The sequence below is a fragment of the Hyperolius riggenbachi genome, chromosome 11 (genome assembly GCF_040937935.1).
Source record: "Hyperolius riggenbachi isolate aHypRig1 chromosome 11, aHypRig1.pri, whole genome shotgun sequence".
Lineage (NCBI taxonomy): Eukaryota > Metazoa > Chordata > Amphibia > Anura > Hyperoliidae > Hyperolius > Hyperolius riggenbachi.
In genome coordinates, this window is record NC_090656.1 from 193,872,951 (window position 1) to 194,017,129 (window position 144,179).

The following is a 144,179-nucleotide window of genomic DNA, read 5'->3' on the forward strand; positions in this document are numbered from 1 at the left end:
AGGACTATCAAGTCCTCCAGGACGCCATAAGACCCTTTGGTGAGGCCTAGTGTCCACTGGCGGAGTGTGGTGAGCAAGCTGCTGACCACATCTCGGTACGAATCAGAAGACTTTTTCTGCCAGGCCCTGAACTTTTTCCGATAGGCTTCTGGCGTCAGCTGGTACTTAGTAATGATAGCGTCTTTTATAGCAGCATAATCATTATCCTTCTCCGCAGGCAATTCTGCGAAGGCATCAATCGCTTTGTAGCGCAGCAACGGTGTCAGATGTCTGGCCCACTGGTCTTGGGACAGACGATACTGACGGCATGCTTTTTCAAAAGACCGCAAAAACAAGTCAATGTCAGTGTCTTTTTCAATATTAGCAAATTTAAATTTTGCACTTACGGGTGCTGCAGCTCCTTCAGCAGGGAGGCTGGGCGGTGAACTCCGGCTGGCCTGTTGCACTTTTGCCATGTTTAGCTCATGCTGTCGTTGGCGCTCCCGTTCTCGCTCAGCGGCATCCCTCTCCGCGTGGCGTTCAGCAGCAGCAGCTTTGCGTTCTGCAGATTGGCGCTCCCGTTCCTCTCGTGCTTCCATGTACTGCATGTACTTGTCCAGGTCAGTCTCCATCAGCTTTTGTAATGCCTGCTGCATTACCGGGTCAGCACCCATGGACAGTCCAGTACTGGCCAGTTCCAGGCGAGTACTGTCAGAAACTCTGGGATTGGGGTCCACACTGACATTCTCCGGCGTAACTGTTGATGCAGGGCCCTCAGGATGCACAACCTCTGTACGGTCAGGAGTCTCAGTCTCTGGTTCCCCTCGATTGTCAGATGGGCTGGTATCCACCTCAGCGGACACTCCCGGCTCCCGCAGTTGCTGGGTATCCCATCTGGACAAGTCGGCTATCAGGTCCCGTTTTGTCTTGCGGAGGATGCCAATGCCCCTCTCTTCGCAAAGATTTTCCAGGTCTGCTAGGCACATGTTCTGGTAGTTCCCGGACATTTCCATGCCAAATAAAATAAAACTTTTGGGGAGGGGTACTGGCTACACAGTCTCTCTGTATATATAAAAAATATATTGCCTTCCAGCTACACCAACGAATTAGTTCGTTTCTCGATAGCGCTAGCGCTATCGCAGATACTTTCAGCACAACACAGGTCCCAACCGCTGCCTAACACTGTCACTGGAGCCCTCAGTGGCTGACCGCACTTAGCCTTCTAAACGGTGCCAGCGCACAGATCGTGCGAACTCTGGTCGCAGTCAATGCGCAGGAACCGTTAAGAATTAGCCGCAGACAACTCAGAAGGGAGCCTGTGAGACACGGGTAATTACAACGTCACCTACTGGTTCAGAGTAAACTGCCACCACCGCGGTTACTATGGGACCGTGGGGCCCACTAACTGACTGACTAATCCTGCGAATAAAACGGTTAAACACACGATATTCTGTCTAGCCAACAACAAACAAACAGTAGCGTATCTTCAGAGACCCGGGATCATTTCTGTGTGTGCTGATAAGCAGGGTAGCGAAACAGTGAATGACTTGGGGAAAGTCGTTTATTCACGCAATATAAATAATTAATATATACAGACAATTATGAAAATCAACAATTATTGAAACAGTAATAGCCAGTATGAAAAATAAAAGAAGGGAGAAAAATACTTAGTTCCTGGAAAGATGTCCTGTTTGTGGGAAAAATCAGAGTTCTGGTTTCCAATCAAGTTCAAGCAAAACGGTTTCAAGTTCTTAGAGTTCTTTGTTCGGATGGGTCAGCAAAATGGCCACCAGCCCTATGTCCTCTGGCTGGCAGCAGATTGTCATGAAGATGGTAAAAAGGAGGAAGAGCTTCTCAGGCAGCTCATTCACTTTTAATGGAGATGAGCTCAGAGGCGGGCTTCCAGAGTCGGCCCCCTAGGCCGGACTATGGTAATCACACCTGGGCAGGGCTTTAGCAAACTCATAATCCTGACAGGTTCCCTAGGCCGACCTGCGCGGCCGGCGCACAGATAATAATTACATATTCTCGATCCCCAGAACCTACCGATTAATATGATATCAAACTTGGGCATGTTTGCATGCCCGGTTACAAAACGGTGGAATTCCCAGCGTTCTGGTTAGGCTAGGGGCCCAAATTTAATATCAAAACACTCACAAGCTCCGGACCAGCAGAATGATATAACTTTCACATTTCTCCGATGTATGGTACTTCTAAAACATGCATAAAGATCATAACTCTATGTTTCCCTATCCTGGCTGAATGGTTCCGCTAAGTCTGCCCCCTGCTGGGATTAGCTTCCTTGGCTCTGAAAAGACTCCTGGTTTGTTAATTAACATCTCCATGAGATCAGCTAAGTGTCACCTGGTTCCCAGAGCCAAAAGGGAAATTGTGCCTTCCACAGGGAATATGTCCAAGCCAATTAACCCCTTCCCCCCAGGCTGTCACTGTAGCTTAGGAACAGCTGGGGAATCTGTCTTAGCTGAGGGATACTGTCTGAAGCGCAATCGATGCAGGAATCGAGTGCGATAGTTCTTTACTTCACGGGCGGTGCCAGGACGCGCCTGCGTCCCCGCAACCGTCCGTGACAGCCCTCCCCCTTGTCCGCGGCTCAGCCACTCATCCGCAAGATGTGTGGCGGCGCCGCTAACCTGGCTGACGGGCCTCGAGTTGCCGGTACGGCGGGAAAACCTATTGGAGCCTGTGGCTCGGTTCCCCTGGACCGGTCGCGGTCTGCTACCCTCAGGGTTGACCCAACATGGACCGTTCTGGACAGGGCGTTTGCGCCACTGCAGTCGGACGTGGTGTCTGCCGGGACTGCTGACAACGGGCAGTGGGTTGGTTAGGTCAACAGCCAGCCCACGCAGGGTTCCCCGCATCATCACAACAGACAGTCTGTACCTCAAACTCAGGTGCCTTTGAAGCAGGCACTATTGAACCTGGTACCCTTGAACTGGGCACATTCAACCCACCTCCCCCTGGTGCTCCCCCAAGTGTATAAAGTACCTGGTGGTGGGTGGAGAGTCCGTCTCCTTCCGTGAGCGACAAGGCGGTCGTGGCAGGTTCATAGTAGGACACAAGCTTGCCCAAGTCAGTCCCTAGCAACACAGGGACTGGGAGATCCTTCATAACCCCAACAACCCTTTCTTGGACCCCTCCCACTCCCCAATCCAGCTTCACTCTGGCGTGGGCTATGTGAAAAAGGGTGCCTTCTACTCCAGTAAGGGCAAGGGATCGGCTGGAGCTGATGCTCTCCTTTGGCACAAGGTGTGAGTGAACTAACGTGATGTCAGCTCCGGTGTCTCGGAATCCGGTGACAACTTTGCCGTTCACTCTAACAAGTTGCTGCTGGTCGGTTCGGTCGCGGATTTCCTTTCCGCGGGCAAACAGGACAAAATCGGATGATCCAGGCTGTGGTTCGCTGGCGGGTTGCCTCTGCTGTGGGTGAGGTGCAGGTGATGCAGATGATCCAGGTGCTGGTGGTTTCTGTCTCCGCTCCGGACAGTCGAATTTCATGTGTCCGGGCTGGCGGCAGTAGTGACAGGTGACCTCTCCAGGCGCTGCGGGCCTGGGTGCAGCAGCTGCGCTGGGTGGCCTCTGTGGCGGACGGCTCACAGGGGCAGGAGGGTCTGCCGAGGTATTGGGCTGACCTCCTCTCCAGCTGGATGGGACAGTTCTGCGGGGATCAGCCACCCGGGTAGTTGCAAAAGTCTCAGCAAGGTCGGCAGCGACAGTGGCTGAAGCCGGCCTGCGTTCTAACACAAACTGTCGTACATCAGCAGGGCAAATGTTCAGAAATTGTTCGAGGACTATCAAGTCCTCCAGGACGCCATAAGACCCTTTGGTGAGGCCTAGTGTCCACTGGCGGAGTGTGGTGAGCAAGCTGCTGACCACATCTCGGTACGAATCAGAAGACTTTTTCTGCCAGGCCCTGAACTTTTTCCGATAGGCTTCTGGCGTCAGCTGGTACTTAGTAATGATAGCGTCTTTTATAGCAGCATAATCATTATCCTTCTCCGCAGGCAATTCTGCGAAGGCATCAATCGCTTTGTAGCGCAGCAACGGTGTCAGATGTCTGGCCCACTGGTCTTGGGACAGACGATACTGACGGCATGCTTTTTCAAAAGACCGCAAAAACAAGTCAATGTCAGTGTCTTTTTCAATATTAGCAAATTTAAATTTTGCACTTACGGGTGCTGCAGCTCCTTCAGCAGGGAGGCTGGGCGGTGAACTCCGGCTGGCCTGTTGCACTTTTGCCATGTTTAGCTCATGCTGTCGTTGGCGCTCCCGTTCTCGCTCAGCGGCATCCCTCTCCGCGTGGCGTTCAGCAGCAGCAGCTTTGCGTTCTGCAGATTGGCGCTCCCGTTCCTCTCGTGCTTCCATGTACTGCATGTACTTGTCCAGGTCAGTCTCCATCAGCTTTTGTAATGCCTGCTGCATTACCGGGTCAGCACCCATGGACAGTCCAGTACTGGCCAGTTCCAGGCGAGTACTGTCAGAAACTCTGGGATTGGGGTCCACACTGACATTCTCCGGCGTAACTGTTGATGCAGGGCCCTCAGGATGCACAACCTCTGTACGGTCAGGAGTCTCAGTCTCTGGTTCCCCTCGATTGTCAGATGGGCTGGTATCCACCTCAGCGGACACTCCCGGCTCCCGCAGTTGCTGGGTATCCCATCTGGACAAGTCGGCTATCAGGTCCCGTTTTGTCTTGCGGAGGATGCCAATGCCCCTCTCTTCGCAAAGATTTTCCAGGTCTGCTAGGCACATGTTCTGGTAGTTCCCGGACATTTCCATGCCAAATAAAATAAAACTTTTGGGGAGGGGTACTGGCTACACAGTCTCTCTGTATATATAAAAAATATATTGCCTTCCAGCTACACCAACGAATTAGTTCGTTTCTCGATAGCGCTAGCGCTATCGCAGATACTTTCAGCACAACACAGGTCCCAACCGCTGCCTAACACTGTCACTGGAGCCCTCAGTGGCTGACCGCACTTAGCCTTCTAAACGGTGCCAGCGCACAGATCGTGCGAACTCTGGTCGCAGTCAATGCGCAGGAACCGTTAAGAATTAGCCGCAGACAACTCAGAAGGGAGCCTGTGAGACACGGGTAATTACAACGTCACCTACTGGTTCAGAGTAAACTGCCACCACCGCGGTTACTATGGGACCGTGGGGCCCACTAACTGACTGACTAATCCTGCGAATAAAACGGTTAAACACACGATATTCTGTCTAGCCAACAACAAACAAACAGTAGCGTATCTTCAGAGACCCGGGATCATTTCTGTGTGTGCTGATAAGCAGGGTAGCGAAACAGTGAATGACTTGGGGAAAGTCGTTTATTCACGCAATATAAATAATTAATATATACAGACAATTATGAAAATCAACAATTATTGAAACAGTAATAGCCAGTATGAAAAATAAAAGAAGGGAGAAAAATACTTAGTTCCTGGAAAGATGTCCTGTTTGTGGGAAAAATCAGAGTTCTGGTTTCCAATCAAGTTCAAGCAAAACGGTTTCAAGTTCTTAGAGTTCTTTGTTCGGATGGGTCAGCAAAATGGCCACCAGCCCTATGTCCTCTGGCTGGCAGCAGATTGTCATGAAGATGGTAAAAAGGAGGAAGAGCTTCTCAGGCAGCTCATTCACTTTTAATGGAGATGAGCTCAGAGGCGGGCTTCCAGAGTCGGCCCCCTAGGCCGGACTATGGTAATCACACCTGGGCAGGGCTTTAGCAAACTCATAATCCTGACAGGTTCCCTAGGCCGACCTGCGCGGCCGGCGCACAGATAATAATTACATATTCTCGATCCCCAGAACCTACCGATTAATATGATATCAAACTTGGGCATGTTTGCATGCCCGGTTACAAAACGGTGGAATTCCCAGCGTTCTGGTTAGGCTAGGGGCCCAAATTTAATATCAAAACACTCACAAGCTCCGGACCAGCAGAATGATATAACTTTCACATTTCTCCGATGTATGGTACTTCTAAAACATGCATAAAGATCATAACTCTATGTTTCCCTATCCTGGCTGAATGGTTCCGCTAAGTCTGCCCCCTGCTGGGATTAGCTTCCTTGGCTCTGAAAAGACTCCTGGTTTGTTAATTAACATCTCCATGAGATCAGCTAAGTGTCACCTGGTTCCCAGAGCCAAAAGGGAAATTGTGCCTTCCACAGGGAATATGTCCAAGCCAATTAACCCCTTCCCCCCAGGCTGTCACTGTAGCTTAGGAACAGCTGGGGAATCTGTCTTAGCTGAGGGATACTGTCTGAAGCGCAATCGATGCAGGAATCGAGTGCGATAGTTCTTTACTTCACGGGCGGTGCCAGGACGCGCCTGCGTCCCCGCAACCGTCCGTGACAGCCCTCCCCCTTGTCCGCGGCTCAGCCACTCATCCGCAAGATGTGTGGCGGCGCCGCTAACCTGGCTGACGGGCCTCGAGTTGCCGGTACGGCGGGAAAACCTATTGGAGCCTGTGGCTCGGTTCCCCTGGACCGGTCGCGGTCTGCTACCCTCAGGGTTGACCCAACATGGACCGTTCTGGACAGGGCGTTTGCGCCACTGCAGTCGGACGTGGTGTCTGCCGGGACTGCTGACAACGGGCAGTGGGTTGGTTAGGTCAACAGCCAGCCCACGCAGGGTTCCCCGCATCATCACAACAGACAGTCTGTACCTCAAACTCAGGTGCCTTTGAAGCAGGCACTATTGAACCTGGTACCCTTGAACTGGGCACATTCAACCCACCTCCCCCTGGTGCTCCCCCAAGTGTATAAAGTACCTGGTGGTGGGTGGAGAGTCCGTCTCCTTCCGTGAGCGACAAGGCGGTCGTGGCAGGTTCATAGTAGGACACAAGCTTGCCCAAGTCAGTCCCTAGCAACACAGGGACTGGGAGATCCTTCATAACCCCAACAACCCTTTCTTGGACCCCTCCCACTCCCCAATCCAGCTTCACTCTGGCGTGGGCTATGTGAAAAAGGGTGCCTTCTACTCCAGTAAGGGCAAGGGATCGGCTGGAGCTGATGCTCTCCTTTGGCACAAGGTGTGAGTGAACTAACGTGATGTCAGCTCCGGTGTCTCGGAATCCGGTGACAACTTTGCCGTTCACTCTAACAAGTTGCTGCTGGTCGGTTCGGTCGCGGATTTCCTTTCCGCGGGCAAACAGGACAAAATCGGATGATCCAGGCTGTGGTTCGCTGGCGGGTTGCCTCTGCTGTGGGTGAGGTGCAGGTGATGCAGATGATCCAGGTGCTGGTGGTGTCTGTCTCCGCTCCGGACAGTCGAATTTCATGTGTCCGGGCTGGCGGCAGTAGTGACAGGTGACCTCTCCAGGCGCTGCGGGCCTGGGTGCAGCAGCTGCGCTGGGTGGCCTCTGTGGCGGACGGCTCACAGGGGCAGGAGGGTCTGCCGAGGTATTGGGCTGACCTCCTCTCCAGCTGGATGGGACAGTTCTGCGGGGATCAGCCACCCGGGTAGTTGCAAAAGTCTCAGCAAGGTCGGCAGCGACAGTGGCTGAAGCCGGCCTGCGTTCTAACACAAACTGTCGTACATCAGCAGGGCAAATGTTCAGAAATTGTTCGAGGACTATCAAGTCCTCCAGGACGCCATAAGACCCTTTGGTGAGGCCTAGTGTCCACTGGCGGAGTGTGGTGAGCAAGCTGCTGACCACATCTCGGTACGAATCAGAAGACTTTTTCTGCCAGGCCCTGAACTTTTTCCGATAGGCTTCTGGCGTCAGCTGGTACTTAGTAATGATAGCGTCTTTTATAGCAGCATAATCATTATCCTTCTCCGCAGGCAATTCTGCGAAGGCATCAATCGCTTTGTAGCGCAGCAACGGTGTCAGATGTCTGGCCCACTGGTCTTGGGACAGACGATACTGACGGCATGCTTTTTCAAAAGACCGCAAAAACAAGTCAATGTCAGTGTCTTTTTCAATATTAGCAAATTTAAATTTTGCACTTACGGGTGCTGCAGCTCCTTCAGCAGGGAGGCTGGGCGGTGAACTCCGGCTGGCCTGTTGCACTTTTGCCATGTTTAGCTCATGCTGTCGTTGGCGCTCCCGTTCTCGCTCAGCGGCATCCCTCTCCGCGTGGCGTTCAGCAGCAGCAGCTTTGCGTTCTGCAGATTGGCGCTCCCGTTCCTCTCGTGCTTCCATGTACTGCATGTACTTGTCCAGGTCAGTCTCCATCAGCTTTTGTAATGCCTGCTGCATTACCGGGTCAGCACCCATGGACAGTCCAGTACTGGCCAGTTCCAGGCGAGTACTGTCAGAAACTCTGGGATTGGGGTCCACACTGACATTCTCCGGCGTAACTGTTGATGCAGGGCCCTCAGGATGCACAACCTCTGTACGGTCAGGAGTCTCAGTCTCTGGTTCCCCTCGATTGTCAGATGGGCTGGTATCCACCTCAGCGGACACTCCCGGCTCCCGCAGTTGCTGGGTATCCCATCTGGACAAGTCGGCTATCAGGTCCCGTTTTGTCTTGCGGAGGATGCCAATGCCCCTCTCTTCGCAAAGATTTTCCAGGTCTGCTAGGCACATGTTCTGGTAGTTCCCGGACATTTCCATGCCAAATAAAATAAAACTTTTGGGGAGGGGTACTGGCTACACAGTCTCTCTGTATATATAAAAAATATATTGCCTTCCAGCTACACCAACGAATTAGTTCGTTTCTCGATAGCGCTAGCGCTATCGCAGATACTTTCAGCACAACACAGGTCCCAACCGCTGCCTAACACTGTCACTGGAGCCCTCAGTGGCTGACCGCACTTAGCCTTCTAAACGGTGCCAGCGCACAGATCGTGCGAACTCTGGTCGCAGTCAATGCGCAGGAACCGTTAAGAATTAGCCGCAGACAACTCAGAAGGGAGCCTGTGAGACACGGGTAATTACAACGTCACCTACTGGTTCAGAGTAAACTGCCACCACCGCGGTTACTATGGGACCGTGGGGCCCACTAACTGACTGACTAATCCTGCGAATAAAACGGTTAAACACACGATATTCTGTCTAGCCAACAACAAACAAACAGTAGCGTATCTTCAGAGACCCGGGATCATTTCTGTGTGTGCTGATAAGCAGGGTAGCGAAACAGTGAATGACTTGGGGAAAGTCGTTTATTCACGCAATATAAATAATTAATATATACAGACAATTATGAAAATCAACAATTATTGAAACAGTAATAGCCAGTATGAAAAATAAAAGAAGGGAGAAAAATACTTAGTTCCTGGAAAGATGTCCTGTTTGTGGGAAAAATCAGAGTTCTGGTTTCCAATCAAGTTCAAGCAAAACGGTTTCAAGTTCTTAGAGTTCTTTGTTCGGATGGGTCAGCAAAATGGCCACCAGCCCTATGTCCTCTGGCTGGCAGCAGATTGTCATGAAGATGGTAAAAAGGAGGAAGAGCTTCTCAGGCAGCTCATTCACTTTTAATGGAGATGAGCTCAGAGGCGGGCTTCCAGAGTCGGCCCCCTAGGCCGGACTATGGTAATCACACCTGGGCAGGGCTTTAGCAAACTCATAATCCTGACAGGTTCCCTAGGCCGACCTGCGCGGCCGGCGCACAGATAATAATTACATATTCTCGATCCCCAGAACCTACCGATTAATATGATATCAAACTTGGGCATGTTTGCATGCCCGGTTACAAAACGGTGGAATTCCCAGCGTTCTGGTTAGGCTAGGGGCCCAAATTTAATATCAAAACACTCACAAGCTCCGGACCAGCAGAATGATATAACTTTCACATTTCTCCGATGTATGGTACTTCTAAAACATGCATAAAGATCATAACTCTATGTTTCCCTATCCTGGCTGAATGGTTCCGCTAAGTCTGCCCCCTGCTGGGATTAGCTTCCTTGGCTCTGAAAAGACTCCTGGTTTGTTAATTAACATCTCCATGAGATCAGCTAAGTGTCACCTGGTTCCCAGAGCCAAAAGGGAAATTGTGCCTTCCACAGGGAATATGTCCAAGCCAATTAACCCCTTCCCCCCAGGCTGTCACTGTAGCTTAGGAACAGCTGGGGAATCTGTCTTAGCTGAGGGATACTGTCTGAAGCGCAATCGATGCAGGAATCGAGTGCGATCGTTCTTTACTTCACGGGCGGTGCCAGGACGCGCCTGCGTCCCCGCAACCGTCCGTGACAGCATTCCTAACTGCACTAGGGAATCTGCCTAGTGCAGTCCCAGGAATTACTCTAAGCTAATCTTCAAACAATGAGCAAGGCTGACACTCCAGGAGTGTTTCACAGGACTAACCCTTATGACCAGCCCAGGTCTGTGATATCACATGGTATTTATAGTACAAACCTCCAGAGGATGTGGCTAGGAAATTTGCATGACCAACGTATGCAAATTCCCTAGCAGCAGCAAGCTGCAAAACTGACAAAAGGTCTCTCTTCCAGAGACCTGCAGAATGCAGACCTGAACAGTGGTCAAAAAGCTGCCTGCCTGCGCAGGCAGCTGAGCAGATCATTACAGTAAGGCTCATCTGTGCCCAGCACCCACCACCAGCTCACAGCCTCCACCTATATGGTATGTGTACCTATTCCACATTGCATATGACATGATGTGTTACCACCCATTGGAATAAATGACAGTTTATAGCAGTGCCGACTTATCCACTCTTTGTTCATCTGACTTATCGACTGCTAGAATTTAAGCCTGAGCACGCTGACTGCGCCAAAGGATAGGAAGGCTGTGTTTCATGCCATCTTCCCTCCTGTATGCAAAGAGAGCTGTAGTGCCGACTCAGTCTTTTGCTCTCATGCTCTTCCAACATGGACAACACAATTGTGCTTACTAGATAACTCTTGCGTTAACAGTACAGTAAAGCATACCTTTCATTGATGGTAGGGATGGCAATGCTTAGGGGAACTCATGGAGAAGCATGTGATCACTTTTCATCAGCTGATAGATTTGTAAGGCTCTGATTTGCTGGTCATGATCATGTGTTAAAACCAGGAAGTCATCATAGCAAATCAGAACCTAACTAATCTATCAACTGATCACATGCTTCTCAGTGAGTTCTCCTAAGCATTGCCATCCCTAGTGGACTGCATGCAACGCAATGTGTGGATTACTTTTGGCACTGCTTTCCTGTTCCATTGTGTTTCATCCCTACTGTCACAGGGAACAAAACACAAGTCCTACTGTGAACCGAGCTTTACTGAATCCCTTTTACACAGGAAATGTATGTAGTGTTTATAAAATGAAATAGAATAATTTCCCACCCTAAATGGAGGTAGGGTTGCCAGGTGTCCGGTTTTACACCGGACAGTCCGGTTTTTGTGCGCTGTGTCCAGTGTAAAAAAACATGCTAAACCGGACAATTAAGTTGTCCGGTTTTAGAGCCCCCCCGCAGCGCAGGAGGAGAACAGCGCAGCAGAGAGAGAGCTGGGAGCAGCGGTGGAGAAGGAGGGCAATCCCCCCCCTTCCTTCACCTTAGGGTGCTCTCTCTCCTCCGCTGTCTCCTCCAATATGATGTGCAGGGCTGGCGAGTGGCTGCAGGCGGAACTTACCTCTGTGTCGCTCCAGCGCCGGAAGTTCGGGTCCCGCAGCCGCTGAGAATCTCATTCATGAGCCGGACAACACTATCAGTCTGAAAAGTGTTGTCCGGCTCATGAATGATTCGGATCTTTGATCCGGATCTTTTTTGAGCCGAAACTCAGCGGCTGCGGGACCCGAACTTCCGGCGCCTGCGACACAGAGGTAAGTTCCGCCCACAGCCACCCGCCAGCCTGCACATCAATATTGGAGGAGACAGCGGGGGAGAGAGACAGCACCCTAAGGTGAGGGAAGAAGGGGGGGGGGATTGCCCCCCTTCCCCCCGCCCCTGGCTACCTATTCTGGGCACATATAGCCCCTGGCTACCTATTCCGGGCACATATACCCCCTGGCTACCTATTCTGGGCACATATACCCCCTGGCTACCTATTCTGGGCACATATAGCCACTGGCTACCTATTCTGGGCACATATAGCCCCTGGCTACCTATTCCGGGCACATATACCCCCTGGCTACCTATTCTGGGCACATATACCCCCTGGCTACCTATTCCGGGCACATATACCCCCTGGCTACCTATTCCGGGCACATATACCCCCTGGCTACCTATTCCGGGCACATATACCCCCTGGCTACCTATTCCGGGCACATATAGCCCCTGGCTACCTATTCCGGGCACATATAGCCCCTGGCTACCTATTCCGGGCACATATAGCCCCTGGCTACCTATTCTGGGCACATATAGCCCCTGGCTACCTATTCTGGGCACATATACCCCCTGGCTACCTATTCTGGGCACATATACCCCCTGGCTACATATACTGGGACATATATACCCCTGCCTACGTATACTGGGACATTTACACCCCTGCCTACATATACTGGGACATATATACCCCCTGGCTACATATACTGGGCACATATATCCCTGGCTACATATACTGGGAACACTGGCTGTTTGTCATTATGTGCATTTAGTGGTGAAAAGCTGTCTCTTTTGTGCATTTACTGGTGAAAAGCTGTCTCTTTTGTGCATTTACTGGTGAAAAGCTGTCTCTTATTATGTGCATTTACTGGTGAAAAGCTGTGTCTTATTATGTGCATTTACTGGTGAAAAGCTGTCTCTTGTGCATTTACTGGGGAAAAGCTGTCTCTTATTATGTGCATTTACTGGCGAAAAGGTGTCTCTTATAATGTGCATTTACTGGTGAAAAGCTGTCTCTTATGTGCAGTTACTGGTGAAAAACTGTCTCTTATGTGCACTGGACCAGTACTACTGGTGAGGACAGTTAGTGACATGGCTATGTACTCTGTAATGTGCTGCAGAAGATGTCAGTGCGATATAAATACTATAAATTTTTTTTTTAAAAAGCCCATTGCTTAGCCCCACTCTACATAAAAGTGCGCTTCTGACTCCGCCCCTAACTCCACCCCTAACTCCACCCCCTGTCCCGTTTTCTCCATCAGCCGACCTGGCAACCCTAAATGGAGGGAGTGGTCTATCATCTCTAGTGGCCTGGGAGTTGTGTGAGTTGCGCAAGGCAGAGATTGGGGAGTATTAAAATGAAGTAAAACTGTTAAAAAAATAGAGAAAAAAATATTAGGGGTCTATTAAATAAGATTTTTGCCTTACAGCCACCCCATATGGGAAACCAGGAAGAGGTTATGTATCAGCGAGGGAGGAATTTAGAAAATACTCTGTTTACAAGGCTAAAATGAGTATCGGAAGATACCAAGAGAAATTTTATGAGTTAGGCAATAAAAATGCTACACTGCTAGCGAGAACTTGTAATAAACAAAAAGGATAACGTTATTCCAGCGAATAGGAACTCTGTTAAAGTGATTAACACCTAGAAGATATTAGGAGAATTCTGTAGATTAAGGAGGCCATACAGAATGCAATTCAATTTTCATGCTATTGTTTAGATAAAAATGATCGATTGAATTAAAAAAAAAAAAAAAGCGAAAAGGTTTTTTTTTCGATCAAGAAAAAATGGTTGACCTTACCTGATTTTTTAATATTTGATCAGATGTGTTGAAAAAAATCAGATAGGAAAATACAAAAAACGAATGTTTCATTTGACCTTTTTTTCAATTTTATGAAAAATTGAGCATAAGTGTATGGTATATTGGTCCAATTTTTCTAATTAATTAATTATAATTTATTTTGTCTGGTAAATGGGGGTTTGTACCCGGAATTAGTTTTGACTCATACAGGCTGTGAAAGGATGGGGAAGGGGGGGGGGGGGGGAGTAATGTCCAAAAGTCAAGAGCCAGGGCTGCCATACTACGGCACCACCAGTCGCACTTGGCAGTCATCTGTCATCCCTAAGGAGACATTGGTAATTTTGACCAATATGTTACTATCATCTATCCTTGCCTTATTCTTATTGATATGTGTTCCCTTGGTATAGGTTATGCAAATTATTTACTGAAAATGAAATGATGAATCAGGTAAGGGTGAAAATTGAAAAAGAGCACCATGGCAATTTGGGCACCAGAGATGGTGTCTAGTACAGCAGGATATTGGTAAATTACTGATATTCTACTATTGGGCTCTAACTTATGCGGATAGTAAAATATTGGCAATTTCGACCAATATTTTACTATATTTTACCAACCCTATCCTGCCCCCTGCACCACAATCTCCACCGATATAAGTGCCACCTTCCCAACCAAAAACTCCCTCTGCTGATTTTCACACTGCGTCACACCACCTGTGCCCAAATTACCTCTTGGATACTGGTGACGTGTTGAGTCCTTCTTCTTTGTTGAGTTGTACTACCCGGTCTCAGAGCCGGATTAAGGCTACATGGGGCCCTAAGCAAAGTAACTGATTTGGGCCCCCCCCCATCATGTCGTAATAGAATCAGAAGATGCAGCTGCACAGCAACATGCCGCACACACCGGGGCAGCCGAGCTACTGGTTGCTATGGGCAACAGCCCGCTTTCCTCTGTGGGTGCACAATGCAGGGAATAGCAGTGGCAAAATGCAGAGTAAGAGATGAATGGCTGGGACATTTGCACTCAGGGGCTGGGGCACCCCTGTGAAGAGGGCGCCAGATATTACAGCAGCAGCACTTTACCCCTGCATCTCCAGCCTGGCAATAGCAGAAAGCTCTGGACACCGCCAAACCGGAAGCAGTTCCCCAGACAGAATTATATTACCACCTCCACCACCGAACAACCAATTTCCTCCCAAACTAGACAGCCACCATGCAGCCTCCATCCCAGTGAATACGATAGTCCAGCAGAGAAGGCAGCCGCAGCCGGGGAGAATGACAGCACCAGATGACTCACATTCACCTATTGCGATCCAAGCAATAGAGGTCCCGTCATCCGGAGCCCATCTGTATCCTCTAGAGTGCTACCACTTTGTTACTACTACTATTACTACTTCCTACTTCCTGTCTGATCTGAGAATCAGGAAGTTCAGAGCGAGCGGCTGCACTGTAGAAGAGACAGATGGGTTTCAGATGACGGGATCTCTATTGCTTGGATCATGGATAGGTGAGTAAGCGTTTGCCATCTACTGCTATCATTCGTGCTGCAGCTGTGGTTCTCTGTGGGAATGGAGGGAGGAGTGGGCAGCGGCAGAGCGCACAGTAGCAGGAGGGGGACCTAGGCGGAGAGCCTGGCTCTGAAGACAATCAGCAGCGCACTTCATCATTTGACAAGACAAGACAAATAACATTTATATTGCGCTTTTCTCCTGGCGGACTCAAAGCACCAGAGCTGCAGCCACTAGGACACGCCCTATAGGCAGTAGCAGTGTTAGAGAGACTTGCCTAAGGTCTCCTACTGAATAGGTGCTGGCTTACTGAACAGGCAGAGCCGAGATTCGAACCCTGGTCTCCTGTGTCAGACGCAGAGCCCTTAAAGGGACTCCGAGCAGTGCCTGTGGGTATACCTTTAAGCATACCCACACCTAATTAATTACTTCCTCACACCTACCAGCATGATGTTTGTAATTATATCCCCCTGGGTTCCTTATATTTCATTGCATTGTGCTGAATCGAGCTGCCGACTTTGGAGAAAAGTCGTCCTGTGGCCGCGATTTAGATCGCGAATATAGCGAAAACTAAGAAGCATAGGGCAGCCATTTCTATATCATTGGAAAGAGGAGAAAGAGAGCTTTAAAATGATATGCAACTTTCCATAGTTACTGCACTGCTCAGAGTCCCTTTAACCATTATACCATCCAGCCACCGCTGACAGGAAGGCGAGGGCTGGTTTATGTGCTGATGGGGCCCCTTTGACTCTGAATGGGGCCCCAAGCGACTGCTTTTGTTGCCTGGTCGGTAATCCGGCCCTGCCCGGTCTATAGTTAATCAGGTTGTACTACTAGATAGATGAAGCAAGGCGAATGTCTAGTGGTCTCACTTACACCAATTTACCCCCGACCTCTGCCTGAGCTAACCTCTCCTCCCCTACTCCACTCCTTAAGTAGTAATGTGACTGCACACTCCCAAACGATGGCTTTTAATTCGATGTGCCTGGCCAGCAATCCAGCAGCACTCTGGAACATTCAGCAAAATAAAAAAGATGAATCCGGCACCATGTATTCAATTCTTCTGCTCTTTTATTTGTCAAAGCATTTCCAGTAAATAGGGCAACGTTTCAAGGTTGCATGCCTCTTTGTCAAGCTTAGCTGGAAGTTACAAACATATGAAACACACACTGACATTTATAGCAGTCATGGTTAACAGCAGCCAATCAGTTCAAATTACTAACCACCAATCATAATGATCCTGCTCTATCGGACCTGATGGGGAACTTACATGCGGCTGCCCTGATAGGACATACAAGCTAGACCTTCCCATCTATTCAGCCCCTCCTGGCCACACGCACCCCGTCCTCCTCAATTTATCTGTGATTTGTTGAGGATTGTTTTACAGTTTAATTATTTTCGTTTTGATGATACTTTTTATTTGCAGGTCAGGGGCACAGCGATGGGGTCGAATGTGGCCCCGTCCTATGCAAACATCTTTATGGGAGTATACAAGGAAATGTTCGTGTACACCAATTAATTGTTTCAGAAATACGCCAAGCAGTGGCATAGATATATAGATGATGTTTTTTGCGTGTGGGCGGGGCCACATTCGACCCTGGTTGCTTTTGTTGATGAAGTGATGGGCAGATGCCCAACGATTAGACTTACCATTCATTCATCTGCAGAAGAAGTGAGTTTTTTGGAAACATTGGTCCGACGGAGTGGAGATAGGTTAATTACCGACCTCTATGTTAAGCCAACAGATGTGAACTCCCTTCTCCATTACGGGAGTTTTCACCCGATGGCTACTAGGGGTTCGGTTCCCATTAGTCAATTTCAGAGAATAAATCATATAGTTGAGGACGAGGAGATGCGGGTTAGGAGACTTGACGAGATGCAGAACAAATTTGTAAGTAGGAGATATCCAATCGATATCCTTCAGAAGAGCAGAAGAATTGAATAGATGGTGCCAGCTTCATCTTTTTTATTCTACTCCACTCCTTAACCACTTCCCGACCGCCCCCAGCCGATGGGCGGCGACAAAGTCCGGGCCCAAACGACCGCAATACACCCATCGGCGGGGGCGGCTGCGGGAGTGGCTATGCGGCGATCGCGTCATTCGTGATGCGATCAGCCGCCGGGGACTGGCTCCGCCCACCGTTCGCTGTAACCCGCCGGCCGATCGGAAGCGCCGGCGGGTTACTAGCACCCGGATCGCCGCTGAAACAATGTATAATAGGCTTTGTAATGTATACAAAGCCTATTATACTGGCTGCCTCCTGCCCTGGTGGTCCCAGTGTCCGAGGGACCACCAGGGCAGGCTGCAGCCACCCTAGTCTGCACCCAAGCAAACTGATTCCCCCCCCCTGCCCCCTGATCGCCCACAGCACCCCTCAGACCCCCCCTGCCCACCCCCCAGACCACTGTTTGCACCCAGTCACCCCCCTAATCACCCATCAATCACTCCCTGTCACTATCTGTCAACGCTATTTTTTTTTTCTTTAGTCCCTAATCTGCCTCCTACTCCCTCCTGATCACCCCCCCACCCCTCAGATTGTCCCCAGACCCCCCCCCCCCGACCCCCCCCTGTGTACTGTATGCATCTATCCCCCCTGATCACCTGTCAATCACCTGTCAATCACCTGTCAATCACCCGTCAATCACCCGTCAATCACCCCCTGTCACTGCCACCCATCAATCAGCCCCTAACCTGCCCCTTGCGGGCAATCTGATCACCCACCCACACCAATAGATCGCCCGCAGATCCGACATCAGATCACCTCCCAAGTGCAGTGTTTACATCTCTTCTCTCCTCTAAACACCTACTAATTACCCATCAATCACCCCTATCACCACCTGTCACTGTTACCCATCAGATTAGACCCTAATCTGCCCCTTGCGGGCACCCAATCACCCGCCCACACGCTCAGATTGCCCTCAGACCCCCCCTTATCAATTCGCCAGTGCAATATTAACATCTGTTATTCCCTGTAATAACCCACTGATCACCTGTCAATCACCCATCAATCACCCCCTGTCACTGCCACCCATCAATCACCCCCTGTCACTGCCACCCATCAATCAGCCCCTAACCTGCCCCTTGCGGGCAATCTGATCACCCACCCACACCAATAGATCGCCCGCAGGTCCGACATCAGATCACCTCCCAAGTGCAGTGTTTACATCTCTTCTCTCCTCTAAACGCCCACTAATTACCCATCAATCACCCATCAATCACCCCCTATCACCACCTGTCACTGTTACCCATCAGATTAGACCCCAATCTGCCCCTTGCGGGCACCCAATCACCCGCCCACACGCTCAGATTGCCCTCAGACCCCCCCTTATCAATTCGCCAGTGCAATATTTACATCTGTTATTCCCTGTAATAACCCACTGATCACCTGTCAATCACCCATCAATCACCCCCTGTCACTGCCACCCATCAATCACCCCCTGTCACTGCCACCCATCAATCAGCCCCTAACCTGCCCCTTGCGGGCAATCTGATCACCCACCCACACCAATAGATCGCCCGCAGGTCCGACATCAGATCACCTCCCAAGTGCAGTGTTTACATCTCTTCTCTCCTCTAAACACCCACTAATTACCCATCAATCACCCCCTATCACCACCTGTCACTGTTACCCATCAGATTAGACCCTAATCTGCCCCTTGCGGGCACCCAATCACCCGCCCACACGCTCAGATTGCCCTCCGACCCCCCCCCCCCTTATCAATACGCCAGTGCAATATTTACATCTGTTATTCCCTGTACTAACCCACTGATCACCTGTCAATCACCCATCAATCACCCCCAGTCACTACCACCCATCAATCACCCCCTGTCACTGCCACCCATCAATCAGCCCCTAACCTGCCCCTTGTGGGCAATCTGATCACCCACCCACACCAATAGATCGCCCGCAGGTCCGACATCAGATCACCTCCCAAGTGCAGTGTTTACATCTCTTCTCTCCTCTAAACACCCACTAATTACCCATCAATCACCCCCTATCACCACCTGTCACTGTTACCCATCAGATTAGACCCTAATCTGCCCCTAGGGCACCCAATCACCCGCCCACACCTCAGAACGCCCTCAGACCCTAGCCCTGATCACCTCGCCAGTGCATTGCTTGCATCTATTTCCCCCCTCTAATCACACCTTGAGACACCCATCAATCACCTCCTGTCACCCCCTAGCACACCTACCCATCAGATCAGGCCCTAATTTGCCCCGTGTGGGCTTCTGATCACTCGGCCAAACCCTCAGATCCCCCTCAGACCCCCTTCCGATCACCTCCCCAGTGCATTGATTGCATCTATTTTCCCCTCTAACCGCCCCCTGAGACACCCATCAATCACCTCCTGTCACCCCCCTAGCACTCCTATCCATCAGATCAGGCCCAATACATCCTGTCATCTAAGAGGCCACCCTGCTTATGACCAGTTCCACAAAATTTGCCCCCTCATAGACCACCTGTCATCAAAATTTGCAGATGCTTATACCCCTGAACTGTCATTTTGAGAAATTTGGTTTCCAGACTACGCACAGTTTTGGGCCCGTAAAATGCCAGGGCAGTATAGGAACCCCACAAGTGACCCCATTTTAGAGAGAAGACACCCCAAGGTATTCTGTTAGGTGTATGATGAGTTCATAGAAGATTTTATTTTTTGTCAAAAGTTAGCGGAAATTGGATTTTTATTGTTTTTTTCACAAAGTGTCATTTTTCACTAACTTGTGACAAAAAATAAAATCTTCTATGAACTCACCATACCCCTAACAGAATACCTTGGGGTGTCTTCTTTCTAAAATGGGGTCACTTGTGGGGTTCCTATACTGCCCTGGCATTTTAGGGGCCCTAAACCGTGAGGAGTAGTCTAGCAAAACAAATGCCTCAAAATGACCTGTGAATAGGACGTTGGGCCCCTTAGCGCACCTAGGCTGCAAAAAAGTGTCACACATGTGGTATCGCCATACTCAGGAGAAGTAGTATAATGTGTTTTGTGGTGTATTTTTACACATACCCATGCTGGGTGGGAGAAATCTCTCTGTAAATGGACAATTGTGTGTGAAAAAAATCAAAAGATTGTCATTTACAGAGATATTTCTCCCACCCAGCATGGTTATATGTAAAAATACACCACAAAACACATTATACTACTTCTTCTGAGTTCGGCGATACCACATGTGTGACACTTTTTTGCAGCCTAACTGTGCTAAGGGGCCCAAAGTCCAATGAGTACCTTTAGGATTTCACAGGTCATTTTGAGACATTTGGGTTCAAGACTACTCCTCACGGTTTAGGGCCCCTAAAATGCCAGGGCAGTATAGGAACCCCACAAGTGACCCCATTTTAGAAAGAAGACACCCCAAGGTATTCTGTTAGGTGTATGATGAGTTCATAGAAGATTTTATTTTTTGTCACAAGTTGGCGGAAATTGATATGTATTGTTTTTTTTTCACAAAGTGTCATTTTCCGCCAACTTGTGACAAAAAAAAAATCTTCTATGAACTCACCATACTCCTAACAGAATACCTTGGGGTGTCTTCTTTCTAAAATGGGGTCACTTGTGGGGTTCCTATACTGCCCTGGCATTTTAGGGGCCCTAAACCGTGAGTAGTAGTCTAGAAAACAAATGCCTCAAAATGACCTGTGAATAGGACGTTGGGCCCCTTAGCGCACCTAGGCTGCAAAAAAGTGTCACACATGTGGTATCGCCGTACTCAGAAGAAGTAGTATAATGTGTTTTGTGGTGTATTTTTATACATACCCATGCTGGGTGGGAGAAATCTCTCTGTAAATGGACAATTGTGTGTAAAAAAAATCAAATAATTGTCATTTACAGAGATATTTCTCCCACCCAGCATCTGTATGTGTAAAAATACACCCCAAAACACATTATACTACTTCTTCTGAGTACGGCGATACCACATGTGTGGCACTTTTTTGCACCCTAACTGCGCTAAGGGGCCCAAAGTCCAATGAGTACCTTTCACAGGTCATTTTGCAACATTTGGTTTCAAGACTACTCCTCACGGTTTAGGGCCCCTAAAATGCCAGGGCAGTATAGGAACCCCACAAATGACCCCATTTTAGAAAGAAGACACCCCAAGGTATTCCGTTAGGAGTACGGTGAGTTCAAAGAAGATTTTATTTTTTGTCACAAGTTAGCGGAAAATGACACTTTGTGAAAAAAAAAACAATTAAAATCAATTTCCGCTAACTTGTGACAAAAAAAAATCTTCTTTGAACTCACCATACTCCTAACGGAATACCTTGGGGTGTCTTCTTTTTAAAATGGGGTAATTTGTGGGGTTCCTATACTGTCCTGGCATTTTAGGGGCCCTAAACCGTGAGGAGTAGTCTTGAAACCAAATTTCTCAAAATGACCTGTGAAATCCTAAAGGTACTCATTGGACTTTGGGCCCCTTAGCGCAGTTAGGGTGCAAAAAAGTGCCACACATGTGGTATCGCCGTACTCAGGAGAAGTAGTATAATGTGTTTTGGGGTGTATTTTTCCACATACCCATGCTGAGTGGGAGAAATATCTCTATAAATAGACAATTGTGTGTAAAAAAAATTAAAAAATTGTCATTTACGGAGATATTTCTCCCACCCAGCATGGGTATGTGTAAAAATACACCACAAAACACATTATACTACTTCTCCTGAGTACGGCAATACCACATGTGTGGCACTTTTTTGCAGCCTAACTGCGCTAAGGGGCTCAAAGTCCAATGAGCATCTTTAGGCTTTACAGGGGTGCTTACAATTAGGCACCCCCCAAAATGCCAGGACAGTGAACACACCCCACAAATTACCCCATTTTGGAAAGTAGACACTTCAAGGTATTCAGAGAGGAGCATAGTGAGTCCGTGGCAGATTTCATTTTTTTTGTCGCAAGTTAGAAGAAATGGAAACTTTTTTTTTTTTTTTGTCACAAAGTGTCATTTTCCGCTAACTTGTGACAAAAAATGAAATCTTCTATGAACTCACCATGCCTCTCACTGAATACTTTGGGATGTCTTCTTTCCAAAATGGGGTCATTTGGGGGGTATTTGTACTATCCTGGAATTTTAGCCCCTCATGAAACCTGACAGGTGCGCAGAAAAGTCAGAGATGCTTGAAAATGGGAAAATTCACTTTTGGCACCATAGTTTGTAAACGCTATAACTTTTACCAAATCCAATAAATATACACTGAATGTTTTTTTTTTTATCAAAGACATGTAGCAGAATAACTTTCACGCTCAAATGTATAGGAAATTTTACTTTATTTGAAAAATGTCAGCACAGAAAGTTAAAAAAGTCATTTTTTTGACAAAATTCATGTCTTTTTTGATGAATATAATAAAAAGTAAAACTCGCAGCAGCAATCGAATAGCACCAAAAGAAAGCTGTATTAGTGACAAGAAAAGGAGGTAAAATTCATTTAGGTGGTAGGTTGTATGACCGAGCAATAAACCGTGAAAGCTGCAGTGGTCTGAATGGAGAAAAAGGCTCTGGTCCTTAAGGGGCGAAAAGACTGTGGTCCTCAAGTGGTTAACTAACCTCCACCTGCCTTTAAAACTACTCCTATGGGATAAATATCAACAAGTTGGCGGGGAACTCTAATGAGCATGCGCAGATGGGGTTGATATGCAGCATACTTCAGCACCACAGTGGCATAACTACATTAGAATTGCCGTCTACGCCGAGATGGATTAAGATGTAATGAGGCCCAAGGCAAGATAGTAGATTTTGGCCCCCCTGGCCCCTTGAAATCCACTAGGCCTCAAGCACCTGCCTAGGTTGCCTGATGCATGATCCTGCTGTGGGTCTATGTGGTGCCCATCAGTGGCGGCTCCAGGAAATTTTTTTAGGGGGTGCTATGCAGGTGCTGGACCAATTTCCGGGGGAGCTGACGACCTGCGGCGCGCGAAGCGCGCCGCGCCAAAAATGGGTGTGGCCACAACCTGCGGCGCGCGAAGCGCGCCGCGGCGAAAAAATGGGCGTGGTCATGACCGGATGAGGGCGGGGCTAACTGTAATTTAAAGTGAACCCAGGGTGAGAGTGATATGGTGGCTGCCATATTTATTTCCTTTTAAACAATACTAGTTGCCTGGCAGCCCTGCTGATCTATTTGGCTGTAGTAGTGAACTGAATTACACCAGAAACAAGCCATGCAGCTAATCTTGTCAGTTCTGACAATATTGTCAGAAACCCCTGACCTGCTGCATGCTTGTTCAGGGTCTATGGTTGAAAGAATAAGAGGCAGAGGACCAGCACGGCAGCCAGGCAACTGGTATTGCTTAACCACCTGAGCGGTCTGGACGAGCTGAGCTCGTCCAACACCGCCGGAGGTCGCCGCTCAGGCCCTGCTGGGCCGATTTTAATCAAATAAAAAGCAGCACACGCAGCCGGCACTTTGCCAGCCGCGTGTGCTGCCTGATCGCCGCCGCTCTGCGGCGATTCGCCGCGAGCAGCGGCGAAAGAGGGTCCCCCCAGCCGCCTGAGCCCAGCGTAGCCGGAACAAAAAGTTCCGGCCAGCGCTAAGGGCTGGATCGGAGGCGGCTGACGTCAGGACGTCGGCTGACGTCGATGACGTCACTCCGCTCGTCGCTATGGCGACGATATAAGCAAAACAAGGAAGGCCGCTTATTGCGGCCTTCCTTGTTTATTCTGGGCGCCGGAGGCGATCGGAAGATCGCCTCCGGAGCGCCCTCTAGTGGGCTTTCATGCAGCCAACTTTCAGTTGGCTGCATGAAATAGTTTTTTTTTTATTCAAAAAAAACCCTCCCGCAGCCACCCTGGCGATATAATCAGAACGCCAGGGTGGTTAAAGGGAGATAAATATGGCAGCCTCAATATTATTCTCACCTCGGGTTCCCTTTAAAAGTGCAACGCAAAGACAGAGGGCCCAAGTTTTGGTGACCCTTTTCCCTGAAAATTCACATAATTGTGCAGGTTTTCTCAAGAAAATACACGTAATGTGAGCAGATTTTAACAAAAAACACGTCCAATGACCCCAATATGCACAATCGTTATCAGATATGGCCCCAATATGCACAATCGTTATCAGATATGGCCCCAATATGCACAATCGTTATCAGATATGGCCCCAATATGCACAATCGTTATCAGATATGGCCCCAATATGCACAATCGTTATCAGATATAGCCCCAATATGCACAATCGGTAGCAGATATGACCCCAATATGCACAATCGTTAGCAGATATGACCCCAATATGCACAATCGTTATCAGATATGGCCCCAATATGCACAATCGTTATCAGATATGGCCCCAATATGCACAATCGGTAGCAGATATGGTCCCAATATGCACAATCGGTAGCAGATATGGTCCCAATATGCACAATCGGTAGCAGATATGGTCCCAATATGCACAATCGGTGGCAGATATGGTCCCAATATGCACAATCGGTGGCAGATATGGTCCCAATATGCACAATCGGTGGCAGATATGGTCCCAATATGCACAATCGGTGGCAGATATGGTCCCAATATGCACAATCGGTGGCAGATATGGTCCCAATATGCACAATCGGTGGCAGATATGGTCCCAATATGCACAATCGGTGGCAGATATGGTCCCAATATGCACAATCGGTGGCAGATATGGTCCCAATATGCACAATCGGTGGCAGATATGGTCCCAATATGCACAATCGGTGGCAGATATGGTCCCAATATGCACAATCGGTGGCAGATATGGTCCCAATATGCACAATCGGTGGCAGATATGGTCCCAATATGCACAATCGGTAGCAGATATGGCCCCAATATGCACAATCGGTAGCAGATATGACCCCAATATGCACAATCGGTAGCAGATATGACCCCAATATGCACAATCGGTAGCAGATATGACCCCAATATGCACAATCGGTAGCAGATATGACCCCAATATGCACAATCGGTAGCAGATATGACCCCAATATGCACAATCGGTAGCAGATATGACCCCAATATGCACAATCGGTAGCAGATATGACCCCAATATGCACAATCGGTAGCAGATATGACCCCAATATGCACAATCGGTAGCAGAAATGACCCCAATATGCACAATCGGTAGCAGAAATGACCCCAATATGCACAATCGGTAGCAGAAATGACCCCAATATGCACAATCGGTAGCAGAAATGACCCCAACATGCACAATCGGTAGCAGATATCGCCCCAATATGCACAATCCGTAGCAGATATGACCCCAATATGCACAATCCGTAGCAGATATGACCCCAATATGCACAATCCGTGGCAGATATGACCCCAATATGCACAATCCGTGGCAGATATGACCCCAATATGCACAATCCGTGGCAGATATGACCCCAATATGCACAATCCGTGGCAGATATGACCCCAATATGCACAATCCGTAGCAGATATGACCCCAATATGCACAATCCGCATCACCTGAAAAAGAAAAGAAAAACCCATTTACTCACCTACAGCCAGAAGACCTTCTTTCCCGACCTCCCGTCCCGAGTCCCGACCTCATTGTGGCGCGCAGCGCCCGCGCGCCCACGATCCTCTTCCTTCCCGACGTCACGACGAGACTTCCTGCCTGCATGCAGAGAGCAGGGCTACGGGAAAATGGCCGCCCGAAGTCTGCAGAACAGGGCTCCGGGCGGCCATCTTACCGTAGCCCTGCCTGCTGCTCCGTGCTGCCGGTGTGTGAACTGACTTGGCGTCTTTTAGACGCCTGAAGTCAGTTCACTCCAGGGGGTGCTTTGGGGGTGCTTGGACAATTCTAGGGGGTGCTCGAGCACCCCCAAGCACCCCCCTGGCGCCGCCACTGGTGCCCATTTTACCAGGCGATCACCTGCAGCCATATTACCTACTTTGGAGGAAAGAACCTTGGAAAATTGTACATACCGTAAATGGAAAGTAATGGAAATGATCAAAATATTGTCAGTGTAGACAATACACAGATTACAGTAGGGGTAATCTGTGTTATGCACAAGAAGCATAGTTCGCATTATACTAGCAAGGCGAGCATTCCCCAAGTGATGAGGGTTGTGCTAACTGCGCAATGCGCACCACATAGTCGTCAGAAGTAACAATCAATTTCCCAGCAACTTTCCCAGTAACATAGTTTACCAAAGGATATAAGAAAAGAGCGACTGGCACTATGGTATCAGAACTGTATGGTAGCTTCTGGGATTTCCTTTAAAGAGACTCTGTAACAAAATGTTCAGCCTTATTTCTTCTATCCTATAAGTTCTTATACCTGTTGTAATGTGGTCTGGCTAACTGCAGCCTTTTCTAGTTGCACTGTCTCTGTAATATATCTAATCTTCTTCTCTTTGTCAAGCCTTGTCGAGCCAGAGAGGAATGCACTGCCTCTGCTGTGACAGGGAGAAGCTATGCACACCCTCTACATGCCCCCTGCAGGCTGTGTGTGTGCTTTGTTTATTAGTCACAGACAGGTCTCTGCTCTCAATTTCAGCTTGTCTGCAGGGGGAAGGGAGCTTGCTATGCTGAGAAACTGAGAATCCCTGACTCACTATGTAATAAAAACTTGTAGTATACTGTAACATTATATATATACACAAACATCACTTCCTGGTTAGCGGCCATGTTTTTTGTTTGTAAACACTGCCTAAAACTGGCGATTAAAAGCCAGGATCATGGCAGGGAGCCGCGGAAATGGCAAAGAGGGACCCAGGAGATCACAGTGACTCGATTGGTATGTTTTTTATTGTACAAATTGGACAGTACAGATTCTCTTTAATAGGGTATGTTTCCTATAGTGTGCTCAGGATATATTGAAGAGAACATGCATCTAGTAGGAGACCTTGGGCAAGACTCCCTAACACTGCTACTGCCTATAGAGCGCGTCCTAGTGGCTGCAGCTCTGGCGCTTTGAGTCCGCCAGGAGAAAAGCGCGATATAAATGTTCTGTGTTTGTTGTTTGTTTGTTAGTAGTTACTTCATGAGAAGACTTGCATATCCGGCACTAAAAAGGAGTTTTCTTTTTTAAATCAGGTTATTTGTATCAATTCTTTCTTAATACATGATAGTGCACAGAAATGTTTCACCATCGCAAACATCATAGTTTCAATCTCGAAATACCCTTAGAGTGATCCAGCTGTGGGGCAGTGTGGGAGCAGCGGTCTGCTTTACAACCATCTCGCTCTAGACGAGCATCTTCAGAGGCTACGGACGCCCCCCCCCAAGTGGGGTGTCAAGTCCCTCGGCATTCTTTGGCTCCTGTAACAATCGGTGTAACACAGAGAGGATCTGATTACTGGTGATCTGCAGTATCACCGAGAATACAGATATATACCCGATTATTGATGATCTGCAGTATCACCGATAATCAGATATATCTCTAACCTCTGGACACCTGAGTAATATGAGCAGGGCCGGGCCGAGGCAGAGGCTGGAGAGGCTCCAGCCTCAGGGCGCAGTGTAGCAGGGGGTGCACAATTCATTCAGCTGTCATTCCTAATTGTGTTTGAAGCAGAGAGAAATAAGAAAAGGGGATACATGACAGTGACTGCAAGCCATATAACTAGAGATTAAGGTGCTGGGGAGGTTGGGGGCCCTGGGGAACCTATTAGTCTAATAGCAATCAGTGTGTGATGGCTGGGGTGAGAGGGATGGGGGGGGGGGGCACTTTGGTGTCTCAGCCTTGGGTGCTGAAGGACCTTGTCCCGGCTCTGAATATGAGTGTTTGGTGCAACAGTAATACTTTGAGGAGAGCCTCCGTATAGAGGGTGCAAGGCAGTAAGAGATACTGCCCAAAGAACAGGTTCCTTCCAAGGCCTGAGGTTCCCCAAGGGGAGGAGTCAGGCTGAGAGTGGGAAGGACCAGAGTGTGAGTGACACCAATGGTGAAGTGTCACTGACAGATCTGTGATCTCTAAACAGAGGAGATAGTTCTCGAGGTCGGACAAGCCAGGTTGGCAACAGACAGACAGATCAGATACAGAGGAAAGAGACTGATACGGAATCCTAAGGCAAGCAAGGTTTGTTAACGGAGTATCAGATATAGCGAAGTACCAAATCAGAGATCAGAAGAGAGGTCAGGAAAAGCAGAAGGTCATAACAAACAATCAACAATTGTCTAGTCTAAAGGTGTGAGCTCCTTGATCATGAACACCCTGGAACTAGTCTGAAGATATAACAGGATGGTAAAGCTAATTCCTAGTCTTGGGTGTGAGCTCCATAATCATCAACACCCTGGAACTAGTCTGAAGAATAACACAGATAATATACAGTATTCCTAATCTGAGGTGTGAGGTCCTTGGTCATCAACACCCAGGAACTGGTCTAAAGAATAACACAGAATCTGACAAAAAGGTCTGAGTGCTTCCACGTAGTGATCGCAATGGCAGACAACCAGAGAATGACCAGCACCCAGTATATATAGCAAGGCGCTCTCCAGCACCTCCCCTAAGTGCTGGACCAATGGGAAGTGGTGGAATTGTCAGCTGACCGGCTTGGTCAGCTGACTCCCTTCTGGCTGTCATAAAAGCTCTGCCTCTCAGCGCGCGCGCGCGCGTCCTTCTGAACCTGTGTGGACTATCAGTCCCAACCACACCAGACCTGTGCTGCAAACCATCCACTGTGCTGAGCGCGGAACCAGCCGCACCGCTATCAGAGCATGTGGCGGTTCCTCCGCGTTCAGCCATATTGCCAGATGTAGGCCCATGCGTGCAAACCGCCGCGTCGGACGCGCAATCCGCCGCCTTGTTCTCAGGACATGCGGCGGTTTCTCCGCGTTCAATCATGCTAGCAGATGCAGGCCCACGCGCGCAACCTGCCGTGTTGGACATGGAATCAGCCGCCTTGCTCTGAGCACCCGCGGCGGCTTTTCCGCGTTCTCACAGCTCCCCTTCGTTCTCCTTCTGGCAACTCTATAAGACCTGCAACAGGAGCTCCAGTTGAGCCTACAGTGCATGCGCAGTCTCGTCCACTCATCATTCTCGATTGCGCTGGGAGCATTCTGCACAAGCATGGTTCATTCTTTTGAGAACTGTGCATGCGCAGATTGCTCTTAAAGTCAGGAGTTTGATTGAGAATGTCGCACGAACAGGACCACTCCATGCACAGTAGCCATTCCAGTTGCAGATCTTTCGGAGCTGCCTGTGGTGCAACGGAAGGAACCCAAAGGTTGACGAGGGACCTGACAGACTATGGGGCTGGAAGAAGCCTCGGGCAAGTTAAAGAGAAACTGTGACCAAGAACTGAACTTCATCCCAATCAGTAGCTGATACCCTCTTTCCCATAAGAAATCTTTTCCTTTTCACAAACGGGTCATCAGGGGGCTCTGTATGGCTGATATTGTGGTGAAACCCCTCCCACAGGAAACTGTGAGGACCATGGTCCTGGCAGTTTCCTGTCTGTGAACCTCATTGCATTGTGGGAAATAACTGTTTACAGCTGTTTACAAATGCCAAAAAAGCAAGCAACAGCTACTTCCAGTGACATCACCTCCCAGCAGTAAAAATGTCACCATGTGGTAAATGTCAGAATGTAAATCAGGGAGAGGAAAGATTTTACAATGGGCAAACACTGACTAAATCATTTATACATAATTATTGTGAAAATGAAGCACTTTTTATTACATTATTTTCACTGGAGTTTCTCTTTAAAATCCTCAGGTTTGAGGTGTGTTTTACAAAGTGTTGTTCTTATTCAATTTCCAGTTTTTCTATAAATATTTTCAGAGTTCTCCAACTATCCTGGGACCGCCTAACGCCGACGGGTGTCAAGTCCTGGGGCTGGGATTTGCAGTACATCGTGCGCAGGCTGCGCGCGCATCTCCTGCTCGGGGAGAAGCCTATGACAGCCGATCGCCAGTATTGGCCGGCTGGGGGGAGGGAGGGGATTGTTAAAAAAAAAAAAAAAAAAGACAGAGTAAAAATACACACAAAAACACACAAATAAATATTTATTTAAAAATAAATAAACACCTGGGGGGCAATCAGACCCCACCAACAGAGAGCTCTGTTGGTGGGGAGAAAAGGGGGGGGGGGGGGGGAAATCACTTGTGTGCTGTGTTGTGCGGCCCTGCAGCTTGGCCTTAAAGCTGCAGTGGCTATTTTATTAAAAATGTGCCTGGTCTTTAGGGGGGTTTACCACTGTGGTCCTCAAGTGGTTAAACTGGTACAATCTGCCGAAAAAGCTGCAAAGCCTCCTACAAACACTCCATAGATAAGTGCATACAGAGCCTGTTTACAAATAACTCAGTCCAAGTAGATCCGTGCAGCAAACAATAGTCGGTTTCTTATTAATGGTTATGTATGACCGAGGATTACATATATAACACAACAAAATCCCCTGATGTTACTGCAAGGCTTCTTGTTTATACAATGTCTAATGACTACAGCAAAGCCATAATGGGCTTCTTTTCATTTATAATGATGGCGTTCCATTATACATTCTTGTTTAATAACTTCCTGGCTGCTGCCTGATTAGTAGCTGACTATCATCATACGACTGATGTACAATATGTTTATTTTCTGTACTTTGTTCTGGGAAGCGCTGCAAGGCTTGTGTGCATGGCGGACATATGTTACTGCCATGCGTTTAACCGTTTAATGCGCTTGTCAGTCTGTAAAACAAACACAGAGGCCTGGGAAGTCATATCCAGTTAGTGTTTTGAAATGGGATAAATATTTTAAATTAAAAGAAAAAAAAACAGATATTAAGCTTGCATCATGTTGTTCACAGTAATTCAGTGGGTAAGTTTATTCGTTTGCTAATCAGGTTGTGTGATATTGGCAAATCTTCGTACTCTTAAAGCCGTGCCGGCCTTACCATGAAGCTGACTAAGGCTAGTTTCACACCAGGACGTTGTGTTTTAGGGGACATTATAGTCGCATAACGTGCCCCTAACGCAACGCCTGGTGCTCCCTGCTTTGGACGTCAGAGTGAGCCGCGTTGTGCAGCTCACTCTGGCGTCCGTGATGCCGTGATGCGTACTCTTGTGCGCATGCAGCATCACGTGGTCCCGCCGGCCAATCGCTGCACAGAGCGGCCGCTCCAGGAAGTAAACACTGCACGTCACTGAGTGCAGTGAATATTAATTAGCCATGTGCCTGGCCGCTCTCCGCTCCTCCCCAACGTTACTGAGCATGTGCAAGCAGAAAGTACTGCATGCAGTACGTTGTCTGGTGGCGCAGCGTTACTATGTAACGCAACGTGGGCACTGTGAACAGCCCATTGATTTTTCATTGCTGTGCGGTGGGGTACGTTACAGGCTGCTCTAACGTGCGCCTGTAACGTCCCACTGTGAAACCAGCCTCCATCACGTGATTCAGGGCAGCAGACTGTAGGGGCAGCATCAGCTCTACACTCTCTTTTTCAGTCTCTCCCTTGGCACATGCTGCCCCAGCCAGTCACATGTACCCGTCGGCACCCAGCCAGCCACCTACACATTCGCACACAGCTGTAAACCCTACAGTATCCGCACCCATTGACTCACCTATCAGCATCCTGTCTGAATCAGGTAGAAAGGCCACTGCCATAGAGATTTATGTAAAGTGTGTGTGTGTTTTCCTGGGCAGGGCACATCCTTACAAGTTCTCTTCAGGCAGCAAAAAGTCTAGAACCTGCCCATCTTAAAGCACCACTAATCTTCTTCCAGCCCCTCACAGCCTCTGTGGCCCCTCAGTGTCATTCGGGCCCCCATATGGAGTCTGCCTGAGCCATCCTCAGATGCGCCAAGTCACTTTTATTTGGCCCCTGGGTCACACCATCACATCACATGTCAAACAATAGGGTTGAGTTATAAAGCCAACTTATTTTTACCTTAACTGTAAAGGTGGTCATGCATCTAGCGATTTTGTGTCACAATCAACTATCTGATTCGATAACTTTATTGAATTGGATGAAAATCAATGTTCCTCCAAGTGTAAAATGTCTCCCCCTGATGCCCGTGCTCACACTTCTAAGTAAATTCTGTAGCGTGACTCCTGGCATCCTCCACTACCATCTCTGTTACCGAGTGCCTGTACCACGCGGCACCCAGACGTGTATGGCACACAGCACTCGTTGTAATGTGGGTGACAGCGGAGGATGCTGGGAGTCATGCCATCAGGACAGGTGAAAATTTACAGAGCACGGGCTCCAGGGGTGGGGTGAGGGATGTTGGTTTAGGGACATTTTACACTTGGGGGGTGGCCAGGCAGGTGGCGGACTAGGCAGGCAACATCACTAGGCCAATTCCTGTTTGATTTCATGCTGGAATCTATTGGAAATCGGTCTGTGGTGACTGGGCAGGCAGCAGATCTCTCTCTGATCAGATCCGATCAGAGAAAGATCTATCCTGCTAGATGTATCGGCACCATCCTTAAAGTGGATCCGAGATGAACTTTTACTCATTGCATAATTGTGTTCCTTTACTATTGTTTATAGGGCATTCCTTAAGCCAAATACTTTTTTGTTTTTGTTTTAAAATACTTTAATTCCCTATAAACTAAACAAGCCTCGCCCACAGCCTTTCAGAGAGCCTTGGCATTTTCAGACAGTAGCAAGGGCTCATGACAGCTCACTCTGGGCAGGAGGAACGGGAGGTGTTACTAGCCAGAGATTTCAGAGGCAGAGGGGAGGAGAGAGGAGGAGGGGGGATTAGGCTGAGTGCTGAAAATGCAGATAAGCTTACCTATGTGAAATGTTTACAAACAACATGGCTGCTGTCATTGTATCACAGGAAGAAATAATCATATTCTATTGAAGCTGTTTGCAGCTAGATTTGATGTGTAAACTATCTAAACTTTAAAAAAGATATATAGACAAGTTACTTGTTATAGTTAGTTTTTCATCTTGGATCCGCTTTAAGCGTTCCTAGACTCTTGCAGAGGAGATGAGAACAGAGAAATCAACCCTGTGTCCACTCTGTGTGTGTTTATAGAGAACAGCCTGTCTAATTTTTCCTTCTCAGCAAGTAATGTGCTACTGTAATTTGATCTGCTGGCTGCAGACTCTGCCGGTTTCTGAGCTAATATGTAAACACAGCAGGTTAACCCTTTCTGTTCTCCCAGCAAACCAGGAAGTAATCACAGTGCAGAATCTCAGTAGGAGTTCTATAAGCTGTAACAAGGAAATGTTCTTCTTTAAAGGTTATTATGCTGTTGCGTATCTTTTAGAGCAGAGAGGAAGTTCTGAGTTCAGGTCCGCTTTAAGGGAAGTTAATGCATGCGATAAGCAAATAAGGAGAGATAATTCATGACATAAACAGATAAGGAGAGATAAAGTGTGAGTTAATATCTAAAGTGAGATATTATAACAGAAAAGCTTTGTGAATCTGCCCCTATGATACTTGCGATGTCAAAATGTTCAGAAAACCCGATTTTCGATTCCGTGAATATTCAGATTTTAGCCATTACCGATTACCGATTATGCAGCTTTCCAATTTCTGTTTTCCGATTCAGATTTCTGAGGAGTCTTTATTTGGTTCATTTTTTTTTCTTTCTCTGATTGGCCAAATAATTCCAAATTGACTCTGCACTCTCTGATTGGTCCAATGCTTCCGAGTTCCGTGCTTGGGCTAAAATTACCAAGTTGAGGTAATGCGGTAGTTCTGCAGAAATCCGAGAAATCCCAGTTCAGCCGTCCGTGGAAAAAGGGCCTTACTGCAGCACTGAGAACCATATGAGATGTATTAAACTAACCGGTGCAGACAGCAGGGGCATCGCTGGGCCATTTGATCCGGGGCACTGGCCTGGAACCTGTTGCCATGGGGCCCCGGATCTATTATGGCCCCCTGAGCCCCATCCTCTCTGGCTCCCCTTATCAGACCTCAGATCGCGGCGACTCTGCCCGCCTTCACTCCCTCTCACTCCCCAACCCCCCTCCCCCTGCTGGTCCCCCGCTCATCTTCAAACAGCAGCAGCTTACCTCAGCCTGGAGTTCAGCATGGTGTGGAGACCAAAGCCACAGACCTCTCTCTTCCTCCTGTGTTCCCCTAGTGACCGGCTTCTGCTAATGACGCTGATCGCGTCATTAGGAGAAACCGAGCATCAGGGGAAACAGCCGGAGGAAGAGAAAGATCTGCGGCTGTGCTCTCCAGGCTCCACGCTGGACTGGAAAAGCAAAGCCCCAGGCCCTTAGCCCAGCAAAGCAAAGCCCTGGGGCCCCAGCCCAGCAAAATAAAGCCCCCAGCAAAGCAAAGCCTCCGGGCCCCAGCCCAGCAAAGCGTTCAGCCAAGCAAAGCTCCCAGCTCAGCAAAGCCTAGTAAAGCCCGCAGCCCAGCAAAGCGTCCAAAAATGCCCTCCCCCCAGTGAAGCCCGACCGTAGCAAATTGCCCAGCCCAGCAAAGCCCCAGGCCCAGCCCCCAGCAAAGCCGGGTCGGCACAGCATCACCACCAGCCAGAAAGCCTAGCATTACCGCCAGCTGAGTACAGCACACAGGCCAGCCAGCCGAAAACAAGACAGAAGCCAGGTGAGGAGCTTATTTATGTGAAATACTGCCTATCGAATATATTTAAGTTACACCACTGCTATGTTCATGTACATTTGGCCCCACCTACTTTCTGTGGCATGGCAACGCCCATTTTTTGCCACGGCGCGCTACAATATTTTCCTCTTGGTGCCCAGGGGTGCCCCGTATCTCCCAGGAACCTAGAAACGCCCCTGGCAGGCAGTGTGCATTCTGTTCTCCACAACATTCGCTTTGATCATAATTAGGCAACATGTTCCCAAAATAGCGTAATTAAAGGTGAACTCTGCTCTATTAGATAAGCCACACTTCCAAAGCACTTGTCAGAAAATCAAGTGTAATCAGTGTACTGGTTAAGGGCTCTGCCTCTGACACAGGAGACCTGGGTTTGAAACTCAGCTCTTCCTGTTCGGTAAGCCAGCAACTATTCAGTAGGAGAGGAGTAGCAAGACTCCCTAACATTGCTACTGCCTACTGCCTATAAAGCGTGTCCTAGTGACTGCAGCTCTGGTGCTTTGAGTCTGCCAGGAGAAAATTGCTATATAAATGTTATTTGTCTTATCTTGTCACCATCAGGGCTGAAGTTGTCTTTGTATGGTGCTCTCCGATCACCAGAGGCATAACAATAGACCCTGCAAAGGATGCAGCTGCAAAGGGGCCCTGAAGCCACAGGGGGCCCCATGGGAGGAGAAGTTTATTTTCCCTGTCCTGAGAGACTGACAACTAAGGGCACGGAGAGAAAAAACTTTCTGCTCTCTTCACAATTGTTCTAATGACTGCATCTGCTCAGCCACTGATCAGGAATCATACAAAGTATTGCAGACAAAGATTTTTAGACAGCCCCTATTCAGTGTGCACAGGCTCTTGTGTACAGCACTGCTCTGTCTCCAAGCTATCCCTCTCCAAGTGCTTAGTACTGTAATGATGCTGGTGAGGTCTGAAGAGCCAGTTCTGCTCCATCAGATATGGACAGGGTGAGTGTAATAAGCTAAGGCTGGGAGCATATTCGTCTGTCAGTTTTCTGTGTGCATTTTCTGCAGACCATGGCCTTGACTCACAAAGTCGTGCTAACTCATAGCACTGTCACGCTATGCTTCGCATAAAACTTTACCCGCACTATAACAAATGTTTGCACGCGTTCACGTGGCACAACGTGTGGGGCACCTACCTATCTAACCTATACTGGAGGCACCTACCTATCTAACTTATACTGGGGTAACCTACCTATCTAACCTATACTACGGGCATCTACTTATCTACCCTATAGTCAGGGCACCTACCTATCTAACCTATACCGTGGGCACCTACCTATCTAACCTATACTGGGGGCACCTACCTATCTAACCTATACTGGAGGCACCTACCTATCTAACCTATACTGGAGGCACCTACCTATCTAACCTATACTGTGGGAACCTACCTATCTAACCTATACTGGGGGAGACTACCTATCTAACCAATACTGGGGGAGACTACCTATCTAACCAATACTGGGGGCACCTACCTATCTAACCTATACTGGGGGCAACTGTACTGACTGTCTATACTGAAGGTACCTCCACCTCCACCGCGGAAGCAGGTGTGGCTTGCAGGTGTACGGGGCCCCATAATCTCCTATGGCCCGGGGGCCCCATGAGTTGTCAGTCCGCCCCTGGTCTATGGCTAAAAAATATTACAAGCAGTGGATCAGCAGAACATCCAGGCAATTTGCACTATTTTAAAGGAAATACGGTAATTATGGCAGCCTCCATATCCCTTTCACTTGAGCAGTGGTGGTACTACACTGGGGCACGCAGAGGCACTTGTACCCCCCAGGTAGAGATGGCTCGAACCTCCAGTTTTCGGTTCGTGAACCTCGAACTCAAACTTCCGTCAAAGTTTGCGAACCTGCAAACTTTTCAAACCGCAATAGTCTTCAATGGGCAAGCGAACTTGAAAAACTACAAACACTGTGTCTGGCCACAAAAGTGAGGAAAAAGTTGTTTCAAGGGGTCTAACACCTGGAGGGGGGCATGGTGGAGTGGGATACATGCCAAAAGTCCCGGGAAAAATTATGGATTTGACTCACAGCAGTGTTATAATCCCTAAAAGGCAGAAATCAAATTGTATTGCTAAATTGGAGGCCTAAAGTGCTTGAAAACATCTTGCGTGTGTATCCATGGATCAGCAGTTAGTGTAAGTAGTTTACTGTTTCACACTTACAGACCAAACTCACTGTGTAATGCACCGCAAACAGCTGTTTGTGTAGTGATGGCCGTGCTGGACTGGTGCGCACCATGGCGAGAGTGCAGTCGATGACGGTTTTCAAGCCCATATGGTCGGGCTGAGGTATCTCAATGACAGAACAACAGTGACTGTCCAGCTGATCGAATTTGGTCTGTCCACAATGAAGCAACGACCTTATTATCTTGGGTGTGCCCCCAACACACTCATATAGGTCATTGCTTCATTGTGATATGCAAGCCCCTTCACCGTGGCAAGGTAACGATTACGAAGGGGAATTGACACATGTACATGCCTTTTGTTGTGTTGTTGCAGCCGCAGTGCAGCCAGAAAAATTAGGCATGTACATGCACCAGAATTTTTTTTATTGTGTTTGGTAGCGGCCATAAAAATGCAGGAATCCACCTGGAGTCCTGTACCCTGTTGGTGGTGGCGGAGAAGGCAGTCAAGCGGCCTGCAGGCAGAGATACTTCTTGGGGACTGACTTAGTCTTGGGGCAGGCAGCAGCAGACGGCAGGCAGAGATGCTGTGTGGGGACTGACTTGGGGCAGGCAGTAGCCCTCCGGGATCCATGCCTCATTCATTTTGATAAAGGTGAGGTACTAGACACTTTTTTGACCTGACTGCTGGTGGTATAATACAATGTGCAGTTACACAGGTGCAGTGAAAAGGTATGCACTGACTGCGCTATATTACAATTGTGCAGTCACACAGGTGCAGGGAAAATGTATGCAGTGACTGCTGCTATAATACAATTCTGCAGTCACACAGGTGCAGGGAAAAGGTATGCACTGACTGGTGGTGGTATTGTATAATACAAAGTGCAGTCACACAGAGGCAGTAAAAGGTATGCACTGAATGTGCTGGGCCCGGCACGGTACAGCAATTAGCAAGACTGCGACAGACAGGGCTGTATATGCAGTATCAGTGGCACACACAGAAAAAAAAACCCACATCAGAAGAACATTAGCTCTCAAAAGAGCTGTTTTGAGGTGATTTTCATCAACAAATATCAGCAAGGAGCAAGCTAACAGACCTTCTAACTATCGCTTTCCCTATCTCTCCAATGTCTCTCCCTTCTCTCACTAATACAGAAGCACACAGAGTGAGAACATGGCCGATGCTGCAGCCTTTTATAAGGAGGGGTTGGGGGCTCCATGAGGCAGTGCAGCCTGATTGGCTACCATGTGTCTGCTAACTGTCAAGTAGAGGGTCAAAGTTTAGCCCAATGATATAGTATAGGGGGCGGGTCGAACTTGCTAAGTGTTTGCGGAAGGGGAACTTCAGCCTAAACAAACATACTGTCATTAAGTTACATTAGTTATGTTAATTAAAATAGATAGGTAATATGATCTCTTACCCACCCTGTTTTAAAAGAACAGGCAAATGTTTGCCATACTCATTTCATGGGGACAGCCATCTTTTTCATGGGGGCAGCCATCTTTTTGGTGGAAAGGAGGTAACAGGGAGCATGAGACACAGTTCCAACTGTCAGGACGGTTAAAAAGTGGACTGAGGAAGCCAAGGGTCACCTACAAGCCTGCTTTGACAGCACTGACTGGTCGGTCCTGGAAGCTCCCTGCCTAGACGAATGGACGGAGAATGTCACCTCCTATATCCGCTTCTGTGAGGAGACCTGCATCCCAACGTCGAGCGTCAAAGTCTTCCCAAACAATAAACCCTGGTTTAATGGCAGGTTATGCCACCTACGGAAAATCAAAGAGGAAGCTCACAAATCCGGCACCCCAGAGGAGTTCAGGGAAGCCAGGAACTCCTTGAATCGAGAGCTGAAAGTAGCAAAGCGGGACTACGCAAACAAACTAAGACAGGACCTGCAGTCCAACAATACACGAGACGTCTGGAAAGGCCTTAGGGCAGCCACTAATTTCAAGCCCCCTTACCAACACACTCTTCCTAGCATCGCACTAGCAGACAAGCTCAACAAATTCTATTGCAGGTTCGAGCACCAACCCACCCACTCCGGGGACCCAGTACTCCTGTTCTCACCCAGGGAGCCTCTCGCCACATCTCCCCAAGCTGCTACTGACCCCCAGACACCGGTAATCGTCCGGGAGGCTGACGTACTACTGCACCTCCAGAAGCTCAACCCCAGGAAGGCTCCAGGCCCAGACGGCATATCCCCGACCTGCCTGAAAACCTGTGCAAGCCAGCTAGCCCCGATCCTCACTTCAATCTTCAGCAAATCCCTGACAATGAGCAAGGTCCCTTCCTGCTTCAAGAAAGCTAACATCATACCGGTCCCCAAGAAGCCAGGTGCCTCAGATCTAAACAACTACAGACCGGTTGCCCTAACGCCAATTATCATGAAAACCTTCGAAAGACTGGTTCTCTCCTATCTAAAGGGGCACACCGCCACCAAAACGGACCCCCTGCAATTCGCATACAGGGCTAACCGGTCCGTCGAGGATGCTATTAACATCAGTCTAGCTCACATCATGGAACATCTGGATAAACCCAACTCCTACGCCAGGATCCTGCTTCTGGACTTCAGCTCCGCTTTCAACACCATCTGTCCGACCATCCTGTACGACGACCTGGTAAGACTCGGTGTTGACCCGAATCTGTGCACCTGGATCAAAGATTTCCTTACTGACAGGTCACAGTTAGTCAGGATTGGCAGCTGCTATTCCAGTCCTAGAATCACCAACACTGGTGCCCCGCAAGGGTGTGTGCTGTCCCCGATCCTCTTCTCATTGTACACGAACAGCTGCACCTCATCCGCGGACTCTGTCAAGGTCATCAAGTTTGCGGATGACACCACCATACTAGGCCTCATAGGCGGAAATGGTGAACAGGAATATCGCAAGGAGATCGAGCGGATCCTCGGGTGGTGCAAGGAAAATAAACTCGTTTTAAATACGGCAAAAACTGTAGAACTAATCGTGGACTTCAGAAGAAACGCTCCGTCCCCCAGTCCTGTCTCCATTGACGGTACCGAGGTCTCCAGGGTACACAGCGCTCGGTTCCTTGGTACCACCATCACAGACAACCTGAAGTGGGAAATGAACACCTCCGTAACTCAAAAGAAAGCCCAGCAGAGGCTGTTCTTTCTCAGGCAGCTGAGGAAGTTCGGAATGTCGCAGGAGCTAATGATCAGCTTCTACTCTGCCACCATTGAGTCTGTCCTTTGCTCCTCCATCATTGTCTGGTACTCTGGGGCTAACGCAAGGGACAAGCACAAACTACAGAGGGTAATCAGCGCTGCTGAAAAGATTATAGGGTCACCCTTGCCACCCCTGGACATCCTTCATTCATCTAGAATGAGGTCCAGGGCAAACAGGATCACTCAAGATCCCTCTCACCCTGGCAGTTGCTTCTTCGACCCCCTCCCATTAGGCCGCCGTTATAGGACCATTCTCACCAAAACCACCAGACATAAAAACTCCTTCTTTCCCCAAGCGGTTGTCCTACTTAATTCATGCACTCTCCCAACTGTCATCCCCTAATCACTCCATGGACCGGGTTGAAGTTGAGGTTGTTATTTTGCATTACCGATCCACACTAACTGCTGTACTGTCTGTCAAAATTGCTTTTGTGTCTATGTAGCATTATCTGTGCCATGTCGATGTTGTATGCCAATTGCCGTGTGTCCACAAAAAATTCCGGGTGCGGTTCCCGCCGCACTTGGCGAATAAAGGTGATTCTGATTCTGATTCTTCTTCTGTGTCCTGATCACCCCTCCTAGCTGTGTGCGCTAGGCTTCAAATCTCAGATTCAAAATCTAAAAAAAATGTTGCACCATAACAGCAGAACGAGAACAACATCAGAAATCCCATCATGCTTTGCCTAGCGTCAAGGTAAAAATGCCTGGGCAGTTTTCTTCTGTGCAGCTAAAAATGAGCCTGATGCTGTGAAACTTAAAGAAACACCAAGCCTTTTCAGTGCTGCTGAGTAGATTTTTAGGCTGGAGGTACACTTTAACTGTTTCCAGGCTCCAGCAGCATACACTGGAGAGGATAGAGTCTGTAAAACGACGCTCCCCGTCAGTCTATATAGGTGTTAAGTAAACCAAGTCTTATCTATGTGTCATAAATACCTCACCTCACCACCTATTTACTATAGAAGTGGAAATATGGCCTAATGGCTCGTACACACGTGCAACTATTCCGCACACTTATTGTCCAAACTTAGTCTGTGGACGATAGTTGGGCGTGTCTACACGTGGCAATCGATTAGACGAACGACTGATAACAGGCGGTTTGCCTGATCCAACTGATGGATCAACTCACTCAGCTGTTGGGCTGATATCATCCAGTTGACTATATGTGTACAGGTTGTTTTGAACGACATGAACTTGTTTTGAATGCTGTCATATCGTGCAGTACGTTGTTTCGCACAGTATGTAAATAAGTTGGTCTTTAGTTAGTTTGACCATGTGGAAATACGGGTCATGTCATCAGGTTGTCGTGCCGTTGGTCATGTCGTGTTGGTCATGCACTTTGTTGGACGTAAGTACCAAGCTTAAGGATTTGTAAAGCTGCTGTAATGCTCTTACCTGCTAATGGTTCCAGCGAGGGCTCAGGCAGCACTGGGCTTCTGCAGGAAGCTTCCTCTTCCAATTTCTGCAGCGGCATCCCCAGCACCCCTGCGGCTGTGACCAGTGGCGTAGCTACAAACCTCTGGGCCCCGATGCGGAATCTGGATGTGCCCCCCCCCCCCCCGGCAACAACAGCCCCCCCTCCCCCGACAACACCCGACGGATGCACACACATATCAAAATCCCTATAGCCAGCTATAGGTACCCCCAGTATAGGTAGTCAGGCATAGGTAAGCCAGTATAGTTGCCCCCGGTATAGGTGAGATAGGCAGGCGCCGCCGGTATAAGTTAGATAGATAGGTGCCCCCAGTACAGGTTAGCTAGGTGGGTGCCTCTAATATAGGTAGCCAGAATAGTTGCCCCCAGCGTAGGTTAGATAGGTAGGTGCCCCCAGTATAGGTTAGTTAGGTAGGTGCCTCCAATATAGGTAGCCAGTTTAGTTGCCACCTGTATAGGCTAGCTAGGTGCCCCCAATACAGGTTAGATAAGTAAGTGCCCCCAGTATAGGTTAGATAGGTAGGTGCCCCCAGTATAAATTAGATTAGGTCGGTGCCCCCTAGGTTGGTTAGATTAGGTAGCTGCCCCCCAGTATAGGTTAGATTAGGTAGCTGCCCCCCAGGATAGATTAGGTAGCTGCCCCCAGGATAGATTAGGTAGGTGCCCCCCAGTATAGGTTAGATGAGGTAGCTGCCCCCCAGGATAGATTAGGTAGCTTCCCCTCAGGATAGATTAGGTAGCTGCCCCCCAGGATAGATTAGATAGCTGCCCCCCAGGATTAGGTTAGAATAGGTAGGTGCCCCCCAGGATAGATTAGGTAGCTGCCCCCCAGGATTAGGTTAGATTAGGTAGCTGCCCCCCAGGATAGATTAGGTAGCTGCCCCCCAGGATTAGGTTAGATTAGGTAGCTGCCCCCCAGGATAGATTAGGTAGCTGCCACCAGGATAGATTAGGTAGGTGCCTCCCAGTATAGGTTAGATTAGGTAGCTGCCCCCCAGAATAGATTAGGTAGCTGCCCCCCAGGATAGATTAGGTAGGTGCCCCCCAGTATAGGTTAGATTAGGTAGCTGCCCCCCAGGATTAGGTTAGATTAGGTAGGTGCCCCCCAGGATAGATTAGGTAGCTGCCCCCAGGATAGATTAGGTAGGTGCCCTCCAGTATAGGTTAGATTAGGTAGCTGCCCCCCAGGATTAGGTTAGATTAGGTAGGTGCCCCCCAGGATAGATTAGGTAGCTGCCCCCAGGATAGATTAGGTAGGTGCCCCCCAGTATAGGTTAGATTAGGTAGCTGCCCCCCAGGATTAGGTTAGATTAGGTAGGTGCCCCCCAGGATAGATTAGGTAGCTGCCCCCAGGATAGATTAGGTAGCTGCCCCCCAGTATAGGTTAGATTAGGTAGGTGCCCCCCAGGATAGATTAGGTAGCTGCCCCCCAGGATAGATTAGGTAGCTGCCCGTCCCCATAATGGAGGGGGGGGCCGCAGCCGCGGGGAGGGCAGCCCGACCTCTCCCTCCCTTCCTCTCCCCGGGGCCCCCCCTCAGATGCAGAGTAAGCGGCTAACGGAAGCCCATCTCCGTTTGGAGGGCCATGCGCCCGTTCGCGCTGGTAGGAGGGAGCCGCGGGGAGGGCAGCCCGACCTCTTCCTCCCTTCCTCTCCCCGGGGCCCCCCCTCAGATGCAGAGTAAGCGGCTAACGGAAGCGCTATAGGCAGAACTCACCTCCGTCCCTGGTTCCAATCGCCGCTGATCTCCTCTCTGGCTGGCTCTGCATAGATGCTTACACACGCAGCGTCCTGTTTAGCCGGAAGCTGCGTGTGTAACAACATCTATGCAGAGCCAGCCAGAGAGGAGATCAGCGGCGAGTGGAACGCAGGGAGGTGAGTTCTGCCTATAGCGCTTCCGTTAGCCGCTTACTCTGCATCTGAGGGGGGGGCCCCGGGGAGAGGAAGGGAGGAAGAGGTCGGGCTGCCCTCCCCGCGGCTCCCTCCTACCAGCGCGAACGGGCGCATGGCCCTCCAAACGGAGATGGGCCCCCCGGGCCCCTCCCCCGCCTCCTCAGGAGCCGGGCCCGGTCGCCAAGGCGACCGCTGCGACCACGGGCCCTACGCCCTTGCCTGTGACTCAGCATGTACGTTCCTCCAGCCTCCCCAGGGGGGCGTGCCCGTCTCAGAGCAGTTCTTATAGGTTGAGGAGGCGGGTCTAGTGGGTGTCAGCTGACACTCTTCTGCTGGAATCTTTGCTGATTTGCCAGTACCTTTTCTGGGCTGGGCTGTGATCTTTCCCACCTGTATATAAGCTCTGTTCATTCAGTTGCTCACTGCCCGTGATAGCATTCAGTACGCTGATGCTGGGCACTCTGTCACTCTGTGATATTATTGTATTTATACCTATTCTTTAGACTAGCTATGTTATTTTTCTGATATACTGTGTATGACTTTTGCTACTCTTGACCACAACTCTGTCTCAGCCTATTGTACCTCAGCCATCTGACCACCCATGTATGATCTCGGCCTGTTAAACGACCTAGCCTTTGTCTCAGCCTATTGTACCGCAGCTATTCGATCACACGTGTATGACCTTATTTACGTTTTGACTACGATTATCTGATCCTCATTAAATATGCCTGTAACCTAGCGTGATGCTGTACAAAGCATGATAACTGCCGATGATTGACCAAAGCAAGGACAGCGAGGCCTAATGAAATAAAGCTTTGTTTGCTTTAGAAGTGTAGAGTGTTATCTATCTTTTCAAAGCCCATACCCAAGATGCGATTTTTCCGAATGATTTTTCACGACCAAATTTTTTTTCCAAAATGTCAAGCAACATCGTTTAACAAAAAGTAGTAAAACAATGCTTCACAATGCACACCACCTGCATCGATCGGTCGTTTTTGAACAACCGTCATGTTGGTTTAAATCGTGGAGGCTTGTTCCAATCCTCATAGACTTTCTTGGGTTTTGCTATGATCCTGTAAAGGAGCGTTCATTGACAATAGTGCAAACAATGCTTGCAGATTCGGCCAGAAGGATCGAGGAACCATCAGCGGAGATCGGGGATCTCGGGCAGATCACGGCTAGATGGATCGGGGATTACTTAGCTTAACCTTTTGCCCGTGATCAGATGCTTGAGTTGAACGCACCTTCTTTTTACAGATCTTCACAGCGCCTCCCTTTGTCAATCACACCAGTTGCTCCCAAAACAAAAATATTAAAAAAAGCAAAACTTTAATTTTTTGTAGTGACTTTTCAATTTGCAACAATAGTTTTTGCCTCTCCCTTTTTCCATCAGTGTAACTCTGCATCCCTGGCCCCCTCTGTGTGATGTATGGGATGGGAACACTTATTCCATATTTTTCCACATTTATCTACTGTAATCCGTGTATCCTTGTGCAAACCCCTCTCACACACTGCATGTGTATCACCGCACCAAGCTGGCCGCCTCAGCACAGACCTCACACAGCTCTTTGTATTACTTTATGAATGAGCTAGCAGGGACTATAGACAACCCAGATCAGTATTTTTTTTGTGATATTAAATACCTTAGTAAAGTCAGACCAGGGTATGTATGGCCTCCTGAGGCAGCCGCATTGGAATTTGTGAATTAGCTAATGAGGAACAGATGGGATTTGACATTGATATGCACAAGCGGTCGAGGAAAAAGCAACAGTAAATCTCGCAAAGTCTGGCAGATCTGATATTGCTGAAACATCATTGAAAGGGATGGATTTTTAGCTCATTGTCCTGTGTGATGCAGAGAAATATCGGAGACTGTTTGCAAACAATCCTCTCCCGTGCCATGGGGCAAATTAGGCCAGGCATGGCGGAGTTTGCTGTAGGTGGGTAGGGCTTGAAAGGGGGGCCCCGAGATGCGGTGGCTGAGGTATGGGAGTTATGTTCTCAGCATATCACATATCATGCTTGTGATTAAAGAAAGAGACAGAAAGAAAGACTGACTTTGCGCACACAATCGCCAATCAATGTCTCTCTCATTTTTTGATAGGAGAAGGGAAGGAAGAGAGTGGGGGTTGCTTATTATGCATTTTGATTGCAGTTGTTTCTTTGATGCACAGTGAGAGAGATAGAAGCTTAGCAAATGACACATGCCCAGTTACAGGCAATCTTTACAGTTGTACTTTCCTTTTTCCTGCATTCATTTTGAAATACAAGGCCGCAGAAGCGTATATGTAAAAGAGGCATGTGATAATTTGGGCGTGGGGATTATTGTTGTTTTGAACACAGTTCAGGATATTCTTTTAATGGTTTAGCATTGATAATTTCTGAGCTGCTATTCCCATTGTTGATTATTTGTAACCTTTAATTAAAGGACTTCCAAGGCCAAAATTACTAAAATGACACTTTACCTTTTTATTATCAGAATCCACGGCGGACGCCCTGCTCGTCCTCCGCTCCCTTCCGCCGTCAATCTAGAGCTTTCGGTTCCCCCAGGGCTTTGCCCGACCCCACCGAACGGGTCGCATCCATTCCACCACTAAGAGATCAAACAAAGGAGGATCCGCAGTCACAGCAAAGTGATAAAAGCTGGTATTCTTTATTGAAAAAGCCACAAAAAATGACACAAATAGGACCATCACTTATGGACAAGATTAGCTGCATGCCTGTTTCTGGTGTGATTCAGTCACTACTTCATCCGCATAGATCAGCAGGGCTGCCAGGCAACCGGTATTGCTTATAAGGAAATAAATATGGCAGCCTCCATATATCTCTCACTACAGTTCTCCTTTAACACTAACCCTCATCTAACTAAGCCTAACACTAATCTGTAACCCTATCCCCTAACACTAACTCTGCTATAACTAAGTGTAACACTAAAGTTCAACTTTTTTTCCCCTCCCTTAAGATTTCCTTTAAGGATCCAGCATGGTGGATCTTTAAGCAACAGCAATAGCTGAGAGCACTGTGTTCCCTTCTTACTCAGTTTGCAGGAAGCTGCTCCATTGTGCACTGCGCCGTCATCCCCATAGCAACAGAATGTGTCTCGATCCTTAGCAACTACAGATAGTGAAAGCGTGTACATAGCTTTCACCTTCTATTCACTTTAACTAAAAATGAACAATTCAAGCGAGTGAATTAGGCTGCTAATGATTGCAGCAGAAAAGCTGCTATAGCTACAAAGAACCTTACCTTTAGTTGACACTCTACCAAATTTGACACCTATTCATTTTAAAACAGTTGTTGTCAGTTTGTAATTTCGAGTTCGGTACAGCGGAGAGCCAGTTGGCTGTTGCATGGATTGTAGGGAATGACGACATTTTTATCCTCTCGCTTTGGCCGATTCTATTTCTCAGGAGTGAGAGAAGGTGAGACCTTCTATATATTTAAAGATTTAATTTCTGTAATGTGAAACCCTGTCTGCATTAAGCGGTGCGTGGAAATCTGTTCCATATTTTGTTTTACGAAGTGTTTTTTTAAATTATTAAAAATATGTCTGGCTTTCAAATATACGGGCTTAAGTGATTAAGGGTTCTGAGCAATCCTGGTTTTCATGATTGCCGAACCCCATATTTGAATGTAGTGACCAGAGATAAATGCCAGTCATAGCCGGCACACAGTAAATTCTACACTGCAGTATCATTGATCACCTGTATGCAAATACGCAAACAAGGGCGTAACTACAAATCGTGGGGCGTCCCAGCAAAACTTTGATGGGCACCTTAAGGGTGCGTACACACGCACTACATCCCCCAACGACGGGTCCATCAGACCCTCCCGCTGGGCGGACGTTCAGCCAACAGTAGCACGTGTGTACGCTGAGCGGATCGTTCAGAAACAGCCTTATCAGTCCGCCGACAGTGCGTACACACGTGCTACAGTCAGCTGAAAGTCCGCCCAGCGGGAGGGTCTGATGGACCCGTCATTGGCAGATTTAGTGCGTGTGTACGCACCTTGGATGTTCACAACCCTTCCTTTGCCTACCCCTGGTGACCCTCACAAACTATAATAGAATAGAACCAACTTTATTCGCCAAGTACACTATTTGATGTACTGGGAATTGGTTGTGGTGCATACGGCAATGGCAGTACAAGACAGTGTGACACAGTACATAGGACAGACATGGCAATGACAGTATCACATAAGACAGTCGTGTCATCGATAATATAAGAAATGTCTACACAGTCATCATAGCAAGCATTCAGAGCAGGGAGAACAACAAGACTTTGGATTGCAACGACAATTAAAGAATGACACAGAGAGCCTGATATAGTGTAGTATGTACTGGTTAGGATGAATTGATGATAGAGTAAGTATCTTTATACTCACAAGCCAGGGATACCACTTAGGCAACCACTGTAGATGCGGGTGGGGAGATTAAGTCTGTCCCCACTCAGGGTTAAGAAGTTGCTCTCATAAGAAAGGGGTAACACCCCTCCATCAGGGGTGGACTCATATAGTACAAGGTGAACAGAGGCGCCAAAAGAATAAAAATCGATAAAACATTTAATACACGGGAGGGCAGTGGTGGACTTACCTCCTCCAAGTAGACACAAAAACGTAATTATGTTTAAAACATAGAAAATGTATTGATACACTCCAAAGTTCTTTGCAATGCGTTTCACAGGTAAGACCCTACTTCATCAGGCAATGGGGTAGGAGTATATGCCAAATGCAGGTCTCAGTCTGGGCCAAGCACCTCAGAGGTAATAAAATAACGTATCATGGGGAAAAGCACAGAAATCGCATGGTAGATAATATGAGCCTTTAGTTCAATTGCTTGGAGCCATGGGCTAATCATCACTGCCTAAATGTGTCTCAGACATCCCATATAGTTACATAGTTAGTTTGGTTGAAAAAAAACATACGTCCACCGAGTTCAACCAGTATATTCATCCCAGCTGTTACGCTTGGAGGTGTATTCTCCACGGTCAGCACGCGATGCATAAGCTGACGTGAAGGGGGTACACACACCAGCACAAGGAAACAGGCTATCCCTAGTATAGTGGAGGGGAGGACTGACTCCAATAGGAGATTGTGGCGCACAGAGCCGGTGCAGATCCGAACAGCCACAAACAATACTTTCGTGATAACGTCTCAGCGCAAAGTAGCGCTGAGCGCATAAACCAGAACTGAGGAGATCAGGACAGGTAGACAGAATGAACACTTGCTTAACTAGCCACTACTTAGTGACAGCAAGCGTCCACAACAAGACAGACTGGAATGAGGCAGCCAATGCGTTTGCAGCGATGGCGTGCCTCACAAAGACAGGACAGGACAGTCAGGAAACAGCAGGATCAAGACAGATGAACGCAACACAGACAAATATACAATAAGTATGTTTTCCTAGCGTATTACAATTACAGCTATCAATGAAACTATTTGTAACGTCTGACTAACATATGTATATATCGGCAGTGAACCGATATATGACATAAGCAGGAACACTGACTAGCACTGGAGCAATACAGGGAACAGGACTCAGAAGGATTCGCTATCTCTTCGCAGAGATGAACGCAATCCACAAACGGTAACAGGACAGGATTCAGAAGGATTCGTTATCTCCTCGCAGAGATGAACGCAATCCACAAACAGGACCAGGAGCAGGTTACTAACTGAGCACGGGTGATCACGATACGCGCAAACTACCAAAACGTGCTGGAAAACTGACTAACTGAACACAGGATATAAACAGTTCGTGTACGTATATATCAGCGTCACTGATGTATCAACATAACACGGATACAAGGAAAATAATAAACGTGCTGGTATGCATATATATTGGCAATGAACCAATATATGATGCAAGACCAGCAAAGTATCTTTAGAACAAGAAACACGGTCTGGGGCTGAAGCAACAGCAAGACTAGCTACACTGAAACTATGATAGCCCAAGGAAACCCTGCAGGAAGCAGATCTTTATACTGAGGTCATCCAATGGGAGCAGACATGCAGATTCCCACACAGGTGAATGATAATCAGTCACAAGCTGACAGCAGGGAAAGGCAGACAAAGCTATGCAGCTTGCATGGAAAGAGATCAGAACTTCCTCAGCAGCACTACTACTGCCAGCAATACCTGCTGCAGCAGCGATCATAACACCAGCATATGAATTTCCTTAGGGGCGACAGCGTAAGCTGCTATTGGTTGCTAGGCAATAAGTGCTGGTGAAGGAAGCAATACAAAACCAGCAGGAGATTCAGGTGGAGTCTACTAGTAACGCCCCAAACAGCTGTTCAGTGTATGTGAGTGGGCTGGAATATTACACAGGCCAGGCTGAAGTCACACACCACACAGCTTTCAGGGATGAGAAAGAGTGAGATCGTTCAGTGCAAAGCTATCCTGTCACAAGACATCCTGCACTGCAGCGCTCTGGTATGCCAAAAACACCACAATGGACTGAAGTAGGAGCAGGCGTCACATTTCTGCGATTGCTGTACTAGTATCTAATTGGTGGCACGCTCACCCCATTCCACATCATCGCTTCTCCATTTTAATTTGATTTTGTCATCAAGAAACTTTTTATGCTACAAAATAAGCAGCATGTCGGCTGTTTTCCATTTCATGTGAGTGGACGGCATTCTGGTGTTTCTTTGCCTCATATGGAGCGCTATCTCACTGCAGCGAGTGGGGGAATCACAGGCTGTAGAATAGATGTTGTCAGTTTAGAGGTCTGTGACAACATTAACCCTCTGGGGACTGGCTGCCTAACCGCCCTGAAAGGGGCTCCGAGCTCTACTTAAAAAATAAAATAGTACTCACCGGGGGCTTTGTTTAGTCCAGCGCTGGTCGGGAGGTCCCACGACGGCGTCCTGGCTCCTCTCCTAGGCCCCGCTCCGGAATGGCTGGACGGCGGCAGCCCGGGCGACACTCTGCTAAGTGTCGGGCTCCTTCTTCCGCGTATGACGCGGCTGACGTCACACGCCGGCCGCCTCGTTTCATCACGGCGGCCGGCGTGGCAGTACGGCGCATGCGCGATTAAAGCGCGCATGCGCCGTACTGCCACGCCGGGTGCCGTGATGACGCGAGGCGGCCGGCGTGTGACGTCAGCCGCGTCATACGCGGAAGAAGGAGCCCGACACTTAGCAGAGTGTCGCCCGGGCTGCCGCCGTCCAGCCATTCCGGAGCGGGGCCTAGGAGAGGAGCCAGGACGCCGTCGTGGGACCTCCCGACCAGCGCTGGACTAAAGAAAGCCCCCGGTGAGTACTATTTTATTTTTTAAGTAGAGCTCGGAGTCCCTTTAAGTCAATTAATCAGTAGTAGTAATTAATCAGTAGAAAAATACATATATTTACATAAATCTGTACAGCAGTCCTGAAAGAGGGCCAAATGTGGAAGATAGAGGGACAGAGGAATTGGGTTTCCAAAGAAGGACTGCCCCTCTGAAAAAGGGACAGTTGTGAACTATGCATCTGCAGTCCAAATTAATTATGGGAGAAATGGTATGTTCTAGGGCAGTGGTTCTCAACCTTTTTAGCATGTGTACCCCTTTGTGAGTCATCCCTAGGCAAATGTACCCCCTCCCGAAAAAGCAGTGAAAAGTGGGCGTGGCCATTACATAATGTGGGTGGATCCAAATACTAGCGAAATACAGGTAGTCCCTGGTTAACATATGAGAAAAGGACCGTGTCCGTTTTTAACCCGAATCCATTCTCTTTTGTCCCCCTCTGTTCTCCCTATGCCTCTTTTGTCCCCCTCTGTGTCACCTCAGTTTGTGCATCATTTGTCTCCCTCAGTGTCACCTCATCTCCCCGTATTATCTCTGTTTTCCCTGTTCCTCTTTTGACCCCCTCTGTTCCCCCTATGCCTCTTTTGCCCCCCCTCTAGGTCCCCCCGTATCACCTCTTGACCCCCTGTCCTAGCTAGGTATTGGTGTCCCCATATAGGTATCCAGGTATAGATTCCCCAGAATAGGTAGCAAGGCAAAGGTGCCCCCAGTATAGGTATCCAGACATAGGTGGCCACAGTATAGGTTAGCAAGGTACAGGTGCCTCCAGTAAAGGTAGCGAGCTGTATGTGCCCCAGTGTACAGTAGGTAGCCAGGTACAGATGCCATAGTGTAGGCAGAGAGGTATAAGTGCTCCTGTATAGATATCCAGGTACAGGTGGTGCCCCAGTGTAGGTAGCAAGCTATAAGTGTCCCTCCAGAATAGATTAGCCAGGTGGCGGTGGAGCCCCAGAATAGATTAGCCAGGTGCAGGTGGTACCCCAGAATAGTCAGGTACAGGTGGTGCCCCAGTGTAGTTAGCGAGCCAATAGGTGCCCTAGTATAATCTTGCGTAGCCCCGTTCCCGCTCAGACTCCTCTCGCTGGGCTCTCCTCGTGTCACCGGGCTCTCCTCGTGTCGCCGGGCTCTCCTCCTCTCACTGCGTCTTCCCGCTATGGTTACTTCCGGCAGCAACCCTGACGTCATGAGAGGCTGCTGGGTAACCATGGAAACAGGACGCGAGGTGGCGACAGGGAGAGCCTGGACAAGAGGAGAGCCCCCCAGCAATAGGAGTCCACGCTGGAACGGGGCTAAGTAAGTTGCTGCGCCCGTGCCTCCAATCCTGCCCTGCCTGACACTTATCTCCTGGGGACGAGAGCCGCCATTTTGTCTGCTGCCCATGGGGGACCCCCTGACAGCTGCCAATGTACCCCCAGGGGACCGCGGACCCCAGGTTGAGAACCACTGTCCTAGGGTGATAAAGATAATATTGGCTATATAAGCTATTATGTAATATGATGAATTTCTATAAAAAGGATCATGTGAGCTATTTTAGCTCTAGTATCTACCCTTACTTGCCTCGTAGGGATTAGAACATGTCTATCACATACTGTGGGTCGCCTTATATTTCCTGAACCCTGCACGCAGACTGTTTTGTCTTTTGGCCTTTTTTTTATATACCCTTTCACTTCTTTATTTCTTTTCCATAGTCACTGGTGATCCCTTCTGTGGGAATGCTCTTAGTGGATGATTGCAGTGCTGGTCGTAATGGAGAAAGCTACGCTTACGGATCATTACGCGTAATTTTACGCTATTACGCATTACGAAATTACGCTTACGGCATAGACAGTCAATTTCGGTACATGTCTATAATTACGCATAGCACTTACGCAATTACGCGTAAGTATACCGTAATTCGGGTTATTACGTTATAGGTTTACGCGTAAAATCCTACTAGCAATTAATGCGTAAGGTCATGCTGCCAAGCGGAAAAGTTGAAGTAGTCAAGTCACAGAAGCACCTGATGAATAATCGACGTGCCGGGATCACCCCTGGAGTCACAGGGACCACATGTATCAGTTGTAAGGATCCGCACCGTCTTTAAAAGCAAGTATTTATTAAAGCTCTTTAAAATATCATGAGTATAATCAAAGTGAACTCCGGATCACCATTGACGCATAGCGTTTCGGATATGCTCCTTCCTCAGAATGGTTCCAGTACACAATGTCATAATCACACATGCAATGTTCATTAAATACATAGACAGAGGACCTGATGGAAAACTGCAACACGCCCACCCTATCTGCATATATGCATATTCATGTCAGCAGGAGCCAATGAGAAACATATGTTTGATTATACTCATGATATTTTAAAGAGCTTTAATAAATACTTGCTTTTAAAGACGGTGCGGATCCTTACAACTGATACAAGCGGAAAAGTTGACGCATGGATCAATGTTAGGTAGCCGCCGACTTTAAGGGTTAATAGCAAAGCCCCCTTAAGTGCTAAGAGCCTCAAATTTGGAGAATATATTAAGGAGATCAGAAGGAATAAGAGGAAACAATTTTTTTTCAAAAAGACCTTATAGTTTTTGAGAAAATCGATGTTTAAGTTTCAAAGGAAAAATATATACATTTAAAAACCCGCCGACTTTAACGGTTAATAGCAAAGCCTGCTTAAAATTTAGGAACACCAAATTCACAGGGTATATTAAGGGGATCAGTGGGAATAAGAGGAAAAAATTTTTTTTTCAAAAAGACCTTATAGTTTTTGAGAAAATCGATTTTTAATTTTCAAGGGCGAAAATGTCTTTTAAATGCGGAAAATGTCAGTTTTTTTTGCACAGGTAACAATAGTGTTTTATTTTCATAGATTCCCCCAAGTGGGAAGAGTTTTACTTACTTCGTTCTGAGTGTGGGAAATATAAAAAAAAAACGACGTGGGGTCCCCCCTCCCAGACCTCTTTAACCCCTTGTCCCCCATGCAGGCTGGGATAGCCAGAATGCGGAGCACCGGCCGCGTGGGGCTCCGCACCCTGACTATACCAGCCCGCATGGTCCATGGATTGGGGGGTCTCGGAAGGGGAGGGGCAGCCAAGCTTTCCCCTCCCCCTCCGAGCCCTTGTCCAATCCAAGGACAAGGGGCTCTTCTCCACCTCCGATGGGCGGTGGAGGTGGAGGCCGCGATTTCCTGGGGAGGGGTTCATGGTGGCATCTGGGAGTCCCCTTTAAAAAGGGGTCCCCCAGATGCCCACCCCCCTCCCAGGAGAAATGAGTATAGAGGTACTTGTAGTACCCCTTACCCATTTCCTTTAAGAGTTAAAAGTAAATAAACACACAAACACATAGAAAAAGTATTTTAATTGAACAAAAAACATAACCACGAAAAAAGTCCTTTAATATTCTTAATTAACCATTAATACTTACCTGTCCCTTTAAAAGCCAGTTCCCACGCAATATCCTCGGAAATATACTAATCAGTTACAATGTAACAAAGTTATTACAATGTAACAACTTTGTTACATTGTAACTACGCCGCACCCGACGTCACTCACCGCCGCCGCCGCCACCGCGTCTGCGCTGCACGGACCGACCGAGCTCTGAGCTATAGCTCAGAGCTCTCTAAGCATCTTTGTATTTGGGCTCCAAGGAGCCCCATTGGTCCTTAGCAGACCAATGGGGTTCCTTCTGATTTGAAGGAACCCCATTGGTCTGCTAAGGACCAATGGGGCTCCTTGGAGCCCAAATACAAAGATGCTTTCGAGAGCTCTGAGCTAATATAGCTCAGAGCTCTGTCGGGTGAAGGGACGCTAAGTCCCCGCCGGCTCCGCTGCCCTCCCCGCCTCTCCCACATGTCACCTATATACATGCTGGCACCCATGGGTGCCAGCATGTATATGAGTGACAGGTGTGGGCGGAGTGGACGGCGGGAGCCGGCGGGGACTAGCGTGTATGCGGCGGCCGGCGGGTGAGCGGCGAGTGACGTCGGGTGCGGTGGTGTTACAATGTAACAAAGTTGTTACATTGTAATAACTTTGTTACATTGTAACTGATTAGTATATTTCCGAGGATATTGCGTGGGAACTGGCTTTTAAAGGGACAGGTAAGTATTAATGGTTAATTAAGAATATTAAAGGACTTTTTTCGTGGTTATGTTTTTTGTTCAATTAAAATACTTTTTCTATGTGTTTGTGTGTTTATTTACTTTTAACTCTTAAAGGAAATGGGTAAGGGGTACTACAAGTACCTCTATACTCATTTCTCCTGGGAGGGGGGTGGGCATCTGGGGGACCCCTTTTTAAAGGGGACTCCCAGATGCCACCATGAACCCCTCCCCAGGAAATCGCGGCCTCCACCTCCACCGCCCATCGGAGGTGGAGAAGAGCCCCTTGTCCTTGGATTGGACAAGGGCTCGGAGGGGGAGGGGAAAGCTTGGCTGCCCCTCCCCTTCCGAGACCCCCCAATCCATGGACCATGCGGGCTGGTATAGTCAGGGTGCGGAGCCCCACGCGGCCGGTGCTCCGCATTCTGGCTATCCCAGTCTGCATGGGGGACAAGGGGTTAAAGAGGTCTGGGAGGGGGGACCCCACATCGTTTTTTTTTTATATTTCCCACACTCAGAACGAAGTAAGTAAAACTCTTCCCACTTGGGGGAATCTATAAAAATAAAACACTATTGTTACCTGTGCAAAAAAAACTGACATTTTCCGCATTTAAAAGACATTTTCGCCCTTGAAACTTAAAAATCGATTTTCTCAAAAACTATAAGGTCTTTTTGAAAAAAAAATTTTTCTTCTTATTCCCACTGATCCCCTTAATATACCCTGTGAATTTGGTGTTCCTAAATTTTAAGCAGGCTTTGCTATTAACCGTTAAAGTCGGCGGGTTTTTAAATGTATATATTTTTCCTTTGAAACTTTAACATCGATTTTCTCAAAAACTATAAGGTCTTTTTGAAAAAAATTTTTTTCCTCTTATTCCTTCTGATCTCCTTAATATATTCTCCAAATGTGAGGCTCTTAGCACTTAAGGGGGCTTTGCTATTAACCCTTAAAGTCGGCGGCTTTTTTATATTATACGGGAGCGTAATATTACGCGATTACGGCAGACTGTGTAATTTCAATGGGAGTTTACTGTCTTATGCGTAATTTGTTACGCGTAAAACGTAACCCAACGGTCTATGCGTAATTAATTATGCGTAATACCGTAGCCTTACACGTAACGCTTACGGTGCATTTGTAGTGAATTACGATGCGTAATTACGCTAATGCGTAATTTCGGCCCAGCACTGGATGATTGCTTTTCTTCTCATTTTATCCACAGTTATTGTTCCCAACTTTCATATGGTAACGCTTGAAAAAGCGCTCGTGGGGGCTCGAAATGGACCGGTGCTATCGCTATTGGCTCTTGATGAACTAATGTGGGACAATTATTGAATCAAATTACTTCGCATGGAATGATGTGTCTGCTACCGATGCAAAAATGAACTAAAATTAAATTTTTTAAAGACATTTTTCTCCTCTTTTTTTTGGTATATGCAAGGAGAGTCGCAGTGTCTGAGAGGTGTAAGAAAGGGGAAGGGAATAGTTTGTTAAAGTGGACCTAATCTCAGAACTTCCTCTCTGCACTTAAAGATAAGCAACAGCTTAATAACCTTTAGGCCTCTTTCACAGTGTGACGTTAAAGTCACACGTTGTTTTAATGTTTTAATGTGGACTAACGCACAGCGATATTAAGTCTGTGCAACATTCACAGTGCATCCTACCTCCGGAGACTTGGGAGGCTAGCGCTGTGAGTGCGGGCACATAGGGGGGTGTGATGGCACTGGTGCTGGTCTAAGGTGGTCTCTGGCCCCTACAAGCCCTGACTACTTTGGTGGTGGTCTCCTTCTAAGAGCAATTAGTGGTTGCAGTTTTGCGCTATGTATCTGTTCCTTTTTTAATTGCACGTGGATGTGATTGTCCTGGAACAAAGTTGGATTGGCAGTCTATTACTCCTGCGAGTGAAGTCCTGCGGAGATTATTTGTGACTACAGAACTGTGAGACTGTAACCTTTTGTGTCCTTGAGACAAATGAGCGTGTTTTTATTTGGAGTTTTTTGATATATATGTCTGCACATTGACAATTGTAAACGTGAACCATGGAGTGCTGTTTTTTCCTAAAGCGCCTATTTTGTGAATTTTATTGTTTACAAATTAGCTGCCCTGCCATGGCAGTCATCTGACACAGGCGAGTGATCAAATTACAGTGGTGATTAGTCACAGATGAGAGGGAATTAGACAGGCTAAACTCTCTAAATACATACAGGGTGGATTTCTCTATGTTTTACTTCACCTGTGCAAGAGGTCAGGTTCACTTTAATAATTATTACTATTCAAAGTACAGCAGAGTCCCAGTTATTCAGAACTCAACTAACCAGAAGTCTCAAGCAACCAGAACAAATCTTCGTCAGTCCTCACTGTGGTGAAGGCCAACTTCTTAGGCTTTTTGTAGTCTTTGCTGTGCTTAAAGACTGGATTCCATGGCCCTCACAAGGTTAATATACTTTTAATTACTGTATTTTAACATTTAATACAGAGTTCAATCATGGTATGTATCCAGAGCCGGGGATTGTACTGTATTAGCTAGGCCTATTTTAAAAACTGAGTCTCAGATAGCACACTTATCTGGCATCAGCCAATCTCAATGGGTGCCAGACAACGGGGACTTTAATGTACATATAGGGGTGATGATTACCAGCAACAGAACGAAAATGTCAAGTTTGGTCGCCTGGCAAATCGGACCCAATCTTGTTTAGCAAGACCCTTACAAGATCAGCTGCCAGTTCTCACCATGAAACCACGTTAGGCGAGAATCAGGCATGAGCTCCGCAGTTTGGATCCTGAATTCAAAGCCTATAAACTTGCGGCCACAGAAGTCGCCTTCCATTGTGTTCCTTCTCTCCAATGCTTCCTCCTTCAAGCCTGTAAGGAGGACATTGGCAGGGGATCAGTGAATAATGGCGCACAACGCCTATGCATAAAAATGACGCCGCATTAAAAAGATACGCTTATCGCTATTTATCGTTAGTACTGCATAATAATGGCGCACAGGGAAAAAAGAAGAAAAACGGCACACACTAACGTTATTTATCAATAGTGGCACACACTAATGTTATTTAGCAATAGTGGCACACACTAACGTTATTTACCAATAGTGGCACACACTAACGTTATTTATCAATAGCGCCCTACATAAGCCAAACTGCAGACGATATTTAACTGCAAAACGGTGAATGGATTTAATGTAACACTGTCAAGGTTAGGGTTAGACACCACTAGGGTGGTCTTAGGGTTAGGCACCACCAAGGGGGTGGTTAGGGTTAGGTACAGGGAGGGTTCTGTGTGAGAGTAGGGTTAGGTATAGTTACAGTACAATATACACCCCCAGGGGGGTGGTTAGGGTTAGGCACCAACAGGGGGGTGGTTAGGGTTAGGCACCACCAGGGGGGTGGATAGGGTTAGGCACCGGGGGGGGGGTTTAGGGGTTAGGGATAGGTACAGAGAGGGTTCTGTGTGTTAACGCTAAATAACAATAAGGCTTTAACGTTAAATAGCGATAAGCGGCAAACGGATTGGCGGCAACACTGTGCGCTATTATTCACAGGCGCCATTTTCAGATGGATGCCGTTGGCAGAGTGATGTGGAACGCGATTGAACACGATGTGGAGCGCATCAGCCATAGGCGGCAGCAAGGATGAGTAAACCCCACAGTTGAAATTTCAAAGGCTCCTAATTCCGAATCCAAACTGCGGATCTCATTCCTAGCAAGAACTACGATTTGCTATTAAAACTATCGTAAATAGAAGTAAAAATATTTGTGTGATCCTTTTTAGATTTTAGAACTTAAAAGCAATTAAAAGATTTCCGGCAGGGGGGTTTTGCTGGGGGGACTGCCAGGGTCACAGTACACCCCTGTGCACATCCTACCATATGTGGCAGAGCTGTGCTAAAAGCTTCCTCTGCTCATCTTCTGTCCTCCAAATTCTCCATGCCTGAGCTTCTGACATTAATACCGAACAATCTGCATATTCAATCTTAGCTCTGAAATGAGGTTCAGCAACGTCCCCATTATACGGAACTGAGGCAACTGGAAGTCTCAACTAATTGGCTGAGGGGATAATGGGGACTTCGTTTTGGGGGTGTTTGCAGGCATTAAAATACTCACCAAGCCTCCAGCCGCATCTTGTAGCCTTTCTGTAGCTTCTAGAGGGCTCCTAGCGGCTTCTGGCATCCGTGCACGGCTTCTAGCATGTCACATGACCCGATGTGGGTCAGGTGACACACCGACTTCCATGCACAGAGGACACCAGAAAGCCGCTAGGAGCAACAGGAAGACTACAAGACGTTGCTGGAGGCTCAGTGAGTATTAAGTGGTGGAGATTTTTGTTTTTGTGGCTAGTTGCTCAAGCTACTAAGGACTTTGCTATCTGATAAGGCATGTTAACTCTGATAAGGCATGCTATTTGTATTGTAATAGTGAATCAACCACAATTTGTGTTACTTTTTGGTCATGTAAAGGTGAAAACCTGCAAATACCTTCTGTTTTATGAAGGAATACATGTATTCGGTACTTCTTTTCTATTTGTTATGTGAATCCCATATTTGTAACTGACTAGGACAAACAATGTCTATGCATATCCATGTAAATAAAAATAAATAAATGAGGGGAATGGATAAGCAGGAGCTTCCTGTTTTGTTGATGTGCTACAAGGAGCCAACCAAACATACACATAATACAGATGATAAAAGTTCACTGCAAAGTCAGCATGCCAATTCATGTATACAAATACTGTTTATTATATGCCTACAAAATATATAATACAAAACAAATGCCCACTCATTAACTAACTACGTCCGTACCAGCAATCTCTGCCCCTTAAAGAGACATTGAAGCAAAAAAAAAAATAAAAAAAATAAAAAAAAATGATGATATGATTTGTATGTGTAGTACAGCTAAGAAATAAAACATTGGGGGCAGAGACATAAGACTAATATTGTTTCCAGTACAGGAAGAGTTAAGAAACTCCAGTTGTTATCTATGCAAAAGAGCCATTGAGCTCCACAACTTTCAAAGTCACAGAGAGCTCTGTTTTCTGAAGCTTGTTATCTAAACTGTCAGTCAGTCGTATTTTATTTTTCTCTCCAGAGGACAGTTCAAAGGTTCACTTGCCTGCTCTGTAAAATCATATAGAATGCTGAGTAGTGTGTAAACTGCAAATATTTGAGAATGATGCAATGTTATAAAAAACACTATATAATGAAAATAAAAATATGAGAATATTTTCTTTGCTACTAATGCTCTAGTAATTATCCGTACTACACAACCAATTCATTACATCATAATTTTTTTCGCTTTAGTGTCTCTTTAACACTTTTGTGTGCCTTATCTGGAGAAGTGGAGTCCTCCTTGGTCTACATCCATGGAACCCAGCAGTGTGCAGTGTCCGTTGCATTGTCTGCCTTGAGACATTGCCACCAGCAGAGCCCAGATTCACCAGGATGGCCTTGGTGGTGATCCTTGAATTCTTTTTCACCTTTCTCACTATGCACCTGGCCAGCACAGGTGTCACTTTTGGCTTCTGACCACATCCTCTGAGATTTTCCATAGTGCTGAACAGCTTGTATTTTTAATAATACTTTGCAGTGTAGCCACTGGAACTTGAAAACATTTAGAAGTGTCCTGTTAGTCCTTACCTGACTTGTGAGCAGCTACACTGCGCAGCCTATGTCATTTCCTGTCAAAAATTACTTGCTGTTTGAATAAAAGTGACTTTAAGTCAAAATTCGTATATATATATATATATATATATATATACCGTATTTTTTGCCGTATAAGACGCTCCGGCATATAAGACGCACCCAATAAAAATGACTAAAAGTGACTTTAAGTCAAAATTCGTATATATATATATATATATATATATATATATATATATACCGTATTTTTTGCCGTATAAGACGCTCCGGCATATAAGACGCACCCAGATTTAGAGGGCAAAAATCAGGGAAAAAAGAAAAAACTAAACCTAGGTGTGTCTATGATGCAGGGGTGTCTTAAGGACTTTTTACCCCCCCCCCTTTCCAGTTACATTACATACTATTACACCACATAAGGGGACAGTGCTATGATTGGTTGTTCCCATGTTGCCTGCCTATGTTCCTCTATGTGGTCAGTGTAGTGATTGGCTGTTCCTGTGTCCCCCTGTGCTGGTCCTGTGCTGTGTCCCCCTGTTCTGCCTGCCATGTCCCCCTGTTGTGCCTGTGGCCCCCTGTGTCAGTGTCCCCCTATTGTGCCAGTGTCCCCCTGTTGTGCCAGTGTCCCCTGTGGCAGTGTCCCCCTGTTGTGCCAGTGTCCCCTGTGGCAGTTTCTCCTGTGCCTGTGGCCCCCTGTGCCTGCCATGTCCCCCTGTTGTGCCTGTGCCCCCCTGTTGTGCCAGTGTCCCTTGTGCCTTTGGCCCCCTGTTGTGCCAGTTCCCCCTGTGCCTGCCATGTCCCCCTGTTGTGCCTGTGCCCCCCTGTTGTACCTGTGCCCCCTGTTGTGCCAGTGTCCCCCTGTTGTGCCAGTGTCCCTTGTGCCAGTGGCCCCCTGTTGTGCCTGCCATGTCCCCCTGTTGTGCCTGTGCCCCCCTGTTGTACCTGTGCCCCCCTGTTGTGCCAGTGTCCCCCTATTGTGCCAGTGTCCCCCTGTTGTGCCTGTGGCCCCCTGTTGTGCCAGTGTCCCCCTATTGTGCCAGTGTCCCCCTGTTGTGCCTGTGGCCCCCTGTTGTGCCAGTTCCCCCTGTGCCTGCCATGTCCCCCTGTGCCTGCCATGTCCCCCTGTTGTGCCAGTGCCCCCCTCTGTAAGTGTCCTCCAGTGCCGGTGTCCCCCCTGTGCAGGCAGCATGAGTACACTTAATACATTACCTGCTCCTGCCGCCGCGCTCCTAGCTCCAATCCTGCCCGATCCTCTTCTTCCATCTACTGCTGCCCGCTGCTGCCCCCACCGAACATCGCTGGCTGGTACTAATTAGCCGCAGGGATACGCTATTATCACACGCATGCCGCCGAACAACGCTGGCCGGTCCTAATTAGCCGCGCAGGGATACGAGATCAGTGTGCGCCGGGTCATGCACGCGTATACATGACCCCGGCGCACGTGGATCGTGTATCCCTGCGCGGCTAATTAGGACCGGCCAGCGTTGTTCGGCGGCATGCGTGTGATGATAGCGTATCCCTGCGGCTAATTAGGACCGGCCAGCGATGTTCGGCGGGGGCAGCAGCGGGCAGCAGTAGATGGAAGAAGAGGATCGGGCAGGATTGGAGCCAGGAGCGCGGCGGCAGGAGCAGGTAATGTATATACTGCTTCCCTGCGCACCTCTGCACCCCAAAATCCGTACCTTCACCGCATAAGACGCACCCACTTTTCCCCGAACATTTTGGGGAAGAAAAAGTGTGTCTTATACGGCGAAAAATACGGTGTATATATATATATATATATATATATATATATATATATATATATATATATATATATATATATATATATATATATACTGTATAGTGGGGGTGCGAAACTTTGGGCAACCTTGCTAATCGTCATGATTTTCCTGTATAAATTGTTGTTTTTTACGATAAAAAATGTAATTTAAATATATCATATAGGAGACACACAGTGATATTTGAAAAGTGAAATGAAGTTTAATGGATTTACAGAAAGTGTGCAATAATTTTGGCACCACAAAAAAGAAATGATATCAATATTTAGTAGATCTGCCTTTTGCAGACATTACAGCCTCTAAACGCTTCCTGTAGGTTCCAATGAAAGTCTGGATTCTGGTTGAAGATATTTTGGACCATTCCTGTTTACAAAACATCTCTAGTTCTTTCAGGTTTGATGGCTTTCGAGCATGGACAGCTCTCTTTAACTCACACCACAGATTTTCAATTATATTCAGGTCTGGGGACTGAGATGGTCATTCCAAAACATTGTACTTGTTCCTCTGCATGAATGCCTTAGTGGATTTTGAGCAGTGTTTGCAGTGTCTTGTTGAAAGATACAGCCCCGACGCAGCTTCACCTTTGTCACTGATTCCTGGACATTGGTCTCCAAAATCTGCTGATACTGAGTGAAATCCATGTCACTCAACTTTGACAAGATTCCCAGTCCCTCCACTGGCCACACAGCTCCACACCATGATGGAACCACCACCATATTTTACTGTAGGTAGCAGGTGTTTTTTTCTTGGAATGCTGTGTTACCCAAATAACTCAATTTTAGTTTCATCAGCCATTGCACCTTATTCCAAAATGAAGCTGGCTTGTCCAAATGTGCTTTAGCATACCTTAAGCAGTTCTGTTTGTGCTGTGGATGGAGAAAAGGCTTCCTCTGCATCACTCTCACATACAGCGCCGAATGGTTGAACGATGCACAGTGACTCCATCTGCAGCAAGATGATGTTGTAGGTCTTTGGTGCTAGTCTGTGGGTTGACTCTGACTGTTCTCACCATTTGTCGCTTCCGTCTATCTGAGATTTTTCTTGGTCTGCCACTTTGAGCCTTAACTTGAACTGAGCCTGTGGTCTTCCATTTCCTCAATATGTAGCTGTGGAAACAGAAAGCAGAAATCTCTGAGGCAGCTTTCTGTATCCTTCCCCTAAACCATGATGGTAAACAGATTTATCTTCAGGTCATTTGAGAGTTGTTTTGAGACCCCCATGTTGCTACTCTTTAGAGAAAATTAAAAGAGGAGGGAAACGTACAATTGACCCCTTAAATACTCTTATACTCTTTCTCATAATTGGATTCACCTGTGTATGTAGGTCAGGGGTCACTGAGCTTACCAAGCCAATTTTAGTTCCAATAATTAATTCTAAAGGTTTTGGAATCAATAAATTGACAACAGTGCCCAAAATTATGCACCTGCCTAATTTTATTTAAACAAATAAATATCATAGTGTGTGTCTCCTATATGATATATTTAACTGACATTTTTTATTGTAACAACCAACAATTTATATAGGAAAATCATGAAGATTAACAAGGTTGCCCAAACTTTCGCATCCCACTGTATATATATATATATAAAGCAAAGTCCCTAGTAGTCGCCTGATGCTGGATACATGTGATGTGCTCAGCCGATCAAAAAAAGCACAGAATTCCCGCCTTCCCTCCTGTGCAGGTTAAAATACTCCAGGTCCCAGCGGGCTCCTGTCGGCTTTCAGGTGTCCTCCGTGTATGTGGAAAGCCACTAGGAGCTACAGGGCGTCACTGGAGACTCGGTGAGTATTTTATGGCTGAGAGACCCCTCCCTGCCCGAAACCCCCAAACAACAGTCCCTTCAGGCATGCCGGCTAGTTGAGACTTCCAGTTGCCGGCGTTCCAGATAACGGATATGGTAAAGTACCATGAAAGATAGATGATGAGAGCGCTATGTGAATATATAGCAATAATCCCTCCTCCTAGATGCTTGAGTCCTATTAGCTCTGAGGCACTCAATTAAAAATTGACTCAGCAGCACTGGAAAGGCCTGGTGTTTCTTTAACTGTTTCACAGCATCAGAACCTTTTTTCTCTTATACAAGCCTCATTTTTAGCTGCACAGAAAAAAACTTTTTCCCCTAATGCTGTGCAAAGCATGATGGGATTTGTCACAAGTTAGCGGAAATTGACACTTTGTGAAAAAAAAACCCAATACAAATAAATTTCCGCTAACTTGTGACAAAAAATAAAATCTTCTATGAACTCATCATACACCTAACAGAATACCTTTGGGGTGTCTTCTTTCTAAAATGGGGTCACTTGTGGGGTTCCTATTCTGCCCTGGCATTTTAGAGGTCCTAAACCGTGAGGAGTAGTCTTGAACCCAAATGTCGCAAAATGACCTGTGAAATCCTAAAGGTACTCATTGGACTTTGGGCCTCTTAGCGCAGTTAGGCTGCAAAAAAGTGCCACACATGTGGTACTGCCGTGCTCAGAAGAAGTAGTATAATGTGTTTTGTGGTGTATTTTTACATATACCCATGCTGGGTGAGAGAAATATCTCTGTAAATGACAAATTTTAGATTTTTTTTTACACACAATTGTCCATTTACAGAGAGATTTCTCCCACCCAGCATGGGTATGTGTAAAATTACACCCCAAAACACATTATACTACTTCTCCTGAGTACGGCGATATGACATGTGTGACACTTTTTTGCAGCCTAGGTGCGCTAAGGGGCCCAACGTCCTATTCACAGGTCATTTTGAGGCATTTGTTTTCTAGACTACTCCTCACGTTTTAGGGCCCCTAAAATGCCAGGGCAGTATAGGAACGCCACAAGTGACCCCATTTTAGAAAGAAGACACCCCAAGGTATTCCGTTAGGTGTATGGTGAGTTCATAGGAAATCTTATTTTTTGTCCCAAGTTAGTGAAAAATGAAACTTTGCGAAAAAACAATAAAAATCAATTTCCGCTAACTTTTGACAAAAAATAAAATCTTCTATGAACGCTTCATACACATAACAGAATACCTTGGGGTGTCTTTTTTCTAAAAAGGGGTCACTTGTGGAGTTCCTGGAAACCAAATGTCTCAAAATGACTGTTCAGGGGTATAAGCATCTGCAAATGTTGATGGCAGGTGGTCTATGAGGGGGTGAATTTTGTGGAACCGGTCATAAGCAGGGTGGCCTCTTACATGACAGGTTGTATTGGGCCTGATCTGATGGATAGGAGTGCTATGGGGGTGACAGGAGGTGATTGATGGGTGTCTCAGGGGGTGGTTAGATGGGAAAATAGATGCAATCAATGCACTGGGGAGGTGATCGGAAGGGGGTCTGAGGGGGAACTGAGGGTTTGGCCGAGTGATCAGGAGCCCACACGGGGCAAATTAGGGCCTGATTTGATGGGTAGGTGTGCCAGGGGGTGACAGGTGGTGACAGGAGGTGATTGATGGGTGTCTCAAGGTGTGATTAGTGGGGGGAATAGATGCAAGCAATGCTCTGGCGAGGTGATCAGGGCTGGGGTCTGAGGGCGTTCTGAGGGTGTGGGCGGGTGATTGGGTGCCCTAGGGGCAGATAGGGGTCTAATCTGATGGGTAGCAGTGACAGGTGGTGACAGGGCGTGATTGATGGGTAATTAGTGGGTGTTTAGAGGAGAGAACAGATGTAAACAATGCACTTGGGAGGTGATCTGACGTCGGGTCTGCAGGCGATCTAATGGTGTGGGTGGGTGATCAGATTGCCCGCAAGGGGCAGGTTAGGGGCTGATTGATGGGTGGCAGTGACAGGGGGTGATTGACAGGTGATTGATAGGTGATTGACAGGTGATCAGGGGGGATAGATGCATACAGTACACGGGGGGGGGGGGGGGGGTCTGGGGAGAATCTGAGGGGAGGGGGGGTGATCAGGAGTCTCCAGGGGGCAGTTTAGGGACTAAAAAAAAATAGCGTTGACAGATAGTGACAGGGAGTGATTGATGGGTGATTAGGGGGGTGATTGGGTGCAAACAGTGGTCTGGGGGGTGGGCAGGGGGGGGGGGTCTGAGGGGTGCTGTGGGCGATCAAGGGGCAGATCAGTGTGTTTGGGTGCAGACTAGGGTGGCTGCAGCCTGCCCTGGTAGTCCCTCGGACACTGGGACCACCAGGGGAGGAGGCAGCCTGTATAATACGCTTTGTATACAATACAAAGCGTATTATACACTTTGTATGCGGCAGATCGGGGGTTAACATCCCGCCGGCCATACGGAAGCGCCGGCGGGATGTTAACCCCCGATCTGCCGCATACAAAGTGTATAATACGCTTTGTATTGTATACAAAGCGTATTATACAGGCTGCCTCCTCCCCTGGTGGTCCCAGTGTCCGAGGGACTACCAGGGCAGGCTGCAGCCACCCTAGTCTGCACCCAAACACACTGATCTGCCCCCTGATCGCCCACAGCACCCCTCAGATGTCGTAGCGGGTGGGCGGAGCCTAATGCCGACGGATGCGCGCGCATCAATGCGTGCGATCCCCAGCCCGGAAGAGTCCCAGGACCCAACGCCAATGTGCGTTACGTGGTCTTGGGGCTGCCACTTTGCCGCCGCCAATGTGCAGTGCGCGGTCGGCAAGTGGTTAAAGGGACACTGTAGGGGGGTCAGGGGAAAATGAGTTGAAGTTACCCGGGGCTTCTAATGGTCCCCCACAGGCATCCTGTGCGTGCGCAGCCACTCCCCAATGCTCCGGGCCCCGCCTCTGGTTCACTTCTGGAATTTCAGACTTTAAAGTCTGAAAACCACTGCGCCTGCGTTGCTGTGTCCTCACTCCCGCTGATGGCACCAGGAGCGTACTGCGCTGGCCCAGTATGGTCTTTGCCTGCACCGTGCACTACTGGTGACATCAGGGGAAGCAAGGACACGGTAACGCAGGTACAGTGGTTTTCAGACTTTAAAGTCTGAAATTCCAAAAGTGAACCGGAGGCGGGGTCGGAGCATCGGTGAGTGGCTGCGCGGGCACAGGATGCCTGCTGCGGGTGACCATTAGTAGCCCCAGGTAACTTCAACTCATTTTCCCCTGACCCCCCTACAGTATCCCTTTAAACAAGTTAGTTCCATAGCTTGACTCCTGACTTCATGCAGTTCCTCCATCAGACCTCACATGCCCCTTGATCTACATCTGTACCATCTCTCCGCTGTTCTCTCTCCTCCGCCCCCATCTGTCTCCTCAGGTTCCCAGCACTTGGGGGTAGTCAGAACATCTGGATGTGATTTAGGCAAAGGGGGATAGAGAAAGCCCTACCCACTGACATAGCTGATTCAAAGGAGTAGGAATGAGGTGCTACTACGTTGCCTGGTGACAGATAAGTGAGCTGCACAGGAAACAGAGTTTATATGTGTATAGATATGGATACATTTGTAGGAAGGGATTTCTGTACAGACATTAACAAACAGATGTGCACAAATAAATAAGAAACACCGAAAGCCCAATATAGTGTAGTATGTATTGGAAACTGTGGATAAATGTAAGTGTGAGATGAATATACTCACAAACATGGGTTACCACTTAGGCAACCACTGTAGATGCAGGTGAGGAGATTAGACCTGTCCTCACTCAGGATTAAGATGTCGCTCTCTGTAGATCAGAAAAGTAGGGGTAGGTCCCCCATCCACCAGGGGTGGACACAGTATTATCGTAAGAGAACAGAGGCGCCAGGAGGATAAAAGGTAATAAAAGTTTTAAAATTTGTTGGGAAGCAGTGGCGGACTTAGCTTTAGAAAGCAGACTCTAAAAATACTGTCTGAATTAAACAAATAAATGTGTTATTGGTACCCCAAAAGATGCAACACGTTTCGCAGGCACAGCCCGCTTCATCAGGCAATAAGATAGGGGGCAAACAGTAGCTCGTCAGTAGCACAGAGGCGCTATTCGTGCTACTGACGAGCTACTGTTTGTCTGTATTATTATGTACATGTTTGTTTCTTACTCCAGCCTAATGGAAGCTGCCATTATCCAGCTCTGTCTCTGTTGCTGTAACTAGCATGCAGCTCTCTCTACGTTTTCAATACAACCATAAATGTGTACACTAGTGTTGATCGAACAGTGTTCGCCACTGTTTGTTATTCAGCGAATATCGGGGTGTTCAGGTTCGGCTCAAACACATCCGAGCACCTCATGGTGCTTGCCCGCGCTGTTCGGGGCCCCTAGCTGGAGAGGTAGCGAGCAGGAAGGGGGTATTGGGCCTAGCAGCGGAGAGGGAGATCCTCCCCCCCCTCACCTGGGTCCCCCGACCTCTGCTCTCCTCCAGCTTTAAAAAGTTAAGTAGCATCCGCTACTATTAAGAGTTAAAGGGCGGGGATCACTCACCTCTTCCGCGTTCCAGTGTGCGCCTCACTGACGTCACTTCCTGCAACGCCGTCCACTTACAATACAGTGGGTTCGGTGTTTTGCCTTCTATCTAGAGCAAAATCCATGGCCAGATAACACCATCCTTTCCTTACTCCACTAGCTTCACATAAAATAGAGACTCCTCTGACATACTAATATTCAGGGCCGTGCAGAGGGTTCTTAAGTGGGGGGTGCTCAAATTTAAAAAAGGGGCCTGGCAATGCCTTCCCCCGCATGCCCCCCGCTCCTCGTTTCTGGCTAGGGGAGTATTGATTGTCATGCTGCTGAATGCAGATGATGGGTGCCATGTAGATTCTGGGTGTAAGTACTGGGTGTCATGTGGGTTCTGGCTATGGTTGGGTATCGAGTGTCATGCGGGTGTTGATTGCAAGAACTTAGTGCCATGTAAGATCTGGGTTCATGTACTGGACGTCATGTGGGTGCAGGTACCGGGTGTGACATGGGTGTGAATACTTGGCGCCATGCCTGTACTGGGTGCTGGCTATGGGTGGGCTTTGGGCATCACATGGGTTTTGAATGCAGGTACTTTGGGTGCGGTTACAGGTTAAGTGGATACTTGGTGCAGATAGTGGTTGCCATGTGGAAGTTGTGTGCAGGTGTGAGTACTGGGTGCAATTTTAGGCCAGGGTGCAGATACTTGGTGTCATGTGAGTGTGAGTACTGGGTGCCAGCTATGAGGGGAAGGGGTGGCTGATAGGAAAAGTAGAGGTCAGTGTGGGTGCTGCAGAAAGGGGCATGGCCATGCAGAGGATCCTCAGGCAGGGAACACACTTGACTGTTTTCGTGCGCGTTTTCTGCACAGAAAAACTGAGAACTCTTGTTAATCAATGGGCTAGTACACACTTAATATGTTGTTCGCGTGCAGAAAAAAAATTGACATTCTGCATCCTGATTCTGCATGTTTTGTCAGTTTTCTCTATCAACTACATCAGCTGCTGTGAAAAAACACGCGCGTTTTCCTGCATAGAAACACACTTGGTGTGCAGAAAAAGTATGCAGGAAACGCGCGCAGAAAACTGAAAGACAAGTGTGTTCCCTGCCTCAAGGGTGTAGTGCTCAAATTTGAAATCGATAAATTGTGCTAAATTGTGTATGCAATACCCCCTCTCCATAAAGCATAAGGCAGTCTTATCCCCCCCCCCCACACACACACACACACACCTTTATAGCAGTATCAGGCAGACTGTGTGTCTCCTTCCAACTCTTTTGGTGCTACCACCCTCAAATCAGCAGTGATAGGTGCTCACTGTTAGTGGCAGTAGTGCTCAGCAGAGCTCGAATATTCGAGTAGCTCGAATATTCGAGCTCTTTTCCAGCTATTCGAGCTCGGTATTCGAGCTCCGAATAGCTGTAGCTATTCGAATGGGCTATTCGCGTACACTCGAATAGCCCATTCACTATTCGAGCTATTCGAGCAAACGGCGCTATTCGAGCTCGGTACCGAGCTCGAATAGCGTCATAGCCCAGATTGATATCCTTAGAGCCAATCAGAGGGCTCCCAGGCCCTCTGACGGCAGCCAATCACAGAGGGGGACCCTGGCCAGCCCCTACCCTATAAATAGCGGCCGCCATGTTACGTTTCTCCGTCCTTGCCTGAGACTTGCATAGAGAGAGAGTTGCTCCTTTGTGCTTTGGCTTAGCAAGAGCTTTATTGTAGTCATTTACCTAGCGTTTTTGCTCACATACACCTCCTATACACACCTATATTGTTGTTAGTTAGTTAGACATTGTATTTTAGTTAGTAGCTTTTGTGTTACATAGAGACAGGCCAGCTGCTGCAGGCTTACAGCTTTAGGCCTCAGGGCCTTGCCTGTGTGGGCAGCTGTCCTCCTGTCCTCTGTTTATTTCTCTCTATTCTATACCAGTATTTCTGCTGTCCTTTACTACTGATTGTATTAGTATTGTAGTTATATATATACTGTAACTGTACTAGGACACTCACTGTCACTGTTCATAGGCTACTAGCTGCTCCTGCGTGTGTGCACTCACTGTCTGTGTACACACTACACACACTCTATTTCCTTCTGATAACTGATTGATTATTGTAATTGAATATTGTAATTAGTTAGTTGTACTTACTGTTACTACTTACTGTACTAGGAGTCTAGGACACTCAGTCACTGTTCATAGGCTACTAGCTCCTGCGTGTGTGCACTCACTGTCTGTGTACACACTACACACACTCTATTTCCTTCTGATAACTGATTGATTATTGTAATTAGTTAGTTGTACTTACTGTTACTACTTACTGTACTAGGAGTCTAGGACACTCAGTCACTGTTCATAGGCTACTAGCTCCTGCGTGTGTGCACTCACTGTCTGTGTACACACACTACACACACTCTATTTCCTTCTGATAACTGATTGCTTATTGTAATTAGTTAGTTGTACTTACTGTTACTACTTACTCTTACTGTACTAGGAGTCTAGGACACTCAGTCACTGTTCATAGTCTACTAGCTCCTGCGTGTGTGCACTCACTGTCTGTGTACACACACTACACACACTCTATTTCCTTCTGATAACTGATTGCTTATTGTAATTAGTTAGTTGTACTTACTGTTACTACTTACTCTTACTGTACTAGGAGTCTCTAGGACACTCAGTCACTGTTCATAGTCTACTAGCTCCTGCGTGTGTGCACTCACTGTCTGTGTACACACACTACACACACTCTATTTCCTTCTGATAACTGATTGATTATTGTAATTAGTTAGTTGTACTTACTGTTACTACTTACTCTTACTGTACTAGGAGTCTAGGACACTCAGTCACTGTTCATAGTCTACTAGCTCCTGCGTGTGTGCACTCACTGTCTGTGTACACACACTACACACACTCTATTTCCTTCTGATAACTGATTGCTTATTGTAATTAGTTAGTTGTACACTTACTGTTACTACTTACTCACTCTTACTGTACTAGGAGTCTAGGACACTCAGTCACTGTTCATAGGCTACTAGCTCCTGCGTGTGTGCACTCACTGTCTGTGTACACACACTACACACACTCTATTTCCTTCTGATAACTGATTGCTTATTGTAATTAGTTAGTTGTACTTACTGTTACTACTTACTCTTACTGTACTAGGAGTCTAGGACACTCAGTCACTGTTCATAGGCTACTAGCTCCTGCGTGTGTGCACTCACTGTCTGTGTACACACACTACACACACTCTATTTCCTTCTGATAACTGATTGATTATTGTAATTAGTTAGTTGTACTTACTGTTACTACTTACTCTTACTGTACTAGGAGTCTAGGACACTCAGTCACTGTTCATAGTCTACTAGCTCCTGCGTGTGTGCACTCACTGTCTGTGTACACACACTACACACACTCTATTTCCTTCTGATAACTGATTGCTTATTGTAATTAGTTAGTTGTACTTACTGTTACTACTTACTCTTACTGTACTAGGAGTCTAGGACACTCAGTCACTGTTCATAGGCTACTAGCTCCTGCGTGTGTGCACTCACTGTCTGTGTACACACACTACACACACTCTATTTCCTTCTGATAACTGATTGCTTATTGTAATTAGTTAGTTGTACTTACTGTTACTACTTACTCTTACTGTACTAGGAGTCTAGGACACTCAGTCACTGTTCATAGGCTACTAGCTCCTGCGTGTGTGCACTCACTGTCTGTGTACACACACTACACACACTCTATTTCCTTCTGATAACTGATTGATTATTGTAATTAGTTAGTTGTACTTACTGACTGTTACTACTTACTTACTTACTGTACTAGGGACACTTACTCAGTCACTGTTCATAGGCTAGCTCCTGCACGTGTTTGCGCGTGCGTGCACTCACTGTCTGTAGTGTACACACACTAAATTTACTTGTGATTACTACTGATTATTGTAACTGCTAGTTGTACTTCCTGACTGTTACTACTTACTTACTGTACTAGGGACACTCACTCAGTCACCTCACCCACCAACCCACTCCATTAAAGTACCCCACTTTTCACCCGCCCTTTTAAAAAACTTTTGTCTATACGCCCAAAACATCGAAGATGTCTGGAAGTGGCAGCCAGCACGGTTTGGGCAAGGGGAAGGGCAGCAAGGGAATCAGGAGGAGAGGGAGCAGCATTGTGGCAGGCCGCGGCCGCGCCACCATGCACAGTTCCGCAGCAGCAGCAGCAGCAGCGTCAGTGGCTAACATTCCTCCCATAGCCACTGGCCGTGGACGCCTTGGGCGCCGCCCAGCAGGAGCATCTGCAACTCACGCTGCAGAGACACAGCAGCAGCGTGTAGCACCTGCTCCGATTTTCCTCCAGCCGGGTCGGAAACGTCCCATTGAGGAAAAGCATGCAGACACTGTGGTGCAACTCATGACGGAGGATGAGCAGCCCGCCATCAGCTCTGCATCCGAGGCCTCCACCCTCACCACCACCCCTGTTCGCAGCAGCCGCCCAGCAGGGCCTGGGGAGGAGGCCAGTTCACCGTCAGTTGGCGACCTGTCATTCAGCAGTCTTTTGACCCCAGGCATCATGAGTCAATTGTCTGCTGTTGTTGGCGATTTTGAGGAGGAGATGCTGATGGGCACTTTGGGGGATGAGGGATTGGACAGCAAGACTGTGGCGACAGTCAAGCAGCCCATCCATGCATCAGGAGAGGAGTTTGGGGAGTCCTCATCCCAGCAGGACATGTTTCAGGAGGGGGAGGATGATGATGACCCGGTGACAGACAGAGACTGGGTGCCACCACCTCCAGGGGATGTCGTCCTCAGCAGCTCTGAGGAGGAGGAGGAGGATGCTCTTGTGGGCCTTGCAAGGAGGCGCATCATTGCAAGCATTGGCAGCAGCAGTAGGCAGGTCCCACAGCCTGCTGGTGTCTCAGGCTCAGCAGCAGCAGCAGCAGCATCTGCCAGTACCACCACCAGCCGCACCCAAGCCCCCCAAGCCCCCCCCCCAACCACCACAGGGAGACAGGCAGCAGCGCTTCCATGCCGTAGGGGGATGTTTCTGTCACCAATCTGGCGATATTTCACCATGCCCACTGTGTACAGCAAGTACGCCACTTGCAACCACTGTCAGCGGAAGTTGAGCAGAGGTGCAGACCCCTTAAAGTTCAGCACCAGCTCGCTCATCAACCACCTTGCTGCGAAACATTTCCACCAGCATGAGGAGTTCCAGAGGCTGAAGGCATCTGGTGCTGGCAGTGGCACCACACCCATCACTGCACAGCCTTCAGCAGCAGCAGCAACAGCAGCCACCCGCCCTCCTGCTCCTCCAGCAGCACCAGCAGGAGTGCGGAAACGCACTGCTCCTCCCCCCTCTGCAACTCCTGCCGCCGACACTGAGGCCTGTTCTGGCAGCCAGTCCTCAGTGGCCTCCTCCGCTGTGTCTGCTGATTCCCGTGCCAGCAAAAGGCCACGCCAGAGCCTTTTGAGCGAGTCCTTCCAGGGGGTGGTTAGGGCTCTGCCTCCCAGCAGCCGTCGCGTGCGGCAGCTGAACGGCTTGCTGGCACGGGCCATGTGCTCCCAACTCCTGCCGTACACGCTCGTGCAGGAGGGGAGCGACATTCGTGCGCTGCTTGCTTGCGCAGCCCCAGACTGGCAGCTCCCCAGCAGACACTTTTTCTCCCGCAAGGCCATTCCTGCACTGCACCGCTTTGTGATGGCCAATGTGGAGCGAGGGCTGGAGCACGCGGTTGGTGAAAGGGTCCACGTCACCATGGACTCCTGGAGCAGCCGCTTCGGGACAGGCCGCTACCTGTCCTTCACTGTCCACTGGGTCAGCTTGGTGGAAGGGGGTGAGGATGGGAGAGCAGCAGCGGGCACAGCAGCAGCAGCAACACAGTGGGTGGTGCCACCCCGCAGGGTCAGGGGAACTGCAGCAGGTTCCTCCGATCCTCTGCCATCCTCCGGCACACCTGGCCAAACCCCCCGCCTCAGCAGCAGCGTGAAGGCCCGCCACTGCCAAGCGCTGCTGCACTTGGTCAGCCTTGGGAAGACCAAGCTGACGGCAACCCATGTGTTGGCCAAACTCCAGGAGCAGGAGAGGATTTGGCTGACCCCCAGAGGCCTCAGAGTCGGAGAGGTGGTGGCCGACAATGGGGCCAATCTGGTTGCCGCAATAGACAGGGGAAACCTGACCCACATCCCCTGTCTTGCCCACTTGCTGAACCTGGTAGTGCAGAAGTTCTTGCGCACCTACCAGGGGATGGGCGAACTGCTGGAAACGGCAAGGAACGTTGTGCGTCACTTCCGGCGCTCGGCTGAAGCCTGTGCGAGCCTGGAAGACGTGCAAAAGGAGCTGGATCTGCCACGCCATCGGCTGATCCTTGACGTTCCGACTCGCTGGAACTCCACCCTGGCGATGTTGGAGCGTCTGGTTGAACAGAAGCATGCTGTCAACCAGTACCTTGCCCTGGCCACTGTTTCCGCCGCTCAGAGAAGGGACAAGACCAGCAACATCCCGTCCATCGTCCCCGATGATGACTGGAGGCACATGCAGCAGGTGTGCTTAGTGCTGGCTCCCTTTCTGCAGGCCACTAACATGGTGAGCAGGGACCATGCTATGGTCTGCGAGTGGGTGCCCCTGGTTTGTCTGCTGAACAGGGCCCTCGATGCTTTGCTGGAACAGGGAGCGGCAGCCTTGGACCAGCAGGAGCGGCAAGCAGCTGCACAGTCCACCTCTGAGGGGGAGGAGGAGGAGGACTTGGTGGAGGTCCCTGACCTTGCTGCTGATGAGGGGGAGCAGCACAGTGCAGCTGAGTTGGTGCGGGGGTGGAGAGAGGATGAGGCTGACGAGGCAGAGGAGGAGGATGAGGACAGCAGCACTGCCGTCGATGTGCCAGCAGACGTGGCCCGCCTCTTCCCAATGGCAGCGCACATGCTGACGTGCCTGCGCAGAGACCCCAGGGTGATCCAGATGAAGCAGAGGGAGGACATCTGGATCAGCATGATGTTGGACCCACGCCTCAAGGGGAAGTTGAGCCAGTTCCTGCCGCCTGCAGGAGGAGACCCAGCGCAACAAATAAGGAGCTTGCAGCAGGCCCTTGTTGAGCGCTTGGAGGAAGCCTTCCCCCAGCCTTCCACCCCCACTGTCCAGCAGCCAGCACAGAGGCAGCAGCAGGTGCCTGCATCCAGCAGCAAGCGCCCCACAGACCTGCTGTCTCTCAGCCACGAGCTCTACAGGACTGTAGAGGCTCCGGCAGCAGTGACTAGAGAGGAGGTGCATGCAGAAGCATCCTCCACCGGTCACAGCCAGCACCTGACCCGCATGGTGGCTGACTACATGGGGTCCTACAGCGGGCTTGACAGCGATGCCCCTGTTGATCCCATGGAGTATTGGGTCAAGCGCCTGGAGATCTGGAGCGAGCTGGCGCAGTACGCCCTGGAAGTGCTGTCCTGCCCCCCTTCCAGCGTGCTGTCCGAGCGCTGCTTCAGTGCAGCTGGTGGTGTGGTCACCGAGAAACGCTCACGTCTGTCTCACAAGTCTGTGGACAGACTGACGTTTCTCAAGATGAACCAGGCGTGGGTGGAAGGCGAGTTCCTGGCCCCTGTTGTCGGCAAGAGGGGGACATGAACTGGCTAAGAACCATCGTTAATGTGCCTTACCACCCTTTACCACCTCCTGGCTCCTGCTCACTAAGCCAGCCTGGTTCACTTTGACTATTACGTCGCCTGCAGCCACACATTTTACACCTACAGTGGGCTGCTGTGTACTGCCCTTCTGCTGTCTGTCTGTGTTTCCCACTGCCAGGGTACACAGATTTACCTTCTGCTGCCACTCTGCCACCAGCTATTACGTCAAACAATAGCTATATATCTGTGTAATTTGTTTTACAAACAAAACCAAAAAACCATAAAAAAAAAAAAAAAAAAAAAAAAAGGTTTAATTTTTCTGAGGTTCCCGGGTTGAAAACTGTGTTGTCCCAGTTGTGTATTGGACACGATGTGGGCTGCACGACCGCTGTCTGGGACCTCCTGTTGTGTTCATTTACGGCCTGGTATCACCGCTAGGTACCAGGGCTATTATGTCACGCTGCCTGCCTGCTGCCACACTCACACTACTCCTCCATTCCTCCTGCTGATGCTGCTGTCTGTCTGTGTTTCCCACTGCCAGGGTACACAGATTTACCTTCTACTGCCACTCTGCCACCAGCTATTACGTCAAAAAATAGCTATATCTGTGTAATTGGTTGTAAAACCAAAACTACAAAACCATAAAAAAAAAAAAAAGGTTTAATTTTTCTGAGGTGCCCGGGTTGAAAACTGTGTTGTCCCAGTTGTGTATTGGACACAATGTGGGCTACACGACCGCTGTCTGGGACCTCCTGCCTGCTGTGTTTATTTACAGCCCTGGTATCACCGCTAGGTACCAGGGCTATTATGTCACGCTGCCTGCCTGCTGCCACACTCACACTACTCCTCCATTCTTCCTGCTGATGCTGCTGTCTGTCTGTGTTTCCCAACGCCAGGGTACACAGATTTATCTTCTGCTGCCACTCTGCCACCAGCTATTACGTCAAAAAATAGCTATATCTGTGTAATTGGTTGTAAAACCAAAACTACAAAACCATAAAAAAAAAAAAAGGTTTAATTTTTCTGAGGTGCCCGGGTTGAAAACTGTGTTGTCCCAGTTGTGTATTGGACACAATGTGGGCTACACGACCGCTGTCTGGGACCTCCTGCCTGCTGTGTTTATTTACAGCCCTGGTATCACCGCTAGGTACCAGGGCTATTATGTCACGCTGCCTGCCTGCTGCCACACTCACACTACTCCTCCATTCCTCCCGCTGATGCTGCTGTCTGTCTGTGTTTCCCAACGCCAGGGTACACAGATTTACCTTCTGCTGCCACTCTGCCACCAGCTATTACGTCAAAAAATAGCTATATCTGTGTAATTGGTTGTAAAACCAAAACTACAAAACCATAAAAAAAAAAAAAGGTTTAATTTTTCTGAGGTGCCCAGGTTGAAAACTGTGTTGTCCCAGTTGTGTATTGGACACAATGTGGGCTACACGACCGCTGTCTGGGACCTCCTGCCTGCTGTGTTTATTTACAGCCCTGGTATCACCGCTAGGTACCAGGGCTATTATTTAACGCTGCCTGCCTGCTGCCACACTCACACTACTCCTCCATTCCTCCTGCTGATGCTGCTGTCTGTCTGTGTTTCCCAACGCCAGGGTACACAGATTTACCTTCTGCTGCCACTCTGCCACCAGCTATTACGTCAAAAAATAGCTATATCTGTGTAATTGGTTGTAAAACCAAAACTACAAAACCATAAAAAAAAAAAAAAGGTTTAATTTTTCTGAGGTGCCCGGGTTGAAAACTGTGTTGTCCCAGTTGTGTATTGGACACAATGTGGGCTACACGACCGCTGTCTGGGACCTCCTGCCTGCTGTGTTTATTTACAGCCCTGGTATCACCGCTAGGTACCAGGGCTATTATGTCACGCTGCCTGCCTGCTGCCACACTCACACTACTCCTCCATTCCTCCTGCTGATGCTGCTGTCTGTCTGTGTTTCCCAACGCCAGGGTATACAGATTTACCTTCTGCTGCCACTCTGCCACCAGCTATTACGTCAAAAAATAGCTATATCTGTGTAATTGGTTGTAAAACCAAAACTACAAAACCATAAAAAAAAAAAAAAGGTTTAATTTTTCTGAGGTGCCCGGGTTGAAAACTGTGTTGTCCCAGTTGTGTATTGGACACAATGTGGGCTACACGACCGCTGTCTGGGACCTCCTGCCTGCTGTGTTTATTTACAGCCCTGGTATCACCGCTAGGTACCAGGGCTATTATGTCATGCTGCCTGCCTGCTGCCACACTCACACTACTCCTCCATTCCTCCTGCTGATGCTGCTGTCTGTCTGTGTTTCCCACTGCCAGGGTACACAGAATTAGCTTCTGCTGCCACTCTGCCACCAGCTATTACGTCAAACAATAGCTGCTCACATTACTCCTCCATTCCTCCTGCTGCTGCTGCTGCTGTCTGTCTGTCTGTGTTTCCCAATGCCAGGGTACACAGATTTACCTTCTGCTGCCACTCTGCCACCAGCTATTACGTCAAAAAATAGCTATATCTGTGTAATTGGTTGTAAAACCAAAACTACAAAACCATAAAAAAAAAAAAAGGTTTAATTTTTCTGAGGTGCCCGGGTTGAAAACTGTGTTGTCCCAGTTGTGTATTGGACACAATGTGGGCTACATGACCGCTGTCTGGGACCTCCTGCCTGCTGTGTTTATTTACAGCCCTGGTATCACCGCTAGGTACCAGGGCTATTATGTCACGCTGCCTGCCTGCTGCCACACTCACACTACTCCTCCATTCCTCCTGCTGATGCTGCTGTCTGTCTGTGTTTCCCACTACCAGGGTACACAGAATTAGCTTCTGCTGCCACTCTGCCACCAGCTATTACGTCAAACAATAGCTGCTCACATTACTCCTCCATGCCTCCTGCTGCTGCTGCTGCTGTCTGTCTGTCTGTGTTTCCCAACGCCAGGGTACACAGATTTACCTTCTGCTGCCACTCTGCCACCAGCTATTACGTCAAAAAATAGCTATATCTGTCTGTGTAATTTGTTGTAAAAACAAAACTACAAAACCATAAAAAAAAAAAAAAGGTTTACATTTTCTGAGGTGCCCGGGTTGAAAACTGTGTTGTCCCAGTTGTGTATTGGACACAATGTGGGCTGCACGACCGCTGTCTGGGACCTCCTGCCTGCTGTGTTTATTTACAGCCCTGGTATCACCGCTAGGTACCAGGGCTATTATGTCACGCTGCCTGCCTCATTGACTGCCTGCTGCCACACACTCATCCTCCTCCTCCTGCTGCTGAATTTACCTCCTGCTGTCTGTGTGTTTCCACTGCCAGGGAGCACATACAATGGCGCTTCCAACATGCGTGCGCCACCAGCTATTTGTTACGCTCAAAAATAGCTGCATTTCTTTAAAAAAAAAAATTTGAAAAGAGAAATAAGTGAAGAAGAAGACGATATAGAAGAAGATGAAGAAGATGAAGAAGAAGAAGATGAAGAAGAAGAAGAAGAAGAAGATGAAGAAGAAGAAGAAGAAGAAGAAGGAGAAGAAGATGAAGATGAAGAAGAAGAAGATGAAGAAGAAGAAGATGAAGAAGATGAAGATGAAGAAGATGAAGAAGATGAAGAAGATGAAGAAGAAGAAGATGAAGATGATGAAGAAGAAGAAGATGAAGAAGAAGATGAAGATGATGAAGAAGAAGAAGATGAAGAAGATGAAGAAGATGAAGAAGAAGAAGATGATGAAGAAGAAGATGAAGAAGAAGATGAAGAAGATGAAGAAGATGAAGAAGAAGAAGAAGATGAAGAAGATGAAGATGAAGAAGATGAAGAAGATGAAGAAGAAGAAGATGAAGATGATGAAGAAGAAGAAGATGAAGATGATGAAGAAGAAGAAGATGAAGATGATGAAGAAGAAGAAGATGAAGAAGATGAAGATGAAGAAGATGAAGAAGATGAAGAAGAAGAAGATGATGAAGAAGAAGAAGAAGATGAAGAAGATGAAGAAGATGAAGAAGAAGAAGAAGATGAAGAAGATGAAGAAGAAGATGAAGAAGATGAAGAAGAAGATGAAGAAGAAGATGAAGAAGATGAAGAAAAAGAAGAAGATATAGAAGAAGATATAGAAGAAGAAGATATAGAAGAAGAAGATATAGAAGAAGAAGAAGAAGAAGAAGAAGAAGTATATACAGTACTGAACAAATTTCTGGACACAACTTCTCTTTTCAACTTTTTTTTTTTAAAGGAACATCCCCACATAATCACTTGCTGTTGTTACTTGGAAAAAAAGAGGTTTCTTGCATCATTCACCCTCAAAACAAGTGTTGGAAGCTATTTAAGGCCATTTCGAATAGTCAGCTCGAATAATGAGCTCGAATACCGACTCGAATAGTGAGCTCGAATTCCGAGGTCGAATCGAATAGTAAAAATTATTCGACTCGAATATTCGACTGATCTCGAATAATTTACTATTCGAATTCGACCTAACTCGAATTTTGAAAAGGGGTATTTGAGCATCACTGGTTAGTGGGTTGGAGTGGGCACAGTGGAGCCCACTGTAGAGGCACAGACTCACCTTTCATTACTGGGACCTCTGTCCCTCTTGATCAGCACCCAAGCCTCTTTTCAGGCAAAGCAGTGGTTACCAATATGCAGTGGTTGCTAAGCATTAGTAGATGCAAAACTGCAGTAAGTGCCAAGGTGCAGTGAGTGCCCAGATGCAGTGGATGGTAAGACGCAAAGGTTCACTTTGTGGTAAGTTGCAGTGGGTGCCGAGATGTAGGGATGCTCGGATGTGCCTCATCCACGAATTCAGAAATCCGCGTGGTTGCAAAAAAAAATCCGCATTCGACCCCGCCGCATGCGGATTTTCGTTCGCGTCCACGCAACCACGCGGATTTTCTGCCGTGAATGGCGTAATCACGCGTGGATTCCCGCCCGGAGGTGGATTTTCTTTTAACGTTAATAACAAAGCCCCCATACATGCTACAATCCCCCAAATTGCATGGATTATCGAGGTGATAAGGGGCAACATAACTTCAACATAAAAAATTCCCCCCAAATTTTTTTTTCTAGAGAAAATGGATTTTAAAGTGAAATCAACACTTTAAATGGGGCTATTAATTGGTAATAAGTGGTTTTAAAAAGGGATATACGCGTTAAGCAGTCAAAGAGGTGAAGGCGAGTTCCAATGGCACTTGGCGGCGAAGGTACCGCTGGAGGAGGATGAGTGGCTGACGCCAAAAAGGCCCCAGAGAGGTTTTTGTAATTTTTTTTTTGTTTTTTTTGCAGCAATTAGCAATGACATCGCAGCAGAGTTGTCAGTGGACACGGGCAGTGTGAACGCAGAGTGCAGTGGTGGTAGCGACTGAGTCAGGAGAAGGACTATGCGGGCGGTCAGTTCAGCAGCACAGAAGGACCACGGCAACATACTGGTAGTAATAGTAGCAGCACAGCGTCATAGTGCTGGCCAAAAAATTAAATGCACCCGGTGACCCGGGCAGTGTGAACGCAGACAGAGTACATTGGTGGAAGCGAGTGAGTCAGGAGGAGGAGGACAATGCCGGCGGTCAATTCAACAGCACAGAAGGACCATGGCAACATACTGGTGCTAGTAGTAGCAGCACAGCGTCATAGTGCTGGCCAAAAAATTAAATGCACCCGGTGACCCGGGCAGTGTGAACGCAGATAGAGTACATTGGTGGAAGCGACTGAGTCAGGAGGAGGAGGACAATGCGGGCGGTCAGATCAGCAGCAGCAGCAGCACAGAAGGACCATGGTAACATACTGGTGGTAGTAGTAGTAGTAGCACAGTGTCATAGTGCTGGCCAAAAAATTAAATGCACCCGAGTGACCCGGGCCGTGATAACGCAGACAGAGTGCATTGGTGGTACCGTGGTAGCGACTGAGTCAGGAGGAGGAGGAGGACAAAGCGGGCGTTCAGTTCAGCAGCAGCAGCAGCAGCAGCAGCAGCAGCACAGAAGGACCATGGCAACATACTGGTGCTAGTAGTAGCAGCACAGCGTCATAGTGCTGGCCAAAAAATTAAATGCACCCGGTGACCCGGGCAGTGTGAACGCAGAGTGCAGCAGCGGGAAGCGACTGAGTCAGGAGGAGGAGGACAATGCGGGCGGTCAGTTCAGCAGCAGCAGCACAGAAGGACCATGCCAACATACTGGTGGTAGTAGTAGCAGTAGCAGCACAGCGTCATAGTGCTGGCCAAAAAATTAAATGCACCTGGTGACCCAGGCAGTGATAACGCAGACAGAGTACATTGGTGGTACCGTGGTAGCAACTGAGTCAGGAGGAGGAGGAGGACAAAGCGGGCGTCCAGTTTAGCAGCAGCAGCAGCAGCACAGGAGGACCATGGCAACATACTGGTGCTAGTAGTAGCAGCACAGCGTCATAGTGCTGGCCAAAAAATTAAATGCACCCGGTGACCCGGGCAGTGATAACGCAGACAGAGTACATTGGTGGTACCGTGGTAGCGACTGAGTCAGGAGGAGGAGGAGGACAAAGCAGGCGTTCAGTTCAGCAGCAGCAGCAGCAGCAGCACAGAAGGACCATGGCAACATACTGGTGCTAGTAGTAGCAGCACAGCGTCATAGTGCTGGCCAAAAAATTAAATGCACCCAGTGACCCGGGCAGTGTGAACGCAGAGTGTAGTAGCGACTGAGTCAGGAGGACAAAGCGGGCGGTCAGTTCAGCAGCTCAGAAGGAGGACCATGGCAACTTACTGGTAGTAGTACCATAACACCAAAAAATTAACCAAGGTAGGCACTAGGCAGGTAGTAACTGTCTTTATAAAGGCAGGCATAGTTAACAACAGCACATGCAGCAGCCACTTCATGTCCCCCTGTGTCCAACAATAGGGGCCAGGAACTCACCTTCCACCCAAGCCTGGTTGATTTTCAGGAAGGTGAGTTTGTCCACAGAGGCGTGGGAGAGCCTAAAGCGCTTCTCTGTGACCACGCCACCGGCCGCACTAAAGCATCTCTCTGAGAGGACACTGGAAGGAGGGCAGGATAGGAGTTCCAGGGCGTACTGGGAAAGCTCGCTCCAGATGTCCAGTCTCTTGACCCAGTACTCCAAGGGGTCCACGGGGCTGTCGGTGTCATTGAGCCTGCTGGATGACCCCATATAGTCAGATACCATGGTGGTCAGTCGTTGCTTGTGCTGGTTGGTGGTGGATGCTGTGGCGGGCACCTCTGTTCTGGGCTGCTGCACTGCATACAGACTCTTGCTTAGGCTCTTCAGGTCTCCGGGGCGCCAGTTGCTGCTGCTGCTGCTGGTGGTTGTTGTTGTGCTGCTAGTGGCAATGGCAGGCACCTCTTGCTGGCTTGGGAGAGCAGTTACAGTGGGGGTGGAAGGCTGGGGGAATGCTTCCAGTAGTCTGCGCACAAGGGCCTCCTTCAACTCCCTTGTGCGTTGCTCGGTGGTGGATGGCGTCATTAAGTCTCCCAGCTTCCCTTTCAGACAGTGATCAAGCATCAAGGTAATCCAGATGTCCTCCCTTGAACGCATCTGGATCACCCGGGGGTCCCTGCGAAGGCAGCGCAACATGTGCACAGCCATGGGAAACAAGTGGGCCCTGCCAGCAAGATCTTCCTCGCCATTGTCCCATAACGCATGCCTGTCCTCTTCCTGTGCCATGGCGTTGTCCTCCTCAAACTGCCATCCACGTACAACGCCTGCTGCACTCTGCTCCTCCTCCTCCTCCTCATTCAGGTTAGGGACCTCCAACTCTTCCACTACCTGCTGTGAGCCCTCCTCTGAGCTGGACTGTGCTGCCATCTGCTCCTGTTCTTCCAACTGCCTCAGGGCTTCATCCCCACGCTCAATTAAATTGTCCATTGCCTGCTCCAGTAGACAAACCAAGGGCACCCACTGGCACACAGAGGCCCGCTCCTCACTGACCATCTTGGTTGCCTCCAGGAAGGGACTCAGCACCAGGCATACTTGCTGCATCAGTGTCCACTTAGTGGCAGTAATCATGGGGACTTGCTGGTTGCTGGGGACACTTGGGTCTAGCATGTAGGCCCTAAGAGCCAGCCTGTGCTGACACAGCCGCTCCAACATGGCCAGAGTCGAATTCCAGCGAACTGGCATGTCGATGATCATCCGGTGTTGTGGCCTTCCATACTGCTGCTGTAAGGTGGACAAGAGTGCAGAGGCAGTGGCTGACAGGCGGAAAAAGCGTACCACCGCCCGGGCATCCTGCAGCAGCTCGCTCATCCCCTGGTAGGTGCGCAAGAAGCGCTGCACCACAAGATTGAGCACGTGGGCCAAGCAGGGGATGTGCTGGAGGTTTCCCTGCTGCACTGCTGCCACCAGGTTTGCCCCGTTATCGGCTGCCACATACCCCACTTCCAGGCCTCTGGGGGTCAGCCACCTCCGCTCCTGCTTCCTGAGGGCGGCCAGGACGTTGGTGGCCGTAAGCCTCTCCTTCCCCAGGGTCACCAATTTTAAAAGGGCTTGGCAGTGCCGAGGCTTGGCGCTGCTGCTGCCGAGGCGGGCTTGCTTTCCGGGTGCAGAGGGAGTGTCGTGACAGAACCCTTCTGCATCCCCCCTGATCCCGCGTGGTGGCACCACTAGCTGGGCTGATGCGCTCTTGTCCTCCCTCCCTTCCATCAGTGTCACCCAGTGGGCCGTAAAGGACAGGTAGCGACCTGTCCCAAATCTGCTACTCCACGAGTCCATGGTCACATGGACCAGCTTGCCCACAGAGTAGTCCAGGGAACGGGCCACGTTTTCCACCGCAAACTTGTGGAGTGCTGGGATCGCGCTCCTGCTGAAATAGTGGCGACTGGGGATTTGCCACTCGGGGATGCCAAATTGGAGCAGCGTCCGCATGGCGCTCCCCTCCTGCACCAGGGAGTAGGGAAGCAGCTGTGATGCCATGGCCCGGGCCAGCAAGCCATTTAGTTTGCGGATCCGCCTGTGGCTTGGAGGCAGAGGCTTGGTCAGACCCTGAAAGGTGTCGCTCAGCAGGGTCTGACGACGCTGGGATGCAGGGGAGACAGAGGAGAGAGACGAACACTGGCTGCCAGCCTCAATGTCTGTGTCCTGAGTAGCCGAGGTGGAAGAGCGCTTGCGTGCTACTACTGCTGCTGCTGTGGGGGATTCACGACCCTGAGGGAGGGATGATGCTGCTGCGCTGGTGGGCCTTCTGCTCTCAGGAACCCCCGCCAGCAGTGCCTGCTTCCTCTTAAACTCCGCATACTCGCGGCAGTGGCGGCTTCTCAGGTGGCCCTGGAGGGATGAGGTACCCATCTTGCTCAGACTTTTCCCACGGCTCAATCTTTTGCTGCATAACCTGCACACCGCATACCTTTTGGCATCAGTACATTCCTCAAAGCAATCCCACACTGGTGACTTTAATTTACTGCGGCCCCCACTAGCAGAGGGTGCAGCGGAACAATGTGTGGTAGTAGTTGCCGGGGGTTGCATGGTGGTGGTGCCGGCTGAAGCAGTGTCCTGTCTACTTCCTCCACGCCCACTGCTGCCGATGCCCCTGCCCCTGCCTGACATATGGCGATATCCTTGCCTAGGCCGAGGTGACTCGTCATCCTGCTCTGCCTCTGACCATTCTTCCACGGACTCAGCAGGCTGCACATAGTTAGGGTCCACAACGTCGTCATCATCAGCAGCATCTTCATAATCCAGCTCTTCCTCTGACTCCACCGCCTCCTCTTCTGTCCCTACATCCCCAGACACAGACCCCTCTTCTTCATCACCAGAACTCAACAACGCTTGTGATTGTGGCCCGATCTCAATCTCTGCCACATCAGTCCCCAGTAAGTCCTGAGCTTCTTGCATCAGCAGGTTCCCAGAAGCCGGACTGAGGGACAGAACACTGTCATCCTGGGAGGGCTGCTGACCAGTGGGTGCTGGGGTGGATGTCACAGCAAGCGTGGGACGTTGGCTGCTGCTGCTGCTGCTGCTTGGAGTGGTGCTCACAGTAGAGGTCTGGGAGGAAGTCATGATGTCCATGAGTACGTCAGGTTCCATTTGCTCAACCACCACACGGGGACCAGAAACTTTAAAATATTTGGACAATGGCGTCCGCTGACTCGGCCCAGGCTTTGCTGCCCCCCTTTCTGCTGCATCACGACCACGTACAGCTGGGCGTCCTCTCCCTGGACGTGGAGCAGTCCCAGAAGTGGCTGAGGCAATTGAACTCCCTTTCCTCTCACCCCGCGAAACCCTGCCAGACATGTTGCTAGTAATGAATCACTGGATGCAGTGGGCACAGTACAAGGTCACTGAAGGATGCAGTGGGCACAGTACAAGGTCACTGAAGGATGCAGTGGGCACAGTACAAGGTCACTGAAGGATGCAGTGGGCACAGCAGTGGGCACTGGATATACAACTAGGTCACTGATGGATGCAGTGGGCACAGTACAAGGTCACTGAAGGATGCAGTGGGCACAGCAGTGGGCACTGGATATACAACTAGGTCACTGAAGGATGCAGTGGGCACAGTACAAGGTCACTGAAGGATGCAGTGGGCACAGCAGTGGGCACTGGATATACAACTATGTCACTGAAGGATGCAGTGGGCACAGTACAAGGTCACTGAAGGATGCAGTGGGCACAGCAGTGGGCACTGGATATACAACTAGGTCACTGAAGGATGCAGTGGGCACAGTACAAGGTCACTGAAGGATGCAGTGGGCACAGCAGTGGGCACTGGATATACACCTAGGTCACTGAAGGATGCAGTGGGCACAGTACAAGGTCACTGAAGGATGCAGTGGGCACAGTACAAGGTCACTGAAGGATGCAGTGGGCACAGCAGTGGGCACTGGATATACACCTAGGTCACTGAAGGATGCAGTGGGCACAGTACAAGGTCACTGAAGGATGCAGTGGGCACAGTACAAGGTCACTGAAGGATGCAGTGGGCACAGCAGTGGGCACTGGATATACAACTAGGTCACTGAAGGATGCAGTGGGCACAGTACAAGGTCACTGAAGGATGCAGTGGGCACAGCACAAGGTCACTGAAGGATGCAGTGGGCACAGCAGTGGGCACTGGATATACAACTAGGTCCCTGAAGGATGCAGTGGGCACAGTACAAGGTCACTGAAGGATGCAGTGGGCACAGTACAAGGTCACTGAAGGATGCAGTGGGCACAGCAGTGGGCACTGGATATACAACTAGGTCACTAAAGGATGCAGTGGGCACAGCACAAGGTCACTGAAGGATGCAGTGGGCACAGCAGTGGGCACTGGATATACAACTAGGTCACTGAAGGATGCAGTGGGCACAGTACAAGGTCACTGAAGGATGCAGTGGGCACAGCAGTGGGCACTGGATATACAACTAGGTCACTGAAGGATGCAGTGGGCACAGTACAAGGTCACTGAAGGATGCAGTGGGCACAGTACAAGGTCAGTGAAGGATGCAGTGGGCACAGAAGTGGGCACTGGATATACAACTAGGTCACTGAAGGATGCAGTGGGCACAGTACAAGGTCACTGAAGGATGCAGTGGGCACAGCAGTGGGCACTGGATATACAACTAGGTCACTGAAGGATGCAGTGGGCACACAAGGATGTCACACTGTGTAATGAGATGCTCATATGCCAGCGAGCGAGCAGTGGGCACTGGGCACGGCACAAGGTCACTGACAGAATGAATGAACAGCGCTGGCAGAGAGTGGCGGCGCCGGCGGTGTGACTGGCTGCCTGCAAATAGTACAAGTGTATAACTGTCACTGGAATATACAAGTGAACACTGCAGTTGCACTAACCTGCCTGCCTGCACTACACACAGATAATCCCCACTCCCACTACACTGACTACACTGCAGCACTGAACCTGCCTGCACTACACACAGTTAAATAATCACTAGACTCCCACACTCCCACTACACTACACTGACTACAACTACAGCAATCACTCACTGACTAGCTAACTGTGTACAGTATAAGAGCAGTGTTAGCAAAAAAAACGCTTTGTTTTTAACACAATAAATGCACTTGCTCAAACAACAATGGCCTGGAGATAATCCTCTCAGCACCACAGTCTAGCAAGGACAGAGCTTTTCCATCATGGCCGCCGCTTTACATTAACCACTTAACGAGACTCCGTAACAAAAATTGCATCCTGTTTTTTATCATCCTACAAGTTCCAAAAGCTATTCTAATGTGTTCTGGCTTACTGCAGCACGTTCTACTATCACCATCTCTGTAATAAATCAACTTATCTCTCTCTTGTCAGATTTGTCAGGCCTGTTTCTGGAAGGCTGCCAAGTTCTTCAGTGTTGTGGTTCTGCTATGAACTCCCCCATCCAGGCCCCTCTCTGCACACTGCCTGTGTGATATTTCGATTAGTGCAGCTTCTCTCTGTTCTATTATCTTTTACAAGCTGGATAAATCCTCCTCTGAGCTGGCTGGGCTTTCACATACTGAGGAATTACATACAGGCACAGCTGTCTGCACTCTGCAGGAAGAAACAGCCTGACACTTCAGTGGAAGATAGCTGCAGGGGGAAAGAAACACACAAATGATCTCTTGAGATTCAAAAGGATGGCTGTATACAGCCTGCTTGTGTATGGATGTATTTTCTATGTGTGGACATACTGTACATCAATCTACTTCCTGTTTTGGTGGCCATTTTGTTTGTTTATAAACAGACTTTTTAAAACTGTTTTTAACCACTTTTAATGCGGCGAGGAGCGGCGAAATTGTGACAGAGGGTAATAGGAGATGTCCCCTAACGCACTGGTATGTTTACTTTTGTGCGATTTTAACAATACAGATTCTCTTTAAGCCCGAAGGGTTACATTTTTTTACATCCGAGCAACTTTCACCCCCCATTCATTTGCCAATAACTTTATCACTACTCATCACAATTAATTGATCTATATCTTGTTTTTTCCGCCACCAAGTAGGCTTTCTGTGGGTGGTATATTTTGCTAAGAGCCACTTTACTGTAAATGCATTTTAACAGGAAGAATAAGAAAAAAATGGAAAAATTCATTATTTCTCAGTTTTCAGCCATTATAGTTTTAAAATAATACATGCCTCCATAATGAAAACTCACGTATTGTATTTGCCCATATGCCCCGGGTATTTCACCGTTAAAATTATGTCCCTATCACAATGTATGGCGACAATATTTTATTTGGAAATAAAGGTGCATTTTTTCCGTTTTGCGTCCATCACTGTTTAGAAGCCCATAATTTATTAAATCATATTGATATACTCCTTTGACATGAATATTTAAAAAGTTCAGACCCTTAGGTAACTATTTATGTTTTTTTTTTTTTTTATTATTGTAATTTTTTTTTTTTTAATTTAAACTTGTATGTGGGTATTTTTTGGTGTGGGAGGTAAACAGGGTTTTTTTTTTATATATTTATAGGTTTATTCTTAAAACTTTTTTTTTTTGGGTGTAATTTGCTATTTGGCCACAAGATGGCCAGAATCAAAAAGTCCTGGGAGCGATCGATCTCGCTCCCAGGCAGAAGAAAGGAGACCAGAGCTCAGAAAAGCCGCAGCGTCTGAAGAGACGCTGTCGGCTTTTCTCCGGGGGGGTCCGATCAGCGAAAGGGATTTATAATCCCTTTCACTGATCGGTGGGCTAGCGGCCAGCAGCAGGGGCGCGCACGGGGGGGCCTGTGGGCGCACGCGCGACCCGCGGGAGTGCGCGCAGCCCAACTGGACGAGAAATCTCGTCCAGTTGGGCTTAAGTGGTTAAGGAGGGGAGGGCATAGCTCCCCTCCTGTGATTGGTTGCTAGGGCCTGGCTGGGGCACTCTGATTGGCCTGCAATGTGTCACTTCCGCATAGTTTGACGCATTTCCGCAAACCACGACTTCAGCGCCGGGTTTCACGAGCGTGAATGCGGATTTCTGTTCGCATTCACGCAAAGCCGAAGTAGATTTTCGTGGTTGAAAATCTATTCACGGATTTTCGTGTCCGAGGCAGAATGCGTCAAAATGGTCGTGCATCCACGCGTAAGCGTGATCACGACCTGGCGGTGAGCACCACTGCCGAGATGCCAACGTAAAGTCTGTGTCAAGTTGCTTTGGGTACCAAGGTCCAGTTTGTATTGGGTGTATATTTGCAGTGGGTGCTATGCAGTATTGGGTGCTGAATGAGTAGCAGATGGTGATAAACAATAGTGGGTGCCATGTGAGTGCTTATTGGTACAGGGAGCCATATGAGTGTTGGACATGAGTGAGTAGGGAGTGCCATGTGTGGTCTGGATGTGTGCCATGGGAGAGTACTGAGTCTCATATGGGTTCGGACCAAGGATGGGTACTGGGTGCTATTTGGGTGCTGGCCATGGACGGGTACTAGGTGCATATAATGGCTTTGGAACTTGGTGACGTGTGAGTACTGTGCCATGTGGGTGTTGATTATGGAGGTATGTGGGTCTTAGGTGCAAATACTGAATGCCAAGTGGGTACTGGGAGTGAGTACATGGTGGCATATGGGTGATGGGTGCTGGCTAGTGGGATATTTGTTGTTGTGTGAGTGCTAAAGGCAGATGCTGGGTGCCATGTGGGTTCTGGGTGCTGGTGGCACAGGGTGTCATGTGGATTCTGGCTGTATGGGTGTGTAGGTGTTGATTGCAGGTACTCAGTCCCTTTTGAGTTCTGGTTGCAAGTACTGGATGTCATATGTGAGTGCTTGGTGTGGGTGCTGGGCACCAAGTGGAGGCTTAGTGCAACTGGAACTACTGCAGATGAAACATGTGGGTGTTGGGTGCAGGTACTGGGTATCACATAGGTGCAAATACTTGGTGCCATGCCTGCACTGGGTGCTAGCTCTGGGTGGGTGTTGTGTGTCACGTGGGTTCTGAGTGCAGGTACATCGGGTGCTAGTACTGGTTATGTGAGTGGGTGCCATGTGGAGGCTGTGTGCAGGTGTGAGTAGTGAGTGACATGTCAGAGCTGAGTGCAAGTACTGTGCCATGTAAGTGTGAGTACTGGGTGCCAGCTATAGGGTGAAGGGGTGCAGGTATTGGGTGTCATGTGGCTGTTTGATGCAAGTACTAAGTGCCATATTGAGGCCAGATGTGAGTATTGGGTGCAGGGTGCTTGGTGCAAGTACTGGGTGCTTGCTATAGTGGGGGTTACTGGTTGAGTGTAATGTGGGTGCTGAATATTGGTGGGATTGCTGTGGGTGCAGGGGGTGGGAGGTCACTGTGGGTACTGCTATGAATGGCATAGTTGCTGCTAGGGGAGGTCGAGGTCAGTGTGGTTGATGGGGGAAGGGTAGGTCACTGTGGGTGCTGGGGGGAGAAGGAACTGTGGGTGCTGTGGAAAGTAGAGGTCAGTATGGGTGCTGGCGGAAAGGGAGGTCACTGTGGGTCCTTTGGGGGAGATCACTGTGGGTCTCGGGAGGTAGAGGTCATTGTGGGTGCAGGGGGTGGGAGGTCACTATGGGTGCTGCTATGAATGGCATAGTTGCTGCTAAAGGAGGTAGAGGTCAGTGTGGTTGCTGGCGGAAGGGTAGGCCACTGTGGGTGCTGGGAGAAGTCAGTGTGGTTACTGGAGGAGGGAGTGGATGCTGGGTGTTGGGAGAAGCCACTGTGGGCTCTGGCAATGGGAGAGGTCACTGTAGGTGCTGCTTTTGGGATGGGAGGTCCCTGTGGGTGCTGCAGGGGACAGGAGGGTAGCCACTGGGGGAGGGAAAAATCACTGTGGGTGCTGGGGGAGGGTTAGGTCAGTGTGGGTGCTGGGGTAGGCAGGATCACTGCTAGAGCTGGGAAGGGAGAGGTCACTGTGGGTGCTAGGTGGAGGGAGAGGTCACTGTGGGTGCTGGGGGAGGGAGACGTCACTATGGGTCCTAGGTGGAGGGAGAGATCACTGTGGGTCCTAGGTGGAGGGAGAGGTCACTGTGGGTGCTAGGTGGAGGGAAAGGTCACTGTGGGTGCTGGGGGAGGGAGGGGTCACTGTGGGTGCTGGGGAGGGAGAGGTCACTATGGGTCCCAGGTGGAGGGAGAGGTCACTGTGGGTGCTAGGTGGAGGGAGAGGTCACTGTGGGTGCTGGGTAAGAGAGAGGTCACTGTGGGTGCTAGGTGGAGGGAGAGGTCTCTGTGGGTGCTAGGTGGAGGGAGAGGTCACTGTGGGTGCTGGGGGAGGGAGAAGTCAATGTGAGTGCTAGGGGAGGGAGTGGTCACTGGGTACTAGGTGGAGGGAGAGGTCACTATGGGTGCTGGGGGAGGTAGAGGTCAGTATGGGTTCTAGGTGGAGGGAGAGGTCAGTATGCCACACTAGGATTCCTGTCTGGGCCTCTTCACTTGAAAGTGTCCCAGGCGGGGGCGGAGCTTCCCACGGGTGGGCGGGGCTTATTGCGGTCGGGGCGGAGCTTATTTTGTGCGGCGAGAGGGGCCTTTTTTGAAGATTTTAAAAAGCACCCACCTGTGCACGTGCCTGCTAATATTTAAATCTGTTCACAATTTAGGCCCTAGATAACCAAAGGATTTGTTACAACTGCATCGCACCTGCCACAAACTCAGATCATCAAGATCAAAATACTTGGTCACCCCCATAATCCAACTCAAAACCTGTGGAGCCAGAGCCTTCTGTCATGCTGCTCTTAGCCTTTGTAACTAGTCCTTACCACGCCCAATCAAGACAGCTCCAACCCTAAAAGTTTTTAAATTCAAACTGAAAAACAGCTTATTAAGCATTTACGAACACACACACAACAATTCCTTCTGCAACACCTTCTACCCTGCAGCTATGTGTTAATATGATACATACAGTATCTATGTGCTTTGGTTCCAACAGGAGAAAAGTGTTCTACAAATTATATTCTTCTTGTTGCTATACTTTTACTCACTCAATAGACTAATTAGGAACTTAGGACAACCCCAATTCTTCAGATGATTTTCCATAGTCTTAAATGTATTTTCTAAATTTGCCTTCTGTGACAAACTAGACTTGTTTTAGTATTATATATATATTAAACAGCGCACATAAAGAGTCCACAAAGATTTGAGGATCAAATCTGCAAGTCCACTTAAATCCTTGGCTCACAGTAGTGATGTATACGGTATCTTCTACAGTGTGTACCACCACCACACCCTCAAGATGGAACACTCACCGCAATGAGTTGACCCACTGCAAGACTGGGTCAGACAACGCCTATAGGGACATCAAGGCCTCCCTCTGCCTATACCGATCATCACCGATCCACTCCACAAATTCAGTAGCGACTCCGTATCATAAGCACCTCAAAACAAACCAATAGGCTCCATAGCGTAATAACGTTAAAACAATTTATTAAAAAGTTACTCCATACAACTCACATGCTCGTTTCTTTGTACTTTGCACTGAGTTTTTACGGGCTCAACCCCGATCGTGGGCCACCTAGCAGGCTTTCAGCGGCGCTGTCTCGCTGCGCTCCAACTCTCGTGTGCCACGCCGACCTCGCTTCCGCCTCCTGCGTTCCACGTACGCGCGTCCCGCCCGACCGGTTTCGTCACTTCCGGTGACTCATCCGGATGAGTCACCCCTGATGAGTCACCGGAAGTGACGAAACCGGTCGGGCGGGACGCGCGTACGTGGAACGCAGGAGGCGGAAGCGAGGTCGGCGTGGCACACGAGAGTTGGAGCGCAGCGAGACAGCGCCGCTGAAAGCCTGCCAGGTGGCCCACGATCGGGGTTGAGCCCGTAAAAACTCAGTGCAAAGTACAAAGAAACGAGCATGTGAGTTGTATGGAATAACTTTTTAATAAATTGTTTTAACGTTATTACGCTATGGAGCCTATTGGTTTGTTTTGAGGTGCTTATGATACGGAGTCGCTACTGAATTTGTGGAGTGGATCGGTGATGATCGGTATAGGCAGAGGGAGGCCTTGATGTCCCTATAGGCGTTGTCTGACCCAGTCTTGCAGTGGGTCAACTCATTGCGGTGAGTGTTCCATCTTGAGGGTGTGGTGGTGGTACACACTGTAGAAGATACCGTATACATCACTACTGTGAGCCAAGGATTTAAGTGGACTTGCAGATTTGATCCTCAAATCTTTGTGGACTCTTTATGTGCGCTGTTTAATATATATATAATTGTACATTTTAATAGGATAGCGCACCACCGAGTATTTTACATCCTTGTATTAGCGCAGTGTTTTATATGTGTATTAGACTTGTTTTAGTAACTAGACTAAATGAACTGGACTAAAAAGAGTTAAAATCACTTCTACCCTGTTGATATGATATACAGGTCCTGATTCCTCTTTTACAACAAGCAATGTAAGGACAATATTAAAGAGAACCTGAACTCAGAACTTCCTCTCTGCTCTAAAAGACAGGCAACAGCATAATAACCTTTAAAGAAAAACATTTCTTTGTTACAGTTGATACAAATCCAGCAAGAAATCAGCAGTTTGTCTAGTTCCTGCTTTCATGGAAGCAGACATAGGGTTAACGTCCTGTGTTTACAAATTGGCTGCTCTGCCGAGGCAGCCAGTTGACACAGCTGAGAGATCAAATTACACTTGTGATAAGCCACAGATGAGGGGGAATTAGACAGACTAAACTCTCTAAATACATACAGGGTGCATTTTTGTATGTTTTCCTCCTGTCCTGTGCAATATTTCAGGTCCACCTTAAAGTTGCCGGAGGGAGAAAACAAGAGGCCCTTAAATAAGACTCCAATCTGTTATTTGCCAAGTTTGGAATTGGACAAATTCACAACATTTGTTTCTATATCTCATTACCTGAGACTTCCCTCTGCTCCCTGTTGGCTCGGCCCTCCTCCCTGCCCTATTACACAGTCTATTTCTCTTACCTTGTCTCTCACATTTTTTGTTTTTGTTCCTGGGTTGTTATTTTTCAATTTATGGTTATATGTCAGCTGGGATTTGTCATTGTTTTTTTATGTAGAACAGGGCTATCTTTGGGAAAGATGGATCTAGCTGAGCTTCTGACATCATGTAGTGACTCAGACACATCTGAATGTGAATCTGAGGTCTCTGAGGACCTGGAACCGACCTCCTTGGTTCAGCCCCTTTCTATAGGTTTGCTATAGGTGACAGAGAAACTGACTACCTCTGGCCCCACCGATAGACTGCCTAACTCTGGTAACCCTGAAACTCCTTCAGATATTTCAATCATTTAGTTTCTAGATGCAGTAATTCAAGGTAATCGTATTGCTGTCAGGACTGATACTAAGGCACTCTGGCCTGTAGATGTGTCTTTTGAAATCTGCCATTTGCTGTTCCCCATAAAATATAATGAATCACATGAGCCTGAAGGAGCAGTGTGTGAGCACACAATTCCCGTTGGCCACAAACTGTACAGAATAAATGGCCGTGGGAATTTTTTAATCCTAAATCTGCTTTGTATCATTTTATTGGCTACATACTGTTTAGGTTAGTAAGATTCCAATATACTAACTTATTTTTGCAGTAAATCTTCTAAAATTCAAAAACACAGGACGATATGGGGCATACATACTAAATACCCATAAACTTGAAGAGAAACCGTGACCAAGAATTAAACTTCATCCCAATTAGTAGATACCCCCTTTTACATGAAAAATCTATTCCTTTTCACAAACGGATCATCAGGGGGCTCTGTATGGCTGATATTGTGGTAAAACCCCTCCCACAGGAAACTGAGAGGATCATGGTCCTGGCAGTTTCCTGTCTGTGAACCTCGTTGCATTGTGGGAAATAGCTGTTTACAGCTGTTTCCAACTGCCAAAAAAAGAAAGCAGCAGCTACTTACAGTGACATCACCTGCCAGCAATAAAAATGTCACCATGTGACAAATGTCAGAATGTAAATCTTGCAGAGGAAAGCTTTTACAATGGGCAAACACTGACTAAATCATTTATACATAATTATTGTAAAAATTAAGCACTTTTTTAAATAGATTATTTTCCCTGGATTTCTTCTTTAACCTATGCAAGCAGTGCAGATTACTGGTATTTACACAAGTTAAATAGGTCTTTAAAGGACACCGGAGGCGAAAATAATATAATGAAATAAACAATTGTATCTATCTTCCTTCTCCTAAAAATGACTTTTTAAGATATTCCACAGTTTTATTTTATGTTAAAATTTTCTTTTTACATTTTACCTGTTTTATTGTTTTTGCTCAATGACACATTCATTAAAGTATGCCAGAGCTAAAATCTATGAACTATTGATCCTTTTTATCTCTTTCCTGCTCTCAGAAGCCATTTTCTGCTAGGAAAGTGTTTTATAGTTGGAATTTCTTATCAGTGAGGGTCACTTCCTGTCTGAGTCAGGGCTGAGTCAGCCACTTACACACCTGATATTTAGCTCTTTCAGGCAGAGAAAGAAAAAAAGGAACACACTATAGTTATTTGTGTGCTAGGCACCGTACATACCCATGCATTTCTCATTATGTCACATGCCACCTCGGGTATCCTTTAACCAGTTCACCCCCAAGGGTTTTTATCCTAACGGACCAGAGCAATTTTCAGTTGTCAGCGCTCCTCCCTTTTATTCCCTAATAACTTTATTACTACTTATCACAAGAAAATGATCTATACCTCGTTTTTTTCGCCGCCAATTAGGCTTTCTGTGGATACTACATTTTGCTAAGAATTTTTTTATTCTAAATGCATTTTAATGAGAAAAACAGAAAAAAAATCATTATTTCTCAGTGTTCAGCCTTTATAGTTTTAAAATTAAACATTCTCCTGTGGATAAAACAAACACGTTTTATTTGCCCAGTGGTCCCGATAATTAAACCGTTTAGATTATGTCCCTACCACAATGTATGGCGACAGTATATTATTTTGAAATATAAGTGGTTATTTTTCTGTTTGTTCTGGCCATAATTACAAGCCCCTGTGTACTAAATTAAAATTAATTTTCCCCATAAAATATAGAATAAAAAAAGCTGAGTCCCTACGGCAACTATTTATTTATTTTTTTTAAGCTGATTTTTTTTTTTTACAAGTGTTTTTTTTGGGGGGGAGGGTTGGAAGTGTAATTTTATTAATGATGTGTATATACTTGAAAATGTATGTATTTTGTAGGTGTAATATACTTTTTGGCCACAAGATGGCGCTAGTGAACACTTTTTTTTTTTTTTTTTTTTTTTTACACTTTATTAAACTGTTACATTTCCTGTTTATGTGAATGGACGTAGCCGCTGTTCGCGGTCACGTCCATTCACTCCAGGCACTGCGATTGGGTAGAGGACTGTTCGGTCCTCTTCCCCAATCACCCAGCACGGGATCCCGACGGTAATGGCGGCGGTAGCGGCGGACACACGGCGGTAGCAGCGGCGGGAATGCGCGACGTATTAAAACGTCATGTTGCTGTTAATAGCGGTAAGCATGACGTTTTAATACGTTAGGATGGCGGTAAATGGTTAAAGGACAACTGTAGGGAGGCTGCCATGTTTTTTTTCCTTTTGTGCAATACCAGTTGCCTGGCTGTCCTGCTGACCCGTCTCTAATACTTTTAGCCACAGACCCTGAACAAGCATGCAACAGATCAGGTGTTTCCGACATTAATGTCGGAACTGACAAGATTAGCTGCATGTTTCTTTCTTGTGTTTTTCAGACACTACGGCATCCGCATAGATCAGCAGGGCTGCCTGGCAACTGGTATTGCACAAAAGGAAAAATAACATTGCAGCCTCCCTACAGTTGTCCTTTAAAGAGGCACTGTAATAATAAAAGACCAAAGGGAAATTATCTGATATAGTTTAATTATAATTTTTTGAAACTCAACATTTATGATGTATCTATTTCAAGCTATGTCATTTACTAAAGGTATTTCTGTTCAAATTTCAACAACATAACTTTTGTACAGGTTATTTTATATTATTTGTTTAAACAAAGAATGTTATTATGTATCAAGTGTATCTCTGTTTTTTATACATGATATGTCAATGGCATATTTGTTAAAAAAAATTGAAATTCCAATTAAAAAAAATATTGAAAACTAAACAGGCACTGTAGTGACCTATAGTAGAATGCATTAAATTATTCAGGAATTTTAATGTCAATTTCTTGGTATTAGCATTAGAAACACTTCCTATATCAGATCAGGTCATCTGGGCTCCTGATCCGCACCATGCTATGCTTCACTTGGCGCCGCCGTAGACCGTAATGGTAATACGGCTGTGATGGTGCAGAGGAATTTCTCAAGAAATCCCTGTAATTCCGGTGTTGGCGATAGTCAAACTACAAATTACATATCTCCCCCAAGTTAGCATCTCTTTTGAATACAAGGTGTGTATTTGCCTCTAGAGTGGTCTGCATGCCTCTGTTGGCAGTCATTTCAAATGCGGCCTGATCAGGATCGCTGCTAATTTTTTCCTCGTTCCTTAAAAAATGTGTAAACCATTTTCTGGCCAGCTGCCCCCAGGTTCACTCTATGTTTTTTGTTAATTAGTGGTTAGGGCCTCTTCCATGAAAAATACTTCAACGCGGTGGAAGAGTCTAGTACGGAATACTCTGTGCGCAAACTGTTTTGGAAGCCAATAACCTTCATTCTGTTGCATCTGTTTTGAATGTAAGTTTTGTAACTTGCCTATAATTATGTAATTAGGTTCTGCACATCCATGCTGCTGATCTGTCTTGGGAAGCGCTGGTAGACAAGGTCACGCTGTACAGTGTACACACATGCCTGCTCCCCCAGTTTCTGAAAATGCACTCGCCTCGAGTATCTCAGGTATCCTTTAAGAACATCTTCAAACATAAGGATGTAGCTCATATTTTTATATGGAAGACACAGGAAGTTCAACTGTAGACTGTAGAAGAATTTTGTGTCATGGTGACATTCTCACTTGTCACTTGTGTCCGGGTGCAGCTCTTTTCAGAGGCTTTCCTGTTTAACAAAAAATATAAATTGTTGCTTTTTCTCTGGGGGAGTAAAGAGCACTTTTCGGCTAAAAATTACAGTTGCAAACGTGCTGCGATCTGATTGTGTGCTGTAACTATTTTACAGATGTTATATATTTTGTGTGTGATTTTTGTTGCGATTGCCTCCATCCGTGGTGCGATTGGGTTTGGGATTTCCCAAAGATTAGAGGAAGGGCTCCATGCAACATGGGGAAATCAGATAGTACTATGCTTGCTATGCAATGTTCATGCACTCTCATAGACAAACCTAAATACATATGTAGGAAAACCTCAGCACAACATTTGTGATTAGTTTAAAGGATACCCGAAGTGACATGTGACATGATGAGATACACATGGGTATGTACAGTACCTAGCACACAAATAACTATGCTGTGTTCCTTTTTTTCTTTCTATGTCTGAAAGAGTTAAATATCAGGTATGTAAGTGGCTGACTCAGTCCTGACTCAGACAGGAAGTGACTACAGTGTGACCCTCACTGATAAGAAATTTCCCTTTTTATCTCTTTCTTGCTCTCAGAAGCCATTTTCTGCTAGGAAAGTGTTTTATAGTTGTAATTTCTTATCAGTGAGGGTCACACTGTAGTCACTTCCTTTCTGAGTCAGGACTGAGTCAGCCACTTACATACCTGATATTTAACTCTTTCAGACATAGAAAGAAAAAAAGGAACAGCATAGTTATTTGTGTGCTAGGCACTGTACATACACATGTCTATCTCATCATGTCACATGTCACTTCGGCTATCCTTTAAAATCGCTTCATGTTGAATCACCACAGAGGGAATGGGGCAAGGTACTTACATTGATATCATGGCTACCCTGCGATTTCTGAAGTGTGAGAAAATCACATCTGATTTGATTTTCAGATCAGAACGCAGCCAGTGGAAAAGGGCTCTAAGTGCCATATTGCTTTATGGGAACATCAGGGAAAGCTTGCCCAGGCATTTCATAAGGCTGTACATTTGGCGTTCCACTAAAACCATCACTGGCAGCATTTGAAGCAAACCTGGAGTGACAACAAACTTAAGAGATAAAGATTATTTTGGATTTAAGAACTGAAAGTATCAGTTTGAGGTTTGAACCATGTTTAAACTGCACCTGAGACGGGGGGGGGGGGGGGGGGGATATAAAAAAATTATACATACCTGGGGCTTCCTCCAGGCACTTCAGGCTGATTTCTCCCTCAATGTCCTCCTGCACAGCCTGGATCATCCACTATTCAGCCTGTAAAGTCCTTTAGTTGGGGCCAGTCGGAGCAATCCGGATGCATGCTCCCCCATCGCACTCCCGCCACGGCAGCATTCTGCGTATTAATACTGCGCTAGTGCAGCATGCACCCGGCGACGGGAGCTCGATGGGAGCTCAATAGGGGCATGCTTGTGGCTGGGCCATGGATGTGCAGTATTCCCCAGACTAAAGGACTTTACAGGCTGAATAGAGTAGCATCCAGGCGGTGCATGAGGATGGGGGGAGTAATCATACCTGAAAAAAGCCCCAAATATGAATCTTTTTTTATATCCCCGTCTCAGGTTCCCCTTAACATCACACTTACATCCTGCTGTTCTTTCAGCACCCATGTTACAGTATACTACAAGTTTTTATTACACAGTGAATTATCTGCACTCCAGTCTGGGATTCTCACAGTTTCTCAGCATGTGGCAGGCAGCTCCCTCCCCCCCCTCAACCTCACAAACTGCATCACAGACAAGCTGAAACTGAGAGCAGAGAGGCTGTCTGTGAGAAATAAAGAGAAATAAACAAAGCACACAGAGCCTGCAGGGGGCATGCATAACTTGTATTCATTACAACAGAGGCAGCCCATTCCTCCCTGGGTCGACAAAGCTTGACAAAGAAAAGAAGATTAGATATATTACAGAGACAGTGCAACTAGAAAAGACTGCAGTAATCCAAACCAAACCACATTAAAACAGGTATAGGAACTTATAGGATAGAAGAAATAAGGCTGAACATTTTGTTACAGAGTCTCTTTAACCAATACACTATCCACCAGCCACCACCACCATCCAGACACGTCATGGAGTTCTCCTTAATATCCATTCCTTGTATGAGTCCTTTAAGATTGGGCGTTAGTTATCACAACAACAGATATAATTAGGGAAATGCCCAAATCCTCCTGGGAAGCATCATTAACAGAAACATCTCAGGCATCCATCGCCCATCAGGCTCTTGTGAAATGCATGGAAAGATGAATAGCCGATGGGTTCATTTCAGTTCCCACAATCAGATTTGGGTCCTGCAAGTTATTAAGCAGGATTCATTTGTCTGGCTCCTCTGTACACAGGGAGTTCTCAGGGTTGTGTTCTAGGAGCACATTTGTAATTCAGATATTGCATCGCCTAACTGATAATTCCCTTTTAAAAACAAGGTGAACTGGAATGCTTGTGTTCCATAACTGTAATTAAACGTATTCCATTCGAAATTGAGTAATTGGTACTGCTCAGCAGTGTCCCAATAGGGGCTGCAGAGGTTGTGACCATACCTGGACCATTGGGTCAGAGGGGCCCAAACTAGTGTTGGGCGAACAGTGTTCGCCACTGTTTGGGTTCTGCAGAACATCACCCTGCTCGGGTGATGTTCGGGTTCGGCCGAACACCTGATGGTGTTCGGCCAAACTGTTCGGCCATATGGCCGAACTAAGAGCGCATGGCCGAACGTTACCCGAACGTTCGGCTAGCGCTGTGATTGGCCGAACGGGTCACGTGTAGTGTTGGGCGAACATCTAGATGTTCGGGTTCGGGCCGAACATGGCCGAACTCCGAACATAATGGAAGTCAATGGGGACCCGAACTTTCGTGCTTTGTAAAGCCTCCTTATATGCTACATACCCCAAATTTACAGGGTATGTGCACCTTGGGAGTGGGTACAAGAGGAAAAAAATTTAGCAAAAAGAGCTTATAGTTTTTGAGAAAATCGATTTTAAAGTTTCAAAGGGAAAACTGTCTTTTAAATGCGGGAAATGTCTGTTTTCTTTGCACAGGTAACATGCTTTTTTTTCGGCATGCAGTCATAAATGTAATACATATAAGAGGTTCCAGGAAAAGGGACCGGTAACGCTAACCCAGCAGCAGCACACGTGATGGAACAGGAGGAGGGTGGCGCAGGAGGAGAAGGCCACGCTTTGAGACACAACAACCCAGGCCTTGCATGAGGACAAGAAGCGTGCGGATAGCAATTTGCATTTTGTCGCCATGCAGTCATAAATGTAATACAGATGAGAGGTTCAATAAACAGGGACCGGAAACGCTAACCCATCACAGATGTTCATTGTTCATGTTACTTGGTTGGGGTCCGGGAGTGTTGCGTAGTCGTTTCCAATCCAGGATTGATTCATTTTAATTTGAGTCAGACGGTCTGCATTTTCTGTGGAGAGGCGGATACGCCGCCGGTCTGTGACGATGCCTCCGGCAGCACTGAAACAGCGTTCCGACATAACGCTGGCTGCCGGGCAAGCCAGCACCTCTATTGCGTACATTGCCAGTTTGTGCCAGGTGTCTAGCTTCGATACCCAATAGTTGAAGGGTGCAGATGGATTGTTCAACACAGCTACGCCATCTGACATGTAGTCCTTGACCATCTTCTCCAGGCGATCAGTGTTGGAGGTGGATCTGCACGCTTGCTGTTCTGTGTGCTGCTGCATGGGTGTCAGAAAATTTTCCCACTCCAAGGACACTGCCGATACCATTCCCTTTTGGGCACTAGCTGCGGCTTGTGTTGTTTGCTGCCCTCCTGGTCGTCCTGGGTTTGCGGAAGTCAGTCTGTCGGCGTACAACTGGCTAGAGGAGGGGGAGGATGTCAATCTCCTCTCTAAAGTCTCCACAAGGGCCTGCTGGTATTCTTCCATTTTGACCTGTCTGGCTCTTTCTTCAAGCAGTTTTGGAACATTGTGTTTGTACCGTGGATCCAGAAGGGTATAAACCCAGTAATTGGTGTTGTCCAGAATGCGCACAATGCGTGGGTCGCGTTCAATGCAGTCCTAGGCCGAAGAGGTCATAGCCTAGGGTCACAAAACCTGTTTATTTGGGCAATTTCAATGGTGGCGAGTCTGACGTACATAAATCGCAGCAATGGCCGTTAGCAACGTCTGAATCTCACGAAATGTCTCATGCAGGTAGAAGACATATTGTTAGACTTGGGCTCCAAAGATGGGTTCCCTACATCTCTGCAAACCAGAGTTACAGGGCTCCAAATTTGGTAAAATCCCCCATAGGCTTTCATTGGGCCTCCTATTTACAGTTCCAAAATCTCACATCTTTTCAAAGGGCAATTACTCAGCAGTGGCAAATTTTCTAGCATTGTAGGGACCCTTAGGGGGAACATGACTGGTGAGTTTCGGGCCCCTAGGCCAAAGAGGTCATAGCCTAGGGTCACAAAAACCTGTTTATTTGGGCTATTTCAATGGTAGTGATGGTGACGTACATAAATCGCAGCAATGGCTGTTAACAAAGTCTGAATCTCACGAAATGTCTCATGCAGGTAGAAGACATATTGTTAGACTTGGATTCCAAAGATGGGGTCCCTACATCTCTGCAAACCAGAGTTACAGGGGTCCAAAATTGGTAAAATCCCCCATAGGATTTCATTGCCTCCCTATTTCACTTTCCAAAATCTCACATCTTTTCAAAGAGCAATGGCTCAGCAGTACCAAATTTTCTAGCATTGTAGGGACCCTTAGGGGGAACATGACTGGTGAGTTTCGGGCCCCTAGGCCGAAGAGGTCATAGCCTAGGGTCACAAAAACCTGTTTATTTGGGCTATTTCAATGGTAGTGATGGTGGCAGTGGCGTACCTAGGGCATTTGACACCCGGTGCTGGGTATTAAAAAGACACCCCCCCCCCCCCCATAAAAAAACCAAAAAACAGCAAATGTGGCATGCTAAACGTGACACGGCGGGTAATGCCAGGTGTAGGCTCGCTCCCCCCCCTAAAGTTGTCCTTAGTATAGTATAGTGGCACCAGTATAGCTAACAAAAAATGGGTGCGGCTATAACATGCGGCGCGCATTGCGCGCCGCGGCGAAAAATGGGCGTGGCCATGACCGGATGAGGGCAGAGCTAACTAATTTAAAGTGAACCCGGGATAAGAGTGATATGGAGGCTGCCATATTCATTTCCTTTTAAACAATAGGCAGCCCTGCTGATCTATTTGGCTGCAGTAGTGAACTGAATTACACCAGAAACAAGCCATGCAGCTAATCTTGTCAGTTCTGACAATATTGTCAGAAACCCCTGACCTGCTGCATGCTTATTCAGGGTCTATGGTTGAAAGAATTAGATGCAGAGGACCAGCACAGCAGCCAGGCAGCTGGTATTGCTTAAAAGGAGATAAATATTGCAGCCCAATATTATTCTCACCTCGGGTTCCCCTTAAAAGTGCAACACAAAGACAGTGGGCCTTTCCCCAGAAAATTCACATAATTGTTCAGGTTTTCTCAAGAAAATACACGTAATGTGAACAGATTTGACCAGAAAATAGTTCAATCATGTCGGCAGATTTGCCCAAAAAACACGTTCAATCATGTCGGCAGATTTGCCCAAAAAACACGTTCAATCATGTCGGCAGATTTGCCCAAAAAACACGTTCAATCATGTCGGCAGATTTGCCCAAAAAACACGTTCCATCATGTCGGCAGATTTGCCCAGAAAATACATGCAATCATGTCGGCAGATTTGCCCAGAAAATACATGCAATCATGTCGGCAGATTTGCCCAGAAAATACATGCAATCATGTCGGCAGATTTGCCCTGAAAATACATGCAATCATGTCGGCAGATTTGCCCAGAAAATACATGCAATCATGTCGGCAGATTTGCCCAGAAAATACATGCAATCATGTCGGCAGATTTGCCCAGAAAATACATGCAATCATGTCGGCAGATTTGCCCAGAAAATACATGCAATCATGTCGGCAGATTTGCCCAGAAAATACATGCAATCATGTTGGCAGATTTGCCCAGAAAATATATGCAATCATGTGGCCAACCTGGCCAGAAAACACTTCAATCATGTAGCAGACCTGGCCAGAACAGTCGATACACCTGCTAATATAAATTAAATAAAAGTTTACTCACCTGAAGCAGCAGCAGACCTCCTGTCCCGGCCTCCGTCCGGCGCGCAGCTCTCACGATCCTCTGCAGCCAGCCAGCAACTGAAACTCCCGCGCTGAGAGCAGGGCTACGGGAAAATGGCGCTCGAAGCCCTGCATTGCAGACTCCGTCTCCAGAGCAGGGCTTCGGACGCCATTTTACTGTAGCCCTGCTCTGCCGCTGTTGGAGCTGCGGGCTGCTGCTGTCAGTGAACTGACACAGCGTCTATTAGACGCCGAATAGCAGTTCACGCTGGGGGTGCTTCAGCACCCAAACCACCCCCCTGGCACCGCCACTGCCCCAGTATAGCTAGTATAGTTGCCCCAGTATAGCATAGTGGCCCCAGTATAGTTTAGTGTAGCATAGTGGCCCCAGTGTAGCATAGTGGCCCCAGTGTAGCATAGGTGCCCCCAGTGTAGCATAGGTGCCCCCAGTGTAGCATAGGTGCCCCCAGTGTAGCATAGGTGCCCCCAGTGTAGCATAGGTGCCCCCAGTGTAGCATAGTGGCCCCCAGTGTAGCATAGTGGCCCCCAGTGTAGCATAGTGGCCCCCAGTGTAGCATAGTGGCCCCCAGTGTAGCATAGTGGCCCCCAGTGTAGCATAGTGGCCCCCAGTGTAGCATAGTGGCCCCCAGTGTAGCATAGTGGCCCCCAGTGTAGCATAGTGGCCCCCAGTGTAGCATAGTGGCCCCCAGTGTAGCATAGTGACCCCCAGTGGAGCATAGTGGCCCCCAGTGGAGCATAGTGGCCCCCAGTGGAGCATAGTGGCCCCCAGTGTAGCATAGTGGCCCCCAGTGTAGCATAGTGGCCCCCGGTGTAGCATAGTGGCCCCCGGTGTAGCATAGTGGCCCCCGGTGTACACATAGTGGCCCCCGGTGTAGCATAGTGGCCCCCGGTGTAGCATAGGTGCCCCCGGTGTAGCATAGGTGCCCCCCGGTGTAGCATAGTGGCCCCCGGTGTAGCATAGTGGCCCCCGGTGTAGCATAGTGGCCCCCGGTGTAGCCAAGGTGCCCCCGGTATGAGGGAAGCTTGGAAGGTGGGGTGGCGGGGTCCCCTCCTTCCGGCGCTTCCCCCTCCTAATTAGCAGCAGCCAGCAGCTTAGCGAAGCGGGCGGGGAGGACTTACTCACCTGCTCCAGGCGATGGCGCATAACGTTATCCTCACGTGACGCTGGTCTCTCTGTCGCTCACTGTGCTTCCGCAAATCAGGAAGCACAGTGGGCGGTGGAGAAGGTGGAGACCAGCGTCAGGTGACGATGACGCTATGCGCCATCGCCTGGAACGCAGGAAGTAGGTGAGTAAGGCCCGCTCCTGCCCGCTCATCAAGCTGCTGCTAATTAGGAGGGGGAAGCGCCAGAAGGAGGGGACCCAGGTGAGGGAGGTGGGGGGTCCGGCCCCCCTCCCCGCCGCTTTCCCCGCCACCCCTCCTTTCCGGGTTGCTTCCCCCTCCTGTCCTGCCTGCATAGTGCCCAGGCCTCTGTGGGAGGCCTTGGTGACACCCCCTGGGGCACCCGACACCCGGTGCGGGGCGCCCCATGCCGCCCTATGGTAGGAACGCCACTGGATGGTGGCGTACATAAATCGCAGCAATGGCCGTTAGCAAAGTCTGAATCTCACGAAATGTCTTATGCAGGTAGAAGACATATTGTTAGACTTGGATTCCAAAGATGGGGTCCCTACATCTCTGCAAACCAGAGTTACAGGGGTCCAAAATTGGTAAAATCCCCCATAGGATTTCATTGCCTCCCTATTTCACTTTCCAAAATCTCACATCTTTTCAAAGGGCAATGGCTCAGCAGTACCAAATTTTCTAGCATTGTAGGGACCCTTAGGGGGAACATGACTGGTGAGTTTCGGGCCCCTAGGCCGAAGAGGTCATAGCCTAGGGTCACAAAAACCTGTTTATTTGGGCTATTTCAATGGTAGTGATGGTGACGTACATAAATCGCAGCAATGGCCGTTAGCAAAGTCTGAATCTCACGAAATGTCTCATGCAGGTAGAAGACATATTGTTAGACTTGGATTCCAAAGATGGGGTCCCTACATCTCTGCAAACCAGATTTACAGGGGTCCAAAATTGGTAAAATCCCCCATAGGATTTCATTGCCTCCCTATTTCACTTTCCAAAATCTCACATCTTTTCAAAGGGCAATGGCTCAGCAGTACCAAATTTTCTAGCATTGTAGGGACCCTTAGGGGGATCATGACTGGTGAGTTTTGCCACTGCTGAGCCATTGCCCTTTGAAATGGTGTGAGATTTTGGAACGGTAAATAGGAGGCCCAATGAAAGCCTATGGGGGATTTTACCAATTTTGGACCCCTGTAACTCTGGTTTGCAGAGATGTAGGGACCCCATCTTTGGAATCCAAGTCTAACAATATGTCTTCTACCTGCATGAGACATTTCGTGAGATTCAGACGTTGCTAACGGCCATGGCTGAGATTTATGTACGCCACCATCACTACCACTGAAATAGTCCAAATAAACAGGTTTTTGTGACCCTAGGCTATGACCTCTTCGGCCTAGGGGCCCAAAACTCACCAGTCATGTTCCCCCTAAGGGTCCCTACAATGCTAGAAAATTTGGTACTGCTGAGCCATTGCCCTTTGAAAAGATGTGAGATTTTGGAAAGTGAAATAGGGAGGCAATGAAATCCTATGGGCGATTTTACCAATTTTGGTCCCCTGTAACTCTGGTTTGCAGAGATGTAGGGACCCCATCTTTGGAATCCAAGTCTAACAATATGTCTTCTACCTGCATGAGACATTTCGTGAGATTCAGACTTTGCTAACGGCCATTGCTGCGATTTATGTACGCCACCATCACTACCATTGAAATAGCCCAAATAAACAGGTTTTTGTGACCCTAGGCTATGACCTCTTCGGCCTAGGGGCCCGAAACTCACCAGTCATGTTCCCCCTAAGGGTCCCTACAATGCTAGAAAATTTGGTACTGCTGAGCCATTGCCCTTTGAAAAGATGTGAGATTTTGGAAAGTGAAATAGGGAGGCAATGAAATCCTATGGGGGATTTTACCAATTTTGGACCCCTGTAACTCTGGTTTGCAGAGATGTAGGGACCCCATCTTTGGAATCCAAGTCTAACAATATGTCTTCTACCTGCATGAGACATTTCGTGAGATTCAGACGTTGCTAACGGCCATGGCTGAGATTTATGTACGCCACCATCACTACCATTGAAATAGCCCAAATAAACAGGTTTTTGTGACCCTAGGCTATGACCTCTTCGGCCTAGGGGCCCGAAACTCACCAGTCATGTTCCCCCTAAGGGTCCCTACAATGCTAGAAAATTTGGTACTGCTGAGCCATTGCCCTTTGAAAAGATGTGAGATTTTGGAAAGTGAAATAGGGAGGCAATGAAATCCTATGGGGGATTTTACCAATTTTGGTCCCCTGTAACTCTGGTTTGCAGAGATGTAGGGACCCCATCTTTGGAATCCAAGTCTAACAATATGTCTTCTACCTGCATGAGACATTTCGTGAGATTCAGACTTTGCTAACGGCCATTGCTGCGATTTATGTACGCCACCATCACTACCATTGGAATAGCCCAAATAAACAGGTTTTTGTGACCCTAGGCTATGACCTCTTCGGCCTAGGGGCCAGAAACTCACCAGTCATGTTCCCCCTAAGGGTCCCTACAATGCTAGAAAATTTGGTACTGCTGAGCCATTGCCCTTTGAAAAGATGTGAGATTTTGGAAAGTGAAATAGGGAGGCAATGAAATCCTATGGGGGATTTTACCAATTTTGGTCCCCTGTAACTCTGGTTTGCAGAGATGTAGGGACCCCATCTTTGGAATCCAAGTCTAACAATATGTCTTCTACCTGCATGAGACATTTCGTGAGATTCAGACGTTGCTAACGGCCATGGCTGAGATTTATGTACGCCACCATCACTACCACTGAAATAGCCCAAATAAACAGGTTTTTGTGACCCTAGGCTATGACCTCTTCGGCCTAGGGGCCCAAAACTCACCAGTCATGTTCCCCCTAAGGGTCCCTACAATGCTAGAAAATTTGGTACTGCTGAGCCATTGCCCTTTGAAAAGATGTGAGATTTTGGAAAGTGAAATAGGGAGGCAATGAAATCCTATGGGCGATTTTACCAATTTTGGACCCCTGTAACTCTGGTTTGCAGAGATGTAGGGACCCCATCTTTGGAATCCAAGTCTAACAATATGTCTTCTACCTGCATGAGACATTTCGTGAGATTCAGACTTTGCTAACGGCCATTGCTGCGATTTATGTACGCCACCATCACTACCATTGAAATAGCCCAAATAAACAGGTTTTTGTGACCCTAGGCTTAGGCTATGACCTCTTCGGCCTAGGGGCCCGAAACTCACCAGTCATGTTCCCCCTAAGGGTCCCTACAATGCTAGAAAATTTGGTACTGCTGAGCCATTGCCCTTTGAAAAGATGTGAGATTTTGGAAAGTGAAATAGGGAGGCAATGAAATCCTATGGGGGATTTTACCAATTTTGGACCCCTGTAACTCTGGTTTGCAGAGATGTAGGGACCCCATCTTTGGAATCCAAGTCTAACAATATGTCTTCTACCTGCATGAGACATTTCGTGAGATTCAGACGTTGCTAACGGCCATGGCTGAGATTTATGTACGCCACCATCACTACCATTGAAATAGCCCAAATAAACAGGTTTTTGTGACCCTAGGCTATGACCTCTTCGGCCTAGGGGCCCGAAACTCACCAGTCATGTTCCCCCTAAGGGTCCCTACAATGCTAGAAAATTTGGTACTGCTGAGCCATTGCCCTTTGAAAAGATGTGAGATTTTGGAAAGTGAAATAGGGAGGCAATGAAATCCTATGGGGGATTTTACCAATTTTGGTCCCCTGTAACTCTGGTTTGCAGAGATGTAGGGACCCCATCTTTGGAATCCAAGTCTAACAATATGTCTTCTACCTGCATGAGACATTTCGTGAGATTCAGACTTTGCTAACGGCCATTGCTGCGATTTATGTACGCCACCATCACTACCATTGAAATAGCCCAAATAAACAGGTTTTTGTGACCCTAGGCTATGACCTCTTCGGCCTAGGGGCCAGAAACTCACCAGTCATGTTCCCCCTAAGGGTCCCTACAATGCTAGAAAATTTGGTACTGCTGAGCCATTGCCCTTTGAAAAGATGTGAGATTTTGGAAAGTGAAATAGGGAGGCAATGAAATCCTATGGGGGATTTTACCAATTTTGGACCCCTGTAACTCTGGTTTGCAGAGATGTAGGGACCCCATCTTTGGAATCCAAGTCTAACAATATGTCTTCTACCTGCATGAGACATTTCGTGAGATTCAGACTTTGTTAACAGCCATTGCTGCGATTTATGTACGTCACCATCACTACCATTGAAATAGCCCAAATAAACAGGTTTTTGTGACCCTAGGCTATGACCTCTTTGGCCTAGGGGCCCGAAACTCACCAGTCATGTTCCCCCTAAGGGTCCCTACAATGCTAGAAAATTTGCCACTGCTGAGTAATTGCCCTTTGAAAAGATGTGAGATTTTGGAACTGTAAATAGGAGGCCCAATGAAAGCCTATGGGGGATTTTACCAAATTTGGAGCCCTGTAACTCTGGTTTGCAGAGATGTAGGGAACCCATCTTTGGAGCCCAAGTCTAACAATATGTCTTCTACCTGCATGAGACATTTCGTGAGATTCAGACGTTGCTAACGGCCATTGCTGCGATTTATGTACGTCAGACTCGCCACCATTGAAATTGCCCAAATAAACAGGTTTTGTGACCCTAGGCTATGACCTCTTCGGCCTAGGACTGCATTGAACGCAACCCACGCATTGTGCGCATTCTGGACAACACCAATTACTGGGTTTATACCCTTCTGGATCCACGGTACAAACACAATGTTCCAAAACTGCTTGAAGAAAGAGCCAGACAGGTCAAAATGGAATAATACCAGCAGGCCCTTGTGGAGACTTTAGAGAGGAGATTGACATCCTCCCCCTCCTCTAGCCAGTTGTACGCCGACAGACTGACTTCCGCAAACCCAGGACGACCAGGAGGGCAGCAAACAACACAAGCCGCAGCTAGTGCCCAAAAGGGAATGGTATCGGCAGTGTCCTTGGAGTGGGAAAATTTTCTGACACCCATGCAGCAGCACACAGAACAGCAAGCGTGCAGATCCACCTCCAACACCGATCGCCTGGAGAAGATGGTCAAGGACTACATGTCAGATGGCGTAGCTGTGTTGAACAATCCATCTGCACCCTTCAACTATTGGGTATCGAAGCTAGACACCTGGCACAAACTGGCAATGTACGCAATAGAGGTGCTGGCTTGCCCGGCAGCCAGCGTTATGTCGGAACGCTGTTTCAGTGCTGCCGGAGGCATCGTCACAGATCGGCGGCGTATCCGCCTCTCCACAGAAAATGCAGACCGTCTGACTCAAATTAAAATGAATCAATCCTGGATTGGAAACGACTACGCAACACTCCCGGACCCCAACCATGTAACATGAACAATGAACATCTGTGATGGGTTAGCGTTTCCGGTCCCTGTTTATTGAACCTCTCATCTGTATTACATTTATGACTGCATGGCGACAAAATGCAAATTGCTATCCGCACGCTTCTTGTCCTCATGCAAGGCCTGGGTTGTTGTGTCTCAAAGCGTGGCCTTCTCCTCCTGCGCCACCCTCCTCCTGTTCCATCACGTGTGCTGCTGCTGGGTTAGCGTTACCGGTCCCTTTTCCTGGAACCTCTTATATGTATTACATTTATGACTGCATGCCGACAAAAAGCATGTTACCTGTGCAAAGAAAACAGACATTTCCCGCATTTAAAAGACAGTTTTCCCTTTGAAACTTTAAAATCGATTTTCTCAAAAACTATAAGCTCTTTTTGCTAAATTTTTTTTCCTCTTGTACCCACTCCCAAGGTGCACATACCCTGTAAATTTGGGGTATGTAGCATGTAAGGAGGCTTTACAAAGCACAAAAGTTCGGGTCCCCATTGACTTCCATTATGTTCGGAGTTCGGGTCGAACACCCGAACATCGCGGCCATGTTCGGCCTGTTCGGCCCGAACCCGAACATCTAGATGTTCGCCCAACACTAGCCCAAACACAAGGTCACTGCAGTGGTAATGATCCCCTCTAAAAACCATCTTTAGATCCTACCACACTTGCCAATTATCACCCAGTGTCACTTCTCCAAACTAATTTAACGCCATATACATGCAGAATTAAGCCATTATTTATCAGTTAACTCCCTACTTGATCAGTTCCAGTCTGGCTTTCGCTCCAACCACTCCAAGGAAACGGCCCTTACCAAAGTGGCCAATGACCTTCTTACATCCAAAGGTCAATTTTCCATACTCATCCTTCTTGATCAGTCATCAGGATTCGATACGGTCGACCACACCTTACTCTTACAAATACTTTCAAATGTAGGAATAAAGGGCCTCGCTCTCACATGGTTATTTTCCTACCTCTCTGGAAGGTCCTTCACAGTCTCCTACTCAGATCAGATCTCTTATCCTCATGCTTTGTCTGTCGGGTTCCTCAAGGCTCTGTTCTTGGTCCCCTCCTCTTTCCATCTACATGCACGGTCTTGGTGACTTAATCAACTCATTTGGGTTTCAATACCACCTGTATGCAGACGATACACAACTGTACCGGACCCAGACCTCAACTCCCTCCTCAAACGTGTTCCTGACTGCTTGTCTGCTATATCCTCCTTCATGTCCTCTCGCTTCCTACAACTTAATATGAGTAAAACAGAACTAATAATTTTTCCACCGTCTCTGGCCACCTCTCTGCCTGAAGTAACTATAAATGTTAATAACACTCCCATAACTTCAGTTCCCAAAGCACGGTGCTTGGGGGTAATATTCGACTCTTCTCTCTATTTTATTCCTAATCTTAACTTCATAACCAGCTCCTGCCATCTCCAACTCAAAAATATATCTTGCATCTGTCCCTTTCTCACTCAAGATACAACTAAAATGTTAATACATGCACTTATAATTTCTCATCTGGACTACTGCAACATGTTACTCTGTGGACTACATTCTAACAAACTGGCCCCGCTCCAGTCGGTACTGAACTCAGCTGCTTGTCTCATTCATCTTTCTTCTCGATCTTCCTCTGCTGACCCTCTCTGTCAAGCTCTTCATTGGCTGCCAATTAACCAGAGGATCCAGTTCAAACTCCTAACCCTAACCTACAAAGCTCTCCACAATCTCTCTCCCCGGTACATATCGTCACTAATCTCCAGATACAAACCCAATCGCAATCTCAGATCTGCACACGATCTTCTGTTGTCCTCCTCTAGAATCACCTCCTCACATTCACGCTTACAGGATTTTGCACATGCTTCACCCCTTCTCTGGAATGCCCTCCCACAACACATCCGTCACTCGCCAACCTTTGTTACCTTTAAACGCTCTCTAAAAACTAATTTGTTCCGACAAGCATATGCGCTACCTTAGGCCACTTCCCTTTGTCCTAAGACCAAATTGCACTCCTACTAGGTATCCTAAAACACACTGCCTTCATATATTTTATCGTATACTACCCCTCCTCTTTTTTTTTTAGATTGTAAGCTCGCAAGGGCAGGACTCTCTCCCCTTTTGTGTCTTGCAAATCATTATACATTTTATTCATCATGTTACTTTTATCACTGTCATTACCACTTCTGTATTTTGTATTCTGTATGCTGTATAATTTTTGTATTTTGTCACTAATTATGTATCTTGTATATTAGTGTACACCATTGTCTGTATTATGTACCCCATGTTTGTTTCTTACTTTGTACAGCACCACAGAATATGTTGGCGCTTTATAAATCAATAATAATAATAATAATAACATACTCTGAACAGTGCTAATCTTTAGCAAGGGATCCAAGCAGCTTTTTTTTTTTCAGTTTGTCCTGGTTTCTAATAGCCGCCAGAGCTGCCATTTTACCCCCTCCCCTCTGCCCTTATTTATCCAGGGGAAGGTGTAAAGGTAATCAAGCGTGACTTCTCTAAACTGTTTAAATCATACAGTGTCCTATCTCCCCACCCCTGCTGATAGAAGCTTTTGTTTGCTCGTAATTACAGCAATCCTTTTCTGCCTGCTCTTCTGCGGATGGCAGGCCAAGGAAATAGGGTAATAAAAGCCTCCAACACTCATTTAAAAAGAAGAGGTAGAATGGATTTTTTTTAGTAATGAACCACATTGCTAGCATGCATGTTCAATGTGCTTTTGAGGTACCCTGTGGGCTAAAAATGGTTCCCTTCAACAAACCATTCCCTTACCTCTGCTTACACCTCTCTCACATTTTGATAACTTTTTTTTTCTTAATGCCTAAAAACTTAGTAATTATTATTTAGCAGATCTGAGATTGCAGTTTGGATGGCGTGAAAAGTCCCTTCTATGCAGTGCTACCAGTGACATGCTATTGCGTATACCTGATTATGAACTTTATCTTTAGCACTGTCAGGTACAGTTTGTCTTTCATGGCTTATTATTATTAAGTAGTATTTATATAGCGCCTGTCGAAGATAAAGATACAGATCTTTCAATAAAAGCTGAATCTTAAAGAGTAACTGTGTTAGGCATTAAATACAACATACATTTTCTAGTGCAGGCTGTTAAAATAGTCAAGAGGATGCTAACCAGGCAAATCCAAACTTTAAAATCAATCTTACTGTGCTCCTTCTCTCCCTATGCCCTCAGGCTCTAAGATGGTACGCAGATGCAAAAGAGAAGTGACAAGGCATGCTGTATCAGCTTGATTGGCTGAAGCCTCTGTCACTCACCTCTCTGCGCTGCGATTGGCCGCCTGGTCTCCCTGGTCTCTTGATCTTGTAGCCGCGTTAGTGCGCAGGGAGGGGGGCCAGAGGCTGTCTCCTGTCACTGTCCTCGGCCCCCCTCCTCCAGAGGCATGTCCGCTCCCCCCTCTGCCCTTCTGCTGCCCGCCGCACTATCCCTCTTCCCCGTGCTTAGTTTCGGGGAAGGCTAAAGGCGGGGCACACTGAATAATGGTTCCAGGCGCTGCAGTTCCCTTCTATACTCTCTGCACTGCCGCCGGTGGTAGTGCAGAGAATAGATGGGAATGCCAGCACTTGGATACATTATTAGGTGAGTCTGGGCCTGCTGCCTTTATCCTCCCAACTGTGCTCACAATCAGTGCAGGGAGGAGGGAGATGCGGGGGGGGGGGGGGGGGGATCTTTATCCTGGATGGCACAAGATGGCCCCTGTCAAGAGAATAATGCGGGGGGGGGGGGGGGGGGGGCATATGATGGCTAATAGTTCCTCTTTAACTTGGAAGTGGTGCGGACCTTTATCTCCGACACGTGTTACTCTAACCCTACCGGTACAAGGGGATGGTCTTCGCACACTTTCTGAGGATTGCCAAGGTGCTGTTCTACTCTTGAAAACTATGTATTTATATAGTATACAGAGTATATTGTCTTGTCACTTATTTAACTGTCCCTCAGAAGGGCTCACAATCTAATTCCTACCATAGTTTTATGTCCATCCAATCTAGGGCAAATTTAGAGGGAAGCCAATTAATTTATCTGTATGTCTTTAGGATGTAAGAGGAAACTGGAGCGCCTGGAGGAAACCCACGCAACACGGGGAGAACATACAAACTCTGTGCAGATGCAGTGATTTGAATTGGGACCCATTGCTGCAAGGCGAGAGCACGAACCACTACGACACCGTGCTGCCTGTAATAGGCAGTATTGTTGGCAGTGCTTCTTTCTTGTGATCTGTTTATCTGAGTTTATATGAAGAGCTGGAGGAAAGGCTGGCACAAGAGCTTACACTCCACTGGTAAATTTTGCTAATCTTCTTGCAGTAAGGATTCAGGAAATAATATATGTGAAGGATACAAGGAAGGATTTTTGTAGCAAAGTGGCAAAGGAAAAGAGTTACAAAATCAAAAAAGATTCTAGTTTTTTATACCTTCCCTCTAAATGGATCTGTTGCCCCTCTTGCTGATAAACCAGGTAGTTTGTGCACACAGCCCGATCACTGAATAAGGAGCCGCCATAGACCACAATGTAAGTTGTGGCTATGGAGGCAGTGACTCCGTGAACTGGATGACAGTTTGGTTATTATAACGCTGAACACCAGCTACTGATGGAGCAAGTGATGGGGGTAAGCAGCGCTTTGATTTGGTTATAATCAGGGGCGTAACTAGGCCCCGTCGGTCCCTGAACCCCATGCGAGTCACATGATCAGGAACCGACGAATGGCAGCAGAAATTTTTCTGCTGTGAAGCAGCCTCTGGAAGCAGGAAAATACTACACCCGCTCCTGCACAGGGTTTTTGTGAGCGAACAGGGAGGTTATTTTGCTAATTATCGATGAAACTGCGCTCAGTGTCTTTTTTTCCACCACCAATCACTCCAGGCTGCACGCTATAAATTGAGAAGAGAGTTCCCACAAAGATCCAAACACAATAGCAGCACCAATGAGTCCTACTTATCAGGTCTGTATACCTTTAAATATAAACAGACATAGATATTTGAGGAAGGAGAAAAAAAGCAGATCCAGCACCGGCTGCAGTAGTTCCAATTTTCTTTTAATCCAGTGAGTACAGCATACAAAAAGGTAGTGAAAGGGTCGGCCTAACAGCCGTTTCTCAGGTCTCCTCTGAAGAAGCAGTGTGACCTGCGAAACGGCTGTTAGGCCGACCCTTTCACTACCTTTTTGTATGCTGTACTCACTGGATTAAAAGAAAATTGGACCTACTGCAGCCGGTGCTGGATCTGCTTTTGTTCTCCTTCCTCAAATATCAATGTGCTATAGATTACGGGCACGGCATTGATACAGTGACCAGAGTCCAGTTGCTGTTTCCAGTCCCTACTTTGAGTGCCTGTCACAACATTCTCTTCTCCTTGGTAAATTGATAAACAGACATAGAGAGGGAATTCCTCATGGCGAGCAACCCCCTATCACAACACCCATGTGCTCAAAAGGACTCTGAGGTAGGTAGGCTGTCACCAATAGGAAAGGGAGATGACACGTTCCCCCCCACCCCCCCCCCGTTTTCCCCTGCTCACCGGATCAGTGTCTTTGCATACAGCGTATCAAATCCCATAAATCAGCGTCTGTGTCCAGGCAGTCGGCGCTCCCGTCATCTCCTCAGACTCTCCTCCGCGCTCTCCCCACCATACAGCCGCCAAGCTGGGTACCCTCTCAGATCGATGCGCTTGGAGCCCCCTTAATTTCCCTGCACAGACCAGAGCAAGCGAGAGCTGCACGCATGCACAGTACTACCATCCCTACCATACCATCCCGTCTTACGTTAATTAGCTGCACTTGCGGTTAGGGAGAGGGAGGAGGAGGGGCCCCCAAAGTCTCTGGGCCACCCTGCAATGGCAGGGGTTGCAGGTGTGATTGTTATGCACACAGTTATAATATAACCGAATTTCAGATACCGGCAGAGCAAGCAACAATTAAGTGGCATCCAGAGTTCAGCTGTTAAGTAGCTGAACCCTGATTATATTTGGCAGGGGTGGAAATTAGCACCCGGAGTTCAGCTTTCATATTATCAAACATTGGATCGACTGCGGTGCAGTGCTTGGTTAGTGTTAGGCGGGGCTAGTGGGGGTTAGTGTTAGGCATAAATAGGGGAAAGGTTAATGTTAGCAGCTGGTGGGGGGGGGATGTTTTAGGTATAGATAACAAAAGTGATCAGGGTCTGTTATAGCTACAATGAGGGCCTGGAGCAATAGTAATCACGGCACGGGGACCCCCTTGAACCTCCCCCCCTCCCCCCCCCGCAGCAAATTCACCCCCAGGGCCCCTTAAGCTGGTTGTCTGGGAACAGGCGTGTGATTACGCAAACGGTGCCCGTCACTGCCAATTGGATCTATAAGATCCCTGATGACTCCATGCAAAGTACTGCGATCACTTGACTTCCCTTTCATGGCCGTCGTGTGCCATCATGTGACGTACCCACCCGCAGCAAGATGGATTGGGGAACGCCTGTCATCGAAAGACATCATTGGGAATTTGTGATCCATCTTCCTGGATCGTTAGGGAAGCATTCAGCTTAACACCACCCCATTTGATGTTTGCAGTTTTCATTAGCAGCTCAGTTTCCATAACACTTCAGACCTCTTCTTCCGACCATTTGTGCCTTCAGCCTTGTCCTACTGGCAGTATCTTTGCTGCCTGTTGCACAGGGTAGGCTGTGTGTGTTTTGCCCTGCGCCTCACTGCATCAGTTTCCAGACACGATCATCTGGACTGCTAGGCAATGGAAAGCACAGATCCTTCTCCTCTGTCCAGAAACAGGAAGCCTACAGCAGTGTCGGCCTCGGGAGAACAATGCTGGACCTCGAGCAAGCTGTCTATCTCTTTATGTACTGCAGGTTTTCTGTTTCCACCTGGGCTGAGTTCCAAGAAGTGCTTGTGTAAATCAAACTTCTCATAAGTGAAACTATGAAAACATTGAAAATCACAGTATTTGCTATGGTGCTATGTGTTCCAGATGCATATCTTGACTGAATGAACAGTCTATAAGGGTGGATGAAGGGTGGAATCCATCACGGGCAGGGACAAGATTACCGAGCACCCGAGGCAGAGATGGCCAAATGTATTGCCTTGCCGCCCACCCCAGCAACTCTGTTCCCAATTTACTATTTTTCTAAGTACAGTATATGTAGGTAGAAAAAAAAAGTCTTGTAAAAGTATTCCCTTTTAATGGCTAACTGATAAAGTTAAATAATGCAAGCTTTCTGGGATCTAGTCCCCTTCTTCAGGCATATTTCCAGATGTTAGCAGTTAGCCATTAAAAGGTATTACTTTTTTTCTACCTACATATATTGTTTGGCTAACACGGTACAGAAACATTTTTACTACTATCTAAGTACAGTACAAATACTTTGCACACACCAAACATCATTTACAGACACCGAACATAATTTACACACGCACGCACGCCCGCGCACACACACACACACACACACACACACACACACACACACACACACACACACACACACACACACACACACACACACACACACACACACACACACACACACACACACACACACACACACACATAAATACACAAACACAGGACACATACAACACACACATACTGTATGCACGCAGTCCACACGTGTCACTCATGCACCCTGCTGGGTCTGTATAGGTGAAGATAGGGCCAGGACAAGGTTCTATAGCAGCAGAGGCAGAGATTCCAAAGTTCCCCCTCCCCCTACCACACACAGTATTCCTCCCTGGTAGTCTAGTGGTCCCCCCATTCTCCTACAGTATCCCTTGGTGATCTATTGGTTCCCCATCCCCCACAATATTCCCTGGTGGTCAAGTAGCATCCCCATCTCCCTAATCCCTATAGCTTTCTCTTGTAGTTTAGTGGACCCCTATCCCCAGTGTCCTAGGTGGCCTAGTGGTCCCCCTTCCCCACACAGTATATCTGGGCGGTGGTCTAGCGGTCCCCCATCCCCTCACAGTATTCTCTGGTGGTGATCTGGTGGTCTCCCCATAGTATTTTGGGTTGTGGTTTGGTGATTTCCCTGATGTGCTGTCTCCATATTCAGAGTTATGCCCAGCATGTAGGGTTTATAATACTCACCTCCTCCAGACTCCAGCCACTAGAGGTCCCATCTGTCTTCTGCAACGTCGTCTGCTTTCTGCCTCTCTAGGGAGCAGGGGAGGACTGGGACCTTTTGGCCTGGGGGGACAACACAAACTAGAGGCCCGTTTCACGGCATCCCCAGCCCAAAGCCATATCTTTCTTGTGTGCAAATCTTCAAATTGTGATGACTAACAGCCCCAGACACACACACACACACACACACACACACACACGCACGCACGCACGCACGCACGCACGCACGCACGCACGCACGCACACACACACACACACACACACACACACACACTATGTACCTGATGCCTAACCCCATTTCTCCGCACAATCTACCTGTCTGTGTCTGATGCCTAACCTTAAAGGAGTTATCAGGCTTTTTTTTTTTTTTTTTATGAAAATAAGTGCTACTTACCCAGGGCTCGTCCAGCCCCAAGTTCCCAGCATGTCCCTTGCCGCAGCTCTGCAGTCAGCTGTTCGCTGCCGCTGCCTCCCAGCCCCCGGCGATGACGTCAGGCCGACTGCACCTGTGCGAGCGGCGCTGTCAATCACCGCCACATGGACCAGAGCGTACTGTGCAGACGCAGAACTACTGCGCCTGCGCAGTACACTCCGGTCCACGTGGCGGTGATTGACAGTGCTGCTCGCACAGGCGCAGTACAGGCCGACATCCAGGTCGGACTGGTACCATCGCCGGGGACTGGAAGGCAGCAGCAGTGAATGGCTGACTGTAGAGCTGCGGCGAGGGACATGCTGGGAGTGTGGGGCTGGAGGAAGCCCCGATTAAGTAGCACTTATTTCATTAAAAATGCCTGATAACTCCTTTAAACAACCCCCCCCCCCCCACACACACACACACACAAACCTACCTACCTGGTGATGCCTAACCCCACTCCTGCCCACCCACCATACAAACGACTTGTCTGACACCTACCCCCCCCCCCCAACTACCTGTTTGATAGTGCCTAACTGCCTGCCTCCCCCCTCCCCTGCCGCCAATCACACCACAAGAAGAAAAAACGTTCCCCCTCAGGCCAGGGTCAGAATGGGGATGATTATCACACACACAAAAACTCAGAGGGCACTGGCCTGGGCAGAGAAATGAATTTGACAGCAGTAGCAGGCAGGCAGCAAAGTGTGAGTAACTCAGTGACAAGAAGGGAGAAGAAGTACAGAAACAAAATTTATAAAAACCACCTTCTCCTCTGGCGACCTGGACCCCACCTCCTCTATCCTCCTGTCTCCTCAGTCCTACACCTCCTCCTCCTCCACAGCAGCAAACAGCTATAGGTAGCATCTCCGACTCCCAGCCCCCCCGAGTGTCTGACTCCTCCAGCCAGGACAGCCAGCCACTCGTAGCCGCAGCTCCAGGTTCCCAGCCCCCCCAGCACAGAAAGCTGAAGAGTGAGACAGCTCACTCCTATGACACCGCAGGCACAGCAGCACAGGGGAAAACTGTGTCCGACTCCTCCAGCCAGCCACTCGTAGCCACAGCTCCAGGCCCCCAGCCCCCAGCCCCCCCAGCACAGAAAACTGAAGAGTGAGACAGCTCACTCCAATGACACCGCAGGCACAGCAGCACTTTGCGGGCGGCAATGGCTCCAGGCGGGGGGCGGAGTCAAGCAGGGTCAACCCACCGGGCGGGAGAGGACCTAAGCTATTTGTGTCCTTGTGCCACTCACATCCACCGCAGACGCAGCCACGCACAAGGGCACACCACGGCTGGCCGCCTCAGCCCCTTCTCTGATTGGATACTTCAACTTGCCGGGAAATATCGCGCGAGGTTGCGATCCCCACTGCGAACCTGTCACCTGTGGTATGTCTGCGGCCGCTGCGTATAGCAGCGGCTGGCCCTAATTACTTAAGATTTGGGCGGCCTGGGGGGCAATTGCCCCCCCCCGTCCCCCTGGGCCAGTCCTCCCCTGCTAGGGAGCATTGGGGGGGGAGGGGGGAGTATTTGTTCCACTGCCCTGATGGAGCCTCTGCCTCAGCCCATCCCTGGGTTATAAAGGTATAGCTCTTAACTGTCCCTCTTTCAGAGGGATAATCGTCCCTCTTAGAGGGACAATCCTTTTTTGGGAACTAAATCCCTCTGTCCCTCTTTCATATTATTTGTCCCTCTTTCAGGACATATGTACAGATCTATGTAAATTTATGCATTTTTATACTGAAAAACATGTTTAATCTACTTTAAATATTATTTCTGTCATTTAAATAGATTCTTATTTTTAAATGTTAAAATGAAGGAGAACTAATGATGATGATTGAGAGGACCAGTGTGGTCAGAATTTTAAAATGTGTCTTTTGCTTCTGAATTCTTTCTAGTGTCGGTGACTAGGGTTTTGGTGGTGGTGTTAGTGGTGGGGGTCCCTCATACAGAAAGACACACATGAGGACACAGAAGGGGACACATGGAAACACAGGAGGACACATGGGGGACACATGAGGTACAGGGGGACACAATAATTGGGAGAACAACTACAAGATGCTCCTGGTCTATGGTCGCACCAGGTTTAGTACATTCCCCCCCCCCCCCCCCACACCCTGGTTCTTGCCTTCTAACCATAGGCGTGTCTTTCAGTTCGGAGCATCTAATATGCCCAAAAGTACGGTATCTTTTTTTTTCACCTTCAGGATTGCTTTAACCCCCTTGCCGTTCCAATTCTGACGGCAAGGGGGCGGCGCAACACTTTTTTTTTAAATTCATGTAGCTAGCCTAGCGCTAGCTACATGATAGCCGCTGACAAGCGGCATCCTCCTATACACTTCGATCGCTGCCGGCGATCTTTGCAAGCAGGAAATCCTGTTCAGAATGGGATTTCCTGCAGGGCTTCCATGCCATGGCGACGGGGCGGGATGACATCACCGACGTCATGGACGTCGGGACGTCAGAGGGAATCCCGATCCACCCCTCAGCGCTGCCTGGCACTGATTGGCCAGGCTGCGCAAGGGGTCTGGAGGAAGGGGGGGCAGCGCGGCGGGTAGCGGCGAATCTTTGGTGAGCGGTGGCCATCGGGATATGCACACAGCTAGCAAAGTGCTAGCTGCGTGCAGTAAAAAAAAATTGTGAAAATCGGCCCAGCGGGGCCTGAGAAATCCTCCTGCGCAGGTAACCATGAGCTGAGCTCGGGATAATCGGCAAGAAGGTTAAACTACATAAACAGATTGACCATATAAATAAGCCATACCTCTCTACTTTTTGAGATAAGAAACAGGGGCACTTTAAGACACACCCCTGCCACACCTCTAACCACGCCCCCATCACACCCCTATTCACACACACCACAAAGAATTCAGAAGCAAAAGACGTGGTTTTATCATTTAAACCACACTGATCCTTTCTATCATCATTCGTTTTTCTTCATTTTAACATTTTGAAAATGAGAAATATGTAAGGCACGGGTATTGACATCTGTAAAAAGAATTGAATGTAATTGACAAACAATCACTTTAAATTGTTTTGAAAAGAAAGACAATGAGAAATATATCAATTTAATTGATGGGAATTAAGTTTAGAATCATTTAAACACATTTTTCAGTAGAAATATACATACAGTATGTGTACATAGATATACTGTATGGTATATCAGTCCTGAAAGAGGGACAAATAAGGAAGAAAGGGGGGGCAGAGGGATTGGATTCCCAAAGGCTGTAAAGCAGTGATCCATTGCTGCTTTGCAAATAGGTTGCAGGCTCATACAGAGCGGGATCATCCACATAACAAATCTAGGCAGTTCTGTACAACTGGAGAAGATGGCAGCGCTTACAAATGCAGGCGGCACCCGAATTGACCAGCTGCATAGATGTGCAGAACCCACACATAGATTACACAACTTGCATTCAAATCAGATGCAACAAATGGAGTAAGTTAGCTTCCAATAATCAGTTTGGGCACAGTTTGTTCAGTACTAGACTCTCCCACCATGTTGAGGGGTCCTCACAGAAGAGACCTAACCTCTAACTAACAATAATACAAATTTAATTTATTAATTGCAATACGAAATCCGTAGTCTATGTGGTCACTTGCGCGATTTGCAGCCTTCAGTATGTGGGCTGCACCACGCGCTGCTTGAGGCAAAGGATCTCTGAGCATTTTAATGGGGCCTCCTGGAAGACGGACAACATTAGCAATGTTGCGAGACACTACAGGGAGAAACATGATGGGAATATGGCTGGTTTTCTATTTCAAGGGATTGAGAGGGTGACTGTTTCCTTTAGACGTGGTGACCTATACAAGAAATTGCGAATGAGGGAGGCATATTGGATTCTACAGATGGGGACTAGGGAACCTCATGGTTTAAATGCCAGGTGGGACATTAATTTTATATATTGATATCGTCTTATTTTTGTACTGTGCAGTTTTGTATTTCTGTATTTTTGTATTTTTGTATTTCTGCATTTTAAATATTGTATTCTGTGTCTTTATACATAGTAATATTAGTATGATGGTGGTTTTTTCCATATATTCATTTCTGCAGGTTTTTATTCCTGCGCCTTTAAATCCCCTTTGCTCCCAGGTGAATACACCCTGGGGGCGGGGCTGTTTAAGTATATATGGTCCACCTAGATGTCAGTATGTTTAGGCTATGAGTAAGGATGTAATCCGAAACATGTCAGCCAATTTTTCTGCCTTTGTAAGTTGGACTCAATAAAAACCCTTGGACTTTACCTGCGGGTGTGCGGATTTCGTTCTGTTTGTATCCTGATCTGCCGCATTGGTTTCCAGCACCTTGCTACCATAGCCGGCCTTTGACCTGTGCGACCAGAGCGGTCGCTCAGGGCGCCGGCTTCCAAGGGGGCGCCTAATAGCTGGTAACCTATACTGAGGGCACCTACACCTGATTTCCTATACTGGGGGCAACTATGGCTGGCTACCTTTAAGGAGGGCACCAACACATGGCTACCTATACTGGAGGCACCTACGCCTGTCTACCTATGGGGGCGATGGAGACCTTCAACTGACCTCCTATACTGGGGACACCTATGCTTGGCAACCTATATTGAGGGCACCTACACATGAGATCCTATACTGGGGGTACCTATGCTTGGCAACCTATATTGAGGGCACCTACACATGAGATCGGGGGGGCATTTTTTTGGGGGGGCGCACTGCGGCTATAACGTGTGGTGCAAATTTTTGGTGCTGTGCTATCATTTTAAATGGGGGGGGGGGGGGGGAGGGGCGGCTAACTGTCCCACTGATTGTTTTTATTAATATTCCTGAAAGGTTCTAGCCTTCAGGATAATGCACTCTTTCCATCCATTCGTGGTTATTAGTAGTATTTTTCCTATTATACATATGTGCTGTGTCACAGAGATCTGAGCATTTGGCGTGATGTGCCACGACATCAAAATGGTTGCTAACCACTGTCCTAGGAGATATCTCATGAGTAAAGGTGAATTGCATATGGCCCTATGTGTGTGAGTGCGTGTGTGTGCACGCACGTGGGAAGAGGATGAAGGGGGGCGCAAAAATCAGGTTTCGCTCAGGGCGCTGTGAAACCTAAGGCCGGCCCTGCTTGCTACAGGTAATAGGGGTCGAGCGGTCTCATCTACTGCAACAATAATACAAAGGCTTCAATTCACTAAGATCATGCTAGAGATAATAAGGCAAGAGAAAACTTACCTCCACACGTGAGAGAGTTATCTTACCTCTTCATTCCTTAAGTTACCTCTCCTGTAGTTAATTTACCTCCTCTGTAGTTAATTTACCTCCGCTGTAGTTATTTTCACATGCAGCTAATTAACAGCCTGTCTTTAACTCTGGAGTTATTTTAAGGATTGGAGAGTTAATTTAAAGACAGAAGAGTTAACTTTAGGCTTGCCTGAGGTAAAATGTTTCCTGAATACTACATGCCTTATCACCATGGTAACATAAGTTTAGTGAATTGAGGCCATAGTCAGGGCCGGACTGAGGCTGAGGTGAGAGAGGCTCCAGCCTCAGGGCGCAGTATAGGAGGGGGAGTACAACTCACTCAGCTATCTTTCCCCTATTTTGTTTGAAGCAGAGAGAAATAAGAAAAGGGGATACATGGCAGTGACTGCAAGCCAGATAACTTGAGATTAAGGTGATGGGGGTTTGGGGGCCCTGGGGCATCTCTTATAGCAATCAGTGTGTGATGGCTGGGGTGGAAGGGATGGGGGCACTTTGGTGCCTCAGCCTTGGGTGCTGGAGGACCTTGACCCGGCTCTGTATATAGTGTAAACCTGGGGCAGCTAGCCATAAAAATGGTCTACACATTCTTGCTGTTCCTAGGCAGTTGCCTAGGGCCTGAAGGTGACCATCAATGGTGGCAAAATATTGCTATCTTACCTAGGTCCCCCATTTCATCTAAATCCATTTCTGTGCTCATAGCACTTAGCGTTCTCACTCACCATGTGATTATATGCGTCAAAAAGAAGCTGTGTATATATTAACGCTTTACTCATAAACACACAGATCTAAAACGTGAACCTAATAAAACAAACATCTCTGAAAAAGTGGAAGAATTTTCCTGTTGGTGAAACATAAGTTGAGTTGAGTTCAGCGATTCTGCTGCTAATGTTTCTATAAAATGTCTGAGAAAACACACATGTTGCCAGAATGTAATGCCTTGTGTATAATCCCACACAGAAGATGTGTGTTACTGGGTGGAGAGAAGGCAGATCCCATAGATGGTGATGATATTTCCCTCCGGCTTTCAGATGTTCCACTTCCTTTGTTCCTATTCTTTGCTGGTTTTGGAGAGAAGGATGAAGAGCCATATGTCTTCAGTACATCACAAAACTCTGTACTGCTAAATGAAGAGGAAGGGAGTCTGCTGAAGTGGACCTGAATGTTTATGTGTAAAAAAAATGAAACTGTGGTTTATTCTCACCCAAAATGATTGTTAGGAATCATTTCAGGTGACGCTCCAGTAAAAGCCCGTACCCACCATGCAATTTTAATGAGTTTTTCCAACGACCGGCATTTTTTTGAGCGACAAACGACCATTTCCGCGATCTCACAACGTGGGTACAGGAGTGCGATCACGTGAAGGATATCAACCATCACGGCGGACCGAATCTTTAAGTTCCTTGACGACTTTGCGCAAAGTACCGTGATCGCTTGACTTCCTGTTTGCACCCATCATGTGACATCACGTGTACCTGCCAGCTGGAGGATGGATCATGGAACGCTGGTCGTCAGGGAGACGTCGATGGATCCATCTTCCTCAGTCAGGTGGTGAGTATTTAGCTTAACCACTCTGCGACTGCCTAACGCAGGATCGCCGCCGCAGAGTGGGTCTCTCGTTCCTCAGCCACACCAGGTGGCGTGACCTTGTGAGAGCCAAGATTTGCAGGGAATGAACGCTTGCACGAGTTCCCTGCAGTAAACAGAGCAGGGCTGCCGCGATCAGCCTGCCAACCGCGATCGGAGCTGGCAGGGTGAAATTATCCCCCCAAAAAAGCACAAACAGATATGTGTACAGCGCTGCGATCTAGAGCAGCGCTGTACAGAGGACATCCCTGTCACTTAACTGTCCCTTCCAATGGCTCCCAATCTAATCCCTATCATAGGTTGTTTCCTAAGTAAGTGTACTGTAGTGTTTGTATCGCAGTCTAGGGCTAATTGTGTGTGTGTGTGTGTGGGGGGGGGGGGGAATAAAATAGGGTAATAGGGTTTATTATGATCGCAGCAGCAATCAGAGACCACCAAAAAAAGCTCTATTAGTGGGAAGAAAAGGAGGTAAAATTCCTTTGGGTGATAAGTTGTATGCCTGAGCAATAAACCATTAAAGAACAACTGTAGTGAGAGGGATAAGGAGGCTGCCATATTTATTTCCTTTTAAGCAATACCAGTTGCCTGGCGCCCTGCTGATCCTCTGCCTTTAATATGTTTAGCCATGGACCCTGAATAAGCATGCAGAAGATCAGGTGTTTCTGACATTATTGTTAGATCTGACCAGATTGACTGCATGCTTGTTTCTGGTGTGATTCACATATTCTTGTAGCCAAATAGATCAGCAGGACAGCCAGACAACTGGTATTGTTTAAAATATAATAAATATGGCAGTTTCCATATTCTTTTCACTTCAGTTGTCCTTTAACCACCTTGGCGGTAATGACGAGCTCAGCTCGTCCATGACAGCCGCGGTGGACTGCTCAGGCCCTGGTGGGCCAATTTTCACAATTTTTTTAATACATGCAGATAGCACTTTGCTAGATGCGTGTCTTACGCGATCGTCGCCGCCGATGCGCCGCTACCCGCCGCGAAAGAGGCCCCCCCCCGCAGACCCCTTGCGCAGCCAATCACCGGCAGGCTGCGCTATGGGGTGGATAGGGACTCCCTCTGACGTCACAACGTTGATGACGTCATTCCGTTTGTCACCATGGCGACGGGGGAAGCCCTAAAGGAAATCTCGTTCAGAACGGGATTTCCTGATGGGTTTGATCGCCGGCGGCGATCGGAAGGGTGGGAGGAATTCGGCAGGGATGGGGGAATCATGTAGCTAGCGCTAGGCTAGCTACATGATTTAAAAAATAAATACTGTCAAGATGCCATGTAGATGGAAGAGAAAAGAAAAATGCTGGCACTGCACTAGCCGTATGCTGTCCAGGGAGGAGGAGGGGGGGGGGGGGGGGAAGAAGGGCAACACAGTCCAATGTTGACACGTATGCGCTGTATGTTGTATATCTTCAGCGTGCTCAGGTCAGAGTTGTATCTAAATGCCAAAGGAAAAGGAGGAAACCGGCACTGCTGTCATATACTTTAATCCAAATACTTAAAAAAGCGGAGTAACATTATCCATTTCAAGAATCAAAATCCAAAGACACATACCATTGGTGACTGTGGGTGGTGCTGTGGGTGCGGAGGGTGCAGAGCCTTACGGCCGTTTCACGCGTCTTGCGCTTCTACGGAGGCAGCCTCCGTAGAAGCGTAAGACGCGTGAAACGGCCATAAGGCTCTGCACCCTCCGCACCCACAGCACCACCCACAGTCACCAATGGTATGTGTCTTTGGATTTTGATTCTTGAAATGGATAATGTTACTCCGCTTTTTTAAGTATTTGGATTAAAGTATATGACAGCAGTGCCGGTTTCCTCCTTTTCCTTTGGCAAAAAAAAATAAAATACTGCTGCGCAGCCACCTTGGCGATCTTAATAGAACGTCAGGGTGGTTAAAGCAGTGAAGTGCTGAATTGCACAAAATGGCCTGTTCACTAGGGGGGGGGAGGGGGGGGTATTAACCTGTGGTCCTCAAGAGGTTAATAAGCATTAGGGCCTGTTCACACAAAACGCAAATGCAGTTTATACAAAAACAGTGCAGTAAGCGCATCTGCTGTCATCCTGTCATCAGTCAGTTCTGCCGCTTTTCAGTCCAGTCAGGATTTCTGTCAGTCCCATACTCCCATCTTCAGCCAGCCCTGTCATTAGTCCGTCTTTCTTCCCTTATTGCAGGTTTCACCCCTCCTGTTCTCTCAGTCACCCACCATCATCCCTTGCGGGGTGTGCTGGTGAAGACCAGGGTTGGTTCTAGACAGGCACATATGAGGGGTCAGTCAGAAATGTGAAGGGGGCATCATGTGTACACATCATGTGCTCATGTGTACACATTATCTTCTGCACAGCAGTGCTCTGTACAATCACACAACATGGAGTGACCAGGAAGGGGAGAGCCCTGCAGCTGTGGCGGAGGATGAAGGCAGACATCGTAGCAGGAAGCCTGGCTGGAACAGGTGGCAGTCTGTCGCTATACTGCTGCACCTTCTCGGTACCGCAAATAGGATGGGGCCCCCTCCTGTCCCACTAATCATGGACTCCCGACGGCTGCACTCCTTAAAGAGGATCTGTAACATGAAAAGATTCCCTGGGGGGTACTCACCTCGGGTGGGGGAAGCCTCCGGATCCTAATGAGGCTTCCCACGCCGTCCTCCATCCGTCAGGGGTCTCGCTGCAGCCCTCCGTGGAGTCCGTGCAGCGGTGACGTCAATATTTACCTTCCTGGCTCCTGCGCAGGCGCTCTGACGGCTGTCGACTCCGAACTACACGGAAATACCCGATCGCCGTCGGATCTGCTCTACTGCGCAGGCGCAAGTTTCCTGCGCCTGCGCAGTAGAGCGGACCCGAATGAGATCGGGTATTTTCGTGTAGTTCGGAACGGAAAGCCGCCACAGCGCCCCCGCTGGAGCCAGCAAAGGTAAATATTGAACTGACAGTCGACACAGTCGCCGGCTGTTCGGAGGGCTGCGGCGAGACCCCCGTGGGACAGAGGACAGCGTGGGAAGCCTCATTAGGATCCGGAGGCTTCCCCCACCCGAGGTGAGTACCCCCCAGGGGATCTTTTTAATGTTACAGAGTCTCTTTAACTCACCCGTCCGCCAGGGCCAGTCTGCGGCTGAGCCAATCTGAGCAATTAGGCCTGGGGGGGCAGGGTCGCTGCCCCAGACCGCCAATCACAGCTGCTCCCTGCTTGGTATTTACTAGGACCCGGTGGTCTCGAGGGCGGGACCATGGCTCATCGGGGCTAATCACTGCACTCCCTGCACCCCTTGCCTGATTGGTTGTTTGCTCCTGGAAGCCTGGCATGCCGTCTATGTAAAGGACAAAGGGGACACTGGACACAGGGGGACGGATGGAGGACACAGGTCTGAGGGACATTGATTTGAGGGGGCAAGACATTTATTTGAGGGGGCGCTACCCCCTCTTGCCCAAGAGTAGAGCCGGCCCCGGTGAAGACCCGTGCACACTTAGACTCCACGTCATTCTCATAACTGCTCTTTTGCATCCGTCGCCACCTGACCTCACCATCCACTGCCTCTGCTGCTGCTCCACTTGTCCCAAAACTGATCAGAGTCTGGCAGAAGTGTGGGGCTGCCTATCGCATTGTAAATTAGGATTAATAAATTGAATTAGGATTCCCATTGTTTTTTGCAAACCACTGGGGTGCCCCTTTCTTGTCCTGGACTCTGATCAGCTCCTCCTCAGCAGTGGACTGAACAGTGGGTGTCAGTGGAACCAAATCCAAGTGAAAGCTGAGTCAACATTTTTGCATGCGGTGATCAGCCTAGTTGGAATGGACACCGTCCGTCCCATAGGCTTCCATTGTGTCTGATTTGCATTGCGAATGTGATACAGCTGCGGAAAAATGCAGCAGGCCAAGACTTTGCATTTGTGTTCCAATTGACAGTGTGAAACATCCAGGGCCGGTTCCAGACTTTTTGCTGCCTGAGGCAAACTTGTGAGGATGGGCCCTCCTCCCCAATTTGGAATGATCGCCTAGCACCCAAAAATTTACTCTGCTTCATTTAATGTTCTCACATGACATGCTGCAGCTCAACACAATAGCACACTGGCTGGCTGTGAGTCTGTGACAAACCAACTGCTCACCCTCAGCGAGATGGCCACTGGCCAGCCTCCATTCCACCTCAGGCTCAGTCAGGACAGCAGTGCCACCTCCTCCCTTCTGCTGTGCAAGTCAAATGAAACACTGCTACTGTCCTACCTCCTCCCTCCTCACTCACTGTCAGACTCTTCACACAGCTCTTAACAAGCCGCTTTTCCTCAGTGATGACCTCTTCACCTCGCTCTCCTACTCTGACTGCATGCTGTTAGTGTAAACACAGTGCAAAAATGCCGCCCCTGTAATCTCTGCGTCTGATGCAAATGTTTCACCTTGCTTCATGAGAGAACCGGCCCAGAAAACATCCTATTATTAACAGAGGATGCAGTCACCATTAGTTTCTGAGTTTTTCTGTGTTCTGAAAAATGATGCATTTTTTTTACTGTAGTGTTAAACTTTAAAGAGAACCCGAGGCGGGGTTCTTACATTGCAATCCCCATATAGAGGCTGGGTCTGCCTATAGAGCCCAGCCTCTGTTGCTATGTAGCTTCCTCCAAAGCCCCCCCCTGCATGCTGTGAGACCCCATAAACCACAGCCGCGCTGTGTTTACCTCACTAATGCCAGTCTCGCCGCTCCCCCGCCTCCTGAATCACTGTGGACCTCGCCCACGTCCCTTCCCTCCACGCTGATTGGAGGGAAGGGACGCGGGCGGGGACTGGAGCGATTCAGGAGGCGGGGGAGAGCAGAGACTGACATTAGTGAGGTAAACACAGCCGCATAGCACGGCTGTGTTTTATGGGGTCTCGCAACGCGCAGGGGAGTCTTTGGGGGAAGCTAAATAGCAACAGAGGCTGGGCTCTATAGACAGACCCAGCTTCTGTATGGGGATTGCGATGTAAGAACCCCGCCTCGGGTTCTCTTTAAAGAGACACTATCTCCTCACTCACCCCACCTGCCTGGCGGTACTATAACCCCCCCGCCCCTGCATAGGAATAGAACATGTTGCTAGCCTGCAGGCTAGCAATGGCGTCTGTACAGCTTTGGCCCAGCAATGACGCCCAAGTCATTTGGACTCCCGGGGTGGCCAAATTATGTGACATTTCAAGTGGATCAAATTATCAATTTGCTGAAAAGAAATTGGTTTAAGCAAGGAAAACTATTTAAAAAATACAGGCAAAGGCAATCCATAATTTATTACTAAGGTAAGGCCTCAATTCACAGAGCTTTATCACACACTTTATCAAACATTTGATAATTTACCTCATGGGTGAAATCTAATTTTGAATTCACTAAGGTGTTATATATTTATTGAACGTTTTATCGGTAAAACATTTGATAGATATATAACACCTTAGTGAATTTAAAATTAGATTTTACCCATGAGGTAAATTATCAAACGTTTGATAAAGTGTTTGATAAAGCTCCGTGAATTGAGGCCTAAGTGACTAAAAAATGAGCGGGAGAGAAAATAATTTTTCTATTGATCATATCATTATTTAAAAATTGAAATGCACTGTCACAATGATACACAAAAAAAAACTTGATTATGACACTTTGAACATTTTTAATTTTATTGATTCTTGATATTTAAAAAAAAAAATCTAATATCACTCAAAAATAAAATCATTTTACAATTTACAGTGGCTGGGAGCTTTAGCAATCACAAAAACATCGGGATGCTGATTTTTGACAATCAGTCGATGATTAATTGCTATTGGCGCTTCTTGTGAGGGTTAGTTTTACTTTAAATGCTGCGTGTTTCAAGTTAGTGTTAGGCTTTCTGGGTGTTCTGTTACTGTTTGTGGTCACTTAAAGGTTGCTGGTATTAAGCATTGGATTAGGGTTAGGTTACTGTTAGTGGTCAAGTGAAGGTTAGGTCAGAATAAGATATCAATGAGGATTAGACTGTCATATTAGGATAAGTTAAGTGTTAGGGATCAATGAGGATTGGGTTACTCTTAGACTTTGTGTTAGGATTAGGTTAGCGCTAGGCATCTGGTGAGGAACAGACTCTAGGATGCGATGGTGGTGGTCAAGTTCAATATTTTCCTTCAAACGCTCTCTACGTTGAGATGCTCGTGCCGATTCAGTGTGTTGACTGCTTGGTACAAAATACATTTTTGGGTGGAGGTAGCATTTTTAATACGTAACACTATTTTCCTTGCCTGTACTAGGTTACACCATTTTCATCAGTAACAGACCGTATCTGTATGTAGTATGTATGACTTCCTGTTTGGCTTACGGCATATGGTTATGGGCTTTGTGTTATTTTTATATCTTTTTTTTTATTCTAGGTTCTTCTCTTTTAAGTCTTTAGTTTGTTTTACTTCCCTCCCCGTCTCCTTCTTTGTAAATTGATTCCCCCTTGTGTAATTGGCTGTGGGGTCACTTCCATAACTCACACAGTGCGGACTTGCTTCACCCACTCACCTCACACACACACTGAAATATGTAGTGACAGTCTAAATCCACAAAGTTACATTTTTCCTAGACTGAGGCATGTGTTACTATGACCCTATTTCTGCTCATTAACTACTGTGAGAATTTCCTGTCCCCACATTGCTGTATTTTCTTCAGGCTTAATGCGCTGATATAAAAAAAATCTGTGTAGCAATATACAGATGTACAACTATACATATAAGGGCTGATTTACTACTAATGAGCGGTTGTGTGCGACGCCCCCTCATTCCTGTGGTATACTCTCGCCTCTCTGTGAACCCCCCACTGAATTAGCCAGTGCTACATCCCACAATTGGAAAAAGCAGTGGAGTATCTAGAGACTATGGCACCAAGGGCAGGCACTAAAACTGCACCAAGGGATTGGTTGTTTGGCAGAGGAGGGTGGTGAACTTTAGTGGGTGCATATAGGCATGGGAGGGTGCACTGCAAGGGACAAGAGGCGTATACAGTAGCAGTACTTCTAGGTCAGAGGTCAGGAATCTTATTTGGCTGAAAGAGCCATGAACGCAACATATTTTAAAATGTAATTCTTTAAGAGCCATACAATATGTTTCAAACTGCGACAGTGCGCATGTGCAGCATAGAGCTCACGTCCCTGTTGCTATGGTGACGTGTATTGATCCGGGCAGCGAAAGTGACCAGCCGGGCAGCGGAAGTGTCAGACATGTCTTCAGCTTCTCATGGGTTTAAGCAACATCAGCAATTTCCCTGCGAGCCAGACAGGAGAAATACCGACTAACAGCTTCTACAATTAGCTAGCTGACTTGGGGGTTGTCCACTTTGTAGGGCGAGATCCCCGAACTTTGGCCCAATAAGCTGCCTGCCAAGTTACAGGCAGCCTATTGGGCCAATCAAAGTGCAGGGATCTTGACCTACAAAGTCACTGGACCTGACAGGGTCCAGACAGAGTGGAACAATTAAAGCAGCCGTTCATTTTGGGGTAGCGCAAGTAAGTTAGTAGTGCATGCTACAGCAGTAGCATTGCAACTTTGAAAATTGTATTTGCGCTGCCACACTTAACTGCGCTGCTTGAGCAGTGTAGCTTAGTGAATCAACTACAACTGGTTTGTATGTGAGCCAGATGTAGCCATCAAAAGAGCCACATCTGGCTCCCTAGCCATAGGTTCCCTACCCCTGTTCTAGGTAGTGTAGGTTGAATAGCTCATTGTTTGATTCGACAGTCATTTTATCAAATAGGCCAAGATTTTTGGGTCAAATTAATTACTGAATTTGACTTGCACTGAAATCAATGGTGCCACAATAATAGCGAAACCCCCATACATTATATAAGCACTGAATTTGCAAGGTATGTTGAGGAGAACCGTGAGACCAAGGAGAAATATTTTTTTAAAAAAACCTTGCTAATTTTTGAGAAAATTGATTTTAAAATTTTGATAGGAAGAATGGATTTTTTAAATGCAATTCAAGGAAACCAGCGATCACCAACTATGAAGAATCGATACTTACCCGGGGCTTACTCCCGCCCCATAAACACACGTGAGTCCTTTGGCATGTTAACTTTGATAAGGAGTGTTAACTTTGATAAGGCATGCTATTTGTCTTAGTGACTCAAGCCCTTACACTTTAAACATACATGCCGAATAACAATGTTCAATACTACTATTTACAATGCTGATCGACCAATTTCAATGATACATGTTTTTAGTTAACCATTTTTTAAGTTTGACTTGGGTTTTAAACCAATCATATCTGCTTTACAGTTACTGTTCCGTTATATTGCCTGAGGAAGCGGGATTATACCCGTGAAACGTGTTGCATACTTGGAGTATTGTGAACAAATTGTTGTTTGTTTAAACCAACAATTTTTGGTGTCTACTTGAAGGAGGTAAGTCCACCACTCCCTCCTCTTTTTAAACAGATTTTAATCATTTTTATACTACTGTGGCGCCTCTGTTAAAGATTTTGGAATAAAGTTTAGAGTCATTTAAACACAATTTTTTCTGTAGAAAAAAATACATATATTTACATAGGTCTGTACATTAGTCCTGAAAGAAGGATAAATGAGGAAGAAAGAGGGACAGAGGGACATGACTCCCAAAGAGGGACTGTCCCTCCAAAACATGGATAGTTTGGAGCTATACGCATAACAAACACAGCCAGCAACATTTCTGATAAAGATGCATTGCTCAGCATCACTGCATACGTGAACTGGCCAAAAGAGTTCAGTTGCAGTTGAACAGATTTATATGTTTTTTCCTTGTCATTGTTAGAGTTCTGGTTAAGCTACGTCCCCTGGAAATTGGGGAGTATCTGCGGATTCTTGTCATTCCTGAAATTGATGCTATCTCTATGTACAGCTTATCTCACTGCCCTGGCACTCTATCCCACCTTCTGCCTGTCCACAGAGCAGAAATCAGCACTTCTTCCTCTCTATGATAATCATTGAGCTGATGACGGGAGAGAAAGACACACAGCTCCCTCTTGTCTGTAGAAAGCTGCCACTCCCTTATCGCCGTGGTTATAACTGACTTTGCTCTAATGATGTCAGCAACGTTCGCCCCAATACAGCTGTTTGCTGACCCAGATGTGAACTTGATTGTTCTGTAAAGTTCCCCAGAGCTGTCCGGTTAAAGAGCCATTTTACATCACAGATCCTGCCCCTTATGTCCTAGAGGTGACAGGTCAGGCATTATACTGCTAGATGAGGAGGTTAGCGTGACTCTCATTACGTATTTATTATTATTTTCCAGAGATTCATCTTCTGCTACATCCTTAGGATGTTGTTTCAGGTTTATTTATCCCTACTTCACAGTTAGATGCAGCGTTTAATAAAAGCAATCTGATGAGCGATAAGTGCAAGTCTCTTATTTTACTAATACCTGTAACGTGATTGGGCAGCATGGTGGCGTAGTGGGTCCCTGGTTCGAATCCCAGCCAGGTCAACAATCTGCATGGAGTTTGTATGTCCTTCCCGTGTTTGCGTGGGTTTCCTCCCATATCCCAAAAACATACAGATAAGATCATCAGTGCCTCTGGGGGACAGTTAGTGACAGGACTATGGTGAAATAGTGGTTAGCACTCTAGACTTGCAGCGCTGGGTCCCAGGTTTGCATCCCAGCCAGCACTATCTGCATGGAGTTTGTATGTTCTCCCCTTGTCTGCATGGGTTTCCTCAAGGCACTCCAGTTTCCTCCCACATCCCCAAAAATACAGATAAGTTAGTTGGCTTTCCCCTAAAAATTTACCCTATACTAGATGGACATATGACTACGGTAGAGATTACATTGGGTGCCCCTCTGAGGGACAGTTAGGGACATGACTATGTACTCTGTACAGTGCTACGGAAGATGTTGGTGCTATATTAATAATTGCATTCTTCATCTTTTTTTCTGAAAAAAATCAGTCTATATAGCAGTGATGTGGCAGATGCCACCTTCATCCCATTCTCCCTTAGTCCTCTAAAATCTACAATCTGGATCCCATATCTGTGATCAGCTGCTTGCATGTCATGTGTGATCTCAATAAGCCCCCCTCCCCCCTCATTTATATTGGCATATCCCCCTGTGTCCTTCTCTGCATGGGCACAGTACAGGGTGTCCCTGACATTGCGTCGGGTTGGACGTTCGTATTGGCAGGCGTTCACAAATCAGTAACTCCCTGCATTTGGACTATAAGACACAGCGACTTTTTCCCCCACATTTGGGGGAGAAAAAAATGAGTCTTATAGTCCAAAATATACAGTATGTTTTATGCTTGAACTTGCTCTTACTGGCCACTCACCATGTTTCTTTGCTTTTCTATTGTATGTGTGATCTAGACTTATAGACAGGAAAGGAAAGGCTTACAGGGAGCACAGTTCAGCCTAATAACTATAAATCATGGACCTCTAAGCAAAACTTTGAAGGCCCCTCCTCATTGATCACACCAGGGCCAGAGCTACCATAGGAAAAAATGGGCAATTGCCCCAGGGCCTGTAGGGGCACCCAAGGTGTTCCTCCCCCATCTTAACTGTTGCTCCCCAGGGACTCTGCAGAGGCTTTGGCAGAGTAGCGTCTCATCTGAGCTGGTGGACAGGTGAGACACTACACTGACATAGATACTACAAAGGTTCTAGGGAGCACAGTTAAGTTGGGAAGTGATTGGGGGAGGGTCAACAGCCAGCTCAGGGGGCCAGGAGAGAAATTTGGCTGCAACAAAAGGCCCCTAATGACGCTTTTTGGTCGGGGGGTGTCTGTTGGGGGGCCCCCAGGCTAATTTTGCCCTAGGGCCCAATTGTTACTTGAACCGACCCTGGATCACACTCCCTTTCTTCCTCCCCCTCTGGGCTGACCTCCACAGCCAACTAGGCCCATCTGCCTAAGGTCTTATTACAAATGTGGTCACCATGACTTCCTCTATAACAGAAAAAGAAGGAGCTCTGGGCTCCATTGCACTGGCAATTATAACTGTATATGATCTTATGAAGTGGTCTAGAGCCATGAAATGCGTTGCCTATTGTACCATTTGAATTTACAAATAAATTGATTAGTTTACACTATGGAGATAAGCCAACACTTAAGGTGGCCACACATTAGATGATGACCATCAGATTGACCATCAGATAGATCCCTCTTTGATCAGATCGATCTATTACCTGTCCACAAACTGTATATAGACTTCCAATAGATTTCAGCATGAAATCTTCCTACCTTTGCCTACCGCCCTTCCATTCATGGAATGCCCCCCCCCCCCCTCCAGGCATGTGGTGAGTGTTGCAGACTCACCTGTCATGCCAGCATGACTCCCGGCCTCCTCCGGTGTCCAGTGTCTTTTTGAATTGCCACCACGAGTGCCTAAACCCCTTGACACCACTGCATGTAGTGATGTCACTACATGTGGCGGTGTGACATAGTCCAGGTACTCATGGTGGCAATTAAAATAGATGTCAGACACAGAAGGAGGTTGAGTGTCTAGAAGGAGATTGGAGGTCTAGGAGTCGCTCCAACGTGACAGGTGAGCCTACAACAGTCTCCACAGGACCGGGGAGTACACATACACTTGGGGGGAAAATGGACTTCTTGTAGACTAGTGATTCCGGTCTTGTTCATCATCATACATCACAACACCACCTGCTTGTTCTGCCTAAGAATTAGCAGACCTGGCTGCTAAACATTGCTTGGTTTGGGCTGCAAGAGACCTGAGCTGCAACAGATTTTGTTTTCCAGTAGCTAATTTAACCAGTCTCAATAGCCGATGCTTGAAAACTAGACTGTGTAAGCGACAGCTTAGGTGGCCAGACATGTAAAAATATACACATGCAAATGTGGTCTTTAACTGACTGCGTTTTCCTTCCCAGCTGCTTGCTATAGAAATATCCTGAATATCCCGAACATGTCAGCTTCACTTTTGAGGTCTCCCTCAAAGAAACAGTTACTGATGGACTTAAAGAGGAACTCCAGCCTCAACAAACATACTGTCATTAAGTGACATTAGTTATGTTAATTAAAATAGATAGGTAATAGAATCTCTTACCCACACTGTTTTAAAAGAACAGGAAAATATTTGATTTCATGATGGCTGCCATCTTTTTTGTTGAAAGGAGGTGACAGGGAGCATGAGACACAGTTCCAACTGTCCTGTGTCCTGGGCACCTCTTCCAGTTGCTAGGCAACGTGAATAACAACATAGGAAATCCCATCATGCTCTGCACAGCATCAGGGAAAAAAAGCCCGGGCTTTTTTTCTTTGATGGGTGGAGCTTAGTTAAAAATGCAGCTAAAAATGATGCTTTGGTAAGAAAAACAAAGTTCTGATGCTGTGAAACTGTTAAATGCAGAAATAACTGTCTCACTAAGTCTCATTCAACACTTCAAAATTTATTATGTCTGCTTACAAAACCCCCCATAACCCCCATAAAAACGAGCTAAAGAGTATACCAGCCTAGCATACACAGCCGGCCGTGTCAATCACATAGCACAGTCATACAGCACCATTCAACCCAGAACATTACTCCCGGGAGTTTCCAGTTAATCATAACTTTCTATGGTGTATGTTAATCGCCTTGGATTCATATTGTGATTATCAAGCACTTAGATTCTGGTGAAGAAGTCCCAGTAACCTCCAGTAGCAATCTTCACTTGTAAGTGTAGTTATTAACAGTCGCTGCGCTGCAATAAGATGCAGCCTCACAAAAGGTATTGCAGGGGGAGTCAGGTTAGTATGCAAGTGTGTTAGTCCATATAGCGGGGGGATCCCAGAAGCACTTCAAAAGCTTGTTTGAAGCCAGCATTCAAACGTTAGTTGAACCAGGAGCACTCAGAGGGCAAAGCCCAACAGGCTCAGTGTTTACCGCTTTTCATACATGCATAGACTATGCTGCTGTGCCCTGCGGGCTCTCACCACCTCCACAGGTTGGTCAGTCGTTTCTCATCTCTCTTCGGGTCCCCCTCCAGTCATCGCTCGCCTCCACCTTCTCTCAACCCCATGCAGCGCCAGCAAAGAGTTCACAAATCTTTGTATCCATGCGCCTGGATACAAAGATTTGTGAGGCGCATGGATACAAAGATTTGTGAGGCGCATGGATACAAAGATTTGTGGGCGCATGGAGCCCTCTGAGTGCTCCTGGTTCAACTAACGTTTGAATGCTGGCTTCAAACAAGCTTTTGAAGTGCTTCTGGGATCCCCCCGCTATATGGACTAACACACTTGCATACTAACCTGACTCCCCCTGCAATACCTTTTGTGAGGCTGCATCTTATTGCAGCGCAGCGACTGTTAATAACTACACTTACAAGTGAAGATTGCTACTGGAGGTTACTGGGACTTCTTCACCAGAATCTAAGTGCTTGATAATCACAATATGAATCCAAGGCGATTAACATACACCATAGAAAGTTATGATTAACTGGAAACTCCCGGGAGTAATGTTCTGGGTTGAATGGTGCTGTATGACTGTGCTATGTGATTGACACGGCCGGCTGTGTATGCTAGGCTGGTATACTCTTTAGCTCGTTTTTATGGGGGTTATGGGGGGTTTTGTAAGCAGACATAATAAATTTTGAAGTGTTGAATGAGACTTAGTGAGACAGTTATTTCTGCAATTGACTACCTATATCACTTTATAGGCTCCTCCATGTTTTGGAGTAGATACACATCTTGTATATATTGGTGAGCGCTGGATACTGTTAAAATTGGTGAAACTGTTAAAGAAACACCAAGCCTTTTCAGTTCTGCTGAGTAGATTTTTAGTCCGGAGGTTCACTTTAAGGTGGACGTACACTGGCCGATATGGCCAACAGTTATCATTATCTGATCAGAGAGGGATCTATATACTCAAATCGTTCTACGCACTGCAGAAAGATTTTCAATAGATTTCAGAATGAAGTCTTTGAGGCTAGATTCACCCTGGGCGTCGGGGTTGTGTTTTGCTATTTGATGCAGGGGTCGCATCGCACCACAACGGCAAAAACAGCCATCGGGGATTACCCCCTTAAAGGGGCCTGAAAATGTGTTGCTTGCTGAGTCTCCCATCCCCCCTCCCCGAGCCATGTGGTATAGCCAATGGCCTCACTCTCCCCTGTCCGCCTCATGGTCCGCTCTCTGCTCTCCCCACCGGCTGCGGCTTCCTCACTCCCAAGTCCCGGAACGGGAGCATGTGTAACATAATGCAGAGGGGAGACAATAGTGGCACCTTGGCACTTACCTCACCTGACCACTAGAGGCCTCTACTATTTAGTCTTTAGCATTTGGGACATCACACAAGGTAAGAAGCAGCTAGAGAGGAGGGCTATGGACAGGGGAAAGTAGCTTCATCGGTTGTCGAATCAAAAGTTACTAGTGACATCCTCCTGACCTGGAACCAATCGACAGAAATTTTCCATCGTACGCAATCGAGCAAATCGACTAGTTTCAGACAGAAATCAGTCAATCAGGAATTGTTTGCGGCATAGATTTGTAGCAAAAATGGTCAAATAGCCTGGATATCAGTGGGAAAAAAATTGAGAAATGTGTGGCCATCTTAAGTGTTCAAAGGTTTGATGTGCCCTTGAAATGTTAAATGTGTATTGAGCTTTAACATGGATGTCTTGGCTAAATTAAATTTAGATCTTATTTGATCAGCCTAGCTCTTAAGGTAGCCATACATCTAGCGATGATGGGTAGAATCGACCAAGAGACAAATCTCTCTCTAATTGCATCTGGTTAGAGAGAGATCTGTTGTCTGCCCATACACTGAAGTCCAATTCCTGATCAATGCTGAATGATGAAATTGATTAGGAATCGGCTTTGTGACGCCACATCCGGCCGCCTCGCGGACCCAACGCTATCCTCCTAATGTTAAACATTCCTCTTGAATGTCCTGTTTAAGCTATAAATTACCTGTCCACGGCCTCCGCTTGTCCTCCGCTGGCTCCGGGCTTCCTCCGTTCTCTACACACATGCGCCATGTGGTTGCCTAGTAACATGGGCATGTGTGACATCTGACGTCACACACGCGCCCTTACTAGGCAACCACATGGGGCGCATGCTCTATTTCTGGCTTTTGATTTGGCCTGAGGAAGTGGGCGGAGACCCATGAAACGTGTTGCCAGTGCTATTAAAGATTATTTATTTATTTATGAATTTGTCTTCATTGAGGTAAGCTACCTCAAAGCTTATTTATTTTATAGATTTTAATTCATTTTATTATCCTTTTTGCACCTTTTCATCTTGTGCAACTTTTAAGGTTTAACTTTTACAAAATTAAACATTATGCCAAATCCCTAGGGGACTTGAAGTTAATGCCTACCCCATTTCAGTGTTTATGTACTATAGTCCTCAGTGGCGTAGCTAAGGAGCTGTGGGCCTGATGCAAGTTTTGCAATGGGGCCCCCCGCGCACTCTATACATAACAATTGATACGGCGCACCAAAACCTGCAAATAGCAACTACAGTGTCAGAGGTGCAAGAAGAGGACGGGGAACAGCTTGTTAATGATTACCAATGATTATTCAAAGTATCTATAGAAGTGATTATTATGAGCACAGGACCAAAAGAAAACTAATACTTTAGTTGAGGGAGGGCCCTTTGGGGCCCCTCTGGTCCAAGGGCCCTGATGCGGTCGCTACCTCTGCACCCCCTATTGCTACGCCCCTGATAGTCCTAAACAAGCCCAGTTAATTTCCTCCATTTATAAGATCCTTTCTACTCTTTCAGCTGATACCCTCCCCAGCCATAGGTCTATGAGGTATTGGTCCCAAGCACTCTCCATGGACATCCTGGGTACAATATGGTAAAATTGTAGTATTCCATAGCAAAAACTACTTTATGTAGGATTCATAAAGAGGCATTGGTACAACACACCTGAGATAAATTGCATAGTTGCTATCCAAATGTCTCTCCAAATTGTTGGGGATGCAATGCAACAAGGGGATCGCTACTCCTTGACTCTGGAACACCATTCCTTGACTCTGGATTGCCACTTCTTGACTCTGGATTACCATTCCTCTACTCTGGATTGCCACTTCTTGACTCTGGATCACCATTCCTTGACTCTGGATTGCCACTTCTTGACTCATAATCACCATTCCTTGACTCTGGATCGCCACTTCTTGACTCTGGATCACCATTCCTTGACTCTGGATCACCATTCCTTGACTCTGGATTACCACTTCTTGACTCTGGATCACCATTCCTTGATTCTGGATCACCACTTCTTGACTCTGGATCACCATTCATTGACTCTGGATCACCATCCCTTGACTCTGGATCGCCACTTCTTGACTCTGGATCACCACTTCTTGACTCTGGATCACCATCCCTTGACTCTGGATCGCAACTTCTTGACTTTGGATCGCTACTTCTTGACTCTGGATGACCATTTCTTGTGGTTTGAAGACACTGTATAGAACTCTTGACCATGATCTGGTTGAACTCGATGGACATATGTCTTTTTTCAACCAAAATAACTATAGAATAGCTATGAGTTTATTTTCTTTTTTTTCATAGATTATTAAATAGTTGTTTTTCATGCAAAAAATAAAAGAATATGCAACCATATAAAAGATATGAACAGCGCATACATAGGTTATAGGAGCCCCTGATCATATTATGGGAAACTAATAAACTTTATTATATTTATCAGGTGTCTGGTTTCTGTAGCTAATGGAAGTGGTCATAGGTGCTTCTCTAGGACCAATCAGAGAAGCACCTGTAACCTCTTCTGCTAGGGGGCGGGGCTATGGACGGAAGTCCCCTCAGCCTCCTCCCCCCTAAAATGCTGCCCAAAATGCCCTAGTGGGTCCAAACTCTCAGTATCTATTCCACCCATCATCATCAACAACATATTTCTTATCCATTAGACGTGTGCCTTATACTCTCCACGTATGCTATTCACATTCTTATATGCTTTCAGCATTCATATAATACAGAAAACACAAACCAAAATGAAAAAGAAAGAGAAGAGATGAAAAAAATTATCTCCATCTGGAAGCCGTTACAAGAGGGGCTCCTTCACCTCCGTAAGGAAACAACCTCTGTATTGAATTAATAGAGTATCATCACGTCCCTCCATTCCTGACCACAATCCAAGACTTCTCACTCAATTAGCTCTTTATATTCATCAGTTGATGTAATCTCATTCCAGCTCATCCATGTTGCCCTTATGCAGCTCTTCCTTTCCCTGTGTAAGTTGTGTCAGCTCCTGTATACGTTGGGTATGTACTATTTCCATCAGTAATGTTATATAGCGCAAAGGTGCAGAAGGGCAATTTGAGGGTCCAATTTACATCGCCCTCAGATTTCCGACGTCTCAGAGGGGGAATAGTATTTTACGCCACCTAGGATTTGAGTGGCAGCAGGGAGAGCCGTCATTCGGCTCACCCACCCTGCACCTAGCACATTGGCGGTGTACACATATGTACACCTACAGGGGGCTGGAGGAAGCCCCAGGTAAGTTAAAATTCTTTTCTCAAATTTATCTCAGATTTACTTTAAAGAGACTCCGTAACAAAAATTGCATCCTGTTTTTTATCATCCTACAAGTTCCAAAAGCTATTCTAATGTGTTCTGGCTTACTGCAGCACTTTCTACTATAACAGTCTCTGTAATAAATCAATGTATCTTTCCCCTGTCAGACTTGTCGGCCTGTGTCTGGAAGGCTGCCAAGTTCTTCAGTGTTGTGGTTCTGCTATGAACTCCCCCTTCCAGGCCCCTCTATGCACACTGCCTGTGTATTAT